Here is a 144,179-nt window from a genome sequence, read left to right on the forward strand (position 1 = left end):
ATTTTAAGATGATCTTGTTTTTTTACTGCTTAGTCATACTTCATTGTATAAATGTAACACATTTTCTTTGTCTACTTGTTGAATGAGGGACATCTAGGTTCTCTACAGGTTCTGAGTATTAGAAATAATGCTGCTATGAACATAGTAAACAAATGCCCTTATAATATGATTGAGCATCCTTTGAGTATATGCCCAAGAGTGTTATTGCTGGATCTTGAAGTAGGTTGATTCCCAATTTTCTGAGAAACCGTCATATTAATTCCCAAGGTGGTTATATAAGTTTTCACTCCCACCAGCAATGATTGATTGTGTCCATTGATTTATAGAAGATTCCCAGTTTCAGAAGGTCCCATTTATTTATTGTTGTTCTCAGTGTCTGGGCTACTGTTGTTATATTTAGGAAGTGGTCTCCTGTGTCCATGCATTGAAGGGTACTTCACACTTTCTCTTCTATCAGGCTTAGAGTGACTGGATTTATAATGAGGTCTTTGATCCATTTTTTTTGTAGAATGAGTATTTTTTATTTTTAATATAAAATAAACTATCTTTTTTATTTTACTTACCAAACCCAGTTCCCATTAACTCCCTTCCTCCCATTCCCTCCACCTTTCTCTCATCTCATTTCCCATCCTCTCCTCAGAGAGAGTAAGGCACATTGCTTTGGGGAAGGTGCATGGCTCTCACTACTATATATAGGCTGAACAAGGCATCCATCCAAACAGGAAAGGAACCAGCATAGGACCAAACTGTTGGTGACAGTTATATGGCTCAGCTAGACTGTGGGGCCACTAATTGTGGCACCAGGATTTATCCCTACTGCTTGTACTGGTGTTTTGGGAACCTATTCTCTTCAGATGGATAGATTGATTCATTTTGACTTGAGCTTTGTGGCTATTGTAAAGGTGATGTTTCACTGATTTCTTTCTCAGCCCCATTATCTTTTGTATATAGGAGGGCTACTGATATTTTTTACTTGATCTTATATTCTGCCACATTGCTAAAGGTGTTTAATAGCTATAGGAGTTCCTTCATCCATCCTTTAGGGTCACTTCTGTATACTATTATATAATCTGCAAATAATGAAAGTTTCACTTCTTACTTTCCAATATATATCTCCTTGATATCCTTGTGCTGTCTTATTGCTCTAGTAAGAACTTCAAGTACTATGTTGAATCTATATGGAGAGAGTGGGCAGCCTTTTTTTTTGTTCCCGATTTTAGTTGACTCAATTTGAGTTTCTCTCCATTTAATTTGATGATGACTGTCGACTTGCAATATATTGCTTTTATTATGTTTCAATATGTTCCTTGTATCACTGATCTCTTCAAGACCTTTATCATGAAGGAGTATTGGATTTTGTTGAATGGTTTTTCAGCATAAGGGGACTTCCAGAGGCATTGTTCCTGACATCAAGCTCTGTGATAGAGCTGCAGTAATGAAAACAGCTTGGTATTGGCAAAAAAAGACAGGTGGACCAATGGAATGAAATTAAAGATCTGGATATTACTCTACACACCAATGAACACCTGATTTTTGACAAAGAAGCTAAAATTTTACAAAGGAAAAAGAAAGCAGCTTGAACAAATGTTGCTACCATAACTAGATGTCAACATTTAGAAGAATTCAAATAGATCCATGCCTATCCCCATGTACAAAACTCAAGTACAAATGGATTAAAGACCTCAATATAAAACCAGCCACACTGACCATGATAGAAGGAAAAGCAGAGTGTAGCCTTCCATGAATGGGCACAGGAACCCACTTCCTAAATATAACAGCCATAGCATATTCACTGAGAGCAAAAATAAATAAATGGGACCTCCTGATACCGAGAACCTTCTGTAAAGCAAAGGACACAGTCAATAAGACAGAAAGGCAGCCTACTGAATAGGAAAAGGTCTTTACTAATCCCACATCAGACTGAGGACTGATCTCCAAAATATAAAAAGAACTCAAGAAATTAGACATCAAAATATCAAATAATCCTATTTAAATTGGGTTAGAGATCTAAACAGAGAATTCTCAATAGAAGAATTTGAAATGCTGAAAGATACTTAAGGAAATGTTCAACATCATTAGCCATCATGGAAATGCAAATCAAAATGACTCTGAGACACCATCTTACACCTGTCAGAATGCTTAAAATGAAAAAAAAAACATTAAAATCTTCCATTGGAGAAGATAGAAGCAAGGGAAACACTCCTTCATTACTGGTGGGAATTAAAACTTATACAAACGTTCTGTAAATCAGTCTTGTGGTTACTCAGAAAATTGGGAATCAACCTACCTCAAGATCCAGCAATATCACTTTGGGGAATGTAGCTAAAGGATGCTCAATTATAATATAAGAACATTTTGTTCAACTATATTCATAGCAGCATTATTTGTAATAGCCAGAACCTGGAAACAACCTAGATGGCCCTCAACTAAAGAATGGATAAAGAAAAAGTGGTACATTTACACAAAGTAATACTACTCAGTGGTAAAAATCAGTGACATTTTGAAATTTACACACAAATGGATGGAGCTAGAAAAAACATTCTGAATGAGGTAACTGAGACCCAGAAAGATGAGCATGGTATGTATCCACTCATAGGAGAATACTAGCTGTAAAGAATAAGAATCCCATAGTTCATGACCCTAGAAAAGCTAAGTAACAAGGAGAATCCTAATAGAAACATACATAGATACCCTTGGTAAGTGGGAATAGACTAAATCTCCTGAGAAAATTGGGAGCAAGGGGGTAGAGAATAAAGGGAAGGTAGAAGGGGAGGAGGAGGAGATAAGGGGAAGGGGAACGAGAAGTAGATGTAACAGATGGTTGTGATGTGGGAAGAATAAAGATGGAGAACAAGAAAAAAGGTATCTTGGTCGAGAGAGCCATTATGGCACTAGAAAGAAACGTAACAATAGAGAAATTCCCAAAAATCTAGAAAGATGACCCCAGCTAAATCCCTAAGCAATAGTAGAGAGGAGAACTTGAGGGAATGGGGTGGTCAAGTTAGGGGAGGGACAGATATGGAGAACAAGGAGATATCTTGATTGAGGGAGCCATTATGAGGTTAGCAAGAAACTGGGCACTAGAGTAATTCCCAGGAATTCACAAGGATGACCACAGCTAAGACCATAAGCAATAGTGGAGAGGGTGCCTGACCTTGCCTTGCCTTGTAGTCAGATTGATGACTATCTTACTATCACAGAACATACATCCAGCACCTAATGGAAGTAGATTCAGAGAACCACAGTGGAACATTGGACTGAGCTACCAAAGTCCAGTCAACGAGAGGGAGGAGTGAGAATAGGAGAAAAGAGGTAAAACCATGCTGGAGATACCAACTGAAACAGCTTATCTGAGCCAATGGAAGCCTTCCAACTCTGTCCTGACAGCAAGGGAACCAGCATAGGTCCAAACTAGGTTCTCTGAATGTGGGTGATAGTTGTATGGCTGGGGCAGACTATGAGATCAGGATATATCCCTACTGCTTATGCTGGCGTTTTGGAACCCTTTCTCTTGTTCAGCCTAGATATAGTGGGGAGGACCTTGGTCCTGCCTCAAAGGGATGGGCTAGACTTTGTTAACTTCCCATGGGAATCATTACCCTCTCTGAGAAATGGATGGGAGAGTTTGATGGGGGTGGGGAGGAAGGTGGAGGAAGCAAAATGAAAAGAGGAAGTGGAAAATGGATTTGACATGTAAAATGAGAAAAGGCAGTTTTTACAAAAATCAATTAAAATTTAAAAAAGAAATTTAGGCTCTATGGTGCAGACCTAGGGTTCACCTCACATAGGTATTTAAAATTAAAGTTTTTAAAAACAAATCACTAACTGCTTAGCAGCATAGTATATATTACTTTGTTCCTTAAAACATTTTTAATATAATATATTGTTAACTTGTGTGATAATAATCAGATATCCACAATAGGAATAAGTATGTAAACCTTTCTATTTATGTCAGCTTAATTGTATACCTATCTTTTCTCCCATAGCCCACAGGTAATAGCCATGCCCAACTTTATAGTTGTGCATATCATATGTATGTGTTTTATGTGTTTAATACATATGCCTTACTGAAAAAGATTTGGGGATATGAAGTAGCCATTTAATTATTTCATTTAATTTTTATTTAGCTCAGTAATGTGTTCATGATTATATCAGATTATTATAAATTTCTATGACTCAATTTATTTCAATTCTGTGTTAAATTTTATCGAGCATATCAGATCTATTTTATTTTACTTTTTACTTACATAAATACTGTCAGTGATTGAAAGAAAAACAAACTGCAGTATATCATACTATGTGAAACTACCAATAAGGAAAAAGGAGTAATGCACTCCTAGCCAAACAACTGAATGAATCTCAAGTTCACTGCACTAAGGGAAACTGGAGACCACTGATTTCCAACTGTATGAACTGCACATTATACATCTATGAATACTTGTATTGTGATACCAGATACTCTTATGTGAGAATTTGTCTTAATAGATGAGTATGCATATGTCAGTTCTTAAATTCTACACTTCACTCTCAAAAGTCTTTATAATAAATAACATTTTCATTAACATTAACTTAGACTACATACTTCTCATTTTTAAAAGATGTGTATTGTCCTAGTGTGCTTCTCTGTTGCTGGATAAACACCAACTTGAGACTCAAACATGTACTGGCTTAAAGGTAATAGTCCATCATGGAGAGAAGCCAAAGAAAACCAAAAGGAAAACACCACCAGGAAAAACCTAAGATTCTACTGTAAAGCAACACTGTTTCCTGGCTTCTGCTTCCTGTCTTGCTCAGCTCCCTTTCTAATGTATTCAGGCCTACTTGTCCAATGATGTCACTGCCTACAAAGGGGTGGATACAACATCAGTCAGCAGGCCACCTGATAACTTCCCTATTCTCAGGTGTCTCTAAGTTTTTTGTCAACTTCACAAAGACAATGATATGAATAAAACTTTTTTCCAATATAATATCAATGATACTATAAATTGTGATTCATTTTATTCTGCATAAATGACATTGTTTTTATAGACTGGATTTTTAACACATTTGTGTTTTTATGTAAATATCACCTGATGTTGAATATAAAATAATCATGTCATCTTGCCCCTAACTCCCTCAAGGTTATACCTTTTATGACCAAAAGACCCTCCACTTCAATTCCTGCAATGACTAATACAGTCTGTTTCTTGAGCTATCTGTTCACTAGATTCCATATCTTTAGACTTTCAAAGACTAGCTTTTCCCTACTCAATATCATACCTTTGAGATATTGCCATGCCACTTGGTTGTATATGGTGTTACTTTTTACTTATGGATGGTTTTGCTTTGTATGTACTTGCTATAATTTATGTAAATACTCACTGATGGCATTTAAATTAAATAGGAACAACTAACAACAAAGCTGATTATAAAAATATTGCAGATGCTTTTCTTAAGGAAGAGCTAGCTCTCATTTTGGGGAGACTAACACCTAAATGTGAGGTTGAACGGTGTTATTATGTCAGTTTTCTAGAAATAATGAAACTGTGACATACTTGCATTTACACAAAACAGCAGAGACTTCCTCTTGATTTATCTTGTGGCCAGCACTTTGCATTGATGTTTTTGTTTACTCTAACCATTCTGATAGGTGTTTATCAACACTATTAATTATGTTCATCCTCATTCATCTATATAGTTTCTCAAAGTGACTATTGACACTTTTATCTATTTTGTTGTTTCTCTTATTTTAGTGAAAATCTACTTTTCTATTGTGGATTTTGCATAGGATTTTTTGTTTTACTAAAATTTATTACATTTTTATGTCAAACAATTTTCTTTTCTATTCTTAGATTAATAATCCTTTTAAGTGAAATTTTGTAAATGTGAAAATATCTCAAGGTCCATTTTTGTGTCTACCAAACTGCTACAATATTAATTCTTTCCTTGTTGTTTTTCTATTGGATTTCCTGCATAACATTTCTAAATCTCAAATACCAACACTCCTATAGCTCAATTTCTAAATCTTTGTTATTCATCTTCACTGAAGGAAAGAAGGTTGTGGGCATCATAGGGACCTGGAAAGGATAATGATAGCAACAGAAGACTCTGGGTTCATTTCAATAATGAACACTTTTTCCCTGTTGTTTATATATTATTGTTTAGCTATTAGCTAGTAGAGTAAATACTGGAAGCAAAGCTTGAGCAAAGAATTGCATTTTTCCCCTCACCTGAATACTTTTGTCTATCCTTGCACTATTGGCCTTGTTTTTAACCACAGGATGTTCCTCTTAGGCTTTGTCTCTTGCCTGCAGTTTCTACAACCATGTGAAGAAATCTGGGTCCAGTTCATGATGGCAGTTCTTTTTTTTTTAAATATAAATGCATCATTAATATAGCCATGCATCCATATTTAATAACAAATGGTAACATTGTCTCTCATCTTTGATATTAATTACTAAAAATAGTTTTCATTATATGATTTTCATATATATACTTGAATTCTCCCTGTATGCAATTTATTATAGCATGCAATATTTTTATGCTACTATGTGTTTTCTGTGTATTTCTTTACAAAACATAATGTATCATTAGAATCCTTTTCATAAAAAATGTTTAAGTGAACCATTTACCTTGAACTCTAGTTTGTAAGTTAAATTTTATTGTATTCTTTTAATCACATAAAATCCATAATTATGTTTGGACGAAGTATCATTAGAAATCAGTTGTCTTCCAAGCCATGATCTCCACATGCCTTCTTGAAATATCCTTACCAACTCAACCATTACCCTGCACCCTGCTCTTTGTATTTTAATTGGTATATATCCTAAATTTAAAGTTACATGTTTACTGATATATGGTTTTTGGTCATATTATTGTGACATAAGTATTTATACAAAATATGAACCTCTTCAAATGTGATTTTTTTAAAAAAATCCCTGTACATATTTCATATTGAACAATTGACATGGCATCTGACAAATACTTTTCAAAGAGCGGGAAAAGAAATAAGAGGAGGGATTCATATAACGAAAAGAGTTTCCAGGGTACCATGTCTCTGAGGAAAATAACTAAAATTATGTATCCTTTATCTACCATGTTCCAGATTTAACAAATTAAATAATTTAACAAATTAAGCATATTTGTAGCTAATAACGTAAAAATAATGACAAATTCTAACTTTTCATATTTTTTATTTTTTGTTTCATGTGTATAGGTGTTTTGTCTGAGTTTATGTCTGTGTATTACTTGAGTGCCTGATGCTCAGGGAAGCCAGAAGACAGTGTCAGATGCTCCAGAACTGGACTTATAGATGTTTGTATATGCCTTGTGTTTACTAGATATTGAACATAGGTCCATCCAAAGTGTATTAAGTGTACTCTTGTAATTTATTTATTTAACATCCTGACCAGTGTTTCCTCTCCCCCCTTTTCTTCCACTCCCTCGCTTCATCACCTCTACAGCTTCCCAATCCAGTTCTCCTTTATTTCTGCTCAGAAAAAGACCTCCCATGAGTATCCACACAACATATCCTATCAAGTTGCAGTAAAACTAAGCACCTCCACTATATTAAGACTAAGCAAGGCAACATTGTATGAGGAATAGGTTACCAAGAGCCAGCTGAAGCATTAGGGTCAGCCCTTGCTCCCATTGTTAGGAATCCTACACATAGACCAAGCTACAAAACTATCACATATATGAAGAGGGCCTGCATCAGTGCCATGTAGTCTCTCTGGTTGTTGGTTCCGACTCTGAGTTTCTAAGAGTCAGGTTAGTTGTTTCTTTGGGCTTTCATGTGATGTTCTTGACGCTCTGGCCCCTACAACCCTTCTTCCCTCTCTTCAGTAGGATTCCCTGAGTTTGGTCAAAAGTTTGACTGTGGGTCTCTCCATCTGTTTCCATTAGTTACTAGATGAAGGATCTCTGTTGACAATTGGGGTAGTCACCAATCTGATCACAGATGGCCAGGTTAGACTACTGATATAGGAGGGTCTTCTGTCTATCTGTTGCTTTCATTGGTTAATTAATAAAGAAATCTGCTTGGCCTGATAGGTCAGAACATAGTTAGGCAGGGAAGACAGAACAGAATTGTGGGAAGAAGAAAGCAGAGACAGGCAGACCCCATAGCTCTTCTCTCCAAGATGGACGCTGGTTAAACTCATGACAGTAAGCCACAGTAAAGTGGCAATACAAATTATTAGAAATGGGTTAAAAGAATATGTAAGAGTCAGCCAATAAGAGGTTAGAACTAATGGGCCAGACAGTGTTTAAATGGATACAGTTTCCATGTAATTATTTCGGGGATTAGCTAGGCGGCCATGAACTGGGCTGGACGTGACCTGCTCGCCGCTCATCTTTGCAACAGACTACATAGCTCCTATTGCTAGGAATGTTAGTTGTTGTCAACCTTGTAGATTCATAGAAGTTTCCCTTGCATCAGGTATCTTCCTGACACTGAGATGCCCTCTTTCCAGCTACCTCTTTCAGTGTACTCTCCCTCCATCCACCCTCATCCCAACCCCTCAAGTTCTCATCCCCACCTGCCCTCAGTTCACCCAGGAAGGCCCAAAGAGAGACACATAGATCTCCCTGGGAAGGGGAAATAGATCACCAAGTACTTAGCCATTGATTCAACATTCCAGGCCCCAAGTAGTCAGATTTTCAGACACCTCAAAAAATTGTCTTAGAAATTAATGTAAACACACATATTTTATAAAATTCCATATACTTACCAAAAAGCAGCATGACAGAGGTAGATAATGTATTGATCATTTCCTTTATTCTCTTCCCCCACTAGAAAAATTATGCTGATGAATTAACTATAGTTTATAAAATGTAATTATTTTTGATTTTTGGTAAAAACATCATTTAATATTATTTTGATGTATTTGTATTACAGATTTACACATTAGTTATACTTGAATTATATACAAGTATGACGAGAAAGTTCAAACTTATTATACAATAATTATTAATTATTATGTATATATTATTATATGTGTCACAGTGTTACTATAAACCTACTATTAATATTAAGTTAATGTTTCTCCTTTAGTTTATGATTAAATAAAACTTGGAACAGAGGTTTAGAAACATTATGACAAAAGGAAAATATTCTTCATCTTACATAATAATAATTAGATTGTTTCCAATTTTGCTTGATCCCTAATTTTATCTGATTCTTCTTTTTCATAAAAGAGAAAACTACTCCTAAAGAATACCTCCTTCTTAGTGTAAAATTATATAAACACCAGTAACCTTTAATCAAATTTCTTTTTAATTGCTGGAAAATTGAGTGCACATAGTATTTTCAAGAATTTGAACACTGGGCTTTATTTTTATTTTATTTGGGGAGAATTTAACATATTAGAAATGTTTGAAATTATGAAGCCAATATTAACATTATTTCCCAATGAAGTACATTTATCAATGAGAACTTTGCACTTCTGATTAAAGACTATGTACTAATAATTATAACTATAATGAGATAGGGGATGCAATATTGTTTTCTTTATTTTTACAACAGAAACATCAATAGATAAGACCTTTATCTAAGAGACTGCCACAATTAACAAGGAACAGAAAGGTCACTGAAATGTGAGCCACATGTATTGACAAAATGCTTGTTGGCATTTCTGAAGATCTTATTTTCTAGTTCAAAGTTTGTTTTTATTCTTAATTGAAGAGCAACTGAAATCATGCACCAAGGGAATGTTACAAGACTCCTTGTCTAGTGTTAAGTCTACTTTTTCGAATCTTATATGACTGCAATTTAGTTGAAGACTTGTAGATGACTTTCCTCTTCCCACTTGAATCCAGATGGAAAGAGGCTTGCTTCTAAACCATCTGTCATGCTTCACCTTGATATTCTTACATCAGGTAAAAGAAAAGTATGAACATCTGACTCAGCCAAGATAAAGGTAACAGGGAAGATTTCATCCAAAGTTGGCTACTGGAGTATTCTAACATTTTGTAAAAGCATGTTGAGGAGTTCAGTTTCTGAGTCTTAACTGCTAAGAAAGCAGAAAATCCTTCCTGTTCCCAAACTTAACTTAGCAGTTAATATCCACTTTTATGAGAGTACATACCATGTCTGTCTTTCTGGATCTGAGTTGCTTTGCCAATAATAGTTTTTTTCTAGTCCCATCAATTTGCATGCAAATTTTATGCTGCCATATTTTTAACAGCTGAGGTATACTTAATTGTATAAATATACATTTTCTATATTCACATTTTTGGTTGAGAGACATATATGTTGTTTCTAGTTTCTAGCTATTATGAATAAAGTCACTATGAAAAGAGTTGAGCAAGTGTACTAATGATAGGACTGAACATTCTTTGGGTTTATTTTTCAAAAGTGGTATCATTGGATTTTGAGGGAGGTTGATTTCCAATTTTCTGAGGAATCACCATATTGATTTCCATAGTAGCTATAGAAGTTTGCACTGCCACCAGCATTGGAGGAGTAGTCTTCTTGTTTCAGGTCCTCATCAGCATGAGCATTAACTTGTGTTATTGCTGTTAGCCATTTTGACAGGTGTAAGATGGAATCTCAAAGTAGCTAGATGTTAAACATTTCTTTAAGTGTTTCTCAGCCATTGTAGACACATTTATTGATAATTCTCTGTTTTCTTATGTACCACATTTTTCAATTACATTGTTTAATTTGTTGATGTCTAGTTTCTTGAGTTCTTTTTTTTTCTTTTTTTTTCCTTTTTTTTATGGTTTTATTTATTTTTTTTTATTGTTTCCATCTCCTTCCCTCCTCCTCCCCCCTCCTTCCCCTCCTCCTCCCCCTTCCCTCCCCTCCTTCTCCCCCTTCCCTCCCCTTCCCTCCACCCATACCTCCCCTCCCTCCATCTCAAGGCCAAGGAGCCATCAGGGTTCCACACTCTATGCTAAGACCAAGGTCCTCCCAACTCCCCCCAGGTCCAGGAAGGTGATCGACCAAGCTGAGAAGGCTCCCACAGAGCCCGTCCATGAAGAACAATCAGAGCCCAGAGCCATTGTCCTTTGCTTCTCAGTCAGCCCCCGCTGTTGGCCACATTCAGAGAGACGGGTTTGGTCGCATGATCCATCAGTCCCATTCCAACTGGAGTTGGTGATCTCCCATTAGTTCTGTCCCACCGTCTCCATGAGTGAACGCACCCCTCTCGTTCCTGACTTTCTCCCTCATGTTCTCGCTCCTTCTGCTCCTCATCAGAACCTTGGGAGCTCAGTCCAGTGCTCCAATGTGGGGCTCAGTCACCTTCCCCATCTGTCGCCAGCTGGAGGTTCCCTCACGGTCCTGACTTTCTTTCTCATGTTCTCTCTCCTTCTGCTCCTCATCAGGACCTTGGGAGCTCAGTCCGGTGCTCCAATGTGGGGCTCTGTCATTTTCTTCATCTTTCGTCAGGTGGAGGTTCTATGGTGATATGCAAGAAATTCATCAGTATGGCTATAGGAGCTGGCCTTTTCAGGCTCCCTCTCCTCAGCTGCCCAAGGAACTAACTGGGGGCGTCTCCCTGGAAACCTGGGAACCCCTCTAGGGTCAAGTCTCTTGACAACCCTCAGGTAGCTCCTTAAATTAAGATATATGCTTCCCTGCTCCCATATCCACCCTTCCTATATCCCAAGCACCCCATTCCTCCGAGCTCCCCCCGTTCTCCCCTTCACACTTTTCTCTCCCCATCTTCCCTTGGCTCAGTCTCGCCCAACCCTCAAGTTCCCAATTTTGCCTGGCGATCGTGTCTACTTCCAATATCCAGGAGGATTACTATATCTTTTTTGGGGGGTTCACCTTCTTATTATCTTCTCAAGGATCCCAAATTTATAGGCTCGATGTCCTTTAATTATGGCTAGAAACCGAATATGAGTGAGTACATCCCATGTTCCTCTTTATGGGTCTGGGTTACCTCACTCAGAATAGTGTTTTCTATTTCCATCCATTTGCCTGCAAAATTCAAGATGTCATTGTTTTTTACCGCTGAGTAGTATTCTAGCATGTATATATTCCACAGTTTCTTCATCCATTCTTCCACTGAGGGGCATCTAGGTTGTTTCCAGGATCTGGCTATTACAAATAATGCTGCTATGAACATAGATGAGCATATGCTTTTGTTGTATGATTGGGCATCTCTTGGGTAGATTCCCAATAGTGGAATTGCTGGGTCCTGGGGTAGGTTGATCCCGAATTTCCTAGAAACCGCCACCCTGCTTTCCAAAGTGGTTGCACAAGTTTGCATTCCCACCAGCAATGGATGAGTGTACCCCTTACCCCACAACCTCTCCAGCAAAGGTTATTATTGGTGTTTTGGATTTTAGCCAATCTGACAGGTGTAAGATGATATCTCAAAGTTGTTTTGATTTGCATTTCCCTGATAGCTAGGGAGGTTGAGCATGACCTTAAGTGTCTTTTGGCCATTCGAACTTCTTCTGTTGAGAATTCTCTGTTCAGTTCAGCGCCCCATTTTTTAATTGGGTTAATTGGCATTTTACCGTCTAGTCTCTTGAGTTCCTTATATATTTTAGAGATCAGACCTTTCTCAGTTGCAGGGTTGGTGAAGATCTTTTCCCAGTCAGTAGGCTGCCTTTGTGTCTTAGTGACAATGTCCTTTGCTTTACAGAAGCTGCTCAACTTCAGGAGGTCCCATTTATTCAATGTTGCCCTTAAAGTCTGTGCAGCTGGGGTTATGCACAGGAAACGGTTCCCTGTGCCCATTTGTTGTAGAGTACTTCCCACTTTCTCCTCTATCAAGCTCAATGTGTTCAGATTAATATTGAGGTCTTTAATCCATTTGGACTTGAGTTTTGTGCATGGTGATAGATATGGATCTACTTTCATTCTTCTACAGGTTGACATCCAGTTATGCCAGCACCATTTGTTGAAGATGCCCTCTTTCTTCCATTGTGTACTTTTGGCTCCTTTATCAAAAATCAGGTGTTCATAGGTTTGTGGTTTAAGATCCGGGTCTTCTATACGATTCCATTGGTCAACTTCTCTGTTTTTATGCCAATACCAAGCTGTTTTCAATACTGTAGCTTTGTAATAGAGTTTGAAGTCAGGGATGGTAATGCCTCCAGAAGTACCTTTATTGTATAAGATTTTTTTGACTATCCTGGGTTTCTTGTTTTTCCATATAAAGTTGATTATTGTCCTCTCAATCTCTGTGAAGAATTTTAATGGGACCTTGATTGGGATTGCATTGAATCTATAGATTGCTTTTGGTAGAATTGCCATTTTTACTATGTTGATCCTCCCAATCCACGAGCAGGGGAGATCCTTCCATTTTCTGGTATCCTCTTCAATTTCTTTCTTCAAAGACTTAAAGTTCTTGTCAAATAAATCCTTCACTTCCTTGGTTAGAGATACTCCCAGATATCTTATGCTATTTGTGGCTATTGTGAAAGGTGATACTTCTCTGATTTCCCTCTCTGCTTCCTTATCCTTTGTGTATAGGAGGGTGACTGATTTTTTGGAGTTGATCTTGTAACCTGCCACGTTACTGAAGGAGTTTATCAGCTGTAGGAGTTCTTTGGTGGAGTTTTGGGGTCGCTTATGTATACTATCATATCATCTGCAAATAATGAAAGTTTTACTTCTTCCTTTCCAAATTGAATCCCCTTGATTCCCTTATGTTGTCTTATTGCTATTGCTAGAACTTCAAGCACTATATTGAAGAGATAAGGAGAGAGTGGACAGCCTTGTCGTGTTCCTGAATTTAGTGGGATAGCCTTGAGTTTCTCTCCGTTTAATTTGATGTTAGCTGTCGGCTTGCTGTAAATGGCTTTTATTATATTTAGGAATGACCCTTGTATCCCTAATCTCTCCAAAACTTTTATCATAAAAGGGTGCTGAATTTTGTCAAATGCTTTTTCAGCATCTAATGAGATGACCATATGGTTTTTTTCCTTCAGTTTATTTATATGATGGATTACATTGATAGATTTTCGTATGTTGAACCAGCCCTGCATCTCTGGGATGAAGCCTACTTGATCATAGTGGATAATTTTTCTAATGTGTTCTTGGATTCGGTTTGCCAGTATTTTATTGAGAATTTTTGCGTCAATGCTCATGAGTGAGATTGGCCTGTAATTCTCTTTCTTGGTTGAGTCTTTGTGTGGTTTAGGTATCAGGGTAACTGAAGCTTCATAGAAGGAATTTGGCAGTGACTCTTGTGTTTCTATATTATGAAATACCTTAAGGAGTATAGGTATTAGGTCTTCTTGGAAGTTCTGGTAGAATTCCGCATTGAAACCATCTGGTCCTGGGCTCTTTTTGGTAGGGAGGTTTCTGATAACAGTTTCTAATTCTTCGCGACTAACAGGACGATTTAGAGCATTTACCTGGTCCTGATTTAACTTTGGTATATGGTATTTATCTAAAAAACTGTCCATTTCTTTTACATTTTCCATTTTTTTTACATTTACATTTCTTGAGTTCTTTAAATATTTTGGATATTAGTATTCAATATAGAATGTGAAATTGGTAAAATGACGGTGTTGTTTGACTTACCTAAATTTCTCAGTTTCCTGAGGCCTTATTTATTACTTTTTCATTTTAGTGCCTGTGCTAATAGTATTCTATGGATCAGCAGAGAGGGAAGACATGGCGGGAGATAGAATTAGAATGGGGGAGGGTATTTACAGGGATATATGGAAACAGTATAATGGAAACTTCCTGAAAACTATAAGGGTGACCATCACAAGGACTCTCAGTAATGGAGGATACTAAGGCTCAACAATCCATCTTCTGTATCCAGGGAAGGCCCTTGTTGGTGGGACTGGAACACCAATCCAGCCACATAATATTAGACCCACACTTATCCTGACTGTAAGAAGTGTAGGGTACTTGTCAGAACTTGTGGAAGTGGTCATCAATGACTAATCTAATTTGAACCCATGTCACAAGAAGGAGCCCTTGCTTTACACAACCTGGATGGCCAGGAACTGGAAGCTGAATGGCTCAGGAAACTATGGTAAAACTAACATAATAGACCAAAACAAAACAAAATGAAAATAAGACAAAAAGAGGCCAATGAAACAATTCCCGAAGATATTCTGTTATATTCATAGATTGGTGCATATCTCACCTGTCCTCAAAGAGGCTTCCCCCAGCCACTGATGGGAGCAGATACAGAAACCCACACTCAAATATTAGGTGGATCTGGGGGAAGCCAGCGTAATGGGGAGGAATAAATGTAGGAGCCAGAGGGACTAGGACTCCAGGTGAACAACTACTGAATCAACTATGCAGGTCTCATAGTGGCCCACAGATACTGAGGCAACAATCATAGACCCTACATATGTCTGTGCTATGCCCTCTGCATACATGCTGTGATTTTGTGACTGCCTGTTCTTGTGGGAGTCTTATTAATGGGACTGGGAATGTCTCTGACTTTTTTTGCCTACTTTTGGGATCCTTTTCATGCTACTGGATTGTCTTGTCCAGCCTTGATGTGAAGGTTGTGCCTAGTCATATTGCATATTTGAAGACAAATGCTAAAAAGAAATCCCCCACTAGCTCAGAATTGAGTATAAGAAAGGGTTATTTATTTAAAGTTAGAGTCACAGATCACAGTCAGCTTGAAAGGGAAACAGCAACCAAATCCCACAGTTGGGAGACCGAGCAAACATGTGCTTTACATTGGCATTTATATTATAAGAGGGCATGCCCAAGTGGGCAGGTAACTTAAAGTCTACTGGCTGTAGGATTTTCTACAGCACCTCCCCATTTTGGTTAAATAGGAAAGTTCTAAGCCTAATAAAAAGTTATAAACAATAAGAACAAATATTAGACATAGGAATTAGAATTACAACAAATATAAGCTATATCAAACAAGAAATTTGAAAAATATTTCAATAATTATCCTATCCTAAGGAGTTTAAGTCTTATATTATAAATAACTTGGCCAAGTCATGAAAGGAAAGTAAGTATAACTATCTAGCCTTCAACCCAATCAAAGACCTGAGAAGGGAAATAATATTACTTGAGTAAGCAGGAAGAACAATTAAGCAACTTCCAAAATGTGCAACAAATGAAAGAGACAACTGTCTATGTGGGCAATCACCCAAAGTCTCATATGCAACATTGGAGCAAACAAATTTGGCTAAGGCCTAGAGTAAATAACAGGCCATTTTCAGAGGCAGGAAATTTTTCAAAATTTTCTTACACTGTCTTGACAAGATTTCACAGTCTTTTTTCTTGTATCCTGCTTGTCCTGTCTGGACATTGTGAGTTTTGTCATTGGTTGATCCATGGGCACTTTCTTGCCCAAAGTCTAGTTTTGCAAAGAAGAAAAGAGGTCCAAGTGGAGTGTCTTTGGTACTCAACATGCTCTTGGGAATAGATCCATGGTGGCAGGAACAATCATGTCTCACTTTAACAGTACCCTAAGTTATTTAAATACCATATTCTGTAGCTTTTTGATGTAGTTGAAGATTACCTATCTATGCAGAATGCAATCTCTATGTATCAAAAGAAAGTTCATTAGTCATCCATGTTTATCATACTTAAAGTTAGACTAATCACTATTATCCTTAATACTTATACAACTTAAAAACTAAGACTTCACATTAGAATATTAAATAATCAACAAATGAGGACAATAAATAAATGGGAACTTGTGAAACTGAGAAGCTCTGTAAAGCAAAGGACACAGTCAATTTGACAAAAAGACAGCCTACTGAATGGAAAAAGATCTTCACCAACCCAACATCAGACCGAGAATTAATCTCCAAAATATATAAAGAACTCAAGAACTTGGGCATTAAAATTCTAAATAACCCAATTAAAAAGTGGTGTACTGAACTAAACAGAAAATTTTCATCAGAAGAATTTCAAATGGCTAAAAGACACTTAAGGACATGTTCAACTTCCTTAGCTATCAGGGAAATGCAAATCAAAACAATTTTGAGATACCATCTTACACCTGTCAGAATGGTTAAGATCAAAACGACTAATGATACCTTATGCTGGAGAGGTTGTGGAGTAAGGAGAACACTCAGCCATTGTTGGTGGGAATGCAAACTTGTGCAACCACTATGGAAATCAGTGTGGTGGTTTCTCAGGAAATTGGGAGTCAACCTACCTAGGATCCAGCAATACCACTCTTGGGAGTATACCCAAATGATAATCATACTACAAAATCATTTTGTTCAACTATGTTCATAACTGCATTATTTAAAATAGCCAGAACCTGGAAACAACCTAGATGCCCCTCAACTGAAGAATGAATAAAGAAAGTGTAGCACATCTACACATTAGAGTACTACTCAGCAGTAAAAAACTATGACATCTTGAATTTTGCATGCAAATGGATGGGATTAGAAAACACTATCCTGAGTGAGGTAACCCAGGCCCCCCAAAAGCAAATATGGTATGTACTCAGTCATAAGTGGATACTAGTCATAAACAAAGAATATCGAGACTATAGTTCATGATCTTAGAGAAGCTAATAATAAGGTCGGCTCAAAAAAAACCATATAGACCCACCTGGAAATTGGAAACAGATGAAAAATTTGGGATCATTGGGGCAGGGGTTTTAAAGAAGGGGCAATGGGGGTTTGAGGATAACTTGAGGGAATGGAATATTCAAGATGGAGGAAGGAGATATGAGAGCAAGGAAAGAGATATATTGATTGGGGGAGCAAGAAACCTGACTCCAGAAAAATGCCCAGGATTCCACAAGGATGACCCCAGCTAAGACCCTAAGCAATAGAGGAGAGGGTGTAAGAACTGGCCTTACCCTGTAGTTGGAATGATGATTATCTTAAATATCACCATAGAACCTCTGTCCAACAACAGATGGAAACAGAGGCAATTACCCACATCGGAGGGCTGGACTGAGCTCCCAAGATGCAGTTGAAGAGTGGAAGGAATGAGAGTATGAGCAAGGAATTCAACACTATGAGGAGTCATCCACTGAGAAGGTTTGCCTGAGCTAATGCTAGCTCTCCAACTCAAACTGGACTGGGAGTGAATGAGTATGGGGGGAAAAGTCCCTCTGAAGGGGGTTGATAGTTGTAGTAGACTGAGGGGGCATTGATAGTGGCACTGGGATTTGTCTCTACTGCATGTACTGGCTTCTTGGGATCCTGTTCTCTTTGGATGTATACCTTGCTCAGCTTAGATGTAGTAGGAGGGCCTTGAACTTTCCACGGGGCAGGGTGCATTGTTCTTTTTTAGGATTGGAGGGACTGGGGTGAGAGGGTATGTGGAAGGAGTGGGAGGAAGGGGGGAAGTGGGAATTTGGATTGTTTTTTTTAAGTAATAAAAAAAGAATTCTACTACCCATGCTTAAATCATAAAATTGATTTAAATAGTTTTGGGGCTGGTAATCTATTAACAGTTAGCTAATTTAAGATGGCAATGCATTTATTAATAGAATTACATATCGATATAAAATTATAGATTCATGAGTAGTACTAAAATTCAATATTTACCTTAAAGTAAATTCAAATCTTGTATTAGACATTATTATTTTTTGCTTTAGTGACATTTGGCACAGACACAATCCTTTTTAAAGATCTACTAGGAATAAACCTCTGTTTAGACAAAGACTGGTAGAAGTTGTTTCTTAATTTTCCAGATAGTCAATTATATCACTCTTTAACATTCTACTGCTTTAGCTGACATGTTTCTCATATATTAGATGGACTTTGGGTTGCATATTTTGCCTTCGTTACCCAGTACTGTCTTTAGAGTAAAGAGAGATACCTCACAGACCCACAGGGATAAGATAAGTAGGCAGAATATACAGAAGGAACATAGGGGTTTCCTTCTGCACATATATAAAGGTCACATAGAATCCAGGCATTTACCCTACCAGTACAGGGCTGTTATTTTATCACCAGCAATGTTGCTGCATCTGAATCTACTATTGTTTCAGCCAAAAACTGTGGGTTCCTAGCTACTGGCCTGCTATCAGGCAGTGGTTGTTGGTACTTTCATACCCAACGAATCTGACTCTTTGCTGCCACTAAAGCCTGTTACTCAATCTTTGCTGTTTTATTTACTGATAAAGACTAGCGGCTCAGAGACTGGGATGAAAAACCTGCTAGCTCCAGGGACTGAGTAGAAACTGACCTTCACTCTTTACCCAGTCTAAGAAAAAGAATGTCTCTTCCATTGTTTCAAACCAAAAAGGACTGCTGCTCTTGAAGTCCCTCCCTCCTACTTCCTGTGTGTCTCTCTACTTGTTTTCCAAACTCTCTCTGTTTATGATTACTTCTGTCAACTAGATGCTGGCGATTTAATTTAACTGACGCAAATACAGACTTGGGGTTCACAGTGTGATCATGTATCCTGCGACACAAGGGTACTTACATTTGTTTCATAGTATTCCACAGTAACTGAAAAAGCAATCTTAATAATCAGCTGGTGGTACAGTTTTGAAAACTCCATAGAATGACAGATTTCAGACACTGATGCCACAAGTGAAAGAGATATTTCAATCCATACATTGGCAGCCCTGGGGCATATGATTAATGCAGGTATGGAGAGTGACCTCCAGTTATCTTGCATTTTAGGTCCTCAGTGATCTGAATGAAGCCTAGAAACTTTACAAACAGATTTTCTTTTCTTTTATTACATTTTTCTCCCATGTTCCCAGACAAAACTCTGTGAGAAAAGAATAATGAATGAAAATTTATTCAGAAATATCTTGGAAAGTAAGTCATAAGAAATACCTCAAAGGCTACATTCAAATATAATTCAACTTCCACATTTGTTAGTAATCATGTAAACATATGTGGGATTCTCTTTTGTAAATTATCTCAAATTCTACTCAGGAGTAAGTCAATGTAGTCATTGATTTGAATAAGGAGGTAGATTCTGTGTATATTCAATTTCCTTTACATTTACACCTTCTTTGGCAAGTCAAGACAATAATAGATTTGTGTTTATTTCGGGCATGTTTTTTGGAAAATATAATTCCAAGTTAAACTGACAACCAAACCAAACAGAACAAACAATTCTTCCCAGAGACTAATTTCCTAGAGATATTCTATTAAAGAAAATGGGAAGTTTATATGAATATTCGTTAAGTTTCTCCACTGTTTTAAGATTTTTCTACAAAACAAAATACCAAACCAAGGGAAAAAAAGCATTGCCAGCCTATGCCTATCTCACAAAACCTTATGTATTTTTGATAATACTCATAGAAAATATTCTTTTTATATAACTTGTAGATGACTGTATTTCTGGATGGGACCCAGAACCTAAGTAAATAACAAAGTTAGACATTCTTGCAAGCAAGTTCTGTATCAGGATTTCACCTGAGTGTTTCTGATTTTATAATGTATACTAGGAAATCATATATGTCTACAACAGCAAGAGTTTTTGTGCATCCTATGAATTTCAAATTTCAATTATGAGATCCATGTGTATGTCTGTGCAAAGAAATGGATATTTCAAAGAATGTGAACCACACAGCCATAAAATATGTTGGTGCTTCGTATCAAATTTTTCTATCTTTATCAATGATGGGAATTTTATGGAGAAGAATATTCTATAAAATTATTGAGAATCGTCTATATCAATTCTGTCTGTTTTTCCATTATGTACTGCAAAACTGTGTTCTTAGGTAACTATCCATTGAAATTTCTAGTCATTTATAGCCTGATGATTCTTTTCATTAAAGACATTTTTTATGGTTTCTAGATTTTTGTCTTCCTGAGAAGACACATTGTGAAATATTAATGCAGGCCCTCCAACTTTCTTATGTTTTCTGTTTACATGGCATCTATCCCTCACACTTTGACTTTCAATGTTTTCTTGTGGAATTAAAAGTCTTTTCCTCTTTTCTGATGTAGTCTGCGTTATTCTTGATTTTCTTTCTTTCTTTCTTTCTTTCTTTCTTTCTTTCTTTCTTTCTTTCTTTCTTTCTTTCTTTCTTTCTGTTTGAGATGGGTTTCTCTGTACCTTTGGAGCTTGTCCTGGAACTAGCTCTTGTAGATGTAGACCAGGCTGGCCTAAAACTCATAGAGATCTGCCTGCCTCAGCCTCCCAATTGCTGGGATTTAAGGTATGTACCACCACCATCCAGCTTCTTGATTTTCAATGTATTTTGAAGATTTCTTTCTTAACTTGGGTGGTTAATTAGTCTCATTTTTTTAAATGCTTTTTAGCTACTCTATAGATTATGTATATATAAACATGTACATAAATTTATTCATATTTATCCAATTTATCCAATAAATAACTGAATAAAAGCACTACTAAATTGTAGTTATCATAATTTTGCTATCATTTTCAAACCACACTATTGATAAGTTTTAGCTTATATGTCTAAGCATAATCATTTCAAAATAAGTACAATTTCTAACACTCATAAATAGCTACAAGTATCTTTTTGCATTTTCCCAAGTTTAGGTCTTCCAGCCTGTATTTTCTATCACAGTAGATCCCTATTGGTTTTGCTGTTTTCCATTTTCCACTGTATTATATATCCTTTTCATCAATTCATATATTCTATTCTTCTTTATATTGATAATGTATAATTTTAGCAGTTACAATACAGAAACCTGTCTTTGATGTGACGATTCTGTTTTAAACCCCTAAAACCTACATTGAAAATATAAGAATGATCACTGTTTTGTTGCAATATGGTTTCACAACAAACATTTAAATATCTTACACATTAGGTGTTTTAGCTGTGTGAAACACAACTTCGTGTCTTTTGAATTTAAAGCAAATATCACACAGACCTCAGAAAAGCAAAGTGAGGAGTACCTGGGATAAGCTGGTCAGAAAAATGAGGGGAGAAATTGGTATGATTCCATTTCAATTTTTTTAACAGTAAGTTTAATGGTATATATTTATGAAATTCACCAGTAGTTAATATAATACATATATTTTAAAAACAAACCAAGGCAAAAATCATTTAACTCATTATCAGGCTAAAAAATTATGGTAGATATATACAAATGTATATTGTGACCTTACAGAGAAAATTTGTTTCAATTCATTCATGATTTATTTCGCATCATTCTTTGCCAATTAACATGTCTTATTCTTTTAAAAATACAATTGTAGCTACTGAATTGTCTCTATATAATACTTGACATTGCAATCAAATGAGCTCTTATCACAATCAATATATATTCTCTTAACCATTAATAATCTACAAAATGACATGTGTAACGTTACAGAAGAAAAAACACACTCTGTTATATAAGAGATCAAACAGGTTAAATCCAAACTTCTCTAATAAGATCACAGGAACAAATTAAAGGAAATTTCCATTAGAAAGGCATAATAGATTCTCTTGACTCTCCCACATTTAAAAGCATTGTCACTCAATAAGTGTAAAAACATATTACTATATTATTATTATTATTATTATTATTATTATTATTATTACAAATTTTCACCTCCTCCCCTCCTCTCATTTCCCTCCCCTCCCTCCATTCTCCCTCCCCCTCCCTCTCCAGTCCAAAGAGCAGTCAGGGTTCCCTGCCCTGTGGGAAGTCCAAGGTCCTCCCTCCTCCATCCAGGTATAGGAAGGTAAGGATCCAAACAGTCTAGGTTCCCACAAAGCCAGTACACAGAGCAGAATCAAAACCAAATGCCATTGTCCTTGGCTTCTCAGTCAGCCCTCCTTGTCAGCCAGGTTCAGAGAGTCTGGTTTCATCACATGCTCCATCAGTCCCAGTCCAGCTGGCCTTGTAGAGTTCCCATTAGATGGGCCCACCGTCACACTGGGTAGGTGCACCCCTCCCGGCCCTGACTTCCTTGCTCTTGTTCCCTCTCCTTCTGCTCCTCATTTAGACCTTGGGAGCTCAGTCCAGTGCTCCAATGTGGGTCTCTGTCTCTATCTCCATCCATCGCCAGATGAAGGTTCTATGGTGATATGCAAGATATTTATCAGAGTGGCTATAGTATAGGGACAGTTCAGGCGCCCTCTCCTCAGCTGCTCAAGGAACAAGCTGGGGACATCTCCTTGGACACCTGGGAACCCCTCTAGAGTCCGGTCTCTTGTCAGCCCTCAAATGGCTCCCTTAATTAAGATATATAATTTCCCTGCTCCCATATTCACTCCTCCCCCATCCCAACTGTCCTATTCCCCAAAGCTCTCCCCATCCTCCCCTTCTCACTTCTCTCTCCCCATCTCCCCTTACTTCCGTCCCACCCCCACCCCCAAAGTTTCAGTTTTTGCCTGGAATTCTTGTCTACTTCCAATATTATGGTTGCATATTATACATATTGTTTCATACATGTAATATATATATATATGTATATATATATATATATATATATATATATATATATATATTCTGACAATAGAATTTTTGAGTATCTCTAGGATATGTTCTAGAAAAAATAAAGTCAAAAGTGTAAGATTTGTTATGAATAATTAAACAATCATTTCATATTAAAAATCTTCATAACTAGAAAAACTGCCATTCCAGAAACATGGACTACTTTCCTTTTAATGTCAAGTTCCTTTCCTACTAGACTTAATTCATTTTGAGAGGGAATACTATGAAAATATGATTTTTTTCTATGAGTCATTTAAATTAGTCACATTATCTGATAAAGTTAAAATTGTAATATAAGCTTTGTGACTCACAATTTAATCTCTATTTAAGCATTTCATTTGTTTCCAAAATAAATTTTCATCTCTTAAAAAAAAAGAAAAGTGAATTCCAACCTCCTTAATGGAATATTAAGGTTGTAAATATTATATTAAAGCAAACCTGGCATCTGTAAAATAAGCTGATTAAAATTCCATTTCAGTTCTCCAGTAACTAGTGCAAAGATTACACTGTTTTCCTAAGGCTTTGAGAGCCTGTGGTGTCACTGACTTTTCCCACGATGGTATGTTAGCTCTTTCTAACACAACCCACCTACCACAATAAGGCTGCTAATAATTACATCCTACTGGCTGCTCTCACAAGGCTTTCATAAGACTTGCCTCTTGTTATTAGTTCCCGCTGAGCTTTTCTCCCCAGCATTTTAAATTCCTCCTTGCTGTTATTCAAAGTAACTGAAGCGTATGAGTACCAGTTTCTTTGAAAACAGCTTTTTAAGCATGTGAAAATTCCAAATCTCTCTCTAATTTGGAAAAGAACAAAATAAAGCATCAAACTGAGTGTTGTTAACCTAAATCTTGCAAAAAAAGGCATGTGTATGAATATGTAGCAATTTGAGGGACTATGTAGAATTTTTTTACATCTAACCTCTAGGTTGGCATTACCTTATTTCATAGAAAAATGTCATTGTGGTAGGGCACAGTAGAACGGTTGAAGATATTTACACAGTAATAAAAATCGATATAGTTCAACATCATCCAATTTAAAGCACATTTTTGAGAACTTCTGTATTTATACTCTACTTAAAGCAAAGAAAGGTTTTCAATAAGAGCAATCCATGAAAGGTCATATGTCTTTTTTAAGGTCTGCCTTACAAAAGAATAGCTTTCTGGTAGTTTTCCATAAAAGCTATTTGGTGACAAAACTGGAAAACCAGCAGGACCATCCAATGCATACAGTGTTCTTAAGAAAATGTGTGTCAGATTTAGCAATGCATAAGTATGATTTTATGTCTTCATTGAAATGCTTCACATTTTATGGAATTCTCCTTTCAATCATTAAGAAATATTTATTGTAATTTCATTATTTGAAATAATTGTTTAAATTAAATATAATTAGATCATTTACCTTTTTCTTCCTCTCTCTTGCTCCCCTCACTCCCTTTGAAATTCATGACACCTCTCTCACCTTGTCTCTGTATGTATGTATGTATGTGTGTATATATATGTATATATATATACATATATATGTGTGTGTTTGTGTGTACATGCACATACATATGTATACATGTTTTATGTAGATCTGCCTTTCAGGCAGACGATGTTAACATTCAGTGTTTTGGGGCATACTTTCTGAGTGGAGATTTCATTAATACCTTTAAGTTCGAGGATTTAATAATGGCCTAATCTCCATGCCCATTATCAGTTACTGTTTTTATTTACCTCCCCCTGTCCTGCCTCTGAAAATGAATAATAGACTTTCTAACACAACATAGATCATTTTATAAATTTACATAATTTGTAATCTTTAGAGTCTAAATTGTTGTTCACTATCAATTTCTTGAGATCTATTTAAATCATAGCTTTTCCTTACTTAAAAATGGCATTCATTTAAAAGATTGTTATTTTTTTTCTATGTTCATTATCACCTCTGACACTGCTCAATCTCAATGAACAAAGGAAAGGGAAACACAAGAGAAAGAATGAGGAAGGAACAGGTGGCCATTTCTCTTCTTTTGTGGATTTATTTCAAAACTGATATTTATATCAAACCTGTAAATATCAATTAATAATTTATTTTCATTAAAAATATACATTTTAAAGCATTTAAATCAGAATAATTATTTTTATTTGCTAAAGCATTTAGCATTTATTTGTGATTAAGACTTTTGTATATCTTTTATTCTAGTTTTTAAATGTAGAGTACTCCATTCATCACATTCACTAGGCATTCAAATGACTTATTTCCATCCAGTTCTTCCTGTCCCTTTTCTCCTCCTAACCTCCCAGTCTCTGCTAACAACCCTTCTCTATTTTCAATATCTTTACAATGAACTTTGTTACATTCTTTCAAGGAGTAAGGGGATTTGTGAAGAATAAAGGGAGGAGAAACTGTGGTCAGAATATACTGTAGAAAAGAAAAATCTATTTTCAATAAAATAAATAAACAATAAAATCTTACAATATTTTCTCTCTCTACCTGGAATATTTCACTTTATAATAAAGATATCCAAGTCATAGGTTGTGTCACAAATGACAGAATTGTGCTTTGTTGTGGTTAAATAGTAGTGTATTATGTGTAGTCTTACTTTTAAAAAATTCCCTCTGTAATTTTAATGGGTAAATTAATTATTTTAATTTCCTTTCCAGTGTTGGAATCTTTTTCATGGTACCCATAATCTTCTTTTAGAAAGTGATAAATTTTGTTTTATCTATGGGTAAGGGTAAAATATTGAATGGGGTTGTAATGAAATGAATCAATAGTTTTATTCCTTACTTGGGGACTAACTTCAAATTTATGTACTATAACTTATGGTTGCAGGGGTTTTTAAATGTAAATTCATCCATTCTCAAACTTCAGAATCTCTTTTCCATGTCTCTGAATATGAAGTCTTCTTGACAAATTTAAAGTATATTTATTGCATTATTTTCCTAGTAGTCTTCCACACACTAAATATTTAGATTCTTTTATTTTATTTTGTCCTTTTCTAGTCTTCATGGTATTTATGTCTTTGTGTATGATACATCTCTAGCTCATTTTTTAAGCAGTCCTTTTCTAACCAATGCTGATCAAAGCGCTATGATAGCTTTTTAAAAATTTATTGTGATTTGGCATTATTTATCATAACTATGTCTTTTTAACAATCAAAAAGTTGCTATGGAGGCTATACTAAGAACCTTGTAGACAGGTTAACCTCTATTATAACTAAATAGAGAATATCAGTGGATTTTTAGAAAGTAGCTATGACACAAAAGTGCTGAACACAAAGGAACTCTCTGGCTGTGACAGTAGGCATTAGACTTGCATAGGTTCAAATTAGACAGAATCCAAGCACTAAGGAGGTGGGACAGACATAAAGTTCTACCCCTATTTAAGAATCTATTTACAATTTTTGCCATTCAATAAGGTAATATCAGTTTTCCACAATGGAGTGTCACTATGTATATCAACAATACTCTAGGGAAGGCCCCATGTCAGGTATAGTTGGCCAACACAAAATGGACTCTGTTATATTTGTGTGACTTTTGTCTTGTTTTAATATATTTTTCTGTTTTTTATGTCCTTTTTTCTTTTTGGTTTTCTATTTGAGAGAAAGTACATGAAGTTGTGTGGGTAAGGTAGGGAGGTGGGAAGGATCTAAGGAGAATTTGGGAAGAGAAAATAATATGATCAAAGTATACTGTGGAAAAAATTAAATAAATAACAATTAATAAATAACTTAAAATTAAGTAGCTAAAACACACAGCTTAATTAAACTGGTACATCCCTAAACATGGAGAATTTTTCATTTGAGTAGGAGAGTATTTGATTAAAAATCTTTTTCTTTTCAGGAATCTAGACAAGAAAATTATAGATACAAAGTAAGACAGGTGAAAATAGGCTCAAGGAGTTTAGGAATCAATATTTATGCTTCTTCATTACTTATTAATTGAATTAGAGGGAAGTACATTTTGCAGTAAATATAGACAAATATTTTCAAGAAAATGGTACTTATGTATTCATCCATATTTATTTCCTTTATTAATGTTAGCTTTAGACATGTATTAAAGCTATTATCTAGTAATATAGCTACTCAAGAACATAGGAGGACACAGTAATTCTACTATTCTTTTGTCCCTTCTTCTGTACAAAACTGCATATTTTCTTCACTTCTCAGAGTTTCAGTTTCTATGAGTATTCAATAAGGATAAGATGTGCCAGATGCCAGTTTATTTAAATATTAGACTAATGAGAATAGTGACAAAGTTATTTTTAATAATAGTAGCAATTTAAATTTTAACTCCTGAGCACCTACTACTTGCCAGCTTTTATGAAAAGTACTTGATATAAGCTTTTAATCTCAATCACACTTGATTGATTACTCTTTCTATGTGAATATAAGATGGCAACTGTCCACAACTATGTAGAAAGAAAGAGATATATAGGATTTGAGCTCAAGATAGCCAGCGAACTCTCAGCATTTAGTTACTCAAATATTACTATTAAGACAGAGATATTATTGCAGAATCTTCCATTCTCATTCAGTGTATCCTCTCTAGAACCTTGAGGAGAATGTTTATGACATCTCAGATATTTGTTTCTTCTTTTTCTCTTTTTGCTCTTTTTTTTTGAGATTTTCTTCTGTTTTTCTTTACAATTTTTTAAAACACTATCTTTTTTCTTTTTACATAACTATCCCAGTTCCTACTCCCTTCTTTCCTCCCACTCCCTGTCCCATCTTCCCCACACCCCACCACCTATCCAGTCCTCAGAGAGGGCATTGGGAGTCAACAAAGTCTGTCACATCACTTTGAGGCAGGACCAAGCCTCCCCACCAAATTTGGGCTGAACAAAGTTTCCCTCCAAATACAATGAGCTAAAAAAAACAGTTCAAGCACTAGGGATAATTACTGACCCCACTGCCAAGGGCTGACAGGCTGTCCAAGTCACACAAGGGTCACTCACATCAGGAGGGCATTGTTTGGTTTTGGTCCTATGCAGGTTTCCCCACTATCAGTCTGGAGTCAGTAAACTCTCACTAGCTCAGATCAGCTCTTTCTTTAGGTATCCCCATCATGGTCACGACCCCTTTGCTCATATTATTGCTCCTAACCTCCTTGGATTGGTCTCCAATAGCTCTGGTCAGTGCTTAGCTGTGGATCTCTTCATCAGCTTCCATCAGTTGCTGGATGAAGGTTCTATGATGACAATTAAGGTAGTCATCAATCTGATTACAAAAATAGGTCAGTTTAGGAACCCTCTCTAATATTGATTAGGGTCTTAGAGTCATCTGTGGATTTCTGGGAATTTCTCTGGTGATGATTTCACACTAGCCTCATAATGGCTCCCATAATCAAGGAATCTCTTTCCAGCTCTCGTTCTCTGTCTTTCCCTCATCTTGACCATGTTCTATATTGTCTTCCTCCCTCCCCTTCTTGTTGTGTGACAATGGTCTTATATCCTGTAAAGTTTTATCAGTTGTACTAGTTTAATAAAATGGTTATTGGCCAGTACCCAGGCAGGAAGTATAGATGGGGAAACTAGAACAGGAGAATTCTGGAAAGAGGAAAAGCTCAATTTGCAGTCTTGACTCAGATGTAGAGGAAGCAAGATGAGAAGCCCTCACTGTTAAAAGCTACCAAGCCACATGGCTGACACAGACAGGAATCATGGATTAATGTAGGATATAAGTTTTAATAAGAAATCTGAGCTAATAGGCCAAGCAGTTTATGATTAAAGTAAACCTGTGTGTATTTCTTTGGGACTGAACGACTGTAAGATTTGGTGGAACAGAAACCTTAGTCAACACTTCACCTTCACATCCCTTTCACAATCCCTTCTCCACCACACCCATGCTCCCTATTTTCTCAAGATATCATCTTTATTTACTCATGATGTACAGATCTAAACAGAGAGTTCTCAACAGAAAAATCTCAAATGACCAAAAGATACTTAAGGAATTGTTCAGCATCTTTAGACATAAGGGAAATGCAAATAAAAGCAAAAACAAGATACCATTTTACACCTGTGTGAATGATTAAAGTAAAAAACACAAATAATAGCTTATGTTAGAGAGTATGTGGAGTAAAGGGAACACTCCTCCATTGCAGCTAGGAGTGCAAATTTGTACAGTCACTTTGGAAATCAATATGGTAGTTTCTCAGAAAATTGTCAACAATCTACCTCAAGATCCATAAATACAACTCTTGGGCATATACCCAATGGATACATACTCATATTGTAGTAGGGAGGAGTAGGCTGCATCCCGCCGCCCAGCTAACATAACCCCCAAAATAACCATGAAGAAATTGTATTAATTCAAATTACTGCCTGGCCCATTATTTCTAGCCTCTTCTTGGATAACTCTCACATCTTGATTTAACCCATTTCTAATAATCTGTATATCACCATGAGGTTGTAGTTTACCGAGAACAATTCTAACCAGCATCTGTCTCGGGGAGGAGAATCATGGCATCTGCCTGTCTCTGCTTTCTTCCTCCAAAAATCCTGTTCTGTCTTTCCTGCCTACCTAAGTTTGTGCCCTATCAAAAGGCCAAGGCAGTCTCTTTATTTAACCAGAAAGTCAGGAACGAGAGGGGTGCGTTCACTCATGGAGACGGTGGGACAGAACTAATGGGAGATCACCAACTCCAGTTGGAATGGGACTGATGGATCATGCGACCAAACCCGTCTCTCTGAGTGTGGCCAACAGCGGGGGCTGACTGAGAAGCAAAGGACAATGGCTCTGGGCTCTGATTGTTCTTCATGGACGGGCTCTGTGGGAGCCTTCTCAGCTTGGTCGATCACCTTCCTGGACCTGGGGGGAGTTGGGAGGACCTTGGTCTTAGCATAGAGTGGGGAACCCTGATGGCTCCTTGGCCTTGAGAGGGAGGGAGGGGAGGTATGGGTGGAGGGGAGGGGAGGGAAGGGGGAGAAGGAGGGGAGAGAAAGGGGAGAAGGAGGGGAGGGAGGGGGGAGGAGGAGGGAAGGAGATGGAAATTTTTAAATATAAAAAAAAATAAACCATGAGAAAAAAAAAAAAAAAAAAAAAAAAAAAAAAAAAAGAAAGCAACACATCCTACACCATTTCCCCTTTTCTGTTTAAACAAAAAAGAAAGGCTTTCACTTTAACATAGTAGAATTAAAGTTACAATATTTATATCTATTTTATCTTTTATGATAACAAAGAAAAACTATAATTACAACTATCTATTCTTCAACTCCATCAAAGACTCCAGAAGGATATAATATTACCTAAGTAAACAAGAAGTAAGCAACTTCCAAAACACTAGAAATGACAGAGACATCTCAGTGCCTAGACAGTCACCCAAAGCTATTCTGTACTGTTAGGGCATCCATATTAAGCCTACAGAACCATAGTATCCAGCAGACATTTCCATGAAGCAAGAAATTTTAAAGACAGTTCAGTCACTTTCGTCTGTGTCCTGCAGAATGTCTTGCAGACTCTTTCATGAAGCAGGAACCCCAAAAGGTCACCATACCTTTAGGTAAGTTCAGCAGTCCTCTCTCTGCAGGTTCTTTATGTACAGTTTATGCAACAGTCCACACAAAACCAATTTCTAGCCCAAATAACTATCAAACTCCATAATGAGACTCTTCGATGCCCATCTTCCTTTTAAAGTAGCTTTGTGTTGCCAGGAGATTTGTCTCATTGTCATGAAAAGCCTTAAGTTAGTAAAATATTTTAAATGTCATATTCTGTAGTCTTTGAAAGATATGAATAATGCCTACCTAACTGAAATATATCTCTATATATCTAGAAAAGCTAACTAACATGACTATTATTGATGATTATCCATTAACAACCTATATTTCCTAATTATATGTTACATTTTTAAATGAACTATACAATCACAATACCTTAATCAAGAGCAGAAATATACATATAACAAGATTGAACTTAAATTTATATCAATAAAGGAAAATCCACATCAATGCAATTTATTCATATCTATATCATATCCTCCTTTAAATGTAAAAAAAATTATAAACAATATTTGGGAATATGGGCACAGTTTTTTCTCTCCAAACTGCTTCATGCTGTATGGGGGCACTGTTAATCAGTCTTTCATGGTGTATCCTGTGTGCCAGGTTCATCTCATTGTCAGGTGAATGAAGTAATTTTTTTGAGAGTGTTTACGGCAACCTTTCAGGAGGGCAAGGTTTATCATACCATATTGGTTTAGAAGCAATCCACAGGGTCTCATCTTCTGTGAAAACAAAAGAAGAACCTCTTTTCCAAAGAATCATATCCTTAGACCCAAATTTGGAAATCATGATACCTTTAGAATATACATGCTGGTTTAGCTTAGCAGACCAATAAAGCAAAAAGCAAAAAGTTGTGTTTCTCTCTCTCTCTCTCTCTCTCTCTCTCTCTCTCTCTCTCTCTCTCTCTCTCTCTCTTGCCCTCAAAGGTTTTTAACTTGATTTAGTCCATCACATTGGAGTACCAATCTGTAGTAAGAGGAGCAGGCTGTGTCCTGCCACCAAGCTAGTTTAACCCCTGAAATAACCACAAAGAAATTGTATTAATTCAAATTACTGCCTGGCCCGTTATTTCTAGCCTCTTCTTGGATAACTCTCACATCTTGATTTAACCCATTTCTAATAATCTGTATATCACCACGAGGTCATGGTTTACTGGGAACTATTTTAACCAGCATCTGTCTTGGGTAGGAGAATCGTGGCATTTGCCTGTCTTTGCTTTCTTCCAGAATTCTGTTCTGTCTTTCCCGCCTACCTAAGTTTTGGCCCTATCAAAAGGCCAAGGCAGTCTCTTTATTCAACCAATGAAAGCAACACATCCTGCAACACTCATACCACAAAGAAATTTGATGAACCATGTTCACAGCAACATTATTCATAATAATCAGAATCTTGAAACAGCCTAGATACCCATCAACTGAAGAATGGATAAAAAAAAATGTGGTACACTTACACAGTGCAGTACTACTCAGGGGTAAAAAAAAAACATTGACATCTTGAAATTTGCATGCAAATGGATAGAACTAGAAAAACCATCCTGAGTGAGGTAATCAAACGTGGTATGTACTCACTCATAAGTATATATTAGAGATAAAACAAAGTATAACTAGCCTATCATCCATGACCCCACAGAAACTAGGTAACAAGAACATTAAGAGACATATATTTTATTTTTCTTACATATATATTGTTCTTTAACTTTTCAGACAGTATATTTCAATTATATGCTCTTCTTTTCCCCAGCTCTCTCTCTGTTTTTCTCGTGTGTGTGTGTGTGTGTGTGTGTGTGTGTATGTGTGTGTGTATAATGTCTTGCTTTGGTTCTCTGTATTTGTCCAATCTGCAAGAGGAGGAAGCTTCTCTGCTGATTACTGAATAAGACACTCATCTATGAGTGTAGAAGAATATCATTAGAAATCCTATTGTTTATATTTTACTTATTATTATTTTATATAAGTAGTGTTTTATTTTACCCTAGGTCTCCTTGCTAGCTAGACTGTGGCTACTGATTGCACAAACTATGTCAGTTATGGATTCCATCTCATGAATTGGGTCTTAAATCAATTCAAACATACATTGTTTACTCCCAAAACATTTGTGCCCTATCATGTTTTGAAAGAAGGAAAAATTGCAGATATAAGATTCTGTAGATAGATTAGATTTTATTTTTCTCTTTTGCTAGCCTACTGAGTATCTTTCCATGTGATAGAAACTAGAACATGAGGTGAAAGTGGTGTAGGAGGTACTTCTGTTTATGTGTTGCTTTCATTGGTTGAATAAAGAAACTGCTTTGGCCTTTTGATAAGGCAGAACAAGTAGGTAGACCAGACAGAACTGAATGCTGGGAAGAAGGGCAGACAGAGAGCTTCCATGGAGTCACCAGAGTCAGACATGCTGAATCTTTTCTGGTAAGCCACTGGCACATGGTGATGCACAGATTAACAGAAATATTTTAAATTAAGATGTAAGAATTAGCCAATAAGAAGTTAGAGCTAATGGGCCAGGCAGTGTTTAAATGAATGTGTGATTATTTCAGGTGTAAACTAGCTGGGCAGGATTAACAAAGGGCCCATGCTCCCTTCAACATGAAGGTTCTAAATAGGTAACAACTCTTCCTCTCCATGTTCATTATGTTGTGTGGGTATTGTTCTCAGCAATGATGCCTTGCCGTCAGTTTGTGGAGAGCAAACTATTATCTTGCCAATAGTCTGCATTGTTTGACAGTTTCCAAAGGACTTGTTCAGCCAACAAATTGTCTTCAGTTTTCACTGTGTTTGCCATTATATCTTTCCTCAATCCCATCTCCCCCCTTTCCCACCTGATCTTCCCATTGTCATCTGGCACCCCCCCCCTCCATCCCAGTATACCCAAAAAGATTAGTTCTGCTTCCCAGGGAAGATACATGTGTCCCTTCTAGTCCCTTCTTCTATCCCTAATGTCTCATGGTCTATGGACTGTAGCTTGTTTTCATTTAATTTATTGCTAATATCCACACATAAGTGAGTATATAACATATTTATCATTCTAGGTCTAGGTTACTTTACTCAGGATGATTTTTTTTTTCTAGCTCAATCCATTTGCCTGTGAATTTAATGATGTAAATTTTTGAAGTGCTGAGTAATACTCCATTGTGCAAAAGCATGATGTGTTCTTTATTCACTCTTCCATTAAAGGACATCAAGGTTGTTTCGAAATTCTAGTATTATGAATAGAGCAGCAATGAATATGATTGAACAAGTGTCTCTGAGTTAAGATAAAGCATCCTCTCTGGATATGCTCAAAAGTGATTATGGTAGTTTGAATGGTATTTGAATGTAATCAGTCCTCATGATCTCATAAGGAATGGAATTATTAGGAGGTATGGTACTGTTGGAAGAAGCGTGGAGGCAGGCTTTAAGGTTCCCTATGCTCAGTGACAGATCATTTTCTGTTGCCTTCTAATCAAGATGTAGCCAGCACCATGTCTGCCTGAATGCCATCAAACTAACTGCCATGATGATAATGGACTGAATCTCTGAAACTGTAAGCTGCCACCTCAGTTAAATGTTTTTTATAAGAATTAACATGGTCATGGTGTCTCTTCACAGCAATAAAAACCCTACGGCAGTGGTATAGCTGGGTCTTGAGACAGGTCAGTTCTTGTATTTCAGAGGAACAACCATAGTGATTACCATAAGGCTTTTCAAGAGGTCTTTAAATTAATTATCATCCATAAAATCCTGCCTTATATCTGTCTTCCCATTCTCTTCTCATTTATTCCTTATAGTCTAGTTCCCCATCCAACATTACCATTATAATCTATTTCACTGTTCATATAAACCTCTTACCTGGTACACAATATTTATCTTGTAGCTCTGTATTAATTCACTCTTGATGATTATTTGTTTCTACCTCCATTCATTTGACTAAACTGTTCATAATTTTGTTTCTCTTAACAATTGAATAATATTCCATTATGTAAATGTTCCACATTTTTATTGTCCATTCCTCAGCTGATACCTATCTATCTAGGTTGCTTCCATTTAGGTACCATTAGGAACTGAACAAGGCATAAGGTTGAGCAAGTATCTCTAGAGTAGGACACCGAGTCCTTTGGGTATATGCTCAAGGGTAGCTTAGCAAGTTCTTGTGGAATATCTGGTTTTAGTTTTTGAGTAACCTACACACTGATTTTCATAGTGAATATGCAGGTTTGATCTCCCACCATTCACAAATAAGTTTTATTTTTTCACACATCCTCACACCATGTGTTGTCAATTGTTTTATTAATATGAACCATTCGGACTGGGGTAACATGCAATCTAAATGTAGTTTTAATTTGCATTTCACTTACGGCTAAGAGTGTTATAGAACTTTTACGTGTTTCTCAACTGATGTATTCCATCTCTTAAGAACACTGTTACGGTATATACTCCCTCTTTAATTGGGTTATTTGGTTTTCTGTTTCTTCATTTTTTGTTTGTTTGTATTTTTTAGTTGGTTGGTTTTGCAAGACAAGGTTTCTCTGTGTACCTTTGGAGCCTCTGTTAAAACTCACTCTATAGATCAGGCTGGCCTCGAACTCACAGAGATCCACCTGTCTCTGTCTTTTCAGTGCTGGGATTCAAAGCATCTACCACCACTGTCCAGCAAGTTATTTGGTTTTTTTTTTTTTGAAATTTATTTGTTGCTCGGTTTTTGACATATTTGTTTATTTCCAATACTGACACATTGTCAGGTGCATATTTAGAATTACTTAAAACAATGAGATTAACAATGAAATTTGACCAGCATTCATGAAACATCTTTATTAATCTTATTTCTTATGTCAATTTATTTTGTCCCTGGAATATACCATATGGCCCTGTATAATAGTTGTTTGAATTTGTTTTCATTCTGCCAATCTCTAGATTTAGTATCCTATTAATTTACTTTAAATTAATTACTGGTAGATGTATGTTTGTGGCCATGATTTGATGTATGTTTTCTGTATGACTTATGGAATTTTGGTTCCTTAATTTTTTGCAATTTCATTTGTTTTTACTAAATAGTTTAACTAACATATCTATGTAACAACCATCAGATTTTCCCAAGGAGCAATCTCTTCTTTACCCTTTATTCCTAACAGTTAAGTTTTAAGTTTTTAGGTATTTGCAATAGACTATTTTCATTCATGTAGAAATTGTGAGAAAAGAAATTGTCATAATGTGAAGTTTCATAAGGATGTTGGGTTATCAGTAGCAGTTTGACTTCTGCAGTAGGTAAATACTACAGTCAGGCATAGGTAGGTAGGTAGATAGATAGATAGATAGATAGATAGATAGATGATAGATAGATAGATAGATAGATGATAGATAGATAGATGATAGATAAATAGATGATAGTTAGATATAAAATCAAACATGTCTACATGATAAAGGCTCTATAAAACATATAGATACTCAGTTTCCTGGAGGCTATTTTGTTGGCAATGATTCATGTATACTGCCAGATAATGCTGTCAGGAGGGATATACAATTCCCACGACTGTACTGGCAGAGAAGAAATAGAAGCTCTCTAATTAGAGTGCTGCTGAAGTATTGCCCACAGATGTCTGCCATGGAAAAATGGAATCTATATACTTTCATTGGACTGCCCTATAAAATTTTGTGTTATTATCTTCTAGTGAATTATCAAATCTGGGAGTGATTTTGCAATTTGTAACAGAAATATAATAGGTCTTCTCAAGTTTCTCCTTTCCATAAGTATCAGTTCCTTCTCATGATATTTTTAGTATGTTTCTAAAGTTACATAATCAGTTACTGCTTTGTGGATTGCAATTAACACCTGAAATTAAAGCAATATAATTTGAGTTCAGATAATCCTAATTTCATCAATAGTAAAATTTCACTCTTAGTTTTTCTTTCTTTTGTATTATTAACATAGGAATTCTTTTGTTACACATTAAAGGTTATTGTTTGTTTTATCATTTTTATAATTGTTCTTTATATCGAAGACAAAAAAAATTTATAAATAACAAATGTATATGTAATCAGGGAGCTAGTTTTGTCAGTTAAGTGCTTGTTAGGCATTGATGGATATTCTAATTCAAATGCCCTGTACACACACAAAAACAGGCACGGCCACATGCTTCTGTAAACACAAAATCAGCACTGGGGAGGCAGAGACAAGGGATCTCCAAAGCTTGATGGGTAGGTATCTAAGTCAGTCTAATCATTGAGTCATTGAGCTCTTAGTTATAAGATCATGTGTCAAAAATGAAGATGGAAAGTGACTAATATACCCAAAATCTTGAATGTGCACATGTTCACATATGAACATCACACGTGTACACATGCACACACACCCACACCCACACACACAGTTTAACAATGACTTATATCATTACTCTATTGAGTATATTTGAATGATAGCTGTCTCTTTTTTTTTTGGTTTTTCTTTTTTTTTTTTTTTTACAGAGGTTTTTAAAGTTTTATTAAAAGGACCTGATTCTAACAGAGTACTGAGTGTTATTTCAGATAGTGCAGCAATACTGATATTCAATTCTAATTATATAATATACACTTATATATTATATAATTATATATTCTTATATATATTAATTATAAATTATATATTTTTTATATATGAAGGGAATGGTGATTTAAATGTTTATTTGAGTTGCATTTGTTATATAAAAATGTATTTAAGATAACTATAATCAAATGTTGCCTTCTAGAGCCTGAGGTACATCATCTACCCTTAAGGAGTCTATATTTGATCTACTGACAAAACTCTCCTGAAAAAGACAATGATTAGAACTGTTGAGGGTATAATGTAACAAAGGTGCCACTTCAGCCACCTTGGGTGGCCTCCAAAGTCTTATTGCTCATGTGGGCTTCTTCTTAAACTGTAACCATGAAGCCAACAGGATGATAATGTTCAGTTGTTGTGAAGATGTTGCCCTTTCTCCTTTATCTGCTCTGCCGATTCTTGGAACCTGAAGATGCTATGTGTCTGTGTGCATGCAAGTGAGAATATATGTGTGAAGTCTTCATATGTGCTGTCATAACCACTTAACATTCCATTAAGGATAAGAAATCTGTGGCTATGAACTTTTGGAATACTTCTAGTGCTCTCCAAATTGTTGACTTTTGACAATTGTTACAGGTGCTGTCATTGCTGTCCTATGGGACAGGTACTAGATTCATCTTTCTGGGCTTGGCCTCCATTCTCATACCACAGTACTTACTAGATAACAAATTTTACAAATAAACTAAATTACAAAATATTTGATGTAATCCCAAAGTATTAAAAACACAAAAAGATGGACCATTTAAATTATTTTTCCAATTTAAATTTTTACTCATTCTTTTTGAATTTCAAATCATGTATCTCAATCTCACTATCTCCCTATCCCTTCTCATGCACCCCCTCCTCTTGCAACCTCCCCCCACCAGAATGAATCAAAATAAATTTAAAAGAAAAGAAGTAAAAAGGAAAGAAAAGAAAAGTCTCATTGTGGAAGGTATAGTGTGACACAGTGAGACACACAGTATACCCTTTAGTTTATACATCATTTCCTGCAAATATTCATTGCAAGGAGTCATTGGTCTGACTCAAAGCCTCTGGTTTGTGTTCCACCATCGACACTTGGCCCTCACTGGGGTCCCTCTTGGATATCCTGTTGTTGTCCTGTGTCATGGAGATCCTACAACTTTAGGTCTGGAGGACCAGCCCCTTCATGTGCCAGGGTGGATGCTGGGATGGTTTAACCCATAGCTTTGGTTCTGGGTCTGAGTGCTTGCTGGGTGGGTGAGCCTGCTATCTCTCCCTCGTTCTCCATTCCAGGGTAAGCTCTCCAGCACCACTCAGGCTAGTTTACTCTGTGTATGTAGTAATTATCAAGGGGCAGGGCTGGTTCTCCTGCTCTCAAGGCCTCAAGGCAGGTTCCCTTGCTTCACTATCAGCAGGATCAGCACTATAATTCTGGCCAGGATCTCCTGTGCCTGCTCTCCTGAATTCTGCAGACAGTGAGGGGCAGGCATGTCCAGCCCTTCCACTCTCTTGACCCAGGGACCTGCTCTCTCACCTGCTGCCAGCAGTAAGGACCAAGCAAAGCCACCTTTCCCCAACCAGCACACTGAATGACAGACAATAGTAGGACTAGCTCTCCATTGCTCATACTCTTGGGATTTGTTGGAAGGCGGGGCCAACTCACGTGTTCTCAAGACGTCAGGGCCACCTCTTCCACCTGCAATTGATGGAGAGGATTGGGGAAGACATCTCCCCATTGATCATGCCAACTTATGGCAGAGGAGAGGAAGGACCAGATCTCCAAAGCTCACATTCTTGGTGGCAGCTTACCTGTGCCCCCTTCAACAGGGCAGTTCTACTGTGTTGTCTAGGCGAGGTGCAGTGCCTGCTCTCCTGAGTGCTGCAGTTGGTAAGCGGGTGGGCCGATTCTCCAGACTGCCACAGGTGGTAAGGGGCAAGGAGTAGGGCATTTTTCCCTTGTTCATGTGACCACATGACAGATGAGGGGGATGGCAGGACCAGCTCTCCCACTCTCAGACCCTCAGGGATAGCTTGCCACCAGTGTCATGCTGCCCAGGAGAAGCACAGGATCCAATCTCTAAATGCTGCAGTCAGTGAGGGGTAAGACAAGCTCTACTAAGTATTGCAGCTAGTCAAAGACAGGTCCAAATGTGTACAGTCCTATTTTTTAAGCCGTTGGTAACGGAAGCCACACACATGAAGACAGGCCATGGCTGCTGCAGGACCTCAGGTACAGACATGGGATTTGACTGCAGCTTAGGCCAGGGCATCACTGTGGCTTGGGTGGCAAGCAAGCCACCCACCTCAGCCCACTCCTTCACTGCCTTTGCCTCTTTAAGTCAGCCTCTTTCCACAGGACATGGACCACTCTGTATCTCTATCTCTCCCATACCCCATCATACATTTGTTCACTATAATAGAGTCCAACACCTGACTATGGTCCATTTTCATTGACAGTTTCAAAACAAGAGTGTATAAATGCATATATGGAGGGGGGAGTAAAGAGGATATAGGTAAGAAGGGGAAAGAAAATAATTTCCAGACTTTGAGTTTATGACATGTGAATTCTATAGAAAAATACAATTACTAAATATACAGCTTTAGTATATCATTTTTTTTTCAAGTAGTAATGAAGAGCGTCTATAAGAAGTCATTTTATGGTGCTTATATTGATCCATGGAGATATCTGTTAGTGCATTAAAAATACTAAATTGTATGTTGTCCTGTAGTCTACCAATACCAGCAATGCAGGGGAATTTCAATTAATGAAGTGACAGTGAGCTACAATGCAGGATAATGAGATCAGATCTACGCAGGAGGAAGTTTTTAGGTTAGTCATAAAAGTTTAATTACAAATTCCATTCATTCATTTGGACATCTTTTTCCCCGGAATATTTTAATGATTTTTCATTTGCAAGTGTGATTCCAGCAGTCAGGAATCCACTGAATCAAAAAGGGAAAGACAGACAGGGTAATCAGCCCAGAAGAGCAGTCTCAGGCCAGCAATTCTGAGACTCTGGGGAAAGACACTCTTTTCATTTCCGTCGTAATATCTGTGACTTTCATTTTATCACAGGTTTAATTTAATTCATCTGGAGATTCTTGCCGTAATCCACTCTGTGACCAAAACACCAAAGAGATAAAGAGGGGTAGAGGTGATAGTTAAATCTCAGACTGCTATAATGTATAAATGTTTAATTTAAATGATCTTCCAAAGGAATTTCTTTTTCCTTTTCTCTAAGGAGAGACATGGTTTATTTGTTGACTTTGATACTTTTTATAAATTTTATGTGCTTTGTCTGCATTTTGAAATCATTTACTAAATGAAGATAAATGTTACACTGTGGGTAATGACATTATGTCTTCTCTGTTTTTCCACTAGTAATTTTGATGAATTTACATTTATCATTGCATTGAGGTAGAAATAAATATGTGAACACATAAGCAAATAACTTAGATTTACAAAGATTGATTTTCAGCCATGCAGCTTTGAGAATCATAATCTTTCTTATATGACTAAATTAAATAAGCTACATTCTTAGAATCGTGCTGTGCTATCATGAACGCTATTAAAAATTTCTTAAGTGGAAACAAGAAAGATTTTTATTTCAATATCCTAGTTTAATCAATCATATATAAAATGATACTGGATTAAATAGTAAGAGATGCCCAATAACAATTATATTTGGAAGCTTTAACTCTGTACTACAGTAATTTACTCTTACTGGGTCCATATTAAAATTCTCTTGATAATTTCTTTAAATGAACCCATTGCGTGACTATTATCAACTAATAATACTAGTCAAAGCAGATATGCAGTATTTATTAGATTCATTGCTTAAATTAATTGGGAAAATAGTTATTACCTGGAAAGATAGTTCATTTCATTCATCTATAACCCATTTCATGATGAATCTCTTGGCTTTTACAAGTACAAATATAATGTTTATTATTAGATACTTTTGTTCTTTTACACAGTACAATATTCCTTTTCCTTCAGTGTATTTGAATACAGAATGTATTCAAACTCATAATAGAGAACTGCTTTTTGTTACTTGAATTAATATATTTATAAAGACAGAAAATTCTATAATTCTCTCTCTGTTTTTCCTTTTAAGACTTTTAACTGATTGAATATATCTTATTAAGGGTGATGTTCTAATTTTAAGTGGAGATAAAAATGTATTCACTTATTGAATATCAATCATTCAAGAAATACTCCTGAATTTAAAGAACATTCTTTACTCAAAACAACTATTGTTAACATTAACACAGAAAAATATGTTGACCCTATTAACAAATGACCAACAAAGCAAAGCCTAGATCACTGTTTGAATAAATCCCCAGGTATTAGATTGTATTCAAGAGGTTGACATATAACTGGCAACTTCATATGCATTTCTATGTCTCCAGAAAATGAAAGATGGGATGACTTCCCTGCAGGTGGTTCTAATTGTACTTCATTGTAGCTATTAGTTGCTGAATATTTTCTTCATGCAAAATTCCCTAATGGTAGAGACTCTGATTTCTCAGCAATCAGAATACATTTTACATGACTGACTTTTCAAAATTTGTATCAGGCATGAGTCCAAAGATATGTTCTGCCACATAATAATATTAGTAAAAAAAATTTATTTTATGTTTAATACTCTATGTTGCTTGTCTGCATGTGCACCATGTAAGTTCTGATGCCTACAAAGAACATAAGAGGTCAAATGGTCCTCTAACACTAGAATTATAGGTTGTTGTAAACCACCAAATGTTCATTCTGGGAGGCAGACCCAGGTCCTGTGTAAGTGAAATAAGCATTCTTAACAAGGAAGGCATCCCTTCAACCTGCTATTCAAGGTCTTAAAAAACATCAAGTTCTGGTTACTTTCTGTTAAGTCTGTTCACACCCATCTACAGAGTGTATCTTATTTCTTTCTGAAGATTTTCTTTTTCCTCAAACCATGTACTAAAAAGTTATGTTCACATCGCTTTTAAAAACTTCATCTCTTAATTTTTTAAAGAAAAATAATTTTTTGAGTTTGTAAAGTAAATGTATAACTTGATAAATTTTTATGTTAAATCAGGACATGTTCAGAGACCCTGGAGGAAAAATGAAGCTGAGAATTGGAGCCTAAAGACAGAAGGCCAAGGAAAGTAGATCATATGTCAAAGAGTTAAAAGAAAATATTTGATAGAGAATTAGTGTTTTCTAGGAATTGCCAACTTTTATTATCTAAGGTTTTCTTTCTTTTCTTAAAGTATATATTAATTTATACATGAATATATGACTTTATCTTCTGGAACATATTCTATTTTAAAGGAATAGAATTTACTGTTGAATTATGTATAATGGAACAAAACAATAGTAAGCATTCTTGGAGAAGTGCCATACTTGGATAGTGAAGATTACTTTTTTGGGCTAGGACTAGAAGAAAAACAGAAATCATTGAAAAGCAGAAGTAGCATGATATTCAGAAATTAACCAAAAAATAAGAATGGAACAACTATGTTTATCAATTTTAAGGACATTGATACCAGAAGAAAGGGTACATTATTTGGTGAGGTGTATTTATCACCAAAGAATTCCAAAATATTAAATATTAAGCATATTTTAAATGCCACAATGAAGGCATGTTGGATTTTGTCAAGGTACTTATATAAATCCATTGAGAAGATCTTGCGATATTTTTGTCTTCAAGTACTTTTATATGGTTTCTTACAAGCATTGATTTATATATGATGAAACATGTCTCCATCTCCAGGATAAAGACAATTGTTCACGTTGGGTGATATTTTTGATATACATATTTTATTGGTTATTTTTTTCTTTCTGTGATAAACCATCACGACTAAAGCAACTTACAGAATAAAGATATTATTTTCTTCAAGTTATATTACCCAAAGGCTCATGCTTTGAAGTCTTGGTTTCTTTCTGTGCAAATCTCAGAAGTGATAAGATCTCCAGGTCCTAAGAACTGGTACCTAAGTTTGGAAAATTCAGTCCTTGTATAGTGTAGACATGTCTGTATGTGGATTATCCTCTTTGTAAGCTCTTTATCTCTCTCATTCACTGACTCCTTGGGGTCATAAGGTAAGGAGCTTTTCGCACTGTACACCTTCTATGAGAAGTTTTGTTAGGTCACAAGCTCCAAAATGATTTAACAATCTTACTATGAACTTAAATTTCACAATACTAAGCTAAAATAAATATTGTTCCTTTTGAGTTGATTATCTTGGGTATATGATTTCACAACAGTACAAATCTCACAAAATGCTAAAGCATTTGAGAATATGGAGTTAGAAAAAAACAACTCAAAGATGGCTTAGTGGGTAAGAGCACTTGCTGTTCTTACAGGATCAAGAAATTGTTTCCATCACCACATGGCAAACTCCCAAACATTTGTAACTCTAGTTCTAAGGAATCTAATGTCTTTTTTCTGGCCCCCAATTGGCACTAGGGAGTCATATGCTGAACATATATACATGGAGACAAAACACTCATACATATTAAGTAAATAAGTAAATAAAACTAAAAGCATAAATAAAATTTTCAGTTAAAAACAAAATTGTGTTTCATAATTAGATTTAGTAAGTTTTATATGAAAATAATGACTGATTATATCAAAGAAAACTGAGGCAGACAATGATGCAAAGAAGAGAACAGAATTTTTAATAGGACAAATGAAATAAAAAGTGAATACTTGAGGGTAGGCATAATTAGAATTTTGTGATTTGTTTTTTTTTTATTTATGAGTGTATGTTTGTGTATGTGTGTTTGTGTGTGTGTGTGTGTGTGTGTGTGTGTGTGTGTGAGAATGACCTGAATGTTGTCTAACATAAATATAATATCAGTAATGGATAAAATTTAGAGTATTATAAATTGAATTTATATTTTCATAATTTGATTTTACAATTTAATCCAGAATCACAAAAATATCAGGGGTAACATATAAGATAAAAATATCAAGTAATTATTTTCATAAAATAATTTCTAAAAACAGTGGTTTTTGGTAAAGGATTCTTAGGTATCAAACCAGGAAAAAAAGAAATTACTGACACATTATCAGAAATCATATTAACATGTTCATGTGACTTCATATATATATATATATAATATATATATTATATATATATATATATATATATATAATGCAATTTAAGAGTCTCATTCACAGATTCCTTGCAGAAAACCTGCATCAGTCTCCCTTTCCCATCTGACCACATCCCCAAAGGATCACAACGATCTTGTCCCCTACTTCCCTTCCTTCAACTCTTCTCATTATGCCAGCCTCCAACTCCAGCAAGTATCCAATGGGAAAGCATCAGCTGAGTGGATAGAGAAACAGGTAAGCCAATCAAAGACCTTAACCACTCCGTTCTCCACTCCAAATCCAGTTCCTCAGTCTCATTCCTAGCTCTCCAATAGAACACCTGTGACAGTGTTCCCTGTAGACATAGAATGACAAAATTTACCTTAAATATGTATCAGTAAACCAAAATAAATACTAATATAAAGTAATTTGAAATTAACAGTTGTTTTGGGGGGATTAAAATAGTTAATAATCTATCATTTTTAACATTTCTATATCACATACCCCTTTTTAGAAAGAGATTAACTATAACCATTCACAATTTATAACCAAGCCCCTTTAAATAAAAACAAACATTTATACACAATGTTTTGGGAATTTAGGCATAGTTTTCTAAACTACTTTCTGCTTATTGTTGGATGCAGTGATCTTATGGGGACCCCGAGATAATTTAAATTATGGTTAAATTTGGGCTGTAAGTTGTCTAGTTCAAAAAGACTAGTCATAGTTATAATTCTGTCATATCTGCCAGGTCGTGGTGGCACTAGCATTTAATCCCAGCACTCAGGAAGTAGAGAAAGGCAGATCTCTGTTAGTTTGAGGCCAGCCTCATCTACAAGAGCTAGTTCCAGGACAGCATGAATTGTTACATAGAGAAACTTTATCTCAAAACAAACAAACAAAAGATCCTCTCATATCATAGCTCAGGCATATTAGGCAGAAGACTTAGGCTTTCCAGAATAGGAAAGCTATTGGAATAATCTCTGTAATTTGCCAATTGTTTATAGCCTAGTCATTTAATTCTCTTTCTTGCTTGATGTTGTTCTTGTTGGTTGTAGTTACTTCTTTGCTTATGTTATCACGCTTTCTTTCTTCTGCACAATACTTAATAGTTGTTCTCATTCTGTATAGTTTTATGCTAGAATTAGGACCTTATTTAAAAGAAGAGGAGGAGGAGGAGGAAGAGGAGGAGGAGGAGGAGGAGGAGGAGGAGGAGGAGGAAGAAGAAGAAGAAGAAGAAGAAGAAGAAGAAGAAGAAGAAGAAGAAGAAGAAGAAGAAGAAGAAGCTTTTGAAGATAACCAACACTGGAGCATGGTCTTATCTGTGGATGTGATAACTTTTAAGTTTGAAGGGAGGTTCTTTCACACTCTCTTGTTCAGGCATTCAGCTGCATGGTTGAAGTAGAGTAGGTGACTTGCTGTTGGTGCTTCTGTATGGCACTTGGATCAGCAGTGGCATCTAACTGGTTCAGTGTGAGTGTTTATCTCTATTTTATTCTGAAATAAATACCTGAAAACTTTTACCAGACTCTCATGGATTCATGCTATAGTGATAAGACAAATGAAGGAGATCAAGGAGATACAAACTGGAAAGGAAGAAATCAAACAATTATTATTTGCAGATGATATGATAGTATACATAGTGGCCTGAAAAGTCCACCAGGAAAGTTAAACAGCAGATGAACACTTTCAGCAAAGTGGCCAGATACAAGATTAACATTAAAAATCAGTATCCCTCTTATATACAAATGAGAAATGGAGTGATAAAGAAATACTGGAAACAACACCTTTTATACTAGCTTTCAATAATATAAAATATCTTGGAGAAACTCTAACGAAGCAAGTGAAAGATTTGAATGATATAAACATAAAGTCATTAAAGAAGAATACTAAAGAAGATATCAAAAGATAAAAAGATCCCCCATGTTCATGGATCAGTAGGATTAATAGCAAAAATGTCCAATCTACAACACTTCCAAAAATAATCTATATATTCAATGCAATTCTCTTCATAATCCCAACACTTTTTTATTGATTGTGGGAGGACAATTTTCTCACCCTCATAATAAAACAAAACAAAAAAGAACAGAACAAAAAAATCTCAGAATAACTAACACAATTCTGAACAAAATAAGAATAGCTAAAGGTAACACAGACCTTGATTTAAGCTATATAACAAAGCTATAATAATAAAAATTGCATGATATGGGCATAAAAGTTAACAAGATCAATGCAATCAAATTGAAGACCCTGACAAATATAAATAGATAGAGGATCCTGATTTTTGATAAAGAAACCAGAAATGCACACTGGAAAAGAGAGTATCTTCAACAAATAGTGCTTGTCAAACAGATATCTGCACTTCGAAGAAGGGAAATAGAGCTATATTTATCACCTTGCACAAAATTCTAGTTCAAGTAGAACAAGATCTCAACAAGAAACCCAATACACCAAACCTGATAGAAGAGAAAGTGGGAAATATAGGCTTGAACTTATTGACATGGAAGTAGACTTTCTGAACAGAACACTTTTAGCACAGGCACTAGCAACAGCGATTGATAAATGGAACCTTTTGAAATTTAAAAGCTTCTCTAAGGCAAAGAACACCATCAATAGGACAAAACCCCAAACACAGGTCCTGCATAGGGTCAGTCCAGACAGGGTGCCAGCACTAGGAGGATGAAGTAGACATGGAATCCCTTCTCCAACCAAGAAACTATCTCTAAATGATAACCATTTACAAATAAAAAATTAATTTTCTCCAATGGAGTCTCATTTGTCTTGTCAACACTAAACATGCTCAATATTATTTCTGTAGATTTTCTTGTTATTGTTCATATTGTTTTGCTTCAGCATATTTTGTGTTATTGATATTTTGTTTGTATATTATGGTGTCTGATTTTGTGTTTATATGTGTTATGATTGTGTCTCCTTTTCCTGTGCTTTTCCTTGTTTGGTGTGTGTGTGTGTGTGTGCATGTGTTATTGAAAATAGATTGTTCTCTCATACAATGCAACACAACCACAATCCCCCCTCCATTCTCTCTTTCTACCTCCCCCCTATACCTCCCATCACCCCAGAATCCATTACCTCTCTACTATCCTTTGAAAAGAGGAGGCCTCCAAGAGACAACCACCAAATCAGGAGGAAGAGATTGAGTGGGAATGGGGATAGTTATGAAAAATGAGAATAAATTATATTTAGAAAATCTTAATAAAAAAGAAAGATACAAAATTAAATAAAACAAGACTAAAACCCTCACAATGAAACTGGAAAAGGCAACCTGACAGGAGGGAAAGAGTCCCAAGGTAAGGCAAAAGAGTTAAAGATGAACCCACTTCCATAGTTTGGAGTTCCCACAAAAACACCAAGCTAACAATCATAACATTTGTGTAGAGGTCCTGCTGCAGACCCATACTGGCCATGTGTTTGTCATTTTAGTTTCTATTGAGCTCATGTAGCTCTGCTTATTTGATTCAGTGTCCATGTCTTCCTGTTGTCCTCCACTCCCTCTGACCACTATAATTTTACCCCCTCTTTCACTGGATACCTTGAGTTCCTAATGCAGTTCTGGTGGAGAGCTCTAAATTAGAATCACACACTCTCTCTGCATATCTGGCTGGGAGTCTCTATATCTGCTCCCATCTGTTGCTGACAAAGTAATCTCTCTGATGACAACTGGACAAGGCATCGATCCATGAGTGGAATCATTTCATCATTACACTGATTTTTTTTAAAAAAATATTAGTCATATTGGTTCTATGCTACATCTCTGTGCTATTCAAGCCATCCAAGCCATGTTGTACATGGGCTTCCTCTCATGAAGAGGGTCTCAAGTTAAATCAGATGTTGGTTGGCCACTTCCATGAGTTCTGCATCATCTTTTTCAGAGCACATCTATCAGAGAGGAGAGAATGTAGGTGGAAGATCTTGTGGCTGTGTTGGTGTCCAGGTTTCAGTTTTTATAACCTGCAGAGTAGTTTCTTATGCCAACGTTAACGTAGAAGTGAAGGCTCCATGAAGGCACCAACTCAACCTCTCCAGGTTCAATGAACTGTGTGGATACTGTCCTTAGCAATGAACTCATGACCCCACACTGTCAGTTTGTGGAGAGAAACCTTCTGTGCTAGCATCAGTCTGGGTTATTTGGCGATCTCCAAATAACACTCAGTCAGCAGCTCAATTGAATACAACCCAGTTTAACACTTAAAGTATGGAATTAATGAATTATTGGAGATAAAATAGAAAAGTAAAAAGTTGAGAAATGTCAGGGGTCTGCATACTTTTCAATTCTCCACCATTTCAATAATTTGACAATCTATCAAATATTTCACTTCCTCACTCTGTAGAGTCTAAATAACAAGACTTTGATTGGAGTACTTAAGCGCTACAATAAGTCAAAAGGGACAAGGCTTAAAGCAACTGGATGCAGCTGTAGGATGGAATACATGAGAATGGGAGTAGGAAATGGGTGAGGTTGCAACGTATGTGTGGATAAAAACTGTAAAAGACATAGCCAGCCTTCAAAATAGGCTTCCACTTATATAATAAAATTAGAGATTTTTTATTGTGCCATATCTGTTGTAGATACCAGCACAATCCTTCTATAACAACAATATGTTGTAGCTAAAAGCAGTACAAGACAAAGACTCATTCTTCAAAGTAATATCCAGGAACATTGAAACTCAAGAAGCTCAAGAAAAACAAGGAAACCATGTGGACACTACAGTTTCATTTCCAATTTGATAAAATATTTTAAATATCTTTGACAAATACACTGAGTTGTGTTATTAATATATGTGCTTTAATTTTACATGTCTTGGGAGATTTTCTAGCTTTCAATTTGAAACCGATTTCCATTTTTAGTCTATTGAGGCCTGACAACATACTTGCATAATTCCTATTTTTAAGAGAAAGTGTCTCCTAATATTTATATTATAGTCTCTCTCTCAAAAAAAAAAAGCTTGAGATGATTACATACTATGCTCTTACAAGGTATATTACAGGTGCTGTTCTAATTATGTACATTAATGAATGTCTGAATAATTGATAACACATGGAAATGTGCTAAAAGTTTTAAATTATAGTTTTATATTCTTCTCACATGTTAGTTTTTACATATCAATAATTTTACCTTGAATACATATGTATTTGCTCTATTCTTTATTTCTTTTCCTTGAAAAAGTTATTTCTCCAAAATATAGTATTTTATGTGACTTGATGAATTAGAAATGGCTATAAGAAACTCATATTTTAAAGAGTGACCTTTACTTTTAAAGTTTATGGTATTGGCCAATTTCCAAAAATCCAAAGAAACAACAAACTTCACACAGACTAAGAAGTACAGAACACTCTAGCCTTATCTCTGTTTAACAATTTCAGTCAACCATTTTAAGTTTGAAAACCCAGAAAAAATAAGGTAGGAGGCATATATCCATGCTAGTAAATTCCAACAAGCATTAAAAGAAATGATAGAAACTCCCCAGCGATAGCTCTAGAACACTGGAGTGGTGGGATGACTTGATGACGTACTCCCAATGGTATCTCTACTAACAACAATATGAATCAGGTGAAGAAATGCAAAAACCAAGATGTCTTGTAATCTCTGTTACATCAGCCTGTGTGGAAATGAAACAGAAAGCTATTTACCTCACAGTTCTTGGAACTGAGTTATAAAAGAAACCTGGGAACAGAACCTGGTAATGATCTTCATTTGCTGCATCAACCCTTAATTGAATAAGGAAAATTATGAGACAGAAGCAAAGGACCAAGAGGCAAAATGCACCCAATGTCTATATCCAACCCATCTCCTCGATGACATCATTAATTCAGTCATAAGAAACATTGTTCTAATAATCCAATCATTCTCAAAAGCCCAAATTTCAGTATTGTTATATTGGCAATTTATATTCAAACACATAAATTTTGCTGACTCATTCAGACTATAGTAAGAAAAGGGCAAATATAATATTAGTCAACTAAATCCAATACTGCATCAAAAGAAATAGGTATTCTAATTATTAAAAGTTAATTAAATTTTAAATAAAAATCATTTTAAGGAAATGGCAGAGCCATTACACCAAGTGCTTCCTTCAGCTGTGATTATCTGTCATGATTACCTGTCAACATTCCATCATGAAGAGGGCGAGATCCATGAGGTGCTACCCTCCCAGGAACTGTGGGCAGAAAATGGTTGTTGGGGAAAGGAGTGTCATTTTCTTTAGTTGCCATAGAAACATTTCTCTTAGACCACTAAATAATCCATCCAAACTCAGGCTTGTAACTCTTATTTAACTGAGAGGATCACACACAAAAAGAAGACGTGAAAGCAGCAGGGCTGTCAGAGAAGGAAAGTTCCAGTGGACAAGGGAGAAGAATGACAAAGAAGAGTGGACAGTGGGGAAATTGACAAATTCATTATATAAATACATGAAACTGTAAAGCAATGAAAAAATGTGACATAAAAGTTTGAGGAAGAAATAAGAATAAAGGTACATGCAGATTAGATCGATGTATGTCTTTCTTAGGGTCTTCATTATTGTCTATTTTTCTCTGGGATTGTGGTTAGTGGGCTGGACGGATGACTCTGCCGTTAAAGGCTAGACTCAAAACCAAAAATATATGACTTAGTATTTAAGAGTGCTCATTGCTCTTGCAGAGGAACTAGGTTTGATTCTCATTGCCCACAAACAAAAATAAACAAAACATTCCAATTTATACATAGAACTTTGTATATGTGAATCAGATTAAGGGATTAAATTTCAATACATAAATTTACTTGTTTTCCTGTGTAACTACTTTTAATACATAGGATTTGAAATTGTATATAAATATATTAAAATTGTCTATAAATACATTTGAAATGGTACATAAATGTATTTTATGTGCATGCATTTATGTTCACAAAGAAGACATTGAATCACTGAATCCTAGCACAAAAGGGAAGTGCTATTTTCAATTTTTTTCTAAATTCTATGTTATTTGTTTCATGTACTTACACCTTGGTGCTTTCCTTCCTATATTTTAGGTAATCATTTTTGCAAAGTAGGGCACTGTGGTTAGCTGAAAGATATTTTATGTGTCATGAAATCCATCCTGATTTTGTTCTGGCTTGACTTTGAGAAAAGAAGAATGTCAGTGTGGAGTGCTGAGTGGTAAGAGATGGGACATGTCACCTGCCTGGCTTCCTTTTAAAGAGAACAGACTGAAAACCTCCCAAGCCTTAAAGATTTTTGGCTAAGTAATACTGAAGAAATGGTTACAATTCTACCTCTCTTTGCTTTCCTTTGGAAGTTTGTCAGTTTCCCACTCTAGGTGAGAAGTCACCAGAAAAGAAATCTCTGACATGTTTTATTTAATCAAAATGTCAACAGAATCTCCTGAAACATACATCATGTAATGTTTGGGGAAATTTTTAAAGATTTTTAATTTGGTACAAGTGGAAAAGGATTTGCTGTAAACTAAAGAAGTAGCGCCACAGTTGTCTCATCGTCTTGTGTTTCATTATTTCATATCTAAGGTGCTTCTGTCATCTTCCTGTCATCTGTGTGAGCCCACTCATTCCTTGCTTTGTGCTTCTGACTGTTTTCCAGTTGTTTTAATTCATGAGGAAGTTTGAAAGTGTGTTAGGAAAATTTTAATTTTTGGTGTGCCATCTTGAACTAGGAGACCAAATAGGTTAATTAAAAATTAAATTGATTGTGTTAGAGATATATGAATAAATACTTTTGCCAGTGTTTGTAAAACCTCTTGCTTAAATTAGAAACATTTGTCGGAGAAATATTATGTTTCAATACGTAAACAAGCTACATTAGATAACTACTACTATGGCCTTTCAATAATCAATTTTCAAGGAAGCAATCTGAGTTCAAAATAAGACCGATAAAATGACATAATTACAAAACACTGCTTAATAACAATAAATAAATAAACAAATAAAAGAGCCTAATTGTTTTTCTGTTGTTTCAGAAAGTTCAGAGACATGGGCAACAGAAAGTTCTCTCATCTCAGTGAAAAAAAGATCTTCCTTCTGAAGGTCTTAACAGCAGTGGTAACTAACAGCACAGATATTGCCTGGATCCTCATTAATCAGAGCACTCAAGTTCCCTGACCATACAGAGATAGCACAGTGTGAAAAGGGAAAATTGCTGGACCAGTGTGTTTTGTTAAAGAAATATTATCCAGAAACTTTCCAACTGAAGATAGGCGCTTCGAGTTGCTAATGAAAAACATCATCAGATTATACTAACTTGATTATCTTTTCCTAAGTAAAAGCATAGATTTCATCAATAAACTTGTTATTAATCTACTTATACTGCTTGAGAATTTCATACAGACTTATACCTGTTCTGATCAAATTCGCCTTTCATTCTTCTCCTTCCTCTCCTGCTCTATTCCTCCACTAATCTCTCCTTTATCTCTCTCTTTTTGTTTTTTACAGCCATTGCGTCTAACTAGTATGTACATAGGTAACCTCTCAGGGACCACATTGGTGAAGAAAGCTGATTATCACTCACTAGAGGCATCGGGGACTGATAGCTCCTCAGATGACTCAGATAGGGGTGAGATATCATGAGCCTCTCCTCAATCCATATTAGGATTCTGTCCAGCTTGTTATTTTGAATGTCTTATACATATATTCCCAGCTTCTATGAGTTTGTATAATATCTCTTTTATGAAAGAAAATGTTGTTTCAAAGAGTCAGTGGTGGACCACTTCTGGGTCTTACAATCTTCCTTCCTTGTCTGTCACTGAACATGAGCATAAGGGGTGTGATGCAGATGTACCACTTAGAGCTAAGTACTACAGTTTTTTGTTATCTGCACATTGACTAGGTTTAGGTCTCTATTATCATCGCTGCTTTTTAAAAGAACACAGAGAAAAGAACTAATCTCTAGCCATAAAGATAATTTAGGAAAAAGTTTAAAACTATATCCATTTGTGAAATAATAGAATTTGGTTCTTTCCCAGGGCCTATGAATGAATCATGGCTTCTTGACCAAGTTACTAGGCCCGAGGTCTGTCTTTTGTAGTGGACCTTAAATTCAACTTCAGAGTGCTTGGTGATTCCTATAACATCTGTGCCCATTTCATTCCCGAGGCTATATTTTGCCAAGTGAGCCCTTATTGGGTTTATAGGGGATGAGCAAACTTTTTGATTATAAGAACAGAAGGATTTCACTCTTCAAAATTTACAGAAATCTTATCAGAATTGTTTGAAATTTTATTTTTTGAATTTATAGCCAAATATTATTCTATTTTGCTTGATAACATAAAAGGAGAAAATTTTATCTTGGTTTATTTGGAGATTGTAGTTGATAGAGAAACAGCTATATTGCTGTAGATAAGGCAGTGTTACTAGAACACATCACTGCAGAAGCATACAGAATTGCAATACCACTTACCTTATGAGCCAGGAAGCATTGGAAAGAGAAGAAGGCCAGGGGACAGAAATCTCCACTAAATGACATAACCCTACCACAAGGCTCTACCTCTTAAAGTGTTCACTACATCCTAGCAACATCGCATCCATAAGCAAGCCTCTGACACTTGAGTATATAAGAAAATTCAATTGTTTTAATTCCTTTTTAAATACTTAAAATTTTCAAGATACACTAAAGCCATCAATACGTATCTTTAAGTAATGAAAATACAAGTTCTCGAAGAAATGCTTTATCTTTTATACTTTCAACTATACATTAATGGATGTTTCTCCCATCCTTTCTGTTCTTACTGCTGTAGATCTTCATCTTAATTATGCTAAATCACCTAGGGCCTTGTGTTCATATTTGTTATATACAATCAATTATCTTTTCCAATGAAAAAGAATAAAACAAGAAAGTTTTTATCATTAGATTAATCTCTGGGATTAATTTTTTTATATGTGCATATATTTTTTTTCTATATTTTTTATATATGCAAGCTCCTGTAGCTGCATAAAAGCTTCAGTGAGTTCACTGGAAAATAAGTTTCTTAGTTTTCACTTGATCCAGAAAGTCTTTCAGATTCTACTGAACTTCAGAGTTTTGGTGTAAATTATGTGTACCAGTTAGAACTTTAATTGCACTCCCTTGAATCAGTACAAAATCTTTTGTTTTCATGATTTCTAAGAAGTCAATTATATTTTTGCATTTGTGCTTCTCCAAATTATCTTCTTGTTTGACTTTCAGGTAATTTTGTATTTTGACTCTAACTAACAAATAAGTAGATACTCTCCATTGCTTGTGTATTTTTTTGGTGTTTTGCTCTTGCTTGGTATTCCGTGACTACTATTTCCTATCGTTTTCCATCCTCCTGTCATTAGAATAGTAAAGCCATTAATTTCTTTATCTATTTATTCTATTCTGTCTTTTTTTTCTGATATTTTAACTACTCATGTACTGGAACATTTTCTTTTTCTTTCAGTTCAAATGAGTCTTATTCTAGTTAGTCAAATTTTATTTATGTGTATTTATGTGAATCTCAAAATAAGCCATATTTCTTTGTTCCACCAGAATTTATAATTGATATAGTTCTTATGATTCATGCTAAATCACAGAGCAATTTGTTCTTATCATGTCATATTCATCGCATTCCATGTAATTTCAATTGAGTTTGTCATTTCATGTATGATGTTAGAGACTAAAGTAAGCAATCATTTTATCCAGAAGTGGATGAATCTTAAGTCTTTTTTTTTTTTTTTTGAATCTTAAGTTTTTACAGAACGGGACGCTAGAGTTATTTCAGCCTAGTCATGGCCTTCATGTTGAACTGAAACTAATTTTTGAGACATATTCTTAATTTCAAACTCTTATAAATATTCTTGTTACTCGGTATTTATTCATTTATTTGAGTTAAATAGGACTGCTTTGCTTTCCACAAAGAATCAGTTTAATGAGCACACTGGATTAAAAGTGCGTAGCCTTCTGCTATATCCACACCTGTAAAGACATATATTCTTTATTTCACCCAAAGGAAAAATACCTTATTCTATCAGTCCTCTAATATGCAGTGACTTTTTACCAGTGCCACAAGTATATCATGACCTACCTTTTTCATTTTTGTAGCAAATTAGTATCAGTATCCAACTGTGATTCTCCAATTAAGTGGTTGTAATCTATCCTCCCTACAAGTGATTGACTCTTCCTTTATATTCAGCCTTCATTTCCAGAAAAGAGATAACAATTTGTATGTTACAATGTAGAAAAGTCTAAATTAGCAAAAACATGTTGTCATCCCATAAAAGAGGTTGCAAATAGAATGATTAGCACAGGTTATGACCTTTAATTTTGGGAATATATCATTTCTCATTCAAATTTTTAGCAAATATGATGTGAGTTTGATTTGCACAATTGGAAAAAATAAAACAGAGGGTTTTGAATTTAAAAAATCATATAAAATATACATAACATTAAATAGAATCATTCACTCAAACTCTTGATCATCCTGATATTGGGTCTGAAAATTTACTATTTTAAGACAAAATGAATTGACATACACACACACACACACAAAACAATTACTGTATAATTTTGGCCTAAACATGGGATAGTTTCTTACGGTCTATTCTATTTGTAGAAATATATGAAAATAAAATAAAGAACTATGCAGACTACAGTAGATTGACCATGCATCTCAATTACCACAAATGAATTATCTTTTCTCCTAGAAAATAATCCTGTTGTCAGGCTCCAGTGGCCTTGGTATGAGCCATTTTTATATCTACACAGCATTTCCTATGGGAATCCCAGTTCCAAGGACACCAATTACAATTATATTTTTATATGCACTACTCCAATTTAGAGTATTTTAGTTCTCTAAACATTTTGTGTTGCCAAAATATGAGGTGGTATTTTTTCCATTTTTCTGCATTTTAACTTGAAACCAAATCCCAACTATTTTTAAGCAAAAGAATTGAAATTTGATGATTGATATCTAGATCTTGATTTTGAATTTAATTTTTCTGATTTCTTGAGAAACGACTTTTGTTGTCATCATGATTGAGTAATTAAAAAATAAAAACAAAACAGAAAGATCAAGAAGATCAATTCACTTCAGAACCTTTGCTGTACTGATCATTGAAGATTAAGCTGCACTGTTCATGGATGAATGAGTTGTACTGATCATGGAGGACTCAACTGTGCTGATCATGGAGGACCCAACTGTGCTGATCATGGAGGACTCAACTGTGCTGCTCATGGAGGACTCAACTGTACTGATCATGGAGGACTGAGCTGAGCTGATCATGGAGGATCAAGCTGCACTGACCATGGAAGACTGACCTGTGCTGATCATGAAAGACTAAGCAAGAACACCTGTGGGTGGCTTTCTCAGACTGCTTCTCTGTGTGCAGAAATAAAATTCTATGCCTCTAAACTCGCCTGAATTACTGAAGAGCTTCATGACCTGCTAGGTTGTTTGTCTTCTCAGTCTCTCAATGGATAATGTCACATGTCAAGAAAATAGTTTAAGGTTTATTGGTTTCTGTTTTTTGTTAAGAATAAATATAGAAAAGCAAGTCAGATAACTCTATTTTTTCTGAACAAAAATCTTTCCAAGTATTTTTCAAACGATAACATGTGCTTGTCTCCAGCAAACCTCACCATAATCTAGTTGACAAATTGAGGACAACTTTTGTTAGGAGATATTTTTTTTTTTTTACTTAGCCAGATAGTGGTGGCACATGTCTTTAATCCCAGCATTCTGGAGACAGAGGCAGGCAGATCTCTGAGTTCGAGGCCAGACTGTTCTACAGAGTGTGTACCAAGACAAACTGTCTTAGAAATAAACTACTCTTAGTAGTTCAATAGCATTGTGACTGAAATTAGATCCATTTGTGATTGCCAGGTGATACATGGGAAATATGGTCCCAACAGGGAGTTCTTACTCTCTTTAATAAAAAAAGATTAAGAATGAAATTACAGATAATCTGAATGACAATTTACTAACATTTACAAAACTAGCCAAACTACCATGAAACAGGGCAAACAAACCAAACTGTTAACTTCAAGGCTTTGGGAGAACAATGAAGGAGTAAAGGGAAAGTCTTGACATTTAGGCTGGTATATAGGTTAGGTCCGACACAGCCAACTGCCAGCCACTTAGCAGGTACAGCATTTATACAGAAAGGGTAAGGCAGACAAAATAATCAGAAAAAGCCTATTTCTTTGGCATTGCTTAAGGTAAGCCCGCTTTCCTGGAAGCTGGTACAGCCCCTTTGGATGTCAGTGTGGTGATTTCTCAGAAAATTAGGAAACACCCTTCCTCAAGACCCAGTAATACCACTTTGGGGTATATGTCCAAAGGATGCTCAATCATGCCACAAGGACATGTGCTCAGCTATGTTCATAGCAGCTTTGATTGTCATAGCTAGAACCTGGAAACAACCTAAATGCCCCTTGACCAAAGAATGGATAAGGAAAATGTGGTACATTTACACAATGGAGTATACACAGCAGAAAAAAAAAAAAATGACATCTTGAGTTTTGCAGGCAAATGGATGGAGCTAGGAAACATCATTTTGAGTGAGGTACCCAACCTATCCTGACTTTTAAAATTAAATAATATTTAACTCTACTGGACATTTTTTTATTTAATATATTGAAAAAATATTAAGTAGTGTAGTTAAATCATGAGTACAATGTAATAAAATAAATAGAAATTATTATTTTCTATTATTACAAGTGCTACTGAAAAATCTCAGAAAAATTATATAAAATATACAACTATAATCCAATCATTTTTCAATATGCATAAGGTTGTGATAATGACAGTTATGCAATTACTGAAAAGATGAGGTTTAAAAGTTGACATTAAAAATACCACAATTCATATAAGATACATTTTTTTTCTTTTTAGATAAAGGTTCTTGATAGAAAGTGCATATAAAGGAATTTTTAATTATTAAAAATATGCACAAATAAACTGAGGCAAAATCAATTCTCTGCTTCTAAAATTAAACCTGTGTCTTTAAAGTAAGTGATTAAATAATGTAAGTCTTTATGGCCCATATCTGAGATGTTTAAGTAAAATAAATCAGAAGATGCATTATACTATGTTATTGGAATATAACAAAAATAGTTGCTGTTTTGAAACATGACTATCATCTTGACTTTCTGAGGACATGGGCTATTTTCTCAAGTGGGTAAACAATAAAAACCTTAGGAAGTGTGTGTTTCAGTCATGAGAATAAGTGTAACAAGAGGAATGTGTAAAAACTCTTCTAACAACTCAACATGTGTCAGGGGTAAAGCTATAAGAGAATCCTGAGAGCAAGTGTATGAACATGAATCGCCATTGGTTTGGGGACAGATGGCATGCACAAAGCAGCACTGCATAAGAGCCAAAGTCAGCTTCAAGGACAAGAAAGAAGAAAAATGAAATATGATTTTCTTGTAGAAGACATTGTCAAGATAATCAGATTACAGACACTATATTTTTCTGAAGCTAAAATACATATGACCACAATTAAAATTTATATGCCATTAAAAGCCACTGAAAAATACAGCTTTATAAATTTAATGGAGGTTTCATTTAATTTTAAACAATATTTTCATGATTGCATTTAGTGGGTCATTTTTTGTTGTAAAACATAGCTGGGGGAAATTTTCTTTAAGCAATACTACCTTTCTCATTTAGATAAAAATACTTTTATATTTAGACACATAATTTGTAGCAATCCCTAGTCCTCAATACTTACACTAACCTACAAAATTTTAGCCATTATTCTTGATCAATTTTTAAATTTTGAAATTTCTCCCTCTTACAGTAACTCTTCTTCCTGATTCTGTTAATTTTTTATATTTTAGTATTAAAATTACATCATCCCCGTTCCTTGCCCCCTCCAGTCACTCCTATAGATCACATTGTTCTCAATTTGTAGCTTGTTGTTCTTTAATTGTTGATATATGTCAACAAATACATTCACACACACACAAACACACACACACTTCTAAATGCATAAATATAACCAGCACTGATTGTATAATGTTACCTGTATTATATAATCACAGTGCTGACCACTTGGAATGGGATTATCAGCTGAGAAACTCTTCCCTGTGTCTAAGAACATGTCTCTTGCTGACAAAGTTCTTCAATTGCCAATAGCTTTTAGTCTAGAGTTAAGGCTCGAAAAGCTTTCCCCCTTCCTTGTTAGCATGTCCAGTGTTGCTATCCTTCCTCAGGCTGCCTTTGAGCTGTTTAATTTTTAGTACCACATAAAAACTAAACTTTGAAATAAAGCCTAAACTAGGCGAACTGTTTCAAGCAGTATACAATTGTATAAGGTATGTAATAATATATATGTACATACATATATATGTGTGTGTGCATAGACACACATACATACATTATAAGGAGAGGAAGATGAGAAATAAGAAAACAAAAGTTTTTAGTAAGAAAATTGTAGTAAGGAGCTGCGGGCAGCGTTCCTGCCACCCGGCTCCAGGCCACCTGGCTTCTGCATGGCTAGCTTTATACCCGAAATAACAACACACAAACTGTATTCTTTTAAATACTGCCTGGCTCATTAGTTCCAGCCTCTTACTCACATCTTGACTAACCCATATCTAATAATCTTTGTAACACCACGAATGGTGTCTTACCGGGAAAAATTCAGCATGTCTGAACTGGCGGCTGGTTCTATCGCATCTCTCCTTCTGAGGAGAGGCATGGCAGTCTGACTAACTTAGGAGAGGCGTGGCATCTGACTGAGCCATCTACCTCACTTCCTTCTTCCTGTTCTGTCTACTCCACCCACCTATGTTCTAACCTATTAGGCCAAGCAGTTTTCTTTATTAATTAGCCAATGAAATCAACAGATTGATAGAAGACCCGCCTCCATCAGAAAATAGTCAGATTAATCTACCAACATAGTTGGCTTAGGAACTCTGTATAATCAGAAGAAGAAACTGGATTTATCAGTTTTCAACTTCTTAATATTTGGAGTTAAGAACCATTCTTTAAAACAGAGAATTATGTTTTCTCACTCTTTTTTCTCATTCTATAATTGAGAATTGATTGAGTTTCTAAAAGAAAGATGATTGCATAGTCCATACAGCAAAGGGATGAAACAAATGGAAAAAATTTCAATTTACTACTGGAATGAACCAAATCATATTGGAATATGAAACAGAATTTCTTATTTTTAGATTAGTTCATAAAAGATGAAAGTATAAAAGGAGATAATGTTAACTTCCAAAAGCAAGGAATTGAAACTATCTTAAGAAAGGAATACTGAACCAGCTGGTTCTTTGATTAAGATCATTTCTGCCCTGGCTTAATATGGAAGTTCAGTTACTATCAGCACATCAAGATACTCACAGCTGCCTACAACTCCTGCCCCAGGAGATCCCAAATCCTATCCTGGCCTACAAATGCACCTGCACACAGGTATAAACACTCACAGACAAATACATGACTAAAATTAAAATAAAACTTTGAAAAAAATAAAATGAGTTTGGGATTTGTCATCCCCTTAAGTTTTCAAACTTGTCATATCTGCATTTTTCTTAGCCAGTGAATGGTCAAGGATTGTTTCTTCATTTACATAGTTAAATCATCACCTTAATTGTTTCAATGTATTTAGTCACTGACATAGTGTACTTATAGATAAAGCATAAGGTACCTACATTGAATGTTTATTCAGAGCACTGTGTGGGTAAGGAAGCATCACCTTTATAGTCAGTACTTTGTTTAGTAAATTCATGTTGTTTTACAAGGTTGTCCTTCTGCCTAGCCTCTGGAAGTAGAAAAAGGCCCTATGGTATAGTTATTATTTTATTCATTGTGACCAATTTTTATATTTCAGAATATGTTTAAACTTAGCTAGTAAACAATTCAATTCAAGCAATGCCTCTGTAACAATTTATGCTGGATCATTAACCACCATCCTCTAAGAGTGATGACTAGCTGTCTGCACACTGCATACATATTATAAATGTATTTAGCAATGAAGATAAGTGCTTTGAAATGTTTAATCTTAGATTGGAACTGAATATAGGAAGGAGTTATAGTAGCATGCACTGCTCTGGATCGTTTATTTTTTGTTTCTAGTGATTTTTTTTATTTCCATGTATTATTTTGACAAAGGTAATTATAAAATAAGATAAAAAAGAAAATATTTCTTCTACTATAAACATAGCGTCAGCAGTTAAAATAAAAACATGTCATTTTTCCAGGAAATTTGATGTTTAAGAAAGACGGCAAATCTGTTTTAGACTATTCTTTAAAACAAGAAAAAGAAAATGGGGCTTTATTTGGTATTTTTTTAAAATCTGTGTGTTAGTTTGAGATAGGTGCAAGAAAGAGGATGTTTAGAGAAACAATTTAATTCAGCAATAATTTAACTATCTACTTTTCACTTATTGTGCATTCCCTTGTTTGGGGTGCTATGGACGTAAAGATATAAAACTATAGCACACACATATGTGTGTATGTATATGGTATATGTATATATGTGTATGTGTGAGTGTGTGTGTACATGTATACGTATAAATATATATTTGTGTGTGTATGTATGTGTGTGTGTCCTTTAATATTCTCTTCCAAATAGAGATCCTGGTGGTATTAGCACTCCATTCTGGGATAATGCGCTGATCAAATCAATCACAGACAATAGGCTTCCACTATGCTATGTGGTGGCACACCTGTAATAGGCAGACATGATTCCTGAAACCTTCTCCAGAGTGGTTTATCTCCCTGCCCATTAGCAACCCATGGGCATTGCTATCTTGTTGGGAGATGCCCTGGTAATAATGACACAAATAAAATAACGAATTAGAAAATACAGAAAACTAGTCGCCTCGTTAGTGGGTCTCCCATATTTCGTGTTATTTTCAGAATAATTGGGAAAGTTCCATCTGTTAGATGAGAGAAATGATAGAAGAGTGGGGAAATGTGAAAATCGAATAAATGAGATGGTCGCAGAGAGAAAGATGCTGATATTAGAGAACAGATTAGTGCCTGGAAAGCGATGAGAAGGCAGCCGTATAAATACCTAAGAGAAGCACAGAAATCAGACTCACACGTACTCACTCATAAGTTGCTTTTAGACATCAATCAAAGGAAGCTAGTCTACAATTCACAATCCCAGGAAACCTATACAACAGTGAGGACCCTAGGAGAGACATACATGGATCTAATCTACATGGGAAGTAGAAAAAGACAAGACCTCCTGGATAAACTGGGATCATTGGGACAATGGGAGAAGGTTGAAGGGGAGGGGAGAGGAAGGGAGGGAAGCAGAGAAAAATGTAGAGCTCAATAAGATCAATAAAAAATGTAAAAAAGAGCACACTGGGAGGGAAGAATTTGTGAGAGAAGTGTAAAAGCGGGGCTATCAGTTGTAACCGTATTTCCTTGATTCATTGTGATGATCAAGAAAGAACAGCTTATCCTGTGATAAGAAACTGAGCTGACATCTCAGTGAAAACCAAGGCAAAGGTTTATTTTTCATTTTCACTTTACTTGAATGGTATGTGCACTGAAGTCTCTGGAATTCTGCACCATCCCAAGGCTGAAGCCGAATCTGTACAGTATCGTTATTGATTATCTGCAGGTATAGGCTGACGAAAACTTATTATTGCTGAATTTTTCTTCTTATAAATGACATATTTCAGTTATGATCACATTGTGTTTGTTAATAAGATATGTAGCCAAACTAGACTCTTACAGAACAGGGACACACAAGCCTTCCATCAGCAAAGTGAATAATGGCTGTGCATTCAGATGTATCAATCATGAGGCAGTGGTGGCTCTGATTTAAATAAATAACAGTGATATGAAAGTTAGCCGAATAGCCGTAACACATGTTAGAAGTTAGAGCTAGTAGGACATGATGATGAATAAAATGTTAGAATAGAAGAAATGGGCAGACTCAAGGATGTGGTTTGCAGTCTGAATATTTTATGTAGATAGTAGTGTTCCATTAACTGAGATGAAGAAAGAGAGGTCAAGGTTAGGGAAAGCCAAAAATACTGGCTGGATTACAGGAAGTTCATAGAATGATGCATGACTAAAAATACTATAAAGAGATATTAAGTGAGGAAATAAAGAAGAGATTAGGACTGAAGATACAAGTGCATACAAAGGTATAGATGTCATAGATATAAGAACAAGTACCCATGTAAATATAAATAGTACTAGAATATAAGATGGTAGGCCTTTGGACTAGATGAGAACTCCGAAGAATAATGAGAGTAGGGAAAGAATAAAGCATGGTAACCCCTAAACTCACATGAACACTGTAAAGTTTTCTAGACATGCACACATGAACACACAGTCCCAAAGGAACCATTGTAAATTAAAGACCAGACAAAGAATTCAAAAGAAGAAAGCCAATTGAAAATCAAGAGAAAAGTATGTCAGATACAAGAACAAAACATTCAGTAAAAATATTACAGTGCCAGCACAGAGATGAGAACAGGAAGTCAGCTGCTACCTTTGGAAATGCACATGCTGCGATAAGCCATGGAAAAAAAGCAGCTTCACTGCTTAGAAGGGAAGGCTTGATACAGCTAATGTAACAACACAATAAGTTGTCAACACGTGGGTGATATCTGATTCTAGAGTTCACAACAATATTTAAGGACAGATGGGAAAATGAAACATAGTATTCTAAAATCTACTCTACAAACACTGGCACTCCATTTTCTGACTTCCCCTTGTCAATCCTACAGTGACTATGTTGTTCTGGCTACTCAAAGAATAATCTCCTATATATACCTTGTTAAATTCCACCAGGAATACAATAAGCAATTGTAGAGGTTTGAACTATAATTATATATTGAAACTATGTTGTAAAACATCCTTGGAAATATCATTTTAAAGTATTATGTTAAGGTAGCATATGTGCCCAAATTGGTTAAAAAATATTTCAATCACCTTGGGAAGACTGAGAAATATGGGTACTGATTTTAATAGACAAAAACAACAATGTATAATAATGAATGATAAAAACTAATTAGGCATAAATACAGACTTGTATTTTACTTTTCTTTATTAACTACAGTCAACAATTTAATTGTAGATTTGAAAATAAATATTAGAAGGTTTCCAATGCATAGGTATGAAAATACTTGACAAAATTAAGACATTAATGAATGTAATGTGATTGTGATAATTTTACATTGTGTGTGTATATATACATATACAACAAAAAGATAGAAAACCCATGAGTAAATAGAAAGAAGATATCTCCATTAAAAGCAAAAATGAGAATCACAGAAATACATAAAATTTTAATATTAAATAGTCAACCAATTAATATTGAATATAAATATCAAAAGTGTTCAGATATGTTACTGAATATATAAGTACAAAAAGAATAGTTTAAAGTAGTACTGCCTAAGAAGTAACGTTTAGGAATACATCATGGTACAGTTTACAGTAAACAGAAAATGCCTTAACTATTTAGTCAAAATAGGATAATCAAAAGTACACAGGAAGCTTTAAGTTCCCTAACTAAAAATTCAGTGCAATGCATTTGCATTACTCAAATTCATCAAGTGATTAAACAATATCATCTCAATGCATAACTATCTATATATAATAAAAATTCAAATATTGAACTTGTAAACAAATTTTTTCAGTTATTTATGTTTCTTAGGCACCATGGAAAACAGCAATGAAAGAGAGAATTCAGGTATTTCTCCAAAATGCTAATTTCATTTTCTTTCTCCATTTATTCACAAGTAAGTGTTTTGTGTTATAACGTAGATTTACTTTAAATTCTTTAGAAACTTTCCTACTTTCAACCTTAATCGCTGATTTTATATGTATACTAGCATGTTACAAAAGATTCCTAGTCACTAAATTATTGCCATATCTGATAAATCTTGTTTATTTGCTATACCATCCTACCAGATAGAAATGACATCTCACTTTGATAGAAAGATTTTATTTTTTTTTATTTGAAGAGTTCAATGATTAATGGTTTTATACACTTGTTGACTATTGCACAAAACTGTCATCTTTCTTACTCTAGATGTTTACTATAAAAATAATGATTATTCACCTTTGGCTGATAATAGTTATTTTGTTAAAAGTCAAAGATCAGAGAATGTGGCAAACAATGTGGTTTTTCTCAGGATGAAGCATACAACTTTTAAAAGCAACAACAGAAGAGGCCAACTGACTGTATTAATTACTAATGACTAAAGAGAGGCACCAAGGACATTTGTACCTGTATAAATATTTAAATACAACCAATAAAAAACCATTCCATTTGAAGACAATGCATGGAGAATGGAAATAGAAAAACTGTAGTTACTATTTAAAAAACAGCATACAAAATTTAATTTTAGTTTTTTTAAATCTCAACTTTTTTGTCAGTTTAGTTGATAGTATACTAATTTAGGATTTGGTTTACTTTTTGTTTTATATTATTTAAGTTTTGTGTTTGGATATGCTATGTATGTCCAATATTTGTAATAATTTAGTCAGACAGCATGAGTTGGAAGAGATCCTCTTTGAAGCTAAGTGTACATGAGCATATCTTCTAATCTCTTAAGTACATAATACTTGTTGTCTCGGGACAAAGAATGGAAGGAAAGAATCAAGGCAATTCTGTGATTCCTACAATCTTTTTCAGCTATGTGCTTAAACTAACGTGCCGTACAGTCTTTACTGCTATGTTGCTATGTCTATGGTGTGGAAAGAGCTTAAGCTGCAGGCAGTAGCTCTGGTAATTAACACATGTTAGCTGTGCTACCTGGTTGAGACCAGAAGTGACCAGGTGCTAAGTTTCTAAACAAATCTGTCCTGTATAAACCATTTTTTGTCATTTTATTTTCCACTGTGGTATCCAGGTGTCTAGTGTTTCAAAGGCTGCTATTTCAAAGGAAAAATCAGAGTCCTCATTTTCAAGCATGAAAAACTAACCTTGCAAAAACCACTCCCTTTCCTCACCAGCCACCACCAGAGAATACAAATGAAAAAGGATAGAAGATGATTTGATATCCTGACATCCAACTCTACTCAAGATCTAAGCTGACTAAAGATATGACAGGACATAAAACACTTTTGAAAAGGTGGGTAAGTTGACCAAATTGAATCAGATGAAACCATTTACTGAAAGTAACAACTTAGATGAATGACCATTTATCAGAATGGACGGACAAAGTTTACTGAATATGTCCAGACAGAATGCAAGGAAATATTAGTGAACACACAAAAAAATACTTATGAACTCAGATTATTTTGATAAAATTCTCAACTCTTTCATTCACTATATATGAAGATATACAACAACAAATTCACTATTATTTGTAAGAATAATAGATATGACTTTTCTTTTTAATTTCATAATCCCCATTTCTTAAAAACGTTTCTATTTTATATGTTATTTTGCAACTGATGACAATTTATATAAAATTTTTCTTGTTTTTTTAAATGAAGTATGATAATTTCACACTCAGAAATGAATATATAATAATTGAATCAAGATAACTAGTGAGTTTTTTTGTATCTTTAAAAAGTCATTTTAGAATTTGTTTTTGCATATAATGGAATATATTTATAAACAAGAGTATGATTTTCAGTACACAATATATGAAAACTGTATATAAGCATAACACATATATACGTATGTACATATATATTTCTTTTTTAAAATTTTCTATAGCATGTATTTTTTTTGTTAAAAATTTCTGACTCCTCCCCGCCTCCCATTTACCTCTCCCTCCCCCCTTCACTCCCCTTCTCTCTCTTGTCCGAAGAGCAGTAAGGGTTCCCTGTCCTGTGGGAATTCCATGTTCCTCCCCACTCCATTCAGGTCCAGGAAGCTGAGCATCCAAACCCCCAAAGCCAGTATATATAGTAGGATCAAAATCCAGTGCCATTGTCCTTGGCTTCTCAGCAGCCCTCATTGTCCGCCATGTTCAGGGAGTGCGATTTTATCCATTTCAACTAGTGTAATTAACATTTCTATTTCCTTATCATTACTTCATGTTTAGAGTCCCAACGTTTTTCCTTGTCATTCATAAAACAAATAATAATTATTAATCTTAGCCTCTACAACTGTACTACAAAGCATTAGAACATACTAGGAAGATAGAAAAAATTAACTACTTTACTCAAGGTTTTGTTTCACTTATGAATTATTTCTCTAAATAACAACTTTTTATGTTTCAAAGAACACAATTGCAAATTGTATTGAGTGAAATAAATTTATAGTGCTTAATTAGTTAATCAGTTTGTTTTGCTTATTTCAATGCAGTTAGAACATTGAAACAATGATCCCTGTCACAGCTAAGCCACAAAATCAAATGTTTGTCAAGAGGTTTTAACTTCCAATACTGAAAATATATAGGTAATGAAAAACATGAGTAATAGGACATAAATATGAGTAGTTGTTTAAAATTACTTTTGATCTCTAGAACTTACTATGAAAGCAACACATCCTTTTTTTCTTTATAGGCTTATCATTTTATACCAGGATAAGTAATCCATATTTTCTTGAAATAAGTAGAAATGTATCAATACGAGTGAAAGGCTTGCAGAAGTCAGAACCAAACCTCTGTACGAAGGAGTAGATGAGAGAGCAATATGTGAACATGCATTCAGAATCAACTGTTGGGAAAAGTAAGAAAGGCAAATCATCTTCAGCAAACTAGGAAGATGGTGATGTGTATGTTAGTTCAAGATAATTTATAAAATAAAACTCTTTGGTTTCCTTGTAGAGGAAAACCTGTTCATAAAAATCTGCAATGCATAGCCTGTGGTGTCTCTATATCTTAGTTAAACTTTCGTAGTCCTTGACTTCTGGGCACTAAGGTAGAAACAACTCTACTGTCAATCTGCCCTGTTGAGTTAGACCCTAGGGAGAGTTACTCAGACTGCCTCTTCTGAACTGTTTGTAAAAATGCCTCAGATCTTCTCTGGTCTTTAAGAGGATGCTGAAGAGTCTAAGAGTGGCTGCAAGAAGAGTAGGTACCTTTTAAAAAGCAAGCAAATCAACCAACACACATAATGGAGAAGGGTTTCTGTAATCACATGAATGACAAGTATCGAAACTAACAGAGATTGTTATATAGAATGTATGGGAGCCCTTGATATCAGTAGAAGTAGAGCCTACACAAGGTAAGTTCATATATATATATATGAACTTAATTCTCAAAAACTATGTTAACCCAAATCAGCCACCCTAGTTACAACCCATCAAGAAATGAACTAGGTCCAAAGAAAACAAAAGGCATAGCAAATAATTTGATGCCATTCACTGTGCTTTGGTGAGGCTAGTTACTGTAAGTACTCCATTATTGTAAATTTTGTTCCAAGTATTGAGCTGTATGCTACTGGGTAAAATTAAGTTATCACATCTTATCCGTGTCTCATTCTGAGTAATTGGTATAGTTAATCTTGTTTGTCAATTTGATGGACTTTGAATCACCATGGAAATAATCCTCTTAGTGTGTAGGTGAATAATTTAGTAGATAGTAATCTAAAGGGTGGAGACCAACCTTAACTAAGAGAAGCATCACCCCATGATCTGAGGACTCAGACTGAAAGAAAGGAAGAAAGGGAACTGAGTACCAGCTTCTTCTCTCTCTTCTTCCTGATTTTGGACACGATGTAATTAGTATATATATATATATCATGATCTTGACATGACTTCCCAGTATAATAGACTATACCTTCCAACTGCAAGACAGAATAAACTCTTTCTTAATTTCTTTTTATCTGATATTATGTTTTAGCAACCAGACAAGTAAATAAGCCACATGCAGTATTTCTTTTCCATTTATGACATCCAAGATTCTGAGTAGCCCCAGCCACATCACCAGAGTACATGGCAAGACACAGAATTCGTAACATGGTTTTTGGGTCAACAAGGTAAGGAATGCTGCAGTTGTGAATTTCAAACAGAAGATGAGGAAAAGAAAAGGATGACAGAGAGAAGAGGAGGTGGTGCAGGAAGAAGGCGAGGAAGGGGGAAATAAATGGAAGAGGAAGGAAAATGAAGCATTAAACGTTTGAGTGGTCAGAAGAAAATAACTACAACTGAAGTCATACACAGACACTGGGCAAGGCATTGCATATGCAGTGAGGTTATGGCAAGCAGAACAAGGGCTGTGATACTGATGCCATTAACAAACCATTCACTATGCTTTCCTAAACAGCAAAGTTTGAAGAGAGTCAAAGATAATAGCTTTTCCGTGTGAACTGGGAACTGAGAGGGCAGCAAGTTTAACCTCCTGTAAGATACTACATACCTATCAGAGACTGATTATGCATCTTAGTTGTTGAAACAAGGAAAGACGGATGACTTGCTATATATAATTAATTTCCTAATGAAGAACTCAAAACTGATTAAGCAGAAGACTCCTCTCTGTTAAGAGGCTATGAATGTCACAAATTAGAAACAACATGACTGTGGACCTGAGCACAGTTCCCATTCCTAGAACTCTCATCATAGGAGAGCACAGACTCCCTCAAATTGCCCTCTGACCTTTACATAGTAAGGTGACATATCACATGTACACAGCACATATGCACACAGGCACACACACACACACACACACACACACACAGAGTATAAAAACAATTAAAAGGGAAATACCATGCTAAAATGAGAAATAGTTATTTGATAAAATTGGTGTCTGTCTCACTAATCAGGGCCCTTGTTACATTGTAAATTTTCACTAGTTGTGTTCATCCAATATCCATATTTTATAATTCCAAATGTAACAAATGATTAAAGTCTGGATGCCTACTAAAGTGTGAATTACCAGTGTTTGGGAAAGGATGAATTACTCCCCAAGCCAGATATGGAGTTCTTCACCTCCATACAGTTGAGGATATGCAAATGAACTCAACATGTAGCAATGATGTTTATGAGAATTAAACACACTTAGTTTTGATACAACCTAGAAAACAATAGGAACAGAATTGAAACCTTAGAGAATTCATAACTTGGAAGTTAATACTGTCAGTTGTCTGCTAAAGCTCATCCAAAGAAATTCTATTTCTGAAATACGTCCCACATCCATTTTTGATGTCCTCTAACTGATATCACTGGATTGTAGAAACAGCCCCAGGATTTTCACTTCTGCATTGTTTGATTACTCCCAGTTTGATAAACGCCATCGTCATAGCCAAACACATTTGGCAGCATGTGGTACACACAGGCTGTCCTATGCAGATGCTGCATGAACTGTACCAGTGGCTGCTTATGCTTCCCTGTGACAGCATAGAATGGCATCGAGAGTAACAGTGAATATTACAGCTGGATTCAGTTTTTAAAAATGTGTTTTAAGTATAGCCAGATATGAGAGTACAGATGTGAAATTCCAGCTCTCTGGAGGCAGAAATGGGAAGATAGTGAGATCCAGGACAGCCTGGGATAAATTAAAGTTTACCAGATATCATGGGGTATATAATGAGACCTCTCTCAAAAGCAAAGTTCAATATCGGTAAAAGTCTTGGAAGCTGAGCTGTGTATCATAGTATATTCTTTATGATAGCTTTGGGTGAGAAATGCTTTATAATCTTAGTATCAAGTCTACTGGCTCCAGTTCAAGAAATTCTGCTTATTTTCTTTGGACCTTGTAAATTTTATAACTCATGACATCATCTCTCAGCATTAACTAAAGGAAAAATTTGCAGATTCCTAGAATAGACAAATACACTTATGAAGGTATGTAGGAGTCAGTCTCAGGGCCGGTGTGTAATTTCCCAATTTGTTTGGTCTTTATCTAACCCATTTTTCTGTTCCTTTTCTCTTTCTTTCTTCATTCCTTCTTTCCTTTCTTCCTTTCCATCTCCACTCCCCCTCCTTCTGTTTCTGGTTTTCAATACAAGGTTTCTATTTGTAGCCCTGGCTGTCTTAAAACTGTCTCTGTAGACCAAGCTGGGATCAAACTCACACAGGCCTGACTCTGCTTGCTGGGTACTGGATTAAAGGTGTGTTATACCCTTACTTTTCCATCTGTTCTGATATTTGCTATCATCCTTCATGCCTTCTATATCTAATTTAATAATTTTAATTAGTGAATATTTTAGAATCCCACTTTTTATTTAAAAATATGTTACCGGTAAAATAGGAGCTGGAGAGAAAATAGCTTTCCGAAAACAAATTTTTATTTTATTTTTTTTTTTACCAACCAGTTGTTCAGGAACCGAAACTGGAATCACAACCCAAATGTATATCCATTAAAAGCTTTCAGCAAAGCAAAATACAAAGTCATTCAAAAGACATGCTCGGTTGAGTAGTTTTCATTATATTTGGTCATTAAAGAAACTAGCGAGTGAAAGACTTTGGTCATTAAAGGTCTTTTTGAATCTGATTTATACTTCATATAATTAAAACTAAGCTTTTAGAGTTAATAAGCATAAAGGTATTTTAATAACTTAGATCTGATCAATAAAATATTAAACATTCTTGACTTCATAATGTTAGTCACTTCTATTCAGGGCTTTAGCTGAATTTTCTTTATTCTGAAGAAACAATTTTCTACACTAGTTTTACTAAAAAGGAACTATGTTTCTAAAATACTCATGTTGCTGTTGGACGTTATCCATATCACAGTGATGGACTGATATCCAGATGACATTAGCATGAAAGTCATCTAGAGTCTAGTAATTTTCAGAAGTTGGGAAATAAAAACTTATGTTCTTATTCCAAAAACTAAGTCAAGTTCTCTGAAAAGAGTTAAAAAACATATAGCTTATCAGGTTAATTTAAATATACTTTTATGAAAAGATGAAGGTAAAAGTGTACCAATTTGCTAAATGCAATGTCTATTGTTAATCAAACAAGTTTCCAAGATAGAGTAGGAAAGTGAACTTCATAGCAATAATTGAATAACTCATACTAAGGTTAATAATGCAGTGAGTTATTTAGGAGATCTGTGTCTTTTAGAACATCATATATGAATACAATTAACTGCAAGAATCTCTCATACAATAAAAATATTGACTGTAAATCTTGAAGGACTGAACTTCTTAACTTGAGCCATGTGTTAGGTATATAAAAATATCTTTTGTCTAATATAATTGAAGCATATGAAAAATTCATATTTTATCAGTTAAAAAATAAAGAAAAACAGTTTATGGAACTGCTAACTTAATTCTCTGATTGATTACTCTTATCTGATATGCAAAAATACAAATTTGTAGTCAGGTAATTATTTCTATGAGAAACTGCTCATAGCTAGGAAGCCTGACCACGCCCAGCTTGTGTTCTCTTTTGTACTCTCCATGACAGAAGCAAATGATTGCTGAGCCAGCACAGTGACATCTTAAGGTCCAGTGGTTTCTAAGATATCACTGTTTTCATTACATTGCTATTCTAACTATAAAGTCACTTTCTCAAACATAAGATGCCAAGGGGCGGAATCTTAACCTCTCTGATGCTAAGAAGGATGACAAAGAAAAAAATCAGTCATCTTCTAAGTTGGCAGGAAAAAATATTTGATACTAACCCGCTGATACTGTAACCTACACATATTGGATTCAACTATCTTCCAAAATTAAGCTAGATCTTGGAAAGTACTAAATATATTTCACTGTGCCTATCAATAATTATTTGGCCTCGTGGATAAAATCTTACAAAATAAAAAACCAAATACTCAAGAATTTGACTTAATATAAAAACTGGAATATTTTTCTCTCCCCATCTTCCCTTGGCCCAGTCTTGCCCAGCCCTCAAGTTCCCAATTTTGCCTGGCGATCGTGTCTACTTCCAATATCCAGGAGGATTACTATATCTTTTTTGGGGAGTTCACCTTCTTATTATCTTCTCAAGGATCCCAAATTTATAGGCTCGATGTCCTTTAATTATGGCTAGAAACCGATTATGAGTGAGTACATCCCATGTTCATCTTTTTGGGTCTGGGTTACCTCACTCAGAATAGTGTTTTCTATTTCCATCCATTTGCCTGCAAAATTCAAGATGTCATTGTTTTTTACCGCTGAGTAGTATTCTAGCATGTATATATTCCACAGTTTCTTCATTCATTCTTCCACTGAAGGGCATCTAGGTTGTTTCCAGGATCTGGCTATTACAAATAATGCTGCTATGAACATAGATGAGCATATGCTTTTGTTGTATGATTGGGCATCTCTTGGGTAGATTCCCAATAGTGGAATTGCTGGGTCCTGGGGTAGGTTGATCCCGAATTTCCTGAGAAACCGCCACACTGCTTTCCAAAGTGGTTGCACTCGGAGGAATGGGGTGCTTGGGATATAGGAAGGGTGGATATGGGAGCAGGGAAGCATATATCTTAATTTAAGGAGCTACCTGAGGGTTGTCAAGAGACTTGACCCTAGAGGGGTTCCCAGGTTTCCAGGGAGACGCCCCCAGTTAGTTCCTTGGGCAGCTGAGGAGAGGGAGCCTGAAAAGGCCAGTTCCTATAGCCATACTGATGAATTTCTTGCATATCACCATAGAACCTCCACCTGACGATAGATGAAGAAAATGACAGAGCCCCACATTGGAGCACCGGCCTGAGCTCCCAAGGTCCTGATGAGGAGCAGAAGGAGAGAGAACATGAGAAAGAGAGTCAGGACCGTGAGGGAACCTCCAGCTGGCGACGGATGGGGAAGGTGACTGAGCCCCACATTGGAGCACTGGACTGAGCTCCCAAGGTCCTGATGAGGAGCAGAAGGAGCGAGAACATGAGGGAGAAAGTCAGGAACGTGAGGGGTGCGTTCACTCATAGAGACGGTGGGACAGAACTAATGGGAGATCACCAACTCTAGTTGGAATGGGACTGATGGATCATGCGACCAAACCTGTCTCTCTGAATGTGGCCAACAGCGGGGGCTGACTGAGAAGCAAAGGACAATGGCGCTGGGCTCTGATTCTTCTGCATGGATGGGCTCTGTGGGAGCCTTCTCAGCTTGGTCGATCACCTTCCTGGACCTGGGGGGAGTTGGGAGGACCTTGGTCTTAGCATAGAGTGGGGAACCCTGATGGCTCCTTGGCCTTGAGAGAGAGGGAGGGGAGGTATGGGTGGAGGGGAGGGGAGGGAAGCTGGAGAAGGAGGGGAGGGAAGGAGGAGGAGGAGGGGATGGAAATTTTTAAATATAAAAAAAATAAACCATGAGAGAGAAAAAATACTGGAATATTAATGTCAAATGCCAGTATTATGATTTTATATTAAAAGAATATTCCAAACCTTTTCTGTTATATTATACAAGATGAGAAATGGTTATCTAAACAACCAGACTATAAATGAGCATAGACTAACACTCAGAACTAAAAATTATAAATTAAAAAAAGAAAGAAAGAAAAGAAAAGTAACTTTCCATAGAATCAAGACTAGTAGTTAACCAAAAAAAAAAAAAAAAAAAAAAATCTTTAAATCACCCCAGGTGTCTGAAGTCAAGCTGATACATTGACAAAGTTCAAAGAAGTTCACTTCTCCTGAGTGGGTTCACATGGTTACAGAAAACAAAACAAGGCGAAAACCCACAAATCCACCTCCTTAAACCACAAAAATTGATTTTCTCACAGTTTTGAAGGGCAATATGAGGGGCCAAGTATCCCTTTGCAGAAATGAAGGTGTTAGCAACATCATGCTCCCTCTGGAGGCACCAAAAAGAGTGAAATTGTTTGCTTTGTTTGTATTTATGTTTCAAGTTATGATTTCTGTTTTCTAGTTCTGGTGACCGCCTTCATTCCCTGGTTTATGACCACGTCTATCTAAATTCTACTCCCATTTTTCAGTTTTACAGTCTCCAAGCATGTCTATGAGTGTTTCTCAACAAGTGGGTCCCAACCCCTTTGGAGTCAATGACTCTTTCAAAAGGGTCACCTAAGATCATCAGAAACAACTGATAATTGCATAATGGGTCATTACAGGAACAAAACCACAGTTATGAAGTTGAAGTGTTTGCTTTTCCAAAGTTCTCAAAAAGCAATCTTAACCTTATGACAACTTGATAAATAAGAGTTTGGCTTATTATTTATTATTCCAACTGAATTACAATTAGAATCCAACATAATTGGTAGACACTTATGTCTCAGTAATACGTTTAGTAACGAAAAGTACATAAGAGCACACTGAATTGATTTTATGTCCTTTCCATATTATGTTACTGACAGAACATTTATAATGTATATATGACAAAATGTTTATATCCAGACTGTTGAACTAGCATGGAAATAACAAGGAACCAACAACCAAAAACTGGGGAAAGTAACTGATAAAATGCAACCTTGTACGTAAACATTACAGGCAATCATCCGCAGCAGGAAGAATCTAGAACAGATTCAGATAAGCAGCAGTAATTAATAGATAATGACACAGTGAGATTGAAAAATAGTTTACTGCCTGGAATTATAAGGAAGCCAGCTGGCAGTGCATACCATGTTGGACAACGTTAAGAAAAGCATAGGCTGAGAAAAGCAAGAGAAACATAAAAGATTGCTTATGTTGCAAGTTAATTTATATCAAACTATTGTGAGATATTTGTACATTTTGTGAAATGTATTGCTGTGGTAGTTATAATAAAAACTTGAATGGTCAAAAGTTAGGAAGAGATCAGGCCAGACTTCCAGGAACAGAGACGACTCCAGGGAGAAGAGAGGCAGAGAATCCAGCCAGACACAGAAGGAGTAAGACACACAGAGTGGAATAGCAGTGAATGCCGTGTAATAGAACATATATTAATAAAATTATGACTTAGTTTAAGTTATAAGATCTAGTTAGGAACAAGTCTAAGATATAGGCAAAGCTTTCATTAATGAATAAAAAAGAAGTCTTTGTGTCATTGTTGGGAGTTGGCTGGCAGGACAGAGAGTCCTTACATCAAACTACATAAGACATCCCTAATCACAAGTCAGAAATCACATCATTGTTTGCCAAGAATTAACAATTTGAGTGCTGTCTGGGAGAGTACATGAGCAAACATCCAGAAAATAGAAATATTTTATATTCTTTATAGAGTTGTAATTACACGAAATAGACATTTTTCAGGACTCAGTAAAGTACATTGAAAACGTATGTATTTTATAATATTTAAAGTACGTGCGAGCAAATCCAGCATATATATCTTTTCATAGTAACGTGAAAAACAAACTGTTTAGGAATAAATTTATTGCCATATGTGAAGAAATATCGTCATTAAATATTAACAAGAATAGAGTGCATAAAGTTGTAAATAATTTTCTTTTCATGTTATAAGTTTTTATTGTTTTATTTTTTAAATTTATATATGTTCAAGTCTATCAAATAAAACACAGCATGACCTTAGAAAAAGAAAAGGCAATCTGAAGTCTAAATCAAATGAGAATGGAAAAGGCTCAGAATAATGGAAACAATCATAAAAATGTTGAATTATTTCTGTTACTTAGAAGTGGTTTGAATGAGAACTGTCTCTCAGACGCTCAGGTTTTTGAACACTTGGTCACCAGTTGGTGGCACTGTGTGGAGGGTATGGGATCTTCAGAAGAACCACCTTAGAGGAAGTATACCGTTGTGGATAGACTTTGAAGGCTCATGCCCAGTTATTGTTGCTTCTTGTGTGTAGTGGAAATACAACAGTCAAGTTTCCTGCACAGGCTTTCCCACCATTATCAGTATCCAACCCCTATAAACCAATGTAAAGTACTCTGGACACGTCTTTTGGTAGTGATATTTTATTACAAGAGCAAAAATGGACAAATACACACTTTTTAAATGTACTGTATAGGTACCACACTGAGATAGCATAATACCTGCAAAATGAACATGGAGTGGTTCAATGGAAGTAAAAAGATTCCTGAAAAGAACCCTTATATATCACAGAGAATTGATTTCATAAATGCGCAAAGGAATATGCGAGAAAACACCAGCGCTACATTCAATTCATAAAAATACTACTAACAAATAGATAACCATAAGGGGGCATGTATCTGCATTGCTCTCCTCACAGCAAATCCACACATCAATTTAGAGAAACTTTAAGTATAGATGTAAGACTGAACTCTACAAAGTGTCTGAAAACACCTTTTTTTGTCAACATCTACTCTTTTTAAAAAAACTGAACTGAACAGGGCTGGGCAGTAGTGGCACACACCTTTAATCCCAGCACTCAGGAGGCAGAGTCAGATGGATTTCTGTGGGTTCAAGGCCAGCCTAGTCTACAGAGCTAGTTCCAAAATAGCTAGGAAAGCACAGAGAAACCCTACTGAAAAATGAACAAACATATAAACAAACAAAATAACTGAACAGGTAAGCCTCCCTTTAGGATATTTTTACGTAGGTGCATCTAAAATAATGGATTTTTGTTCACAAGATACAAGAAATTTATTATGCTCAACAATTTAAAAAGAAAACGAGGTTTGAGATGTGGTCAGTGGTTAGGAGAGCGTACAGCTCATGCAGTGGAGCCAGGTTTGGTTCCCATAGGGCCGCTTCCATCCATCTCTAACTCTTTCTCCATGGGATCCAAAGTTCTCTTCTGTGTGAGCAACATGCAGTCAAGACATTCATACCCATAAAATAAAAACAAATCTTCTATAGGAAAACTACCTAATTAAAACAGAAAAATTTGTCTGAGCAGATATATTTTATGATTTACTAATATATGACTCAGGCAGAACTGCCCAGCTCTGCGCAGCTCAGGATGATCAGGTAACAGCATCAGAAGGCACACAAACTGCTACACAGCAAGAACAGCCAAAAGCAAGAGCAGCTCGCATCTAACACAAACCTAAACTATAATGGTCAAGTTGGAGTAAATTGAAGTAATTTTTTTAAACAGACTATAAAGAAGAAAGTAAGCTTATATTAGCAAGGAATTTTATAACAACCATGGCTATAGATTAAACAGAAACACGTTTAAAGTACTCCAGGGCCTTTTGTTTTAAACTACATTGTAATTAATAACAGCCATCTCAAATGCTGTTGATGTTATTGTTTTATTAGCTAACCTACAGTACAATGTCATACAGCTTATGATGGATGAAAATATAACAAGTTCAAGAAGACTTAGGTGGTGCGATACAATAAACTGTATTTTGAATTGTTGGAAGAGTATATTAATTCCACACATAAGAAACATTGCTCCCAAGAGAGAGTTCACAATGAAAAGAACATTCAAAAACACACCCAAAACAGAACTCCTTGGAATTGACAGTCGTACAAAAGAAATTTCTGAGAAATTCAACAAACATAGTGTGAGCGCCTGACTGGAATCCTAGAACATTTCATTTTTCATTTCAGTAGCGGGCATGTTTTATTTGCTTAATTATTGGTTTTTGCAAGCTGTGTTTGTGAGTGGTATAACTAGGGTTGAGGTTTGAAACTGGGAACTGACGGAAGCATATGTAATCTTCCCAGTTCCTGATTCTGCCTCCAGAGTGAGAAGTGATTTGGAGTTCAGGAGTAGAAAACCATAACTCCTCGAAGTTTGACCGTAAACTCATCATCCATTGTTGTAGCAAGAGCTCAGATCATGTGTAAGCAATCTCAATGCTCTGGATCATCATTTTTCATCATCATCATCATCATCATCATCATCATCAGTGAATTTTATAGGTAATATATATATAATACATCTAAGTAAATATATTTTAGATATTAATCAAATTATACATTTCTATGAGTAAACATTAAAGTGTTTTATATTTCATTCTAGAAAGAAATTGGACACATTTGGGAACTTTTTATAGACCACTCTAAAAAACGAAGTTTTGTCTATGTTTCTTGTAAAAGTCCTGGTGTTGGGTAGTATGATCACTATGACAATCAGGATAATTAAGGGTGTAGCTCACACCTGCTTCCCAGAGGATTCTTTTTAATAAAATAAATGTGATGTTTGTTTATCTCTTAAGTCTTTACATTAGTAACTTTGCATATCTTTACTTCTCCTTCAATTCTTTATCAAAACGGGATTGTTTTAATCAGAATAAACAGAGACCAGTCTGACCCTGCCTGTATTTTTGAATTCACTCTGGAGCTTCTAATATTGCCTGTGCCTGGGCTGCCTGAAGGACATTTAAATCAGAACCTGTAAAGTACAGAAGGGCAGGACATCTGGAGCCCTCTAACTCCTCCAGGGGGTTCTCCTCTACAGAACAAACTCTGAGCGACTTTAGTGAAGTTTAAATGCCTCAGAACCTTAATGTTCTTAGAACCAAGCCTGCTTGTATTGTAGATGTAGAAAGGATTTTTCTGATCTTAATTTAGCCTTGCAAAGTTCTTATTTTCAAAATAAAAGGCAGAATGAACGATAGAAAATAAAAGTTGTCAAGAACATAGGAGACACAAACAAACAAGGATGTTTCAGAGCTTAGAAGGTGACTTTAAAGAGGCTTATACAACCGCACACTACTGTTCATTTTACCTTTCATGATAAAATTTCACAGAATACACAGAGATGTATTTCTGACCAATTCCTAAATGAAGAAAACAAATACAAACAAAAACTCATGCTACTCAACCAAAAGAAGAACTTGAAGGAGAAAGCATTATGTACTACATGGACTTATAACAATGGGAGCGCATTCCTCAATTATTTTATGTGATCATTTTCTTGAGGTTTCTAACATCAATGTGTTTCTAAATTTGAAATTATAGTTCAATTTAGAAGACGATAAACATTAAAATATCGAACTCTAGGACTTCCTAAACACTATGAGGGGTTTTGGATATAAGTAAAATGAAATCTCAACTTCTCTAAGACAGCTAATGTCAAAGAAGAGGAGGGATTTGTGATTAAAATACAACCAGAATAGGATTCTAAAAGGACTTCATAAACTTTTACTGATTGTGTAATCCTAAAAACAGCGGTAGTTGAGCCCAGAACTCAAACGTTCATGGATCTAAGCAAAGAAGCAGCTATTAAAGACACAGTAGACCTGGATGACCACAACAAATAGATGACATCTGCAAGCATCGAAATTCCCAGAATTCACTCACCTGGTCATGTCGTCACACTGAATTTCAGCAAAGTATCCAGTATAGTGAACCGGCTCTTGAAAGGCAACCCCAAGTTGGTGTCTGGTCAAGGAAGGAATTGCTAATAATCTGTGAGCACAAGATGATCTTCAAATTTTCAAAGTAAACACTTCTCAGGGGAGGACTTGCCCTTCTATTTCCCAGTGCTATAAAAACTCTAACAAGGAGGACAAAGTCAGGTGATCCTGAGAAATGCAGTAAGATGGGGTTAATATCAGTTTTTTAAAGATTTCTCTGGAACCCTGACTGCTCTTTGGACTGGAGAGGGAGGGGAAGGAGAAATGGGGGGAGGGGAAGGGAAATGGGAGGAGGTGAAAATTTGTAATAATAATAATAATATTATTAATAGGGAAAAATTTAAAAAACGATTTCTCTAGGGATTTATTTTTTTCTCTTTAGTTGGTGAGGAATATATTTAATGTTACAAAATGCCTACAAGAATTAAACACCTTTCGTTGTCCTTGGCCTTATAAACTGATTTTTCCTTGCCAGTAATATACTAGCTCATTGTCTAACAGAAGCCCAACATAATCTTGAAAATAATTTATGAATGAAACAATAAATAGAAGAAATTAATATTTGCATTAAATAACCTCAATCTAAAGTCAGTAGTTAAAACTTGATTATAAAGTATCTATCATGTACTAAGTGCCATGCTAGTTTTAAGACACACTAAGTTAAATAAAAACTCTATTAATGCATTTTTGTTACTTGACATAAATTATAATGATATTTGTCTTAGCATTTCTACTGCTACGATGAAACACCATAACCAGCAAGTTGGGGAAGAATGGGTTTATTGGCTCACACTTCTGCATTGCTGTTCATCACTGTAGCAAGTCAGGAAGGAACTCACACAGGGCAGGATCCTGGAGGGAGGAGCTGATGGAGAGGCCATGGAGGATGCTACTTGCTGACTTTCTTTTTATTACTTGCTCATTCTGCTTTCTTAAAGTACCCAGGACCACCAGCCAAGGGATGGAACCACCCACCACAGTCTGGGCCCTCCTGCATTGATCACTAAATGAAAAATACCTTGTATCTCCTTGAAGTATTTCCTCAACTGAGGTTCCTTCCTCTCTGATGTCTCTGTCTTGTGTCAAGTTGACACACGAAACCAGGTAGTATTATATTTTATAATATAGAGGACTGGTGTTCAATAAATACTTTGTATGTCTACATTCACTGGAATCTCATTTTACTTTACCTATCTCTATAGAGCAGAAGGAAAAGGTGCTTCTTTGTTACATCTGACATCACTACCATCATCACACTATTTTTAAGAGTAAGTCTTGGAATCTGCCCCAGGATCCGGTGCTCTGTGGATTTGATACTGTGGTTATTTCCTTAGTACTTGTAAACTACAGTTTCTTAACTTTTATCATGGGTAAATACTGGAAGTTTGTATCTTACAGGTTCACACTGTTAATAAATTTCAGTTTCTATATTGAGAATGAATTATGACTTGAAAAACTGCTACACCATCTTAAATGCCAGGGTCAAGTGTTCAAAATAGGAAAGCTCAAAGATGATTTCTCTGTGGACCGATGAAAGAAGTTGCAGACTGTGTTTTCAGGACAGCTTATAAATAATATATACTTAGTGTTGTATATCTAACGTTCATCGGGAGGGGTCCCCAGAGAACCACTTGGGCATCCACCATTCTTTCTCACCATGATCATGTGTTTGTGAAGCAAGAGGGAATATATGATACTAAATGCTGACATTTACCTTTTATTTTCAATGTTTTATAATCACTGCATGCAATCTGATGGTTGACATAAAATGACTAACCCACCCCCATATGCTTGTCTTGTTTAAATGAAAATTCCACATAATAAGGAAATCCTCAATAGGATATCTCACTGCCAACACTCCGTTAATTAATTCACTTACTCATTTGCTTATTGTTATATAAAGAGTATTGATGTCATGAGGAATATTAATTGAGAAGCACACAATTGACTCTTGCTTTGATTGTATTATACTAACCACAAATTAAAAAGTAACTGATTAAAAAATAATACATTACTTTGCAACCTGCCATTAGTTAAAGAATATAAACCAAGTTATTAAATAAGGTATAACCTGAAAAGTTAAAAAAATATAAATAAGTAATTTTAAAAGCAAATAAATTAGTCTGTACTTCTACCAGTGACTGTGCTTGGTGTTCAGTGTCATATGTGGCAATATGGAGAATTAAAAATAAACATAGGTTGATTTTTTGAGGTAGATATTGAAAGACTGTTTCTCTGCATAAAAGTCCTGGCTGTGCGAGAGCCAGACTCTAGTTTGTTTCTTTTTTTTTTTTTTTTTTCTTTTTGATTTTTCGAGACAGGGTTTCCCTGTAGTTTCTAGAGCCTGTCCTGGACCTAGCTCTTGTAGACCAGGCTGGTCTCGAACTCACAGAGATCCGCCTGCCTCTGCCTCCCGAGTGCTGGGATTAAAGGCGTGTGCCACCACCACCCGGCTTCTAGTTTGTTTCTTAAAAACATCTCAGAGCATTCTTTGTCACAGAATATACACGGTGAAGAAGGTAAGATCAAAACTTTGCTAAATACTGCAAATTGCAAAACGTTACTGACTGTTCTATAGACAAGGTAAGTACTGCTTAGCATCATAATGGAATGTCATTTTTGAGGAAAATTTTTAAAACTAAATATCTTCTCGTACCTGATAGCAAGAGAAATACCATTTGTCACAATACCGTGTATGTGTGTGTGTGTGTGTGTGTGTGTGTACACAAAATATGTTTTCTAATGCCATGTCATATTGCCAAAAACTGGGTAAATTCTATAAAGAGTTTATGTGACTTAAAGTTATATGGTAATGGCTTTCTTCCCTTCCTGCTAGTAGAGTATGCATAGGAATGTAAGACAGATAAAGGAGAGGTGTGAATGTGTGTGTGTGTGTGTGTGTGTGTGTAGATATGAAGAAAATGATAGATGGTAGATTATAGACAGCTAGATAAGAGATTATAGACAGGTGATATATGAGTAGGAAGATAGATGATAGACAGATTGACAAACAGTTAAAATACATTCCTGTGATCACTATCTACTTCAAATATTAGCACTAATACATTCATGAGGACAATGCCTTTACTGCCTAATAACCAACCTCTTATTTCTCACTTTTATTGATGTTATTAATATAATGGCAATTAAATGTCAGCAAGACTTGAGGGCACAGTATAACCCTAGTGTTTTATGTATGCTCATATAAACATATAAAACAAACCTTGTCATTCATTTCTGACACTTAATGATCTAACATATGCCATTCCTGATGCCTTCATGAAGTAACCTAACCCCTGATTGTAAACTCTTGCAGGTTTGCACTTGCATTTTGGGAGCCCTATTTGTAGTGATGAGGGCAAGCAGGCCTGCTTTTCATCCTGCTCGGTCCTACATGGCTAGTTTTACACCCAAAATAATTACACGGAAACTGTATTCTTTTAAACACTGCCTGGCCCATTAGTTTCAGCCTCTTATTAGCCTAATTCTCACATCTTGCTTTAACCCATATTTAGTAATGTGTGTAGCACCATGAGGTGGTGGAGGTGGTGTCTTACCAGGAAAGATTCCACATATCTGACCTGGTGGCTGGCTCCATGGCGTCTGTCTCACTGAGGAAAGGCATGGCATCTGCCTAACTTCCCTCCTTCCCAGCATTCTGTTCTGTCTACTCCACCTATCTAAATACTGCCCTATCAAAAAGCCAAGACAGTTTCTTTATTAACCAATGAGAGTCTTCCATCATTTTCCCTTTTTCTGTTTAAACAAAAAAGAAAGGCTTTAACTTTAACATAGTAAAATTTTATTTAACAAAACAGTTATCAAGCAAGAATTAGTTACAATATTTATATCTATTTTATCTTTTATCATAACCAAGGAAAAGTATAAATATCTATCTATTCTTCAACTCCATCAAAGACTCCAGAGCATATAATATTACCTAAGTAAACAAGAAATTAGCAACTTCCAAACTCTAGAAATGACAGAGATGTCTCGCTGCCTGGACAGTCACCCAAAGTTCCTCTGTACCGTTGGGGCATCCATCTTCGGCCTACAGGCCAATAGTATCCAGCAGACTTTTCCATGAAGCAGGAAATTTCAAAGGCAGTTCAGTCACTTTCTGCTGTGTCCTGCAAAATGTCTCGCAGACTCTTTCATGAATCAGGAACCCCTGATTCATTTAGGCAAGTTCAGTAGTCCTCTCTGTGGGTTCTTTGTGTCCAGTTTATATAACAATCCAGGCAAGAGCAATTTCTTGCCCAAATTGCTATCAAACACCATAAGGAGCCTCTTCGATGCCCATCTTCCTCTTGAAGTAGATTGGTGCTGGCAGGAGCAGACATGTCTCGTTGTCCTGAAAAGCCCTAAGTTATTAAAACATTTTAAATGCCATATTCTGTAGTCTTTAAAAGATATGAATAATGTCTATTTAACTGAAATATATCTCTATATATCTAGAAAATCTAACATGACTATAAGCCTTACTATTATCGATGATTATCCATTAACAACCTATATTTCCTAATTATACATTACACTTTTAAATGAACTACACAATCATAATACCTTAATCAAGATCAGAAATACATATACATATAACAAAATTGACCTTATTTCTATCAATAAAGCAAAATCTATACCAATGCAAATTATTCATAACTATATTATATCCCCCTTTAAATGTAAAAGAACATTTATAAACAATATTTGGGAATATGGACATAGTTATTTCTCTCCAAATTTCTTCCTGCTGTATAGGGGCGCTGTTAATTAGGTCTTTCATGGTATAACCTGTCTGCTAGGTTCATCTCAGTCAGCAGTTGAGTGAGTAATTTTTTGAGGGTGCTCACAGCAACCTTTCATGAGGGCGTGATCTATCATACCATATTGGGATAGAAGCAATCCACAGGGTCTCATCCTCTGTGAAAACAAAAGAAGGACTTTTCCAAAGCATCATAAGCTTAGATCCAAATTTTGAAGTCAAAGTATTTTCAAAATATCTATGTTGGATTAGTTCAGCAGTGTTTATAAACAAATATCTTTTAGCAGCTCTTGCTTCTTCCTTAGCATTCAAACAATTCAAAGAGAGCATAATAGCATACAGTGTCACGATTCTCTGTGTATTTTCTATCTTTGTGTGGCTTTATTTTAACCTCTATTTCTTTAATTTTTACTTTTACTTTTTGAGACAGGTTCTCTTTATATCTTTGTCCTGGAATAACTTTGTAGACCAGGCTGTCTTTGAACTCACAGAGATCCTTTTGTCTCTGCCTTTCAGGCACTGGGATTAAAGGTGTGTCCTACCACACCTTGATGTCACAGAGGTTAATCTACCCCTGCCTCCCAAGTGTTGGGATTAAAGGTGTGTACTACCACACACAACTACTCTCTTTCTTCTTTTTACCTTAAGAACTTTAACTTTTAGCCTGCATATATTTTTAATACACTGTTTAGAGGTTTTTTTCTTTGAATCTCTCTTTACTGTATATCTCTTTTTCTAATTATATGAGTCTAAGGAGAGGATTAAAGCCATGACTTTGATGGTTGGATACAGCCCATTCCTTAGCTTTGCAGCCTCATGGTGGAGGTACCAGCTAGGGCCGTGTTCATCGCCACAACTGTACAGTGTTTCAAGGTCCCTGCCAGCAAGCAAGCTGCAGCATTCTGCTCACAGACCACACTCAGTCAGACTGCCTGTCGGTCAGACTGCCTGTCTAAAAGAGTCAGGGGCTGGAGAAATGGCTCAGAGGTTAAGAGCATTGTCTGCTCTTCCAAAGGTCCTGAGTTCAATTCTCAGCAACCACATGGTGGCTCACAACTATCTGTAATGGGGTCTGGTGCCCTCTTCTGGCCTGCAGGCATACACACAGACAGAATACTGTATACATAATAAATAAATAATTTAAAAAAAAAAAATAAAAGAGTCAGAGTTTGTCCTGGCAGGACAGCCCAGAAAGCAGGCATTTTAAACCGGCGTAGCTTTTTTCCTGCTACGGCTGAAAACCGAAAAGCATGCATTCAGCTTTTCATCAACACGATTTAACTGTTTTGTGGCAGGACCTCTTAAAAGATCTTCAGGGTTTTGTAGCTAAAGCTGAGTCAGGAAGCCTCTCTTAGATGAGAGCACTTGCTTGCCTCTAGCAAACAGAACAGACCCAAGAAATTGCTGCTACCAAGAAAACATGCTTTACTCTATTAATTCCCAAGATTTCTCAAGCTTTCTGTGGATTCAGTTATCCATGTCTGGGTGCCATTCCCTTCTTCCCAGCATTCTATTCTGTCTACTTCACCTATCTAAATCCTGCCCTGTCAAAAAGCCAAGGCAGTTTCTTTATTAACCAGTAAGAGTCCTCCATCACCTCTTCTTTAAAAACGAGCTCTACATACGATCAGCACATCTGCAACCTTCTGCCACATCTTTTGACTATGTCCTTCTTGAACCTTGCTAGTGTTCCTCTAGAGACCACACCATTAAAGCGATAGAGTAATGTCTTTCTTATCTAGGTCTCACATCCAAATACCATCTTTCAGAGAAAATGTCTCTGTTCTCCATTTTACCAGTTCTAGAAATTCCTATGAAGAGCATAGTGTGTCTTTTTAGAGAATGTGGACATTTTTTAAATGTTAAATTAAATGTACATTAGGAGGGGTTTTCAGAGACAGAGTTTCTCTGTAACTTTGGAACATGTTGCAGAACTAACTCTTGTAGACTAGGCCAGCCTCTGCCTCCCGAGTGCTGGGATTAAAGGTGTGCAGCACCACTTTACTGGGCCTAAATTAAATGTACTTTTAAGTGATAAATAAAAACAGTTTTAATTTACATCCTAACGAGTACCATGTGATCAAAATGCAAATCACTGTTGTATTTAAGTTTTGTCAAATACCTGACACAACTTATTTAAAAGAAGGAACAATGTCTTTTGGCTTACCACTTTAGAGGCTCCCCTCTTTGGCTGATAGAATCCACTACTTTTAGTCTCATACCAAGGGAGAGAATCATGTAAATGGTTTGAGGGATAAGGTTATTTCAAGGTGAAATGGAAGCAGAGAGAACTAGACATCGTAAGCATAAACTCTGTGTTCTTTGGTTGTTGCTCTCCCTAGGCCTCTTTGCCACTGGACAATACATTCCACATTCTGAGAAGACCATGATTCTCTGTTACCATAAAACAAGCCATTTATTTCTATATTACTCTCCCAGAAGTCCCAGATATGTTTTACTAAACTCCAAGATATTTCTGAATTTAAACAAGTTAAAAACAAGATTAACCAACAGGATTTTGTAATATTTAGGTTAAATGTATGTCTTCAAATTAAAAATTCTTTATGTTTGTCAGGAGATTATATAATAAAATAAAATTTAAAAATTCTTGTGCAAAATGTTCCACTTCTTATGTTTTTAAAAAATGAACAATTGTAAACACACAGTTCTTTGCCTAAAAGATTTAGTAAATTCAGGGTATTTGTCACAAAGAAATCAACAAATTTCTGTAAAAAGGAGTAATTTGTTAGTGATTAACTATATATAGAAAGATTTAATTATGCTGAGAAATAGAAGCTGGGCCCCAAAGGACAGTGTTGTATGTTTTTGATTAGATGTGGATGCTAGCTTGAAACTTTAGTTCAGAGTTTATGCTAGATTTTACCCCAAAATCCCAAAACACTGGAAAGGGAACAGTATAGTTAGGCTTTCCTTGAGGCATAAAAGATGCCACCAAAGGATTCAATGAAAGTGGAAAGGTACTATATTATTTAGATTAGGGTGGGGGTAACAACAGGAAGACAAGAAAAATGAAGGAAGGTTATACAAAATGAAGGTTATATGGAAAAATCACTCAGAAATTTGCTTCTGGTATCTTACTTAAACATTGAAAAATGAGTTTTAAGGAGAATGCCATACAAGACTAGAAAATACTGTTCCTGAAAGCTATGAGCCACTAAACAAAAGCCCAAGTGGCAAGTAGGGGACACTTCTGTTAAATGGTATTGACTAGGAAGACCCCTGGGGCCTGATCAGAATATGAGCTGTTGCTATTTCCCTTGTTGACCTACCTGAACTGGTTGATAAGAACTTATTGCTGCAGGTACCATTCACCTCAGATACAGGATACAGCAAAATCAAAGTGAAAATAAGCTAGAATGTTCAGTATTCGATGCTGGCCTTCATGATACCAGATGGTGATATACTAGGTGCTGCAGTTAAACATATTGATGGCCTAGGTCTAACCCAGCTGTAATATCTTTCAACCATATTACCAATCTACTAGATAAGACATGTCTGTAGTGTGGGGCAAGCAGGCTTGCTTTTCCTCCCGCCTGGTTCCTGCACGGCTAGCTTTATACCTGAAATAATTACACACAAATTGTATTTTTTTAAACACTGCCTGGCCCAGTATATCTAGCCTCTTACTGGCTAACTCCTATATCTTGCTTTAACCCATATTTAGTAATGTGTGTAGCACCACAAGGTGGTGGCTTACTGGGAAAGATTCAGCATATATGACCTGGCAACTGGCTCCATGGCGTCTGTCTCAGAGACAAGATGCATGGCATCTAACTTCCCTCCTTCCCAACATTCTGTTCTGTCTACTCCACCTATCTAAATCCTGCCCTATCTAAAAACCAAGGCAGTTTCTTTATTAACTAATGAGAGTCCTCCATCATATGTCTATCCATGGATGACTGTAATGGAGTAGCAACTACTCCCTAATTTGATTTGAGGCTTTCCTTATGAGAGAAAATCCATGCCTAACACTACAAATCTGTCTGAAAACCTATGGCTGAATAAGTCTTAAACTGTGTGTGGGGCAGCTATGGTGATAGGATAGCTAAGAATAGCTACTTATTTAATTTTCCACAGCATCAAACTATACTCTATTTGTCTATGTCAAAGTCACCTGTCAGCCTTAAACAAAGAATTTTGCATAGCAATGAACAGAGATTAATGAAAAGACCCATGGCTGTATGAGATGCTGGTAAGAGAGGACCACTGAGAAACAAATCCTAGAAAACATGTATATCTCCAAACAAAATACACACACACATGCAAGCATGCACACACACCACCACCACTACCACCACTTAGAGTCCACGGAACGCTATACAAGAAAGTTAGAAATAATGTAAGAGCAGAAGGAGGGAGGTGGGGCTGGAGATATGGCTCAGTGATTAAGAGCACTGCCTGCTCTTCCAAAGGTCCTGAGTTCAATTCCCAGCCATCTCTAATGAGATCTGGTGCCCTCTTGAGGAAGACACCTGATCAGTCATCCTCATCAACTTAGACCATGAAACCCAATATGGACAAGTTTAACAGAACCACCATATATGTGCTTCCCATGCAAGGATCAGCATTGACAGGCCCTAAATTTCATTTTCCATTTCAGAAGGGTGGGGAGGGATGTCCACAAAATAACCATCTTCTAAACAGGATATAAACATAACTACCATGAACTCTTAGCAACTGTACAAAATGGCACCAGGACAACAGAAGTCAAGTCCACATAACAATTATCTATTATCTTAGTCATTTTTCAACTGTTATGAAGAGACACCATGACCAAGTCAGTTTTTATAACAGAAAAAAAAATTTATTGGAAGTTTGCTTACAGTTTCAGAGACTTAGTCTATTATCATCATCAGAGAAGCATGGTACTAGAGAAGTAGTTGAGAGCTACATCCTGATCCATAGCAATAAAGACAAACAGACAGACAGACAGACAGACATACAGACAGACAGACAGACAAACAGACAGACAGACATAGATTATACCAGACATGGTCTTTTGAAATTTCAAAGCAACCTATTGACATACTTCCTCCAGAAAGACCACATCTACTTTAACAAAGCCATATCTCCTAATCCTTCTCACATAATGTCACTCCCTGGTGAATAAACATTCAAAGATATGAGCCTAGTAAGAAGCAAATCTTATTCAAATCAACACGCCTATGGAGGAGAAGGGATCAAATCTTGCTACAACTTACTGCTAATCTTTAGGCAACCAATAGATTATGAGAAAGAAGCTATGCTATCCAGTTGTACATCTATTGGTACCCCAACTCTAATGTTGCCATGGTTAATAACAAACCCAGGCCTTATTTAGCATCTAGGTGCGTTAAGCAAAACCAATCAAATAGGAGAAAGAGATTTGTAGAAAACAGATATGCTAATAGGCATAGGAGGAAAATAAAATATACAGTTTGCAATGTGTATTGGTATGAAATTATGATTTAGATTTACTAAGAAAAATTGAAAAAGTAATAACAATGAAAAGAAATAAAATATACTTGTGATGCTTAGAGTCTGGAGCTTTTGTACACATTCTAAAATATTTCATCAAATCTTATATGCTTTAAATAGCTAATGACTATAAGATATTGTTTTATACCACTTAAGAGGGAAATAATGTTAAATATTCTTTCACCATCAATTAAATAACAAACCCTACTTTTAAATTAAGTCTAAAATTGACTAATGAGTTACAAATATGAGTTACAAAGGTGATTACAACTTCAATGTTGACTTTAGATGTTAACAATCAGGGAAAATAATAAAACATTTTCTTGCATTGGGAATACAGCTACAGAAATAGTGAGCCCAAGACAAAAATAACTATGAGAACTTGACTTCATCTCTCAAACTATATGTCTCCAAAGAAAATATTGATGGCTAGACAAAAATGAGAGAATTAATAGAGAGTTGCCTAAATAAAGTCAGTCATGTAAATAATCTGAGAATTATCACATCTTTTTCAGAGTCAATACACACACACGCATATATATATATATATATATATATATATATATATATATATATCAAAATGGTCAGCGATTCCATTTTGAGTTTGTTATTACTGATTTTTAAATTCACATGGCATTGGCATTACCCATACACAAATATTATACCATCCCTTTTCCAGGATCAAAACAAATCATTTGTTCATTAAGTAATATATGTGAACTGGTGGAAAGAATGAAAGAGGAGGAAACAGAGAAAGTGACGTGGAATGCTGGTTTCTGAATATGATACAGTTGCTTCACTATTGAACTCTCAGCATCTGAGATTACTTGCACATGAGCTCCTTAAGATTGGACTTGTTCACACTGTCATAGGCGGTTAGAAGCTCTAATGGAGACTCACCTTTCTCTGAGGATTTATGTACATAACCTTTGATTGATGATGGTGAGATATTTTCTTTTTTTTTGAGATATTTTCTTCATGGTAAGGTGGGCACAACCTTTCCTGGAAACAACCCAATAAACTCCCTGATCATCAAAATCAAACAAAAGTAAACAGACATGAAAGTGGGGAGAGGGGATTGATTGAGAAGAGGAGGTAGTTAATGGGAACAGAGAAGGAAGACATTAAGAGTGAATACAATTAAAATATAACATATATGTCTAAATGTCATAATGCATCCAGTTACCTGTAACTAATATATACTAATTTGAAATAATAAAAAGAAATAGTAGCATTGTACAGAACAGCAAATAATTTTTTATAATTTTAAGAAAATATGTACATTTATACTTAGTTTATAGTCCAAACCCTTTATTTATCTAAATCAAGTCTGAAAAATTAATGTTGGCAAAACAGTACAAAATTGTAAAAGTCTATGGGCTTTTATGCAAGATTTCCACCAGTGGGAATTTTTGCATTTATTCATAAAGCAGGAACTATGTGCCAAGTAATAATTACCATAATTGAAGATGTATTGAATTCTCTACTCTCAAATTTTCTTTATTCTATATCTCTCATAATAACAAAAAAACTTTATTTTTTATTAATTAGTGCCTCTACATCCTAGTCAAACTTGTGAACAGGGCAGAGGTAATAACCATGTTCAAACCTAGAGTTAGTGTTTTGTCCTACGCATATTTCTTATTCCATCTTGTCTCTGCTCTCTGATCTGTGTAACTTAGCAATTATAAGTTTTAAATCAAAGGATGAGTATTCTAAAATGAACAAGACAAAAGTTGGCATTTAAAATTATTACTAAAGTTGTCAAATATCTCTTTCAATATTGTTCTTTTTCTATTTTAGTGTGTCCAGACGGATCATATCTTATCCCATAGAAAAACTCACACCCCTCTGGTTATGTTCATGACAGAATTGTCTACAATTTAAGACATTAACAGGAAGAGAAATGTCTCAATTAATTTAAAATGAATTTTATGCAATATGGGAAATTTATAAATAAATAAAGACCCAAATAAAGAACTAAACTGTGTGTTTATGTAGATGTGTGGGCTGTTTGATTTTGCTGCAAGTTAGATAGAAGTAAAATAGTATAGAACAATGTTACTAGATGAGATTATTATAATGACAAAAAATTGGTGTTGGGTATACAATAGCCAAGATCTATTTTTTTAGACTCCCCTTGTGTGGTCTTCAGAATTGCCAACATTCTGTTTCTCCTAAAATTAGACATGCACCTTTTTAATATGGGTCCCAAACAGTCATGGGAGCCAGGCAGTGGTGGCAGATGCCTTTAAACGCCTTTAATCCCAGCACTGGGGAGGCAGAAACAGGCAGATCTCTGTGAATTTGAGACCAGACTGGTCTACAAGAGCTAATTCCAGGACAGCTAGAACTGTTTGTTATACAGAGAAACCCTATCTTGAAAAAATAACATGTGTGTGTGTGTGTGTGTGTGTGTGTGTGTGTGTGTGTGGAGAGAGAGAGAGGGAGGGAGAGAGAGACAGAGAGACAGAGAGACAGAGAGACAGAGAAAGAGAGAGAGAATTTAACAACCTGTCATGGGAGAAATGAAGGATTGGAAGCTGTAGTGAGGGGCTGAAGGCAGGCCTGCTTTTCATCCCGCCTGGCTCCGGGCCACCAGCTACCTTATGCCCTGAAATAACAACACACAAACTGTATTCATTAAAACACTGCCTGGCCCATTAGTGTCAGCCTCTTACTCACATCTTGATTAACCCATATCTAATAATCTGTGCAGCACCACAAAGTGGTGCCTTACTGGGAAGGTTCTAGCTCATGTCCATCTTGGGCCAAAACTTCATCGCGTCTGAACTGGTGGCTGGCTTCATGGCGACTCTCCCTGAGGAGAGGCACAGCATCTGTCTGAGCCATCTACCTCACTTCCTTCTTCCTGTTCTGTCTACTCCACCCACCTAAGGGCTGGCCTATTAAATGTGGCAAGGCAGTTTCTTTATTAACAAATGAAATCAACACAAACAGAAGACTCTCCCACATCAGGAAATGACCTTCCTACATAAGTAAACAAGTTGAGGGAGAAGTTCACAGTAAACTCCCTTGTTTTTCTATAGTGAAAAACCATAATAGTCCTTCCCTAGCCATAGCTGACTGAGTTCCTACACGGGCAAGACCTTTTTGAGACCACCAATACCCACATATGGCCTGAGTACATCAGGAAATCACAGAAATGACTGCATGAAGGATTATGGTTGTTGTCATTTAAAGAAGCAAGTGAGGAATGGATGCCTGCTGTACAAACAACAGTTTGCATTGAACTCTCAAGGGAATTGTTGAAAGGGAAATAATGTTTACAATACATAATAATCGCTAAATTAATATGCTCTCAGGGGGGTGATAGTAGCCTATGTAATTTTTTTGAACATTATCATCTGAAGGCAATACTTTTGAAAATCACAATTATTTATGAAGTAAATAATCATAATTGCAAGCAATTCAAAGGGAAGATGTGAATTCAGAGGGGAAAAGGAAATCACATAAGTCTTCCACATTCTTTGTCTCTTCTAACATTTGATAATCTTTGCTGAGATTATGCATGGAAGGCAGAAGGCTATTGGTTACCCTTTCATCAGATAGTGCTCAGAATATCCTCTCAGCTTTATAATTCAGTTTTTTTGGATGCAATTGCTAAAAAAGTACTAATAAAGTAAAAAAAAATTCTTTAAGAAAAGTAGATATTCTTAGATAAATTTTTACTATTACTAATGTTATTTGCTTTGATCATTTTAACTACTTATATGAAAACTTGGCTATCTTAAATAGGAAAAAACGATACATGGTAGGAACAAATGTGTGTATATATGTGTATGGATTACCGACACTTATTTGTGTGTGCTTTGTATAATTACATACATATGTGTATATATTTACACCTCCTTGTTCATATGTACATATGGATATTAAAGGAGAAAGGAAGTGAAAGAGAAAGTGAAGGAAAACAGGGAGTATGTGTGGTAGTTTTAATAAGAGTAACTCTCATTGGCTTATATATTTGAATGCTTAGTCAGCAAGGAGTGGCACTAATTGAGAAAGACTAGTGAATGTGTCCTTATACTACTAGATATAGCCTTTTTGGAGGAGATGTGGCATTGGGGATAGGCTTTGAGCTTTTGGAAGTCAAAGTAAGGTTCAATGTCTCAATCTTCCTGCTGCCTGTGGATTCAAATCTAGAACTCTCAGCTACTTCTACAGTACTATGCCTGTCTGCATTCTGCCATTCTCATCCTACGATGGTAATGTAGTAAGACCTGAAGCTGTAAGCAAGCCCCAATAAATGCTTTCTTTTGTAAGAGTTGCCTTGGCCATGGTGTCTCCTCACAGCACCACAACAATGAGTAAGACAGAGAGATTCTAGAAAACACTGGAAAGTTTTTATGGTTGGGCATTTATACCTTTAACCTCAGCAATTGGAAGACAGAGTAAATCTCTGTGAATTCAAGGCCATTCAGGGCTATATATTGAGAATCTCTCTCAAAAAATTGTTAATGTTCATTCATCGTTTTCTCAGCACATTATCACTTAAGGAAAGTTTATTAACATACATAGTTTTTTGTCCCAAATATCTTATTTTTAATATTTATTACATATCTAGTAAGAACACTTTCAAGAGAGGTATGCATAATGGACTTTGGCTTTGGAATCCAAAGGTTAAGTTCTTCTTAAGATCATATTAGAATATGTTCACACTGGAGCAATCATCCAATTAAAATGAAGAGTGAGGTTAAAATCCCATTAGGACAATTATTCAGTTAATTGCTCTGCTGTGGGCAAGGCTTTTAGTTAGAGAAATGTGGAACACCAGCCTGTATCTAAAGCGAGGAAGGTCAAGGCATCTCCCCAGCAAACCAATTTAAAAGATTTAAGTGGACTGCTCCAAAAGCCAAGAAAGAGTCACTTTTTTGAAAAATTAGCACTTAAAGAAGAGTATACTTAATTAGTCCTGGACATAAACCCAGTATACAGACTTCTCTTCCAGAAGATTGTCAAGTGGCTCATTGTAGTCAGTTGGCCATTGGAACCACCCAGTATCTTCACACCATGTTAATCGCAAGCTTAGGAAATAATTTATCTATCAAATCTATCAAACCATTTATTCACATTCTCACTTCAAACCACTTAAGTAAACATAGGATGTCAAAAAATTTCCTTCAATTATCAATAAACAATTCAACTTGCCAGACAGTGCAGATAAAATATAAAGGGGTGAGAAAGAGATTAAACATAAGATGAATAGTTCCTGCTTTGATGTGAACTCTAAGGACCCAAATAGCATTTGAGTCTTGTACCCTGCCAGTCTTGAGTAACGACCCACCATGACTTCATTGAAAGAACTTTCAGACCACTATTCCTATATTCTCTATTATTACATGTCAGCTTTGTGATGTCTAGTTGCATCCCTTTATTAAAACACAAATCACTACTAAGTCATGAAACATTCTAAGCAAGAATGCACACATAGGCATCAGGAAAGTGTACTTTGCCTCTTTAATGACATTTAACTTCAAAACACAAACAAAATATACTAGTGTTTCCTGATTATCCTTCTTCCTCCAATCTTTGCTAGTCAGGCAGTATCTTCTCAATGATAAGCAGATACAAGCTTCTTATTCATATCACATTTTCTACATCACTCACAGTTGTAAGACATGAAATGGATCTCTTTCCCAAAGGGGAGAAATCAGAATCCTATTTTGTTTTAATCTTCCTGCTGCTCAGAAGCTACTATAAGCATGCAGTTCCTCTTGACTATATTTTCATCTAAAGATTTCTCAGGTGTATATCAGGAACTTAAATAAGAACTTAACATATACATGGTGTTAAACTTGAGAATTTATTCAAATTCAGCAAGAGAAATACGTCAACTAGTAAATTATTGAGATTATTCATTTTTCCACTCTTATTCATTGTTTTAGATATGCTTTAAGATTATTTCTAAAGGTATTCTATAATATTCATAAAACTTATTTTTGTAAGCAAGTGAATAATTTTGTTTTATTTTTTATTTTTCCTCTCATGTATTTAACTTTTTTTATTGACTTTTTGTACCTTTCACATCATACATTTTGATCTCATTCATTTTTCCATCCCTTTGTAACCGCCCTCTGCCCACACCAAAAAAAAGTAAAAGAAATTTAAAACAAAAAAGAAAAGAAAAAGGAAGCATCTCATCATAGAAGCTGCAGTGTGCACAGTGAGTCACACAGTAAATACTTTGCTGTATCTTTACTTGCAAGTGTTCATTGGAAAGAGTCATTGGTCTGGTTTGATGCTTCTGGTTTCTGCAACACTATTAGAACTGGGCCCTCGCTGGGACTCTTCTTTAACAACCACTTGTTGCCCTGTGTTGTGGATATCCTGAAGCTTATGGTCTGGAGTACCAGCTCCTTCAGTGCTCCAGTCGGTCTTAAATAGGGTGTATATTGGGATGGGCCAACTAAAAACTCTATCTCTGGGCCTGGGTAGCAGCAAGGTTGGTGAGACCACAAACTGCGCCCTATATTCACCACCACGATAAATTCTCCAGCATTTCCCCCTCTGATTCACCCATTGCAGCAATGAACAAGGGGCAGGGTTAGTTCTCCTGCTTTCCAGTCCTCAGGGTAGACTCTCTCACACCTGCAACACCAGGGCCAGCTCTACTGTGTTGCCCAGGGGAGGTGTGAGGCCCACTCTCCCTAGTGCTGCAGTTGGTGAGGTACAAAAAATGCTCTCATGTTCAAGAGGCAGAGGATGCCATCTTTTCCTCACTACTACCACCACACTTAAAAGGAGGGAGGTGGTACCAGTTATGCCCTTCTCATGCCCTCGGGGCTTGCTCATTTGTGCCCGTCTACAGGGTCAACTCTACTTTGCTACCCAGGCAAGACATAGGGATGTACTCCTGAGTACTGTAGCTGGTACGGGTTAGATCAGGTTCCCCACCTGCTTCAGGTGGAAAGGAATGAAGGGAGATAAATACCAAATTATAATATTATCATTTTCATCAAAATACTTCTTTCCTAGAATCCTACCTTATGTACTGAAGTACTAATGTGTAAGTAAAATCTTTCCTGTGATTGTGAAGAAAGGATGATACTAGTGAACTGGCTGTTTCTGTCCTTATCTAATTTTTGATAATTTTAGACTATGAATACATTGTGACTATGAATCCCATGAAACATCTAATCTGCCTGAGAATTTTAACCTTTTCCTGAGTTTTGGAACCAGTCATGTCCTTAGAAAAGTACGATCCTTCTACCAGCAATGTAGGAAATGCAACATAAAGACAGATTTGTTTTTCTCATTCATAGTTGAACTTTACCCCAAGTGATTTTCAGTTTCATTTGCCTGTGAAGAAGAGACTTTTTTGAGTGACAGTCCCAATAATTTCTGTCTGTTTTATTCTCCCTTATCTAAGAAGAGTGGATCATCATATGTACAATTACTCCAGTCAATATTTATTAATGTAAACCATTTACCAAGTACATTTACTTTTTTACATACTTATTTTTCATATATATGCTGCATGTTATTCAAATATTGCACAGCCTTTCCCAAACGTCACATAAACAGATAAATATACAGGGTCTCTTAATCAGAACAAAACCATCCTCATGTATGATGATATTAAAGTCCTGCCAGGTATAATAGTGTATACCTACAAACCCATCATTTGGTGGGTGGATTAAGAGTTAAAGGTTATTCTCAGCAACATAGCAAATTGTAGGCCACTCTAGGCTACGTGGTACCATTTCTGAATAACCCACACTAGGAAAAACTATCAAAATCGATGTTAAGTAATTGAGTTTTCCTCATGGGCCAGATTTGGTACTTTATTTCAGGATTCATTTTTCCATGTGACAGATTCTTAGATTAAAATAATGCAAATTTACCATGTTATACTTACTTTTATAAGAAGTGTGACATGAATCTCATAAATAAAAGTATTAATGGGAGTTTTTCCACTATGTTTTATATAGAATTTGTTTATTTGCTTTTTCTAGGTCCTTCACGTTTTTTTTGTGTGCCTTGATTCTAAACTGCCTAATATCCTCAGGACCAGCTATAATATTTCAGTCTTTCTCTTATGATGTCCTTCTAACTTCCTTATCTGCTCTTACAAATTTTTGTACTCGCTGTCATTCCTCAGAACTTATCTATATAACAAATGCTTACATTCTTATCTGTAGTATTAGTTCTTACAATAGTTGCAAAGTCTCATAGGTTCAACATCTCCTCTTTCTATGGAAGAATTTTTGTTCACCAATCTGAAACCCTTCTCAGGGTCTGATGCTTAGCACGCTTCAGGCAACTGGTGCTTTTTCAGAAAGAAAATAAATATATACATACCCAGTAAATTCATCAACCTCTTTGCCCCTTTTTTGCCCTAAACACTATTAATGAGCATTTTGTCTGACATTCATTACCATAATTTATACTCCAAACTTTGTTTACCAAGTTCAAATTTCTATTCAAATCACTTCATTCAGGAATATTCTGATATAGTTCCTCTGTCTCTTAATCAACAGACTTGCTGCTAGAAGTTTGGTCAAATCAGCAGACAATATTCCAACATCAGTCTCTGATTGCGGAATGGCTACAAGGAACTCCAGCTCTAGAAAACTGTCCCACCACAGGGTGTAAAATGAGCCCATGACTAACAAATGAGGAATGAAGTCTTGGCTAGTTCAGCCTATCTTAAAACAACACCCAATGTCTATTCTATCCCCAGATTTGCCACATGGACACTCAGGCCATATCCAGAACTTTTCCACACAGATTTCCTCCTCTACACAGTCCTGTTTCTGGAGAGATTGTTCTTAAGAGCACGTGTCATTCAATAAACATTTTAAGCTGGTCTGTGTTCCTGATTCTGTTTTATAGCTTTATATAGTTAACCTGAAACTCCCTCAAGAAATTATTTGTCTTCCATATTTACTAAAATATTTCAACTTTTCTGTATGAGTTTAAACACAAATATTTCTATGTCTTTCATAAATGTCAAGTCAAACTAAGTGATTAGTTCTAAACTCTCTTGTATATCAGAACTAAAAATCAGAAAGCAAGAGCTCTTGGTTTCTAGTTATAAAATATGAACTTGTGTGGGTGTTTTGTTCCAGACTAGTCAATTCTTTTTCCTACTTAACTCCCTAAACTTTTGTTTCCATATGAGCAAGCAGAGAGGGCCATTTTTGTTAGATCTCCTCTTGTATCTAAGAAACAAATTGACAAAAAATTATCTAATAATATAGCATGAGGAAGTAGACAGTATCTTTATGCAAACAAATATTCCAGTTCAGTTAAATTTGATGATATTCATATGGATTTGGTACAATGTATCTATTATCTGTTTCTCTTGCTTCTGGAAGAAAATGTCTAATTGAAACTACTTAAGGAAGGAGTGAATTATTTGGATATAGTTTCTTAAAGAGCTTTTAACACACTGTAAGCAAAAATAGCATGGGAAAATTCATTGGAATTTGCATCATCTAGGAGTGGCTCCCAAAGTGAGGCCAACCAGGAAACAGAGTATTGGTGGACCTGGATCCTGGATCAGGCATTACCTTCAAAATACAACTCCCAGTATTCCACTTGTTCCACCAATGCTCCACAGAGGCTCCACTTCATTTAAATTACCATGGAATAATCAAAGACTACTACAGAAGTTTATAATAAAAAGCATCATGAGCATTTCCTGCCATTCACTGGATTTGGACTTCCTAATATTAAAGGAATATTTTTCTTGGATATTATGTACAGTTTAGAGTAGAATGCAGTAGAATGTTATCTTTCCCTCCTTTAAAAATTCTCAGCACCAGTATAAACACAAATTTTCTCTTTTTCTTTCAATTATATAAGAACAATGAACTTCTTTCCAACATGTTATATATTAGCTGGAAATAGACACATAAACTCCTCAGGAAAATTTAGAGAAATTGACAATTATAGTAACATTTCTTTGTTATCACATTCATTCCCAGCTTTGCTCTTCCACCACACTTTAAAGTTTCCTGCTTCATGTGAAGTGTCTTTCACAGTACTAATTCTGTTTTAATTCACTAAACTGCTTGTGTCTATCATCAGAAGGTAAATCTACTTGAATCCAGGAGGCATCTTAATAGTTTTTGACCACCCAGTGGAAAATAATACTGAAATTCTGACAACCTCCCTAAATTCTCATCTCATACTCCAGGTTATTAGGAATCCTCCTGCTTGATTTATAATAATGTATCTGATGCAGCTCATATCTCAAATGGAGCATCAAAAGAAACTATACAATTAGTAAGAGGTTGCTTGTTGTTTTTTCAGTTGCCCAGATGCCCGAAATAATCACACAGAAACTATATTATTTAAATAACTGTTTGACCCACTTAGCTTCCTTTTTTATTTACTTACCATACTTTTATTATTAAAACAATTTTTATTTAAACATATTTTGATAATATCTTACCCTCCCCCAAGTCCCTCTAGTTTCTCTCCTTCTTCCAAGTTACTAAATTTCTCAAACAAACAAATAACTAAATACAACCCCCCCTCCGTCAAACCAGGAAACAAAAAAAAAACCACATCCCCCAAAAAACAAATCAAAACAAAAAACTTCAAACTGTAACCAAATAAAAGCACACGCGCGCGCGCGCACACACACACACACACACACACACACACAAACATAAAAATTGTGTGGTATTTTCTTTGTTGGTCAACTCCCAAATATGGAATGGTTTATATACCCACTCTCACTCTATTGGAGACAACAGATTTTTTTCTCTCTCAGCAGATATAATTAACAGTTCAGTTATCAATCTTTACCCTAGTGGCTAGATTTTCATTCATTTTAAAAAAAGTAGAACAAAATTAAATGTAGTAAAATAAAACATAACTATTTTGGAGTTGTCCTAAGAGAACAGTGATCAACCTTACTTGCCTTGGATTTCTTGTGTAATTAGTTTTTACCTTTTTTTCAACCTAATATAGAAAAGCAAAAAACCCAGGATAGCCAAAACAATCCTGTACAATAAAAGAACTTCAGGAGCTATCACAATCCCCGATTTCAAGCTCAACTACAAGGCTACAGTACTGAAAACAGCCTTGCATTGGCATAAGAACAGATAGGAGGACAAATGGAACCAAATAGAAGACCGGACATTAATATACACACCTTTGGACACCTGACGTTTGACAAAGAAGCAAAAAATATTAAATGGAAAAAAGAAATCATATTTAACAAATGGTGCTGGCATACCTGGATATCAACATGTAGAAGAATGAAAATAGACCCATATCTATCACCATGCACAAAACTCAAGTCCAAATGAATCAAAGACATCAACATAAAACCAGCCACACTGAACTTTATAGAAGAGGAAGTGGGAAGTACACTTGAACTCATTGTCACAGAAGACCACTTCCTAAATATAACCCTAGCAGTACAAACACTGAGAGAAACAATTAATAGATGGGACCTCCTAAAACTGAAAAGCTTCTGTAAAGCAAAGGACAAGATCAACAAGACAAAGCAATTGCCTACAAAATTGGAAAAGATCTTCACTTATCCCACTTCAGACAGAGGTCTGATCTCCAAAATATACAAAGAACTCAAGAAATTGGTCATCAAATGAACACATAATCCATTAAAAAACTGGAGTAAAGACCTAAACAGAGAACTCTCAACAGAGGAATCTAAAATGGCTGAAAGACACTTAAGGAAATGGTCAGCATCCTTAATCATCAGAGAAATGCAAATCAAAACAACTCTGAGATTCCATCTTATATCTGTAAGAATGGCCAATATCAACTACACTGATAACAACTTATGCTGGAGAGGTTGTGGGGAGAAGAGAATATTCCTACATTGCTGGTTGGAATGCAAGCTGGTATAGCCCCTTTGGATGTCAGTGTGGTGATTTCTCAGAAAATTATGAATCAACCTTCCTCAGGACCCAGTAATAATCACTTTTGGCCATATATCCAGAGGATGCTAAATCATGCCACAAGGACATGTGTTCAACTATGTTCATAGCAACAATGTTTGTCATAACCAGAACCTTGAAACAACCTAAGTGCCCCTCCACCAAAGAATGGATAAGGAAAATGTGGTACATTTATACAATGGAGTACTACACAACAGAAAAAAATACAACATCTTATTTTTTTGTTTGTTTTTGTTTTTCGAGACAGGGTTTCTCTGCAGCTTTAGAGCCTGTCCTGGAGCTAGCTCTTGTAGGCCAGGCTGGTCTCGAACTCACAGAGATCCACCTGCCTCTGCCTCCCGAGTGCTGGGATTAAAGGCGTGCACCACCACCGCCCGGCAAATTACAACATCTTGAATTTTGCAGGAAAATGGATGGAGCTAGAAAACATTATTTTGAGTGAGGTAACCCAGACACAGAAAGACAATTAACACATGTACTCACTCATAGGTGGTTTTTAAACACAACACAAAGAAAATCAGCCTACAAACCACAATCCCAGAGAACTTAGACAACAATGAAGACACTAAGAGAGACTTACATAGATCTAATCTATATGAGAAGTAGAAAAAGAGAAGATCTCTTGAGTAAATTTGGAGCATGGGGACCATGGGAGAGGGCTAAAGGGGGGAGGGTAAAGACAGGGAGGGGAGCAGAGAAAAATGTAGAGCTCAATAAAAATCAATAAAAAAGAAAAAAAAGAAAGGAAAAATCTCTAGCTTCTTATTACTAACTCTTACATCTTAATTTAACCCATCTCCATTAATCTGTGAGTTGCCACATGGCAGTGGCTTACAAGCAAAGTTCTGGCATTTGTCTCTGGCATGGTTCCTTGGCTTCTCACCTGACTCAGTTATGGGATGAGAGGGTGATGATGTTGAAACTGCTGGTGGACAATATGGAGAGATTGTTTCCTATTTAAAGATGCTACTACTATAGGTGACATTAATTAGTCATGACTATGAGAAACATGTGGAAATAATAACTGATGGCCTAATGCTTTTGCCATAGTGAGTACAAATTGGTTTGTTTTTATTTAGTTTGGTCATAATGGCCTTGTGTGAAGAACTCTCTCTTTTGGTTTCTAGAGCTGCAAGACACTTTCCCAAAGCAATTATACAACTTACGAAGAGTATTTTGAGAATCATCCATTCATAGTTGTTCATGAATTATGAGCTCAAAGCCATTTAATAATTAATCCTAATTATTCTTATAAGAATATCTCAGGAACCCAAATAAAGTTTTAAAGATCATAACTAGAACCCCATTTATGTATGCATTTTCTTTGTACCATTGAGACATTTTTATTTCAGCTGAATTGGAACAAAAACTCAGATATATTAAATGACTTCCAATAGTTTACAACTGAGTTAAAACAAACTAAATCAGTTTATTAACTGTTTTTGGTAATATTTGAATAAATATATATCTCTTCACTGCTCACAGATGATTACTTTGCAAAACAACACTCACAGTTGAACTCCCTTGTTAAGAGTCATATATGTTTAGACATGTTAGAAAATTACAGTTCACTTTGAAAGACTTGCAACATTTATGAATTTAATATCAAATAATAATTATTTAACATGGAGGCAGATGTTTGATGTGGGAGAGTCTTCTGTTTGTGTTGATTTCATTTGTTAATAAAGAAACTGCCTTGGCCCATTTAATAGGCCAGCCCTTAGGTGGGTGGAGTGGACAGAACAGGAAGAAGGAAGTGAGGTAGATGCCTCAAGCAGTCACCATGACTCTCCTCTCTGAGATGGATGCAGGCTAGAATCTTCCCAGTAAGCCACCCCTCATGGTGCTACACACATTGCTAAGTATGGGTTAATCAAAATGTGAGAGTTAGACAGTAAGAGGCTGAAACTAATGGGCCAGGCAGTATTTAAATGAATACAGTTTGTGTGTTATTATTTCGGGGCATAAGCTAGCCATGCGGCCAGGAGCCTGGCGGGAATGCAGACCACTGCTCCCATCACTACAAAAGGTGTCATGAGACAAAGTTTCTCCTTTGTGTCCACAAATGACAATATTTGGACCTAAAAAAAAAACAGATCATATCCAAGGACAACATAAAATGAAGGGGTCTTTGGCAAATTGAAACATAAAACTTTTCCTAATCAACTGGACAGAGGAAAAAGTAACCTCACATCCAAAACTGGGTCAAAGGAATGACCAAGTCACAGATGATGGTCATCTGGACAGAAAGAGTTTCCAATTTCTGACTCTTTAAACAAATTCTGTAATTTCATGAAAATAATCTAACCAGATAAATGATCATTTCAAACAATAGAAACTAATTTTGATTCCAGAAAGAAAAGAAGAGTTTAGTAAATGTTTATTCTAAAAGACCCCATAGCACCAGAGCTACAATGAAGTGCTAAGAATGAAGCTTAGTGGTAGAGTGTTTGCGTTGCATGTGTAGGGATCTTGATTCAATCCAGTCCCAGTACCACAAAAGCAATCTACATTTCATCACTGTCTGTAAAATTATCATCAATATTTTCCAGTTGTCGCTTTTTCTTTTTTTTTTTTTAGATTTTTTTTCTCATGGTTTATTTTTTTATATTTAAAAATTTCCATCTCCTCCCCTCCTCCTCCCCCTTCCCTCCCCTCCTTCTCCCCCTTCCCTCCCCTCCCCTCCACCTATACCTCCCCTCCCTCCCTTTCAAGGCCAAGGAGCCATCAGGGTTCCCTACTCTATGCTAAGACCAAGGTCCTCCCAACTCCCCCCAGGTCCAGGAAGGTGATCGACCAAGCTGAGAAGGCTCCCACAGAGCCCATCCATGCAGAAGAATCAGAGCCCAGAGCCATTGTCCTTTGCTTCTCAGTCAGCCCCCGCTGTTGGCCACATTCAGAAGGACGGGTTTGGTCGCATGATCCATCAGTCCCATTCCAACTGGAGTTGGTGATCTCCCATTAGTTCTGTCCCACCGTCTCCATGAGTGAACGCACCCTTCACGTTCCTGAATTTTTCCCTCATGTTCTCTCTCCTTCTGCTCCTCATCAGGACCTTGGGAGCTCAGTCCGGTGCTCCAATGTGGGGCTCTGTCATTTTCTTCATCTATCGTCAGGTGGAGGTTCTATGGTGATATGCAAGAAATTCATCAGTATGGCTATAGGAACTGGTCTTTTCAGGCTCCCTCTCCTCAGCTGCCCAAGGAACTAACTGGGGGCGTCTCCCTGGAAACCTGGGAGCCCCTCTAGGGTCAAGTCTCTTGACAACCCTCAGGTGGCTCCTTAAATTAAGATATATGCTTCCCTGCTCCCATATCCACCCTTCCTGTATCCCAAGCATCCCATTCCTCTGAGCTCCCCCCATTCTCCCCTTCACACTTTTCTCTCCCCATCTTCCCTTGGCCCAGTCTCGCCCAACCCTCAAGTTCCCAATTTTACATGGCGATCGTGTCTACTTCCAATATCCAGGAGGATTACTATATCTTTTTTTGGGAGTTCACCTTATTATCTTCTCAAGGATCTCAAATTTATAGGCTCGATGTCCTTTAATTATGTCTAGAAACCGATTCAATTTCATCTCCTGCATTTTAGTTTTTTTTTATTTTATCAAATCTTAATATTGAGGCATTTTTGCTGATTTTTAAATATTTTTAGCCTTTTGATGTCTTAGAGAATGCTATGTCTACTTTAGTGCCCTCTGCTTTAATAAAAATCATAGAAACAATTTTTAGCAGGCTTTTCCCTGTTGTCATCTTCATTTTCATTCTCTGAGTTTACCCTAGACTCTTGCCAGATTCTATGTATGAGGTGATATATTGGCTGGGCAAAGGAGAAAAGACCTAAGTGAAGCAACTTCTTAAAAGTAATAGGATTATTGACTCTAGCAACGAGTTCTGGAGTTTCTGCAAATATACCTGTTTTACAAAAAGAAAAATATATCTGATACAGTATTCAACTAAAAAATACACAATATTAAAGTATCATTCTATAGCTCTACGTGAATTAAGTGATTCAGCCTTAATGATTTTGAACACTTGACTAATATTATCTGCATTATGCATCACAACATTAAGAGGCTGTTATTACTATTCTTATTTCTCACATGGAAAAACCCTGACAATCCAGGATTTAGCTCAGTAGTACAACTAGCACTTAGTGTATGTGAGGCCCTAGATTCCAGCCCCAACACCAAAAAGAAAAGACCAGAAAATTCAGAAGCTAAAATGTTTGAGTAGCTGGAAACTTGGGTAGTATATTGCAGGTTATCTGAGCAATAAACAAGAAGCTGACATATAAAGAGCCCATGTTCTTTCGCTCATGTACCAAATAGTAATATGCCCTTGCAAACATCAAGATAACTAAGAATTTCATAGCATAAGTGCTTTCTCATTTTGTTCAGGTTTTTCTTTCTCCTCACCTAATTACCATACAGATGAACCTTATGGAGTAGTAGATAATGATTGAACTTGAATTCTTAGAGTCTGAGCAAAAAATATTTTCAGTGAGATTGAGAATTAGAGGTTACTGTGTAAACCAAGACCTGGTTTAGGTAAAATAATACAGTCATTCAGTTTTACAACACTAGAAATGCCAATGCAAAATTATCACTACCTAGCTAATAATTGTGATTGAAAACTTAAGAAGTTCCTACAATGGGCAGGTACCAGAACACAGAGTGAAAAAAAAAATTAAACACTGGTACAAACAAATGCATTCTTAGAACAACATTGAGATATTAAATGTTGAAGTGATTGGATTCTGATATTCTGCATTATTTGAAATGGTTTATTCTACTATATTGATATTATAGAGTGCAAAGAATTATAAGAAATGCAGTTCAATAAGATTTTCAAATTTTCATTTGATTTTTTGAGAATTTCATATACAGGCAGTGTTACACATCAGACAACCTTCCAACCCCCATTGATTTTGGATCTATGATAGATGGCCGGGATTTTCATTGTAGCTCTCATATTTCTATCTTGTTCTCTTTAAAGTTACTCTTTCTTACCCGTATTCAAGGTATGTTTGCTTGTTTGCTTGCTTGCGTTTGATCTTTGAGTTTTGATGATGTAATTACATCTGGAGAAGTTAACATAGCTCTTTAAATTCTTAAATCAGTGTCTTCAATCCAAACCATCTTTCTAAATTCAAAGTAATTCCAAATTATCTACTAAGTATGAAATGTTAATATTTAGATTTTAATTGAGAATTAAATCTTCTCCTAAACCTTCTGAATTTCAGAGTTACTATTTCTCATGAAAGTTTGTGTGCTTTGTGGTGGACACCTACACCCTTAGATCTAACCTTTCACTCCAGTGAGTTGTAAGAAAGGAGCTCTTTTCAATTGAGGGTTTTTTTATGTCACACATACTTCCATGGTTACATCAGCTGACCTGAACTACTACCATCACTCTCCAAACTGGTCTTCCTTTGCTTGACATTCAGTTTACTGGCTAAGAGCCATGGGTCTTCTGAATATTTCATTAATTGTCAAACCTTTGGATTTATTGCTTTTATATTTCTAAATTACTACTTTATTTATATCTCCAACTTCATTTTTAAATATTCAGCAATTCCTATTTTATAGATAATGTTTCCTGAATGCACTAAAGATTCCTTGAAAATCTATGTTCAGCTTATGAGTTTATTTTAAATATTTCTATACCAATGTAATTTATTTTATTTTCTCTGCCCATGTTCATTGCTTTGTTTGTTTTTTTTTTTTTTTTTAGTATTTATCCTTGACTTAACCCTTACGTTTGTATCCTAAAATAGTACCTATCATTCAAGTATCTTTAAATATGAGGAAGCATCCAGGAGGAACTGCCACCTGTTATGAAACACTGCAGCAGCATCCCCAAGCACATCAGTTCTAACAACCTCAATGCAGGAGAATGCACCCTACTTTGACTGCTGCTGTGCTCTCTCATTATGCCAGTGGACCGTCTTCTGGATCCCAGGAATTCTGTCCTGCCTGCTGTTCACTCTCATTCTTCATCGTCAGAACACAAAATATTTTGTAATTACAAGCCAGATTTTTAAATGATTGAAAGCATCTACAACATTTTTTACCATAAATATTGTCATATTCGAGGCACATTTAAGGAATTTTCATAATTGCTATTCAAAATAACTTATCCAGACTTTTTTTCTTTGTTTTTTTTCTTTTTTTTTTTTTTTGAGATAGGGTTTCTCTGTAATTTTGGAGCCTGTTCTGGAACTAGCTCTTGTTGACCAGGCTGTCCTCAAACTAACAGAGATCTGCCTGCCTCTAATTCCCAAGTGCTGGGATTAAAGGTGTGTGCCACCACCACCTGGCTCCCAGAATTTCCTGTCACAGCTGTCCTACCAAGTCATAGGATACAACATGGAGGGACACACCATAATTAAAAGAGATTTTACAAAGAAAAGGTGAGGATAAAGTTATTAATATTCAAAAAAACTTATGGATTTTGCCTTTATTTGTTCTTGTGAATTTGTAAGTAATTTTACAAAATACTTAATTTTATTTAAATTTATAATACCTGTCATGTATAGAATTATCAAATATTTTGGTATATATCAAGCATTTTCATGTAAGCTGTTTACTATGATCATTTTCCTAAATCCCAGTATCTACTTCTATTGGTATTCAGTGCTAGCTTTATCTAGATATACACTTGACATCACATACTTGGATGTGTATATGTGTGTGAGAGAGAAAGAGCACCGAGAAAGAGTGAAGGAATCGGATATCTCCAAAGGCTTATTTCAAATGGCAATAATTAGGCCCATGTTATCACAATATTCTCATCTCTACAAATCTTCTGTATTAACTGAGAAAGAACACTTCAAACAGAGGCTTGCTGTGACAATATTCCCAGAGGGTAATATTCATTTTCACTCACTCCTTTCCTTCACTATGCTTTGGAATAAAATGAAGAAAAAGAAGATGGTCTCTGACACATAATTCAGCCCCCGGGGCTCTCCTGGTGCCCGCCTTTCACTCTGGCTCTAAGCTGCCTCTCTATCCAAATCCCTTGGTTTATTGTCCTTTGCTAAGCAGTGATCAGCATTAAACAGCGAACTATGTGTCTTCTGGCTTCTATGAAGATGTTACTTTTAATCATGTAGTCGCTACTTTGGCAAGTACTTTAATTGAGTGACAAACAGAAGCTTTTTAAGTTGCTTGGATTAGACTTCTGACTGGATGTTTACGATTTCTTGATTGTGGATATTCCTCCCATCTTTGTCTTTCCCTTTGCACTGTTTGACACTCCAAAGGAATTAAATTATATATCACATAATTGATATATCTACTTATCTTGGCAAAGGAAGGAGGCCATTTAATTTACCTAATTACAATGTGAAATCATTAATATGATCGAGAATGTGGAAACAACTTGCCTCTCTGTAACTATTGTGATGACCTGAATGCCTGTTATTAAGAATGCTGACTTATTCAAGACACTAATACATACAAACACACACAAACCATTTGTTATTAATTTTATAGCCTGAAGTATCTTCCAGTCAGCATATATAAAGACAATTAAAAGAAAACATTAGTTCATAGAATACTTAAATTTTTAGTAGTTAAAATGAAGATTTTAATGGGAAACTGAAAGATCCATACAGTTCTTATGGGACAGATTTGAGACGCCTGGGTGTAAATATTAGACAGTGGACAAAGGAAGGCAACATTGTTGCCTGTTAACATTACAGACTTTCTGTGAACAAATTGTAACCTACTAGCTACATATTGTTTCCATATTTAAATCATATCCAAATTTATGTTTGAAAACATTGGATGGGTGGGAAAATACATGTTTTGAGAAATATCAATTCTTAAATGTATACCCCTTTTAGTTAAAAGTATAAATCTTGCCATAGTTTCTGAAAGTCTTACATTTCTGATTAATTTCCTTAAGATTAGAGTTTTTGAGGTTTCCATTTAAACAGAGAAGAGTACCAATATCAGTTGAATTAAAGAAGAAAAAAGAGTGCATGATCTCCACTGATATGTGGAATATAGATAGATAATAAATCAAATATATGCATAGGGAAAATAAATCAATCATTATCAAGGAAGCGGAAGAGAAGTACAGATGCATGTCAGATGTTGTAAAGTAGCAGGGATGTAGAGGGTAAGTCAAGAAACCCAATTTATGATATGAAGTTTACAGTTAATAAAGTATGGAATGTGATTGTTTGAAGAAGAACTGTCCTCCCCGATTTCATATATTTCAATACCTGCGTGGTGACATTGTTGGGAATTCTAATATAACTTTACAACATGGTTCCTTGCTGTAGGACTTTGTCACTGGCCACAGGTCTTGAGAGTTTGTAGACTCACCCTACTTCTAGTGTGTTCTTTCCACTTCATGGTTATAAGTGAAAGTGTTTTCTCTCGGATTCCTGCTTCAACAGATAACTGCCATGCTTCCCCCATCATTATAGTCACTCTTTCTGTAACCATAGAAAAAATAAAATTTCTCATTTCTTTTAGTTGTTCTTTGTTCATGATTTATCACCAGAATAACAAAAAGGTAAATAATAAATATATCTCACATTTGGATTTCTGCTAGAAAGATAGATTTTAGCTGCTTTTGCCATGAAAAATGTAAACTATGTGAGATTATGAATGCATCTACTATAGTAACCACAAACACACACATACACACACACACACACACACACACACACACACACCTGATAGCATCATGGTCATCTATCTATGACCTACACAATGGTATTTAAATACACACCATGAACTGCACAATTCTTTTGAATAACAAATGAGTAAAAACAGAACAAGAAGCACATATAATCTAGAAGATAAGAACACACAAGAGGTGGATTCAAATTTATCTTTATTAGGAAATTCATTGTTGCATTTTGAAAAGAATGGCCCCATAGGCTCTTTTATTAAAATCTTAGTCAACATGGAATGGTACTAATTGAAAAGGATTAGTTGTGGCCTTGTTAGAAGAAGGGTGCCCCTGGCTATCGTAGGATTTTTATTGCTGCATTGAAATACCAGGACCATAGAGTAAGTTGGGGAGGAAAGAGTTTATTCAGCTTCCACTGTCACATTGCTATTTACCACTGAAGGAACTCAAGCAGGGCAGGAACCTGGAGACAGGAGATGATGCAGAGGCCATAAAAGGCTTACTTAGCCTGATTTCTTATAGAACCCAGGACCACAAGCCTACAGATAGCACCACCCACAATGTGCGGGGTCCTCACAGTTGAGAAATTGCCTTACAATTGGATCTCATGGAGGCATTTTCTTACTGAGGTTCTTTCATCTCTGATGACTGTAGCTTGTGTCAAGTTGAGAAGCTGATACATAAAACCAAACAGTATATTGGATGTGGGTTTTGAAGTTTCCAAATGCCAATGCCATGCTCATATTTCCTCTCTCTCTCTCTCTCTCTCTCTCTCTCTCTCTCTCTCTCTCTCTCTCTCTCTCTCTCTCTCTCTCTCTCTCTCTCTCTCTCTCTCTGTGTGTGTGTGTGTCTACCTACACATCAGAGACTGGCTCTCAGCTACCTACTTCTCCAGCACATTATCTTTCATGTTTGCCATACCTGCCACTATGATCATCACCATGATGGTAATAGGTTAACCCTCTGAAACTGTAAGCAAGCTCCCAAGTAAGTGATTTCTCTTATGAGAGTTGCCGTGGTCACAGTGTTTCTGCACAGGAGTAGAACAGTGGTTAAATGAATAGATACATGTCAGTTAGTAGCTCTTATAAATTCCAGGTGTCTTTGGAACACACTGGAGATACATTGTTTTTATTAGTTCTAAAGATATCTTTGAAGAAAAGGAATCATGGAAGAGTTCCAGGTGGTTGGAGAGGGTGGTTGACTGCTGTAGACAAATAACTGGCCAAGAGAATTGTCAGAAGTCCTCTAACACCATGGAAGGCCTTGTACCTGGAGTCACAGAAGATTTTCAAGTTGCCATGTTGGTGCTAGGAATTGAACCTGGGTACTCTGCAAGCCCATTAAGTGATCTTAACCACCGGGCCATTTTTTTTCTAGGCCCAAAATCAACTTTATAGCTTAAAAATCATCCAGTTTTCTGAATCCAGGATATATCATCCAATATATAAAGCTTCAAATATGTCGACACATGTGCTTACCTTGTAGCATATGTAGAAGCTAGGAAACTGATAAGGGATCATCAGGTAGGGGCTCTCTTAAAAGAGGTGGATTATATACTGTTGGTAAAATGAAAGTAGAGATGCACAATGCTGGTGCCCTACATATTAAAGCAGGGAGGGTCACGGAGATACGAGCAATGTCTAAGAGTAGAGGAGAGGGTTAGTGAATGGAATCATATATGAAACAAAATGTAAGAAAACCTACTATCTTATATCCCAATGAAACAACAGTACTGGAAACAACTATGAAAACATGACGAGAACTAGATAATGAGGACTTCATGATTAAATGAGGCTGAGGAAAGGAAATGGGAAAAGAGTGAGTTCATTTGGTAGGTTAAACAGAACTGAAGATGTATAAGAAATCATCAGAGAAATCCATTGTTTATTAAGGTCATTTCAAAATATAACTTTTAAAACCTCTGCAGGAGTAGGCCTGAGCCAGGTCCTCTGCAGGCCTGGAAACACTCAAGTCTGGGACCTCTGAGGAGGTATATCAAACCCAGACATCTTTGCAGGACCAACCCCAAGCTAGGGACCTCTGTAGGAGAGGATTCAGACCAGGGACATTTATAGAAATAGGTCTGAGCTGGAAACCTAGGCCAGAGCAGGCCTGAGACAGTAAACTCCATGAGAGCAGAGCAAACCCTGGGAGCACTGATCAACCTCTAGGAACAGGGAGTGACAAGCTAGGTAACTGGAACCATGGCACTGACTGCACCATGAGGAGCAACCATCTGTGCCTTGGATCCACTGGCACCTGGAAGAATGATCACCAGAGTCATAGATAGCCTGAACTACAACTAATAGAGGAAACGATGGGTAGACAAGGCAAGAACACATACAACACCACAAAAAGCAATATGACACCAGTAAAATCTAGTGAACCTAAAACAGCAAGACTTGAACAAGCAAGTATAGATGAAGCAGAAGAAAATTACCTAAAAAATAACTTCAGGAGAATGTTTGAGGACCTTAAAGAGGAAATGAGAAATTCCCTCAAAGAAATGGAGGGAAAGACATATAAAACATTATAAGACATCAACAAATTTTGTAGAGATAACCAATAAAAAGCAATCAAACATATGAAAGAAACTATTTGTGACATGAAAACAGAAATAGAGACAATAAAGAAAACACAAGATGAGTGAATTATGGAAGGAGAGATCATGAGAAAATGATCAGAAACTACAAATGCAAGGACAAACAGCAGAATACAAGTGATGGAAGAGAGGATCTCAGGTGCTGAAGATACAATAGAAGAAAGAGACTCATCAGTCAAAGAAAATATTAAATCTAACAAAAGCTGAACCCAAAATATCCAGGAAATATGGGACACCATGAAAAGACAAAAACTAAGAATAATAGGCATAGAAGATGGCAAAGAAGTTTAAATCAAAAGAACAGAAAATATATTTAACAAATCATAGAAGAAAACTTTCCCAACCTAAAGAAAGATATGCTTGTGAAGATAAAAGAAGCTTTCAGAACACCAAATAGACTAGACCAAAAAAAAAAAAAGGTCCTTCACCACATAATAATCAAAATACTAAACAAACAGAGTAAAGAAAGGATATTGAGAGTTGTCTTATTTATATAGCTAGAACTTCAAGAACTATGTTGAATAGATATGAAGAGAGTGGACAGCCTTGTATTGTTCCTGATTTTAGTGGAATCACTTTGAATTTCTCTCTATTTAATTTGATATTGGATTTTGGCTTGCTCTATATTGCTTTTATTATGTTTAGATAAGGTCCTTGTATGTCTCATCTCTCTAAGACATTTACTATGAAGGGCTACTGGAACTTTTCAAATGCTTTTTCAGCATCTAATAAGATGATCATATGATTTTTTTTCCTTTGAGGTTATTTATATGGTAGGTTACATTGACAGATATTTGGATGTTGAACATTCCCTGCATCTCTGGGATGGAGCTGAAATGATCATGATGGATGATTTTTTAAAATGTGTTCATGGATTCTGTTTGCCAGTGTTCTATTGAATATTTTTGCATCTATGTTCATAAGTAATATTTGTTTGTAACTCTTTCTTGGATGAGTCTTTATGTGCTTTAGGTATGAGGGTAATTGCAGCCTCACAAAAACAGTTCGGGAATGTTCCTTCTGTTACTATTTTGTGGCATACTTTGAGGTGTATAGGTATTAACTCTTTTTTGAAGTTCTGGTAGAATTCTGCTCTGAAATTATCTGGTCCTGGCTGTATTTTGATTGGGAGATTTTTGAAGACTGCTTTTATTTCTTTGCAGTTTATAGGTCTATTTAAACTGATCACCTGGTCTTGATTTAATTTTAGTATGTAGTACCTATTCAGAAAATTGTCTATTTCTTTTAAGTTTACCTATTTTGTAGAGTATAGGTTTTTTTAGTATGATCTAATTATTTTCTGGATTTCCATAATGTCTGTTGCTATGTCCACCTTTTTATTTCTGGTTTTATTAATTTGTATGTTCTCTCTCTGCCTTTTGCTTAGTTTGAATAAGGGTTTGTCTATTTTGTTGATTTTCTCAAAGTGCCTGCTCTTTGTTTCATTGATTCTTTGTATTGTTTTCTTTGTTGTATGTTATTGATTTTCATTTTAAATTTAATGATTTCTGTCATCTATTCAACCTGAGTGAGTCTGCTTCTTTTTGTTCTAGGGCTTTAATGTGTGCTGTTAAGTCACTAGTGTAAGCTTTCTCCACTCTCTTTTAGGCACTTAGTACTATGAACTTTCCCCTTAACACTGCTTTCATAGTGTCACCTAAGTTTGGGTACGTTGTGCTGTCATTTTCTTTGAATTTTAGGAAGTGTTTAATTTCTTTCTTTATTTCTTCTTTGAACCAGGGGTGGTTCAGTTAAGTAAGCACTGTTCAATTTCCATAAGTTTGTAGGCTTTCTGAAATTAGTGTTGTTGTTAAACTCTAACTTTAAACCATGGTGATCTGATAAGATGCAGGGAGTTATTCCAATTTTTTTGGTATCTGTTGAGGTTTGCTTTGTTATTGAGTAAGTAGTCAATTTTAGAAAAGGTTCCATAAGGTGCTGAGAGGAATATATAGTCTTTTGTGTTTGGGTAGAATGTTCTGTAGATGTCTGTTTGGTCCATTTGGGTCATGGCATGTGTTAATTCTCTTATTTCTCTGCTAAGTTTCTATCTGGTTGGCCTGTTCATTGTAAAAAGTGGGGTGTTAAAGTCTCCTGCTTTTGGTGTATGGGGCTTGATGGGCTATTTAAGCTTTACTCGTGTTTCTTTTACATATGCGGGTGCTCTTGTATTTGGAGCATAGTTGTTCAGGATTGAGACTTCAGCTTGATGGATGTTTCCTGTTACGAGTATGAAATGTCCTTTTCCATCTCTTCTGATTGATTTTAGTTTGACATCTATTTTGTTAGTTATTACAATAGCCACACCTCCTTGTTTCTTAGGTACATTTGATCAGAATATCTCTTATCAACCTTTTCCTCTTTGGTAATGTCTGTCTTTGAGATTGGGGTGGACTTCTTGTCTACAGCAGAAGGATTCATCCTATTTTCATATACATTCTATAAGCTTGTGTCGTTTTATAGGTAAATTGAACCCACTGATATTAAGAAATGTTAATGACAAATGATTGTTAATTTTTATTATTTTTTGATGGTAGTGTTTGTATGTTTTCCTTCTTTGGGGTTTGCTAGTTTAGGGTAATCATTTGCCCATGTTTTAGTGTGTACAGTTAGCTTCCTTGAATTGGAGAGTTCCTTCTTGTAAATTTCTGTAGGTCTTAACTTATGGATAAGTATTGTTTAAATTCGGTTTTGTCATAAAATGTCTTTTTCTCTTTATCAATGAGGATTTAAAGCTTTTCTGGGGACAGAGGCCTGTGCTTACTTCCGTGATCTCTTAGTGTCTGCAATACAACTGTCCAGGACCTTCTGGCTTTCATGGTATTCATTGAGAAGTCACGTGTAATTCTTATGGATCTGCCTTTATATGTTACTTGATTTTTCCTTTGTAGCTCTTAACATTCTTTCTTTATTATGTTTTTTTTTTTCCTCATGGTTTATTTTTTTTATATTTAAAAATTTCCATCTCCTCCCCTCCTCCTCTCCCTTCCCTCCCCTCCTCCTCCCCCTTCCCTCCCCTCCTTCTCCCCCTTCCCTCCCCTCCCCTCCAACCATACCTCCCCTCCCTCCCTCTCAAGTCCAAGGAGCCATCAGGGTTCCCCACTCTATGCTAAGACCAAGGTCCTCCCAACTCCCACCAGGTCCAGGAAGGTGATCGGCCAAGCTGAGAAGGCTCCCACAGAGCCCGTCCATGCAGAAGAATCAGAGCCCAGAGCCATTGTCCTTTGCTTCTCAGTCAGCCCCCGCTGTTGGCCACATTCAGAAGGACGGGTTTGGTCGCATGATCCATCAGTCCCATTCCAACTGGAGTTGGTGATCTCCCATTAGTTCTGTCCCACCGTCTCCATGAGTGAACGCACCCCTCACGGTCCTGACTTTCTTTCTCATGTTCTCTCTCCTTCTGCTCCTCATCAGGACCTTGGGAGCTCAGTTCAGTGCTCCAATGTGGGGCTCTGTCATTTTCTTCATCTATCGTCAGGTGGAGGTTCTTCAAATACGTGGCACAATCAGTAGGAACTCGGTCAACAAATGATGCTGATGCTGAGATTCACCAATAGCCTGGTGCCTTCACAATGAACACGACTGGGGTGAACCGGACAATTCCAGTAGTTAAGACACTGGCAACTTGGTCGTGTGCACAGACTCCTGGGAAATTCAGCAACATTCTCAACCTTCCAATAGCCAAGTGAAATCTCGTTGGCTTCATTGCTTCTTCTTCTTTCCCCTCTCGTTCCTGACTTTCTCCCTCATGTTCTCGCTCCTTCTGCTCCTCATCAGGACCTTGGGAGCTCAGTCCAGTCCGCCAATGTGGGGCTCAGTCACCTTCCCCATCTGTCGCCAGATGGAGGTTCCCTCACGGTCCTGACTTTCTTTCTCATGTTCTCTCTCCTTCTGCTCCTCATCCGGACCTTGGGGGCTCAGTCCGGTGCTCCAATGTGGGGCTCTGTCATTTTCTTCATCTATCGTCAGATGGAGGTTCTATGGTGATATGCAAGAAATTCATCAGTATGGCTATAGGAACTGGCCTTTTCAGGCTCCCTCTCCTCAGCTGCCCAAGGAACTAGCTGGGGGCGTCTCCCTGGAAACCTGGGATCCCCTCTAGGGTCAAGTCTCTTGACAACCCTCAGGTAGCTCCTTAAATTAAGATATATGCTTCCCTGCTCCCATATCTACCCTTCCTATATCCCAAGCACCCCATTCCTCCGAGCTCCCCCCGTTCTCCCCTTCACACTTTTCTCTCCCCATCTTCCCTTGGCCCAGTCTTGCCCAACCCTCAAGTTCCCAATTTTGCCTGGCGATCGTGTCTACTTCCAATATCCAGGAGGATTACTATATCTTTTTTTGGGAGTTCACCTTCTTATTATCTTCTCAAGGATCCCAAATTTATAGGCTCAATGTCCTTTAATTATGGCTAGAAACCGACTATGAGTGAGTACATCCCATGTTCATCTTTATGGGTCTGGGTTACCTCACTCAGAATAGTGTTTTCTATTTCCATCCATTTGCCTGCAAAATTCAAGATGTCATTGTGTTTTACCGCTGAGTAGTATTCTAGCATGTATATATTCCACAGTTTCTTCATTCATTCTTCCACTGAAGGGCATCTAGGTTGTTTCCAGGATCTGGCTATTACAAATAATGCTGCTATGAACATAGATGAGCATATGCTTTTGTTGTATGATTGGGCATCTCTTGGGTAGATTCCCAATAGTGGAATTGCTGGGTCCTGGGGTAGGTTGATCCCGAATTTCCTGAGAAACCGCCACACTGCTTTCCAAAGTGGTTGCACTCGGAGGAATGGGGTGCTTGGGATATAGGAAGGGTGGATATGGGAGCAGGGAAGCATATATCTTAATTTAAGGAGCTACCTGAGGGTTGTCAAGAAACTTGACCCTATGATAGTATACATAAGCGACCCCAAAAACTCCACCAAAGAACTCCTACAGCTGATAAACTCCTTCAGTAACGTGGCAGGTTACAAGATCAACTCCAAAAAATCAGTCGCCCTTTTATACACAAAGGATAAGGAAGCAGAGAGGGAAATCAGAGAAGTATCACCTTTCACAATAGCCACAAATAGCATAAGATATCTGGGAGTATCGCTAACCAAGGAACTGAAGGATTTATTTGACAAGAACTTTAAGTCTTTGAAGAAAGAAATTGAAGAGGATACCAGAAAATGGAAGGATCTCCCCTGCTCGTGGATTGGGAGGATCAACATAGTAAAAATGGCAATTCTTCCAAAAGCAATCTATAGATTCAATGCAATCCCAATCAAGGTCCCATTAAAATTCTTCACAGAGATTGAGAGGACAATAATCAACTTTATATGGAAAAACAAGAAACCCAGGATAGCCAAAAAAATCTTATACAATAAAGGTTCTTCTGGAGGCATTACCATCCCTGACTTCAAACTCTATTACAAAGCTACAGTATTGAAAACAGCTTGGTATTGGCATAAAAACAGAGAAGTTGACCAATGGAATCGTATAGAAGACCCGGATCTTAAACCACAAACCTATGAACACCTGATTTTTGATAAAGGAGCCAAAAGTACACAATGGAAGAAAGAGGGCATCTTCAACAAATGGTGCTGGCATAACTGGATGTCAACCTGTAGAAGAATGAAAGTAGATCCATATCTATCACCATGCACAAAACTCAAGTCCAAATGGATTAAAGACCTCAATATTAATTTGAACACATTGAGCTTGATAGAGGAGAAAGTGGGAAGTACTCTACAACAAATGGGCACAGGGAACCGTTTCCTATGCATAACCCCAGCTGCACAGACTTTAAGGGCAACATTGAATAAATGGGACCTCCTGAAGTTGAGCAGCTTCTGTAAAGCAAAGGACATTGTCACTAAGACACAAAGGCAGCCTACTGACTGGGAAAAGATCTTCACCAACCCTGCAACTGACAAAGGTCTGATCTCTAAAATATATAAGGAACTCAAGAGACTAGACAGCAAAATGCCAATTAACCCAATTAAAAAATGGGGTGCTGAATTGAACAGAGAATTCTCAACAGAAGAAGTTCGGATGGCCAAAAGACACTTAAGGTCATGCTCAACCTCCCTAGCTATCAGGGAAATGCAAATCAAAACAACTTTGAGATATCATCTTACACCTGTCAGATTGGCTAAAATCCAAAACACCAATAATAACCTTTGCTGGAGAGGTTGTGGGGTAAGGGGTACACTCATCCATTGCTGGTGGGAATGCAAACTTGTGCAACCACTTTGGAAAGCAAATTCTTTCTCATGTTCTCTCTCCTTCTGCTCCTCATCAGGACCTTGGGAGCTCAGTCCAGTGCTCCAATGTGGGGCTCAGTCACCTTCCCCATCTGTCGCCAGCTGGAGGTTCCCTCACGGTCCTGACTTTCTTTCTCATGTTCTCTCTCCTTCTGCTCCTCATCAGGACCTTGGGAGCTCAGTCCGGTGCTCCAAGGTGGGGCTCTGTCATTTTCTTCATCTATCGTCAGGTGGAGGTTCTTCTTATTATCTTCTCAAGGATCCCAAACTTATAGGCTCGATGTCCTTTAATCATGGCTAGAAACCGAATATGAGTGAGTACATCCCATGTTCATCTTTATGGGTCTGGGTTACCTCACTCAGAATAGTGTTTTCTATTTCCATCCATTTGCCTGCAAAATTCAAGATGTCATTGTTTTTTACCGCTGAGTAGTATTCTAGCATGTATATATTCCACAGTTTCTTCATCCATTCTTCCACTGAAGGGCATCTAGGCTGTCTCCAGGATCTGGCTATTACAAATAATGCTGCTATGAACATAGATGAGCATATGCTTTTGTTGTATGATTGGGCATCTCTTGGGTAGATTCCCAATAGTGGAATTGCTGGGTCCTGGGGTAGGTTGATCCCGAATTTCCTGAGAAACCGCCACACTGCTTTCCAAAGTGGTTGCACAAGTTTGCATTCCCACCAGCAATGGATGAGTGTGCCCCTTACCCCACAACCTCTCCAGCAAAGGTTATTATTGGTGTTTTGGATTTTAGCCAGTCTGACAGGTGTAAGATGATATCTCAAAGTTGTTTTGATTTGCATTTCCCTGATAGCTAGGGAGGTTGAGCATGACCTTAAGTGTCTTTTGGCCATTCGAACTTCTTCTGTTGAGAATTCTCTGTTCAGTTCATTGCCCCATTTTTTAATTGGGTTAATTGGCATTTTACCGTCTAGTCTCTTGAGTTCCTTATATATTTTAGAGATCAGACCTTTGTCAGTTGCAGGGTTGGTGAAGATCTTTTCCCAGTCAGTAGGCTGCCTTTGTGTCTTAGTGACAATGTCCTTTGCTTTACAGAAGCTGCTCAACTTCAGGAGGTCCCATTTATTCAATGTTGCCCTTAAAGTCTGTGCAGCTGGGGTTATGCATAGGAAACGGTTCCCTGTGCCCATTTGTTGTAGAGTACTTCCCACTTTCTCCTCTATCAATCTCAATGTGTTCAAATTAATATTGAGGTCTTTAATCCATTTGGACTTGAGTTTTGTGCATGGTGATAGATATGGATCTACTTTCAATCTTCTACAGGTTGACATCCAGTTATGCCAGCACCATTTGTTGAAGATGCCCTCTTTTTTCCATTGTGTACTTTTGGCTCCTTTATCAAAAATCAGGTGTTCATAGGTTTGTGGTTTAAGATCCGGGTCTTCTATACGATTCCATTGGTCAACTTCTCTGTTCTTATGCCAATACCAAGCCGTTTTCAATACTGTAGCTCTGTAATAGAGTTTGAAGTCAGGGATGGTAATGCCTCCAGAAGTACCTTTATTGTATAAGATTTTTTTGGCTATCCTGGGTTTCTTGTTTTTCCATATAAAGTTGATTATTGTCCTCTCAATCTCTGTGAAGAATTTTAATGGGACCTTGATTGGGATTGCATTGAATCTATAGATTGCTTTTGGTAGAATTGCCATTTTTACTATGTTGATCCTCCCAATCCACGAGCAGGGGAGATCCTTCCATTTTCTGGTATCCTCTTCAATTTCTTTCTTCAAAGACTTAAAGTTCTTGTCAAATAAATCCTTCACTTCCTTGGTTAGCGATACTCCCAGATATCTTATGCTATTTGTGGCTATTGTGAAAGGTGATACTTCTCTGATTTCCCTCTCTGCTTCCTTATCCTTTGTATATAGGAGGGCGACTGATTTTTTGGAGTTGATCTTGTATCCTGCCACGTTACTGAAGGAGTTTATCAGCTGTAGGAGTTCTTTGGTGGAGTTTTTGGGGTCGCTTATGTATACTATCATATCATCTGCAAATAATGAAAGTTTAACTTCTTCCTTTCCAAATTGAATCCCCTTGATTCCCTTATGTTGTCTTATTGCTATTGCTAGAACTTCAAGCACTATATTGAAGAGATAAGGAGAGAGTGGACAGCCTTGTCGTGTTCCTGAATTTAGTGGGATAGCCTTGAGTTTCTCTCCGTTTAATTTGATGTTAGCTGTCGGCTTGCTGTAAATAGCTTTTATTATATTTAGGAATGACCCTTGTATCCCTAATCTCTCCAAGACCTTTATCATAAAAGGGTGCTGAATTTTGTCAAATGCTTTTTCAGCATCTAATGAGATGACCATATGGTTTTTTTCCTTCAGTTTGTTTATATGATGGATTACATTAATAGATTTTCGTATGTTGAACCAGCCCTGCATCTCTGGGATGAAGCCTACTTGATCGTAATGGATAATTTTTCTAATGTGTTCTTGGATTCGGTTTGCCAGTATTTTATTGAGAATTTTTGCGTCCGTGTTCATGAGTGAGATTGGCCTGTAATTCTCTTTCTTGGTTGAGTCTTTGTGTGGTTTAGGTATCAGGATAACTGTAGCTTCATAGAAGGAATTTGGCAGTGACTCTTGTGTTTCTATATTATGAAATACCTTAAGGAGTATAGGTATTAGGTCTTCTTGGAAGTTCTGGTAGAATTCCGCATTGAAACCATCTGGTCCTGGGCTCTTTTTGGTAGGGAGGTTTCTGATAACAGTTTCTAATTCTTCGCGACTAATAGGACGATTTAGAGCATTTACCTGGTCCTGGTTTAACTTTGGTATATGGTATTTATCTAAAAAACTGTCCATTTCTTTTACATTTTCCAATTTTGTGGCATACATGCTTTTGTAGTAAGATCTAATGATTTTCTGAATTTCCTCTGTGTCTGTGGTTATGTCCCCCTTTTCATTTCTGATCTTGTTAATTTGCGTGTTCTCCCTCTGCCGTTTGATTAGTTTGGCTAAGGGTTTGTCAATCTTGTTGATTTTCTCCAAGAACCAGCTTCTTGTTTCATTGATTCTTTGGATTGTTTTCTGTGTTTCTATTTTGTTGATTTCTGCCCTCAGTTTGATTATTTCCAGTCTTCTACTTCTCCTAGGTGAGTCTGCTTCTTTTTTTTCCAGAGCTTTCAGGTGTGCTGTTAAGTCACCAATGAGTGCTTTCTCCGTTTTCTTTAAGTGGGCACTTAGTGCTATGAACTTTCCTCTTAGCACTGCTTTCATTGTGTCCCATAGGTTTGAGTATGTTGTGTCTTTGTTTTCATTAAATTCAAGAAAGACTTTAATTTCTTTCTTTATTTCTTCCTTGACCCAGGTGTGGGTCAGTAGTTGACTGTTCAGTTTCCATGAGTTTGTGGGCCTTCTTGGGGTAGCATTGTTGTTGAATTCTAATTTTAATCCATGGTGATCCGATAAGACACAGGTGGTTACTAATATTTTTTTGTAACTGTGGAAGTTTGCTTTGTTACCAAGTATATGGTCAATTTTCGAAAAGGTTCCATGAGCCGCAGAGAAGAAGGTATATTCTTTCCTATTTGGGTGGAATGTTCTATAGATGTCTGTTAAGTCCATTTGGTTCATTACCTCCATTAAGTCTTTCAATTCTCTGTTAGGTTTCTGTCTGATTGACCTGTCCATTGGTGAGAGAGGAGTGTTGAAGTCTCCAACTATTAGTGTGTGTGGTTTGATGGCTGCCTTGAGTTCTAGAAGTGTTTCTTTTACATAAGTGGGAGCTTTTATATTAGGGGCATAGATATTCAGGATTGAGACTTCATTCTGAAGGATTTTTCCTGTTATGAGTATAAAGTGTCCCTTTCCATCTCTTCTGATTGATTTTAGTTTGAAGTCAACTTTGTTGGAAATTAGTATGGCCACACCCGCTTGTTTCTTAGGGCCATTTGCTTGATAAACCTTTTCCCAACCCTTTACTCTGAGTAGGTGCCTGTCTTTGTGGTTGAGGTGTGTTTCTTGTAAACAGCAAAATGTTGGATTCTGTTTTCGTATCCAGTCTCTTAGCCTGTGCCTTTTTATAGGTGAATTGAGTCCATTGATATTAAGTGATATTAATGACCAGTGGTTGTTAACTTCAGTCATTTTTAGTAGTAGAGTTTGTGTGTTTCCCTTCTTCTAGTTGTGCTGGTGAAGGGTCGCTAGATGCCTGAGTTATTGTCGGCGTTGTTGGACTCCTTGGTTTGTGATTTTCCTTCTATTACTTTCTGCAAGGCTGGATTTGTGGCTGCGTATTGTTTAAATCTGTTTTTGATTAATATATGACAAGGGGACTTTTTGGGGGGCAGTATATTTGGTGGTCTGTAAGTTTCTTGTACTTTCACAGGGATGTTCTTCTTTAGGTTGGGAAAGTTTTCTATGATTTTGTTGAATATATTTTCTGTGTCTTTGATCTGGAGTTCTCCTTCTTCTATTCCTATTATTCTTAGGTTTGATCTTTTCACGGTATCCCAGATTTCCTAGATGTTTTGTGTTAAGAATTTGTTGGATTTAATGTTTACTTTGATCAGTGAATCTATTTCCTTTATAGTATTGTCAACACCTTAGATTCAGTCTTCTATATCTTTTATTCTGTGGGTTATGCTTGCCTCTGTAGTTCCCATTCCTTTACCCAGATTTTCCATATCAAAATTCCCTTGGTTTGGGTTTTCTTTATTGCCTCCATTTAGTCTTCAATTATTGAACTCTTTGCTTCACCTGTTTGTTTTTTTCTTTATTTTCTTGGGTTTCTTTGAGCGATTTATTTTTTTTTTTTTTTTGTCTTTTTTGTCTTTTCCTCCATTTCTTTAAGGTGATTTTTCATTTCCTCTTTAAAGGCTTTCATCATCCTCATAAAGTTATGTTTAAAATCATTTTATTTTGGTTCTTCTGTGTGTAGATGATCAAATTGTCCTGTTATATGATCACTGAGTCTGGTGTTACCATGTTGCTTTTTAGATATTGACTGAATCCTTGCTTTGGTGCCTACACATCTTTTTTTTTTTTTTTTTTGGTTTTTTGAGACAGGGTTTCACTGTAGTTTTAGAGCCTGTCCTGGAACTAGCTCTTGTAGACCAGGCTGGCCTCTAACTCACAGAGATCTGCCTGCCTCTTCCTCCCAAGTGCTGGGATTAAAGGCGTGTGCCACCACCACCCGGCTGCACATCTTTTTTTTTTTCAATTCATGCTGTCAGCATCTTTGCATGTTGATCCAATCCTTCCATGGCTGACTGTGTCTTGGGGAACTCTTCTTGGTCTGCTCTGTACTGTCTGTGTCTCAGGGAGCCATTGACATCTCTCTTGATCTGTTGCAGCTTATATTTAAGTCGTCTTCTCGGTTCTTTCTCTGTGTTACAGAGTTCCACTGAGGTTTTGGGAGGTCTGTGGCTTTTTTATATCAATTGACTTCTTATTTTTATTTTAGAGAATTTTGGAATTTTGAACTGTGGGAAAAGTTGAGTACTCAGTATTTACAGGACAGTCCAAGTGGAAGCTTGGAAGATAAAGACTCAGAGAAATGCAGAGAGTGAAAGCCTCACTTATGAGATCTCTTTGAGCTGGTTCAGTTTTATTTTTGTAGAAGAAATTGAACCTGCACCATAAAACAAAAGACAATAAAATTTATTGTTATAACCAAGTTTCATAAACTAATGACAATAACTTTGAACAAATTAATTACATAAGCCCAGTAAGACTCAGTATTCCTAGCTGTAAACTATTGGTAATAATACCATTTTTTTTGACTTGGTTGTTGGTAAAATAAAACCTTAATTTATTTGAAACTGATTAATGAGTACTTTTATATTTTTATTGCTCTGTCTCCATTTAAGACCCGCAAAGTGACTGTTTCACTCTTGATTACACAACTTTTATTTGAAAAATATTGTTACTCACTACTTAAGCCTCCTAATTCTCTGTTCCCATCACAGAAAAGCCTGGCAATGCAGGGATATTGATCAGTCAAGAACTCCTGGGATTCTTCCTTCACTCTTCCTTGACATAGTAGGCTAGTTCATGGAGAAACAAGTTGAGTAACTCTAATTAAAGTCCTAGACTTTTATTTGAGAGCTAGAGGATTAGAAAGTCTCTCTACTTTGAGATGCTGCTAAGTGGGTAAAACAGTCTGAATATGAAGCTGCATATAAAGCAGCAACATGGATGAGATCAATGAGAGAGGAGTGTAGAAAACATTTACATATATTATTGGTAAACACTTTAAATCAATGCGCAATTTGAAGTGGTAGGCAACAAGTCATTTTATTGTCTCTGTATAATTCAGCATTTACACTCTTTTATAACTTTTATGTATTCTAAAATGCATGTTTATCTATTTTATTTTTATGATTGCTTTCGTGAGTTTGTTTCCTTGGAGTATAATTACTGTGCCAAGCAACACAGTCTTTACAGTGTGGAAACATATTTCCATGAAGCTTTCTACACCAGTGTGACCACTTAGTTCTCTTCATTTTATTGATTTGTAAGAAAGTTTGTTTCTTTGTAGCTGAGCATTGTATTTGATGTCATTTTGCTACATTGGTATGCAAGAAATGTTCATAAATCATATATTTGTTTATGGAGCTTGTGTTGATTTGTTGAAATTAAAATGAGATTATTATACTAATGAACAATTGTGATATTACTCTTATGAAGAGCAGTCTCTAGAGTTAGGAACAGCATTTTACATCTTGGCAAATCAAAAGACATGTAATTATAATTGTGCTAGAAGAGTTGATTATAGAAAAAAATTACAGGGACAAACAGAAAGATTTTCCCCTATATAACACTATATATTTTATTCAACTGAATATGTGCCATTTAGGCTTGATTTTCAATTAAATCCAGTTGAATGCAAGTAAAAGTTATTAAAGGGGACTGGACTGTTAGTTGAGGAGGCCGTAAGGACTGGAGTTCAGATTCTAGCACCATGGCAGACAACTTACAAATGCCCTTGACCACACTTCTCATAGACCCAATGCCATTTAGTAGCTTTGTCAGCACTGGTACACATTCAGATCTAGATTATTTGAAATCACTTGACTCTCTGTGTTGTGACTGCTACAATTTACCCATCTACCACTATGTCACAAATTGCAATTGTCAGGGACTTTAGGCCAATGGCCATGGATCCAGTATTTAACCCTAGTGCATGAATTGGCTTTTTGGAGCACATTCACTATGAAGGGACACCTTGCTCAGCCTAGATACAGGGAGGAGGTCCTTTGTCCTGCCTCAAGTGTTATGCCAGACTTTGTTGACTCCAGGTGGGAGGTCTCACTCTCTCTGAGGAATAAACTGGAAGTGGAGCAGGGAAAATGTAGAGAGAACAGGAGGAGGGGAGGAAGAGGGAACTGGGATAGGTATGTAAAATAAAATAATAAAAAAAAATATTTAAAAAAAATAGAGGTACCAGAAATCTGAAAGCCTTCCTGTCATACACTTTGTGAGACTTTTGCTTCTTTCTTATTACCCATATTTTCTGGCAAAATTACTTTGAAAACACAATTCAATACTCAGGTGTACCACAATTCACACCTGTGTTTATTCTTGAGTAATTTCAAAGTCTTAGAATGATGACAATGGATTTGGTCCAGTTAAAGTTGACAAACAATAAGTCTGTTAGCACTTTCTTTAATGATTGTTTCTAACCTTTTGAGATGTTCTTCCTGGATGACATTAGATAGGAATCCATAAGGAGAGCACTGTTTCTTAATTTTGTTTTGTTTTATTTAATTCTACTCTATTGAAGTGAATGAGCAACTAATTGACAGGATTTGAAAACAAGATAAGTGTTTCTATACAATAATAGAAGTTTTGTTTAGGATCACTTTGATTATACAAAGAAAGAGAATATTAGAGCTATAATCTATCTAAATTATTTACCTGCACAGTTTATGCACCATATGCACATATGCGCCATTTCTCAGGAATGTCTGTCCTTCAGTGTGGCTAAGAGCAACTACTTGTAATAAGAATGTTGCCGGGCGGTGGTGGCGCACGCCTTTAATCCCAGCACTCGGGAGGCAGAGGCAGGCAGATCTCTGTGAGTTCGAGACCAGCCTGGTCTACAGAGCTAGTTCCAGGACAGGCACCAAAGCCACAGAGAAACCCTGTCTCGAAAAACCAAAAAAAAAAAAAAAAAAAAAAAAAAAAAAAAAAAAAAAAAAAAAAAAAAAAAAAAAGAATGTTAATACTGAGGGACAGCGAAGAAAATAAATCCAGCATAGTTTGCCAGGCTGCACCAGATCACCATGTATAACTGAGGATAACAACTGATAGAAAAAAAAATGTCAAAAGTCCCACTGATTCCGTCACCTAGCTGAGAAAACAAAACCATCTGCTTTCTCAGACTTAGTAGCTACATTTGAAAGGGATGAACACTTCCATACATATAATTCAATACAAAGATTTCACTTGTCCATGCCTCCTCCCCATGTGGGGTCTATATTTAACATGAACACTTTTTGTGTGTGTGTGGGGGGGGGTGCTAGGTCGGAGAGTCAGAGAAAGTCCCCTGCTCCTTCCTTGAAGCTATGGCTGGAGAGATAACTCAATGGTCAGAACACTTGCTATGTAGCAAGATAACCTGAGTTTAAATTCCCAGCGCCCTGCATAATCTCATGTGCCTATAAACCCAGAGGCAGAGGTAAGCCAATCCTGATAACTCACCATCAGTGAAAGAAGTGAACATCCCATTCGGTGAGAGACCCCGTCCATTCCTCTTTCCCTATACCCTGGCAACATTTGTTGTCATTTGTTTTCTTGATGGTTGATATTCTGATGGCCTAAGATAGAATTTCCTAGTGACTTTAATTTGCATTTCTCCGTAGGCCAATGATATTGAACTTGCGTTCAAATCTCTAGATCCCACATATAACTGGTACAATGAACCTTTCTGTAATTCTTGTGCACTGGTGAACAGCAATGAAGTCTGGAATCCAGGTAGAAGGATAGGACAGACACCCAAAGTTGCCCTCAGAAATTTACATGTGTGCTAAGATTAGCCTTGCTCAAATTCACACACAGAAAGATATACACAAAGATACACATACATCAAATGTAAATACACATATATACAGAAGAAGATATTTTCTGTAAGTAACTATTGGTCCAGAAATTATAAATGTACTATTTGAAACACAATTATAACAGACAATAAGAAATTAATCTTCAACTAGATCTAAAGGCTTATATAATCTATGACAGTATTTCTCAGTCAGAGCAGAAAAATCTTTATTTATTTAATTAAGTTTAATACCAGACAATATATAACACAAATTATCAATAAGCTTTAGTATACTTATTGTTAAAATATAAAAAATGGATCTATTGGTATTGGGCTCTGGAAATTTTTTAATGGATGTATGACCCATTGGAAAGAAAGTACAAACTAATAAAATCTAACAATGTAGTAAATATCATTGTATTTGCCTATAAAATCTACCTTAAGAATCAATTTGTTGAAAAAAGGGAAAGACCTGGTTTATATAAATCTATAAGAAAATTCTTGTAGCTTTTCTCTATCTCAATAAAAATAATTATTAAAAATTTCTTTTAAAAGTTCCAATTAATCTTTTGTAACACCTCAAAAACTGAGAAAACAGTTTCTCTATCTCAGGATCAACGTTCCTTAATTTAACAAATTACCTCTTTAACCATGTTAATTTGCTATGTGATAACATGTTTATATACTTGTGTGCAACTGTATGTACGATTATATATGGTTGACTTAATTACTACTTAAGAAAGTCAAAAAGGCAGCCGGGCGGTGGTGGCGCACGCCTTTAATCCCAGCACTCGGGAGGCAGAGGCAGGCGGATCTCTGTGAGTTCGAGGCCAGCCTGGTCTACAAGAGCTAGTTCCAGGACAGGCTCTAAAAAAGCTGCAGAGAAACCCTATCTCGAAAAACCAAAAAAAAAAAAAAAAAAAGAAAGTCAAAAAGGTTAACCAAAAGTAGGGTAAGTCCTTGTTAATTTAGAATGTGCATACATACATACACACACACATACACACACAAGCACACAGACACAGACACACACACACACATACAACACAAGCCTGTGCTAAGTATAAAACTCAGAATACCTTTCTAAATAAAATGAATTTCAAAACTCCAGAGGAGAATTCGCAAATAGCCTTTCCTGGTAGCAAGAAGGAGAAAAAAAATGCTTCTATTCCTTATACATTTCTAAACACATAATTTCATAAACAGTCCCATGATGCATGCAAACACCATGCATCTGCTATCAAAAGCAAGGTCTCTCCTGTATTGAAGAGGTTTGGTCTAGCACTGAACCTGCCCATACATTCAAATTTCTTCATCCATGTACATATTACATTACTTTTCTTTTTGCAAAGATCTAGTCATGAAACATATGAAACACAATTGTATCAGAACTTATGTCCTTTTATACTTTCTGTCATTAATATACACATTAAGAGTCAAATTTTGATTCACAACATTTTAAATTTGTAGGTTAACATAATTTCACTGATCTGATGGAAAACTCTTTCACTTCTTTTCCACATTGTTCTTTTTCTTGTACTTCTGCAAGTCCTTACAGGAAGGAAACAAGTGAACAGCACCTTTGTAAAAAAACTAGCAAAATAAAGGCAGTTTACTATTTGATTATAATTGCCATTTATATATCATAAATTTCCTGAAGCTCCATAATTTCATTTAATATTAAATAACAACAAAAGCATTTAATTTAGAAATTCAAAATAGTTATATTTACTTTAAAATTCAATATTGTACTTCACTTCAACATTATAGACACACACACACATTTTTTGTATCCAGAAATATTGAATTTCAAAATAATTTCTAATAGTAGTTCCTGATAAGCTAGGAATGCAAGGTAACTCATCATTTATCTCGATTGCCTGCACTAGTGATTGTCAAAATCACTAGTGTGTTTTGGAAGTTGTCAATGTTTGATTAGTGAAAATATAAAAATATATACACCACTTTCTATATTTTCCTGCAGTAGTTAATTGATAATATAAATGTGATAAGAGAAAGAAGTTAGTGTTCCCTATAGAAAATGATTGAGCACAGCTATTTTCAAGTAGCAGAAATAAAATCTGAAATCATGAAAATATAAATAAAAACAAAATTCATATTACTGTGAACAAATAAAATATGTAGACTCTTCATAAGTGAAAGCCATGGTTCTGGCAATGGTTTATGTCAACTTGACATAAGCTAAAGTAATTTTGCAAGATGGAATCTTAATTGAGAAAATCATCCAACTAGATTAGCTTTTTTCTCCATATTGGTTTTGGTAATGGTATTTTATCAGAAAGATATAAACACTAAGGCACCAAAAATATAGAGTAAAACTAGAATTAAAATTTTATGCAAATAAAGTAAAAATTAAAAGAGAAAATAATAAAAATAATAAGTAATGAATTTTAAAATGAAAAGAGAGTCTAAGTGAAGAAAATATTCACTGAAACAAAAAAGATCAGAATAACTAATACTAAAGGAAGAACTTATATATGGCACCCTTAATCAAAATCTTATGACTGGCTATTATTGGCTAGGACATAGAATTTAGGAAAAAGCCTATTACTAACTTTGCTTAAAGATATATTATTGAATGTTTTTATAAAGTGGTATCACTCTGAATTCAAAGTACTTGTCTTACATTACCCAATAAGTTCAAGGTAAAAATATTTAATTGCAATGTTTACTCTGAAGGGGATATATTTAATGTAAATATAATGGTATTGTCTAAAAATCAATGAAGTTATTATAATAGAAAAAAAATAAGTAATAGCCAGTGAAAGTGAACTCTTTACCTAGATTGGATGGCATGTACTTGTAATTCCAGAAGTTAGGAAGTTGAATTTTAAGTTTTGGTTGCTTAGGAATTTTGAGGAAAGCCTAGGGTAAATGAGAACCTATGTTGCTTCTACTATGAATACTCATATAGAGGTGGTGCAAACATCTAGAAAGAAATCTACCACATGATTCAGCAATGACATTCAAGACCATACACACAAAATACTCTCTATCCTACCAAAGAGTCACAGGCTCATCCACATTAATTTCTGCCCTATTCACAATAGCTAAGGAGGGAAACAGTCTAAATGTGATATATTTACACAGTGGAATATTATTTGAGTATTAAGAAAAACTGAAATCATAGGTAAATGGATGCATTTGGAAATAATCATTCTGAATGAGGTAAGCCAGGCTCAGAAAGGAAAAAAAAAGATGCTTTCTCTCATTTGTGGATATTAGCTTTCAATATTTAGATATTTATGCTTCACTTGGCATACTCACAGAGGCCAGAATATTAATAAGAAGCCATGGGGGTATTTCAAAAGAGGGCAAAGAGACTGCATGGATATTAAGGGGTCAAGAGGAATTATGTACAGAGATGATTAATGGTGAGTAGGAGGGAAGAGGAGTGCAGTGAGGATAACTACCAATGAAGACATTTCAAGAAAGTCATATGAGGCCGGGCGGTGGTGGCGCACGCCTTTAATCCCAGCACTCAGGAGGCAGAGGCAGGCGGATCTCTGTGAGTTCGAGACCAGCCTGGTCTACAAGAGCTAGTTCCAGGACAGGCTCCAAAGCCACAGAGAAACCCTGTCTCGAAAAACAAACAAACAAAAAAAAAAAAAAAAAGAAAGTCATATGAAATCTTTTTACTGTGTTAACTTCCTAAAATTCATATATACACACATATATAAAATGAATGGAGTTGCCCTATAATGGGGTAACAATTCCCCTACCAGACACAATTGGATAACAAATAAATGTATGGTGTTAGAAACAGGATACCTCTTTGGGAATTGTTGAACGCCGATATCTCAAAGCCCCCAAACTTTACAGGCTGTTTCCAACTCTCTTCTTTACCCTCCAAAACTTGATGGTAAGGGCCTATTGCTGAAGACACCACATACTTGAGTCATAGAACGTGAAAAAAAAAATCACATTGCTGGAAGTTCCATCCCTATTGCTAGTACTAGATGAGACTATGCATGCAACCAAGAGGGAAAAATTGCACCCACAATATTACCCAGTTGTGAATCCTGGTAGCTACCAAAATGACCAACCTGGCAAGTCCTCTCCAGGAATTCAATAGATGCATGAATATAATGGGAATAACCAACTATTTTCTAATTTTTCTAACCCATGACTAGATAGGCCATAGGGCCTACCGGAAAACCTACTGATTTTTTTGATAAATATTTATGGTATTAAAACAATCCCTAAGAATTATTGATATACCCATAATTAATGAGTCTGTCAATTCTCATCATAGTGGCTTCTTGCAATAGATCGCACTAGTACAGAGATGCACTGTGAGTCAAGGTAAAGAGAATAAGAAACTTGGGAATGCAGTTTAGATAGAAACAAAAGTGGTATATGCACAATGATGATTTGTATTACTTGAACAGAATATCTAAGACTAAGTCTGACTGTATTAAGACATTAACTTAATCTTAATAAGCCCATGATGATATAAATGGTTAACTACTCATGACTACAACTCATCAACAAAAATGGATGGAATAGAACTTCAGAATCTAAACCCATAAATAATGATTCTAAACAACCGCTGATACCTAGCTCTCATCCTATTCAAGCTGAAGTTCCATCTTTTATTTTGAAGTGTCCTTCACAGTTAGGAGGAAGACATGTTACCAGAAAATATGTAGGCTTCTTACAGCTGTTTCAACTAAGTTTTTACTAAGTGTAAAATAAAAATATGAACCGGTTCCTGTTCAAGCTGTTAGTTTTCATTAATTTATTTAAAAGTTTATCTGAAAATATTAAATCTGCACCATGTTTGCAGCGCATGTGGCATGGCATACCAGACTTGAGAGTCTAGAGAGCAAGGTTTTTCCCACTGTGTCTGGCTCAAAAAGAGTTATGTTTCTCCCCAGATGATTTGGACACCTTAGTCCACAGAGACACCCTGGCCTTAACTAATAGGGTTGATCAATATACAAAAGACAATTAGGTCCCATAGACAATCTTATATTAAAGGATCAATGAAAATAGTTGTACCCAAAGGAAATTGTCAAACTGAGGGTTGGAAAAGTTTTGGAAAGTGATCTGGAATCCCCAAGGGACCTTCATGTTGGCATAGTAAGTTTCTTTGAAAGCAGACAAATATGACAGTATTTAGTTCCTCAGTTGGGGCAGCAGAAGGTTGGTGACAACACCTGAGTTTTGCTGAAAGAAAACACAAAGTTATTTTCATTTTGTACATCCAGTCAAATGTAAGTATGAGGCTATGAAAGCTCATTCCCGAAAACACTTAACCAACAAAATCCCCGAGTGTGATAGCCACATCAAAAGTCAAGTAAAAAATTAACACCAATGTTCCCAGGAGCGAAAACATCAAATATGAAATAATTCATTGGAATAATGAAATATACTGGGATAAAAACTGCACTATTAACTCAAATACAAGACCAGGAAAAGTTTTAAAATATCCATAACTTCAATACACAAACAACTGTTGGAACACTAGTTCTTTTTTAAGCCAAAGCTAAAGAAAATAAACAGATTGCAGCATTGTAATGAATACAGAAAATTGTGAGATGTAGAGGCACAGGAAGGCAAGAAGACAGTCTTTCAAGCATACGTTTGAACATTTAAAAATTAATATCAATTTTACTTTAATAAACACTTTATTTTCCATTATTTAAATTGTTTGGAATTTCATGAGAATAAAAGAGCAAAGATATTTCATATAAAGGGATTTATGTGTGAAATTTAATGAATATTATCACTATATCCCAAAGTAGGGATGAATCAAAGTGATTAATAGTGAGTGGATAAGTCTGGAACAAGAGACAATATGGTAGTCTGTATGAGATCTAGCCTATAGAGAGTTGAACATGGGTATCTAAGAGCACATGAGGTCCCCACTCGTAGCTGAGAAACTATTGACAGAATTGCTGGGGGAGAGGGAATAATTTTCTTTCAGGTGTGTATCGCTGAGGGAGGTGTGTGATCCAATAAAAAATCCCCACATCCATGTACATGCAAGCAACCCTAATTAAACCCTCTGAATTATTATTAAAAAAATTAAAGACACAAAAGTCAGAGGGGTAATGATGGAAAGAAGAGTTCCACACAGAACAGAATGGTGGTGAGAGGAGAAAACCACAGAGGGCTGAATATAACCAAAATACACAACATGCGTGTGAAATTTGGCATTGAACAAAAACTTAGTTTAAAGGTAAAATTATATAGAAAATATTATATATATGCTATATTTTTGTCTATTATATATTTAATAATTAAACAGAAGTTAAAGTAGTGATGATGTAGTCAGCTATGATATGAGTAAGAACTTAACCAGCTATGCATATAGTTTTGAGTCAGCTATGTTAATCAGTTGATGCTGCAGGAGGTGCAAATGGCAAAGGGTTGTAGCACAGAAGTTTAAAATCTGTACATACATTTCAACTGTATTAGTTTTGAATGGAACAGTAGTAACAAGTTCCCTATGCCTCATCTCTAATATTATTCCTATATTTATCACAACAATAAACACTGCTACCTACTTATTGATTCAGTTAACATGATTTTAACTGTTCTTGCTTACATATTATAGGCAGCATGATGAATCAATACTAACAGATAAAATGTACATGAAATTATATCCTATATGTAAGTTTCCAGTCAAAGAAAAAGCAGCAGCTTATCCATTAATGTTTGATTATATTTTGGAGCAGCTAAAACAAAGAAATGAGTCTAAAATGAAGATAACTGAGAAAATTCACTCACAGTGACTAAACTCCTTGACAAATCAGGCCATAATCTTGAATCATCATTTCCCATGTTATGCTTTGTATCTGAAATATTCTTTGGGTCACCAACCAGCTGCCAAATAGAAACATGGAGATTGATTATCATGAATGCTCAGTCTTAGCTTAGGCTTGTTCCACTAGCTCTTTTAACTTGGTTTAACCTATTTTTATTCATCTATGTTTTTGCACTGAGGCTTTAACTTGCATTCGTTTTGTATGTCCTACTTTCCTGCTTCCTCTATGTCTGTCTGGCCTCTGGTATCTCCCCCTTCCCCTCTCTCTACCTCTGTCACTGTCTAGCCTAGATACCTCCTCCTACTTACTCTCACTACCTGGAAATCCTACCTATACCTTCTAACTCCCCATTGGCTGTTCAGCTTTTTATTAGATCAATCAAGTGCCTTAAGTAAGTAAGATAAAACAAGAATAAGTCTTACATATTTAAACAATTGCAACATATCTTTTACATAATTAAATGCAGCATATCTCTGGATAGTAAAACATATTTTGAAACTGTGTTTGAAGGGAGTGTGGTGATACATGACACTCCCGGAGACAATGCAGGACTCTTTGAAAGAATAAGTTGGAAATCACTCTATTATACCCATTTACAAATTCTTGACTCCTTATGAGTATCTCTGTCACGATTTTGGTGAACAGTCTATTTAAATATATTAGAAAGCTGATCCTAGAAACTGATATTGTAATACTTAATAAGTTTTCAGCATAGGTTATTGAATAATAGAAAGATAATAAATCTCTTACTGTTTGTAAAACAAATTAGAAACATCCATGAAAAAAAATCATCGTTACTGGAAAATCTTTGTAAATGTAATAAATATCTGTTTACCTATTCAGATTCATATACATACTTAAAATTTATAAATTGATTTTTTAAAAGTTTGGATGAATGGTAAATTTTGTTTTCAGACACTTCTCTCAATAATCTTGACTTTCAACATTGAATAAAGGGCTGTTAAATAAAACAATTATAAATCACATTAGTTGTAACATCTATTGCAAACTAAAATATAACATGATTAGTTACTATCCATATGCTTATGTAAAAGTGATATTAAATAACATAAAATAAGTTCTGAATGATTAATAAGTTATTATAGATTCAACATTTCCACATTAAAAGCTTGATGCTTCCTGTTACCTGTTCAGCATTTAAATAAATCAATAATTTTACAATGATACGTTATGGATAGTATGCAGTTATAACTGACGCCTAATTGCTAATATATGACTCTTAGGTAGCTTTCATTTAATACGAGTAGTATATTATTATCAACAAATATAATTATCATGTTAGTTTTAACACAAATATGAAGAATTAGATATAAGTAAAAAAGCAAAATAATAAACCCACTAATTCTGCTAAGTCATGAAGTTTATTCAGAATTCTTCTATACAGATATAGCAAAGAAACCAGTAAATTTTATGTTATTGAAAAAAATGTAGCTCATATAAATACTATTTTGTTCCTTTTTCTTTTAATTGACTTTGTCAAAATATAAAGAGCATACCATTTTCCACAGAAAAGAAAATTTATAGCAACCTTGTGGAATTTCAACCTAAATATAACAGAATATTAACTGCAATAAAAATGTCTCAAAAGTGATTCATATTTTACTATCAGTCAATAAATCAAATATGAAACGGGCTAGATTATCATCTACTAACAGAATTCATTCTCATTCACAGCTAACACTATTTTTGGAGTGACCACTATTTTACAGTGCCAAAAAGTGTGCAGAGCCATGGCTGGTAAGACGCTCAGCAGGTGAAGCACAAGCCTGGATGTTAGTTCTACCCTGAATCCCTGGTTTGAAAACAAAGAACCAGATGCTGTGCCTTCTCTTTACAGGCCCAACCCAGTGCTCCTACTGGGAGATGGGAAGTGGAGAAAAGAGAGTCAGCAAGAAGCTGGCTTCTCAACTCAGAGTCAGAAGTAACAAAAGGGGTGTTGCCTCAGGAGTGATCTGGAAGGAGAGAACAGATTCCTGAAAAGTTCTTGGACTTCCACAAGTATGCTGTAGTATGCACACCTACTGTAGTGAAAAAAAAAAAAACACACACACACACTATAGAATGTACAAAGCAGTGGGGTGCTTTCTTTAATTGCTTGTATCATTATTATATCTTCTTTCTTTTAGACACATAATTCCAGCAAAGACACAAGCTCTCTTGAGTATTCAGTTCAAATGCATACTCACACACTTAATAGTTTAGCGGCCAAAAAGAATATAAACTTTCATATGTCTATCAGTTATCATTTTCAACAGGGATACAAATGAGGTCTCACACACTTCTGGTCATTAAATACATAGAAATTATTATCAGTGGATATGTCTTATCTAGTAGCAACTGGTTTGTGTATTGTCCCTGCCTTAAAGGTGAAGAGGAAAAATTAGTTCAAAAACTAGCTCTCTTTTCATGGTTATTTTTAAAAATCACAATTTACAAAAAAGCTATCTGAAAAGTTGTTGTTACCTCATGTGGGACTCAAGTGTGAGTATTCACTACCCTGAGGGACAGAAGTCAAATTTTATCATTTCTACAGCACAAGAATTAGAATCAACCTTTTCTGGGAAGGACTTGATCTTTGGGCTACAGAGTAAATCAACATTGATCTAAAGTAATTGAAATCAAAGAGGTGAAATGATTTTGCAAGACTGCTTCCTTCCTCTAAACAAGGTGATGTTCCACTGCCAGAAAGTATTTATCCCAGGGCATTGTGCTCATATCCAAAAGGATTTATCGCAGGCAATCGTGTCATGCCCAAATGAAGAGATGACAGCTACTTTGAAGAAGAGAATCATAAACTTTCATAGGGATAAAATTAACAAATATTACAAATTTAATTTTTAAAAAATTAAAAATTGCTCTCTAACAACAAGCTAACAAGATCATGATAATTTTATAATATTTCTAATATATTAATAAATGAACATGAATCATACACTTGCAAATCATGCAAATGCAACACACAAGAGACCTAAATTTTAGAAGGTGAATATTGAATTGCTAGAAGAGTTTCCAGACTGGTAGATCAATATTTTGGATTTTAGCTAAAGATTTTCTAAGTACTTTAAAACAAATATGGTTGAATAATCCCTCAGAAGAGTGTTGACTCAGAATAGTTTTCTTGAAAAAGAGACATGTTAGCTGTAGGTTAGGGCTTGGTTTTCTATAACTAGTTAATAATTTATTATGTTAACATTTATCAGATGATCAGATGCAAAAATGTACTGAATATCTAAAAACTGGGAGGGGGCCTTCACCAACATCTACGGTAGATATAAAATATAAATTAACAAGACACAAATTACTGAATTCAGGAGTAAACAGAATCTTAAGATTTGCAACCAGAGCTAAAGGAAGGTTAGTTCCTGAATTGATAAGGACAACAAAAATTAAGATAACTAATGCAAAGAAGGCAAATTAAAATTTATAATGAAATAAAGTGAGAGGACATGACTGGGGAAGGCACAGTGAAGCATAAAGAAGAGAAGCAAGTGAAGGTGTGCGCTGTGCACTACAATAAGGATTCTGAAGAAAAGTGTAGTGCAAACCATATGATGTTTCTATGACTGGAGCAATGGCTCAGTGGTCAAGAGCACTTCCTGCTATTGCAGAGAATCTAGTTCATTTCCCAACACTCATGCAGGACAGCTTATGATTGCCTGAAACTTCAATGCTAATGGATCAGACACACTTATCTGGCCTCCATGGGTATATGCGTACATATGGTGCACATACCTGCAGGCAGGCATGCAGACATTAGAAATGCATAAATCAAGCTTGGTATGAGGAAGCTATTGTGATAAAAATTACAACAAGGGCTGTCACTTAATTTCTTTCCATAGATTTAAATGAGGCTTATACAGAGAGCCATGTGTATGAAAGGTGATTCCCTCAAATGGAAACTGTTGGTGCTCTTTTCATAGATGATTAAGTCTGGTAGTTTGATGACTTCATATTTTGACATGAGTGAACCTTGAAGTAAAGGTGACCAGAACCTAGGAGATGCTAACTGATAGAGGCACCTTTGCACAAATCCAGCATTTCCCACATGTCCAATTATTATACTGATTGAAACCGTATAATGTCTTATTGGCAACTGCAAGTTGAATTAAGAGGCCAGACAAAGAAAGAAAATACAGAGTAGTACAGGAATTTTAAAATTGGCACCATTCAGTGATTTGAAGCAACCAGAAGGGAAAGAATGTGATCAAGAAGAGGTCTGGATCAAGAATCAATTTTACCCTTGGAGAAACTTGTTGATGCTTTAAGGAATTCCAGAAAAGACATTCTCTTGACTCAAGTGAAATCTCTGAGGTCATCTTGAGAAGACCAAATGTGACTTCTTGAAGCAGGGAGCTTCTGAAGTCCCAAGCATGGGGGATGGGGAATACAAAGCTAGATTTTAATGAACAATGTTGAAAAAGTGGTGAGCTGGTAGCAGTGGACTTGAAAACATGTTTGGGCTCATGAGTTGGTAAGTCTTAAATTTTTGGGTTTACATTACCTGGACTCTTCTTGAACAAGCATCAATCCCCAGGAGGCTCTTAAAAGACATGAAGTAATGAATATTGCACTGGTGGAGAACTTTAATTGTGGAGAGGTTAATCCTTCAAGAAGGCATAAGGAGGAACTATTAGGAGCTAGTCAAGAGGTGTTCCAGATTTTTATATTCCATGCAAGAATTTTGAAATATTCCCAACACCATGGGTGAAGAAGATTCTTTGGTGAAGATTTCCTTTTCAGGACTGTTATTATCTTAATAATTATTGATGACTTTGTTGAATAGTCACAGAGATGTAATACACAGGGAAAAACAATGAATTTCAGGGTCTAATAAAAGTCATCATTAAAGGAAAAATTCCCCTCATGCCTCATGCAAGATTTCAATGGGCTGATATATATATATATATATATATATATATATATATATATATATGAATTTTGAATTTTTGGAATTATAATGGACTTCATAAGTATCACTAGAGCCAGGTGTTGGTGGCCCACAACTTTAATCCCAGCACTCAAGAGGCAGAGGCAAGCAGACCTCTGTGAGCTCAAGGCCAGCCTGGTGTACAAGAACTAGTTTCCAGGACAGATTCCAAAGCTACAGAGAAATCCTGTCTCCAAAAACCAAAACCAAAACCAAACAAAAACATATTACTGGAAGGAGTGTTGCCAGCAATGTTATGTTTCCCATATTAATTTAGTAAGGAGTTTCTTTAATGCCTGAATGACTCTTGCTACTTTTCCTGATAATTCTGTAGGACAAAAGACATGCGCACTTTTTCACTGATTCCTTGGGTTATTGGCAAGGTGAAAATAGAACCATTATCTAATGGTAGAAATAAAGCAATCAAAGCAGTGAAGTTATACGTAAGCAATGTTGTAATATCCCAGTCCTTTTACTCTGAGTAGGAAAATGCCTGTTCATTCAGTGAAGGTATCTACAAAAATAACTGTCTATTTTGCATGGGTACAAATCTATCTGTTAATTTTCTATGAACAAGTCTTATTATCTTTGGGCATATTAGAAGATTTCGGGAGTCCAGTGAGTCCCTCTGGATTGACATGGGGGTATGTTTAACAGAATTGAGACGTAGATTTCAAAGTTGGAATAATTCTCTTTTCCTTAAATAAAATCACAGCTACGTGTTAGAAGGCCTTAGCCATCTACTACGCAGAATGATGGAGGTTGTTTACAATTTTCAGTGGAAAGGAAAGACTAAGATAAAGGAGGCCAACCACTTGGTCTTTTACCTTCCTCACACATGTGAGATGTCATGTGTATGAAATCTCAGTTAAAGTCCCTACACTCCCTCCTGAGTGGGAAAAGGGAAGGATAGGATGAGAGACTGAGGCAACCTGGAAGGGGTAACCCATCTTCTTCCTTGGCCTCTATGTCACTGGGGTTATTTCCTAGTGTTACCTAATCATTTTCTTCTTGGTGAGTTTGATAGCTTTGAGCAAAGGCATGTCTGAAAGCAGAATTCTGTGCTGTCTTCCTGCGTGTTAAAGAGATAAATAGTAGCAAGGGCATAAACCATGTGTAAATCACATGCTGTGCTGCTGTAGCTATTAAGAAACATTGTCCCTAACTGGAAGATGTCAAGGAGGGCACTGAGTGAAGTTTGTAGGTTGATATGCTACTGACTGCCTGGCCAGGAGCTGAAGTCAATGGATATATAGTTCCCAGACAAGATGGAACTATTATGGACTATGTATGTACTTGGCCCTATAATTTAGGATCAGGAATCTTGAAAGTTCTAATTGGCACTTCAGATTATATCTGTGATTTCTAGACAGAAAGATTGGGCAAAGGGATGGAGCTTGGGTTAAGGTGTTGAAATGTATATATACAAAGTCTGTAGTCTGAAATCAGTCAGAAATGGTGTTTGTTTTTGAGAGCTGTTGCTGAATATAAATAGTAATTGAAGTCATGGTTGTGGCTGAAATAACTTTAGAGAGAAAGGGAATTGTGATGTCAATGTGTTCCCAGAATTACAGCATCATTTCTAACTAGTGAAATAAAAATCCAGTAATAATCGTCTCTGTAACATTTTGTAAAGATACAGCTTGTATGGATCAATGGGTATGGAGCACTGAAGGATATCTAAGTGGTCTGTGAAGGGCACTCTTTTTTCCATTTAGCAACACTAATATGCAGTGCCCTAACTAAATGCAGGAAACCCCTAAAAGTGGATTAATTCTCAACTATTTCAAAGTACAAGCTGGCTATGCAATGTATGAAACAATGATCATAAAAATCAATTACCATATGAAATTTCATAGTTTAATACACCTCAACAGATTTGACTTTTAGTAGAAATAAATTTGTTTATGATGACACCATCTTCTAAAGAGTCTAAATAGTCTGTGCTTATAGATACATTTTATAATAAAGTAATACAAGCTCAAAAAAGTAGATAGATGATATAGATAGATAGATGATAGATAGATAGATAGATAGATAGATAGATAGATAGATAGATAGATAGATGACAGATAGATAGATGATAGATAGATAGATGATAGATAGATAGATAGATAGATAGATAGATAGATAGATAGATAGATAGAAGAATGATAGATGATAGATATATAGGCAGATAGATGACAGATGATTAGATAGATAGATAGATAGATAGATAGATAGATAGATAGATAGATAGATAGATAGATAGATAGATGATAGATAGGTAGATGATTGATGATAGATAGATAGATAGATAGATAGATAGATAGATAGATAGATAGATAGATGATAGATAGATAGATGATAGATAGATAGATCATTGATAGACAGATAGACAGACAGACAGATCCAAGTAAGCATATACTAGAAATAAGCTTGGTTTGCCTATAACAAAAATAGCACTGAATTTATATTCCCTATGATAATATGAAGTAATTGTGCAATATATTTAAAAATTTATAAAAATAACAGTTCCTTGCTATCAAGGATTTTAAATATTACATACAGGTAACACCTGAAAGTTTGTGAAAAACATGTTGGAAGCTGTATATTTATAATCAGAGATCTGAAAAAAGATATTCATCTGATTACTCGATGAGATAGAATATTTTAAAAATAAATGAGAAATCACCGGCCAAAGAGAAGTCCTTTCACATCAGAGCAAATTTTAGCAAATGCTAATGTGCAAGTTATTTATACATGCTCACCCATACATATATTTTAAGAATTGTGCAATATCCGAAGAGCAATCACAATATTTGTCTTCAGCTTGATCTTCATCTGTATTAATATGATATAAAAATATATCAGGCTTGAGGTTGCATTTCATAGGATTGTGGTTTTCCAAATTGGTAGCAATAAATTCCGGTAAACAAAGCCATCAAGAGTATTTTTACAAGGTCAAATGGCTCCATGGCACTAGAAGTCAGCAGCTAAGTAAAATTTGAAGGCTACTTTCTTGCACTCAACTATTTATTAAAGCATTAAAACCCTGTCTTCCGGAGAATTTTCTGATGGTTTCATGATCTATTCTCCACTTGATAGCTCTAGCTTTTATGTGACATTTTAAAACAATATATATGATTGTCTAAGCTTTCACAAAGTTTCAAGTTCTCATTAAAGTGTGAACTTTATTGAAAACGTCCCTCACTAAATAACATTAATTAAAATAGTATTGATGATATTTATTATACTAATATTAAATAAGTCAGTGGGGTTTCTTCATGGACATGACATAATGAGCACCTAATTAATGAAGCTAAATAAAATTGTGAATCTCTGGGTGTTCTAGTTACTTGTCTCATTATTGAGACAAAATACTTGAGAAAAGGCGTTTAAAGAGGGTTTCTTTTGATTCAAACTTATAGGTATAATACATGAGAGTAGGGAAGCATGATGGGAGTTTCTGGCAGCTGGTCACATGGCAGCTGCAGTCAGGAAGTGAGGTTGATAGATGTCTGTGCTCAACTCAACTTCTCCTTTGGATTAAGTCCTAGATCTTGGCCCCTAGAACGGCTCCTCACATTTAAG

This window comes from Arvicola amphibius, chromosome 2 (genome assembly GCF_903992535.2).
Source record: "Arvicola amphibius chromosome 2, mArvAmp1.2, whole genome shotgun sequence".
Lineage (NCBI taxonomy): Eukaryota > Metazoa > Chordata > Mammalia > Rodentia > Cricetidae > Arvicola > Arvicola amphibius.